This window comes from Spermophilus citellus, assembly GCF_964194105.1.
Source record: "Spermophilus citellus genome assembly, chromosome: 7".
In the NCBI taxonomy this organism is placed as follows: domain Eukaryota; kingdom Metazoa; phylum Chordata; class Mammalia; order Rodentia; family Sciuridae; genus Spermophilus; species Spermophilus citellus.
Genome location: NC_138188.1, coordinates 153,928,979 through 154,073,157, shown reverse-complemented (window position 1 = coordinate 154,073,157; position 144,179 = coordinate 153,928,979). Strand labels below are relative to the sequence as shown.

The 144,179-nt window shown below is 46.4% G+C and overlaps 1 protein-coding gene and 1 long non-coding RNA gene across 2 annotated transcripts; both read right to left on the bottom strand.

The window, feature by feature from the left end:
• Positions 1 to 5,089: 5,089 nt before the first annotated feature.
• On the bottom strand, positions 5,090 to 6,670 carry LOC308652612. Its single transcript, XR_014022839.1, has 3 exons — positions 6,389 to 6,670; positions 5,958 to 6,083; positions 5,090 to 5,362 (listed from the first exon to the last, which is right to left on the bottom strand). It is a non-coding gene; the product is annotated as an uncharacterized lncRNA (long non-coding RNA).
• Positions 6,671 to 34,067: 27,397 nt separating this feature from the next.
• Positions 34,068 to 134,426, bottom strand: HUNK (hormonally up-regulated Neu-associated kinase). Its single transcript, XM_081302283.1, has 11 exons — positions 133,535 to 134,426; positions 93,863 to 94,155; positions 81,864 to 81,919; positions 76,105 to 76,240; positions 66,437 to 66,564; positions 58,450 to 58,585; positions 53,437 to 53,599; positions 49,540 to 49,623; positions 44,835 to 44,882; positions 39,625 to 39,805; positions 34,068 to 37,210 (listed from the first exon to the last, which is right to left on the bottom strand). Exons 1-11 carry the CDS (start codon positions 133,793 to 133,795, stop codon positions 36,552 to 36,554), a joined length of 2,145 nt encoding a protein of 714 aa, XP_081158409.1. The 5' UTR covers positions 133,796 to 134,426; the 3' UTR covers positions 34,068 to 36,551.
• Positions 134,427 to 144,179: the final 9,753 nt, after the last annotated feature.

Here is a 144,179-nt window from a genome sequence, read left to right as displayed (position 1 = left end):
CTGCGGGTGACCCTGGATGGATCCCTGGGTCCTCATGGTGCCGCCCTCCTCTTCTGGGGACCTGTGACCCAGGGGACCACCTGGTCCCTCTGGCCTCTGTGGGTCACATAGGGAGCAGCAGGACAAGGTCCCCAGGGAAAGGCTGGGAAAAGGCAGGATGAGCCCGTTTCACTGATCTCCTTTCCACGCAGTCGCACTTCCTCCCTGTGAGCATGGAGCCTCCCAACTCTCCCCCCCCCCCCCCAGGGAGAGCCTCCTCTCTGTAGGGAGAAGGGTTTGTCTCTACTTCACTGGCCAGATCTGGTGTGTGCAGTTCATGCAATCTCTCTCTCTCTCTCTCTCTCTCTCTCTCTCTCTCTCTCTCTCTCACACACACACACACACACACACACACACACACACCTACCTCGTGAAGTCTCCCCTCCACCTCTGAGGGCACATTTCCTCCTCTGAGCATTCTCTCTGAAGCTGATATCTGTACCTGATGCCTCCTGAGAAGGTTCTGGATCTCACTCTGCAGCTGGGGATTTTTACACTGCAAAGATGCTTGAGCAGACTGAAGACTTTTTTTCTTCACATCACTTTCGTGTGGTTCTATTTCACCTTTCATCAGTGTGAGCCTTCGGATCAACCTCTGAGCAATTGACTGGGTGATCTTCTCTCTGCTCCCAGGTTCCCATCCTCCGCGTGACCTCTGGAAGATCAAGCAGGTGTTGGTTTCCATCCCGTTGGAGCCAGAGATCTGAACTGGATCACTTGATCTTTCCCGGCCTGTCCTCCGTGGGTCGTGGGCTCCAGCATTTCCACATGTTCCTTCCGGTCTTGACTTCTTTGCTTCCGTCCCGCAGTTTCCTGCTTGACCAGTCAGTTCTGAACTAAAGATGAATGGTTTCACTCAGACCATCCATTATTTTCTTCTAAAGTTGTTCTCCAGGTGCATAGACCTGAGTTTCTAATGTATCATTTTCCTTCTCTCTGAAGAACTTCTTTTAACAATTCTTGCAAGGAAGGTCTCCTGGAGACAAGTGCCCTCCCCCCCCCTTTATTTTTCCTTTCAATACTGGGGAGTTAATCCAGAGGTGCTTTACCTCTGAGCAACACCCCTAGCCCCTTTTTTATTTTATTCTTTAGATTTTGAGACAGGGATACCCTAATTTCCTCACTAAGTTGCTGAGGCTGGCCCCAAACTTGCAATCCTCCAGCCCTCAGCCTCCCAAGACTCTGGAATTACAAGTGCGCACCACACGCCAGGCTCTTGATTTTTTGTCGGTCAGAGAAAGGCTTTCTTCCTCCTTCCCATTTTTTTTTTTTTTATTTCTTTCAGTGTTGGGAATTGAATCAGGGCCACTGAATTACATCTCACCCCACCCCACCCCACTTCACTCATTTCAGTGGGTTCAGTGTTTATTCAGAGTTGGTGGGTTTTCTCCCCTTCCCTTCCACCTGGGAGATATTCCACTCTGCCGTTTTCCTTCTTACATGGTGTCTTAGTTCATCTATTTCGTATTGCTATGCGTCAGACAGGGCAGTTGATGGACAATAGATATTGGTGGCACTCAGGGTTCTGGAGGCTGGGAATCCAAGAACCTGGTGCTGGCACCTGCTCTGCCTCTGGTGACATCCTTCTTGCTGCATCGTCATGTGACAGAGGGTGGCATATGGCAAGACAAAGCAAGTTTGCTAGAGAGCACTCTCCCCCTTTCTTATATAGCCACTCCCTCAGTGACCCATAAACCCTTAACCTATGAGTGGCTCCACCCATTCATGAGGACAGACACCCCACGGCCTCACCACCTCCAAATACTATGGACATATGAATTCAAGGATTGAGTTTTCAACATATGAATATCGGGGGACATATTTGACCATAGCACATACATGTGGTTTCTTTTGTCCTTTTTTTGGTACCAAGTATTGAACCCAGGGGTGTTTAACCACTGAGCCACATCTTCAGCCCTTCTTATTTCTTATTTTGAGACAGGGTATCACTAAGTTTCTTAGGGTCTCACTAAGTTGCTGAGGCTGGCCTTGAACTTGCCATCCTCCTTCCTCAGCCTCCCAAGCAACTGGAATTACAGGCCTGTGCCACCACAGCCAGCAAGCACGCAGTTTCTGAAGAGTAACTGTTATGTTTGATGTAACGCTTGTGTTTGTTCCTTGGCAGGTCAGGTGTTTCCTCTCTCTGGTTTCTTTCCAGAATTCCTCTGTGTCTTTGAGTTTCTGTAATGTGAATACAATGTTCCTAGTGTCGAGTGGCTGTTAGGTGTATGCAGCCTTAAGATCGCCATATTACTAGAGTTAAAGGGGGAATTTACACACACACACACACACACACACACACACACCACACACACACACAAAGGAACAAGTCCAGACCATTTTTTTTAAGAACGGGATCCTAGAAACACAAGGCTAGGTACCCCACAGCCATCCTGTCTCTCCCTAGACCCTGCAAACAAACACTTTGAATGATGTGGTGCTTTGAGTTTTAACAGCACATTTCCCCCAAACTAAACAGTGTCCCCACAGACTTCTCCAGTGTCTATCCACAGGCCAAGGCCAGACCGTGAGGCCTGCGGGGCTGCCAGGATCGCACTCCAGGGTCTCGAGCACAGAGGTGCAGAAACTTCCATCTGGACGTGTGGGGGCTGCTCAGGAAGTTCCGGTCTCAGAGCAGCCAGGGCGGGGCGTGAAGTCAGCCCGTGGATGAAGTGGGGGGAGGCAGGAAGTCTCCTCTGGTCAGAGCAGTGCTCTGATGGACACCACACATGTGGGGGCCACTTCCCGCTAGGGACTGCAGGAGGGCCTCTGGGCTCCAGTGATTCCCATTATCCCTTGGTGGGTAGCCACTCAGGTCATTTGTCAGCCTCCCACAGGACATGTTGGAAGCCTTCTGCGCTCCGTGGTCATGCTGGGAGGCGCTCAGCTCACTTCCTGCCCAGCCTCCAGGAGCTGATTTTAAGTTCTGGGCCGCTAGTCTGTAGGTGACTCCTGTGCCTGGCCCGGGCCTTCCAGGGTGCTCCTCTGAGAGGCCTCTGCACCCTCCAGATGAAATCCAAGGTAGTCAGGGACAGGGCCCCGGGGCCCTGGCTGCTCAACTGCTTTGCTACATATGACCAACGAGACATGCACACACACACACACACATGCCGGCACTCACACATCCACTCACATAAGTGCACACTCACTAGTACACTCAGACACATGTTCTGACACCCACATACTCTGCACACAGGTGTACGTGCACTCTCAGATACACACATGTACATCCCCTCTTATTTGCCACTCACCACACACCTGCACACTTGGGCTCACTCACACACGCTTACTCTCAAATGTGCCTACACTCACAACACACTTTTACACTCTCACTTACACACCCGCACACATTCACATGGATTCTCTCTTTCTCTCTCTCTCTCTCTCACACACACACACACACACACACACATATACATACACACATTTTTGCCCTTCTGAAGACAGAGATGTCACCTAAAGACGTTACTGTTTAGTTCTGGACAAAGCTCTGCTAATCCACCTCTTCCTTTGCCCCAGGAGGACAGTCAGACATGTTCACAGGTGGAAGTCGGTGTAACACCCACAGGGAGTCACATAGCTATGTGGAGCCCTGCCAGGTGGCCTGTGGTCCAGGGGGCTGTAAACACCACCTGTTGCCTGGGCCTGGCCTCAGCCCAGCTCAGCCATGCCAGCCTCCACGGTGGGGAGGCTCTGTCTGCAGAGGCCAGGGTGAGGGGTGTTTCCAGAGCAGGCCCAGAGCCAGGCCCTTCCAGACCTCCTGTGGGCTACCTGGCTCCCCTTGCATGTCTTTTGGCCACTGTCACCAAGATGATTCACATTTTCCCTCAAAGCCCTGTTCCTTGGATCCAGACGTTCCCACTGTTCCTGCCCTGTCCCATCATCTCAGCTGTGACTTCCTATTGTTTGGAAGACCCCAGGGGACAACCCACAGCCACTCATTGCTCCTTGGTTCTCTCTTTCCTTTAGCAAATGACACTCAGGAAGCTCCTTCCCTGAGCCACTGGGCCCTGGGTGCAGACCCAGCAGGAGGGCTCTGGGGGAAGGGCAGAACATAGACAAGGAAATGGAGACAAAGATGAGTGTCATAAGCAAGAATGAGGGGTGCAGGGGACAAGTGGGAGTGGGAGCCAGGGATGTCCGGGTAGGACCTCAGCACCCCCTGAGGTGGGAGGCCAGAGGACCCCAGGAGACTCAAGTTCCCAAGGATCACTCTGGCCGCCTGTGGATAATGGAGAGGCCAAGCAGGAGGCAGGCAGAAGAGACCAGGAGGAAGACGGTGGCGGCTTAGAGCAGAATGGTGGTAGAGAGGTGAGAAGGGTCGGGGCATTCTGCCCCTGTGGCGCCTCACACGGCTGAGTGCTTCCATGCCCAAACTCTATTTTCCCCGGCACCGAGCCGCGCCCAGGTCAGGGGTGACGGCTTTGTCCCACTTGGTCCCCAGCCTGTCCCCCTGTCGCCTTCTTCTCCCAATGCCCTTCCTCTTTCCTAGCTGCTCCATCACTAGGGGGTAAGGCCTCCCCTCAGCACACCCAAGTACATGGCCTTACCCCACAGTCCATCCCATGGAGCCAAGGATGCCCAGGCCCCTGGGAGGTCCAGCCTCTTCCCCACTCCAGCTGCCCACTGACAGGTCCAGAACGACTCTCTAGAAGACTGGCGACATCTCCTTGAAACCAGGCCTCGAAGCCATGGCTTCACTTTTGTGAATATTAAATAAAGATGCAGAACTGAATCTTTAAGCAAAAGGGTTTTATTTGACCTTCCCCCACTCCACCCCTGCTGGCCTGTCCTGGGGACTGAACCATGGCCTGGTGCATGCTAGGCAAGCGCTCTGCGACTGAGCTACATTCCCAGAGCCTAAAAGGGTTTTATTTGAGAAAAATACAAAAAGATCAGAATTGAGCTTCAGGTCAGAACGGCCTCTGGTGTGTCCAAAGAACAAAGGGAAAGGTGAAGAAAGAGAAGCTATGTCCACTGTTTGAAAGACGGTTCATGAGTGTCCGAGGTATCTTTCAGGAGCCTGGATGGGCGGGTGTCAGGAGTTACAGGTGAGACTTGTGATCTTGCAGTTCCAGCTTGTGGTGTTGGATCGGGCTTGGGAGACCCTGCATCCGGAGCATGGTCTTGTGTCATCTGCTGGCTGTCCCTGTGTTGCTATTCTTTTGTGGCTCATGTACTAAGCGATGGTTAGGAACAATTGCTTGTGATAACCTGTTAGCAGTCAAACTGAACTTAGGAGCCCTTCCTTCATGGCCGTTCCTAGCTCTATTTTTCCAGGGTTCGAAACAGTGACTCCACTTTGAATCGGACAACCTTCACACTACAATGGAGAAAATGTCTATATCAAAGACTGCAGGTGAGGGGAGACCGGAGAAGGCCCTGAAGCCCCTTCCCAAGATGCCCCATGGGCTGTGATTACTGTGTGCCCCATCGCTCACCTCCACCGGACTGTGAACCACTTAGGCCATGATGTAATGGCTTTAAAACCCCCATCCCCAAACACAGCCCAGGCTTCTAGTAAGCAAAGGAATAGAGAATGAGAGGCCCGGGGATTGGAGGGGTCTCGAGACAAATATACAGTGAAAGAAGTTCTCTTGACTTTCAGACACCCCCTGTGCATTTTAAACTCTTCTGCACCCCAAACTCCAAGTTTCGTTGCAATAGAAGCCAGCTGTAGCATCAGGGGCCTGCTCGGTCCCCCGGTCTGCTCAGACAATATTTCATATCACCACTAACCTATGGATACCCCAAAACACTTCAATCAGCCCCAATCCAGCTAGACAGGAGGTGTTCTCAAACCACCAGACTCTCCTGCCACAGAGGATCTTTTCCAAAATATTCCTTAAAAAATAAGGCTTAACCTTTTCTCTGTCTTTGTGTCATGGCGGGTGAGGTAAGGATGACAAGATACATACACAATGTCCCTCGACTGACAAGAGCTTGTTTATCAGGATCACTTCAGAGACACAGCACTGAGCAGCAGGGATCAGGAGCATCTTGCTGAATTATCTCAGCATCCACTCAGTTCCTTGGAGTTGAGACTAAATTTGCAGGACAGTAAGGGTCAGAAACTAAAATAAGGCACAGACATTCATAATGTGAACCAGGCACGTCTAACTTCTTAACTTCTCTGTGAAGTCTGTAGCTGAAGCTTGGTCACTTCAAATAATCAATTTTGAATGATTTACTTGAAGTCAAAAAAATGCATTTAGCTTTAAGTCATCCTGTTAGGTGCTAAGGAAGGACACAAAGGGGATGGTCCCCAAGTGACACATAATCTGGGTTAAAAGGCAGATCTCCTGCAGCTAGCTCTAATTGAGACAAACGAAGCAACAAAAGGGTGTACTTTAAAATTATTAGAAGCATCCAGAGGGTCCGGGGGACTTCTTGGGGCACCTCCTTTGAAGCAAGCTGAGAACACGCACAGGTGGGGATGTGTTGGAGCACATTACAGGTGGACCAGGGCGTGCAGGTCTGTGCTGATGGATGCTCCACCATGACGGATTGAAACTCGAGGTCAGTTGTTCAAGGGGATGGAAGAGAGGAGACTCATCAGGCAAGGTGATCATGTGGGCCCTGGAGAAGATGAGAGAGAACCCTGGTCCTCCACCCCTCCAGATGGATATCACAGCACCAGCATCTTCTGTACCTTCTTTTCTTTCTCTGTCCTGGAACTTAACAGAGACCCATCCCTTCTCTTCTCAAGCCACTCAGCACCTAGAGTGATGGTGTCACATGAAGATGGAAAACGGGGCAGCCCAGGTGGGCATCCTGGCCCTGCCCCACCCTGGCTGGATGGCCTTGAGAAGCTACTGTCTCTCTCTGACTCCATCTTCTCATGTGATGATCAGTGATCCCAATATCTACCTCCCAAGACTGTGGTGAGGGTTAAATGAAATAATGTGCATAGGGGATTTGTAGTGTAGGTAGGAGGTGTGCCCCAAAAACTCAGATGTGAGACAATGCAAGAACATTCGGAGGTGAAATGGTTGGATTATGAGAGGTTTGGCCTTATCAGCAAATTAATCCATTCGAATAGATTAACTGGGTGGTGGCAGTAAGCAGATAGGGTGTGGCTGGAGGAGGTGGGCCCCTGGGAGTGTGCCTTTGCATATGCTGGTGAGCAGACTCTCTCTCCCTGCTTCCTGGTGCCATGTCCTGAGCTGCTTTCCTCCACCATGCCCTTCAGTCATGGTGTTTGCCTCACCTTGGGCCCAGAGCTATGGAGTTGGCCATCTGTGGACTGAGATTCTGAAACCATGGGCACCAAATAAACTTTTCCTCCTCTAAAATGGTCTGTGTCGGGTCTTTGGTCACAATGGTGAAAAGCTGCCTAAAACAAGGGACAAAGGTAACGGGTGATAAATGGTTACTATTGCTATATACGCCTGACCTTCAGCTGGGGCAGAACAATCTGTCAAACACTGACACCGCTGTCACTTGACAGCTCTGCCCACACGAGAGTCCACAGCTGACCCTCAGTACTTAAAACACCATGGTACGCCTTGGGCATGGTTTGCGTGTGCTTCCTAAAGGTTCACGTGCAGGAAGTTTGGTCCCAGCTTGGTGTTGAGAAGTGGTGGAATCTTGCAGTGGTAGATCCTAGCGCAAGGTAATTAGGTCACGGGAGGCCAGGCAGTGCCACCCTTGGAAGGGATCAATGCAGGTCTAGTTACTTTTCTTGAAAGGGTGCTATGACAGAAAACAGCAAGGCTGGCCCCTTAACTTTCTGGCTTCCTCCCTGTTCATGTGATCCCCCACTCTTGCGTTTGCTCCCACACAATGCCATCTGCTATACTGTGATGTAGACAGAAGCCCCTCACCAGAGCTGAGCAGATACTGGTGACATGGGGTGTGCATCTCCAAAACTGTGAGCCAAATAAACCTCTTTTCTTTAGAAAGAACCCAGCGTTGGGTATTTTATTACAGCAATAGAAGTAGCCAGTGTGTGTGTGTGTGTGTGTGTGTGTGTGTGTGTGTGTGTGTGTGGTCTTTCTGTTATAAACAACAGCCGGTTATTAACAATGCAGTTATTGGCTGCTGGGTTTTGGTAAATCCCTTTGGTCAGAGGATGAATGAGCTCTTAGCAATCATAATGAACTTTCCCATTCTGGGGCCGAACCAACTCCACCCTTGTTCAGTCTGTACTTGGCACAATGTGCTGACTACTATGACATTATCAGAGGCAGTCCAAACTTGGTTTCTTCATGAAAAACAAATCCAAAAAAAGAAAAAAGGCAATTTCTATGACTGCAAAGAGCAGAGCACATTTTGTGGGCAGTGATAAAAGGATGAAAGAGGGTCAGGAGGACCCAACCCTGGAACATGATATGACGGACACCGTGGCGGAATCACCAGCAGCCATTCCATTCCTTCCTCTCAAGAAGTAGCAATAAGAATCGATTTTGCAGGTGGGCAGGCGGGCACATAAAACACCACGCCCTCGAATAGGGATCACAATTGGCCAAGGTGACCTCGCCGGCTCCTTTCCCTGGGCCAGTGATTCATCTAGAAGTGAGCATGCGTGACCCAGTGCTGGTCAATGAGACATAGAGGAGTCCACAGGGGACTTGCTGAGAAAAATATTCATCTTGGTCAAAAGTAGAACTCAGTCAGAGCCCTGTGATGCACTTACCTTTTCATTTGCTTTTTTTATTTCCCCAGTATTTGGGATCAAACCCAAGGTCTCAGGCATGCTGGGCCAGTGCTGTACCACTGAGCTCATCTCTAGCTCCAAACTCCTACCTTCTGTGTGGTCACTTGTAGGACGCTGCCGGTTGCATCCTGCAAGCTTCTAAAGAACAGGGATGGCTTCTTGGTCACATTTTTACCCGTCTAGTTTCCAGTTCAAGTAAAATGTTTAAACACTGAGTTATCATCAGGTGTCCTCAACACATACATGTTGGATAAGATTGCTCTGCAGCAGGGGTCCTCAGACATGGGTGACCCCACCCCAGCCCACCAGGAGACATCTGGGATTGTCATGACTGCCACAGGAAGTGGATGCTGCTGGCACCGGGTGGGTCAAGGCCAGGGGTACTGCTAACCATCCTACAATGCACAGGAGGGTCCTCAACACCATCAGCCTGGGACGTCCATGAGGGCAAGGTTAAGAAGCCCAGCTCTGCAGAGAACCAAATAGAAATTCTTTCTCTTGATTCACTTTGGTAAGACTAAAATAAATGTATGAAAACAAAGATTTTTTATTAGGTTAGAATCTTAAACTCACTAAATTCCAGATCACCTCAATTGATTAACCTGAATGATTCTCTCTTAATAGGGACAATCTTTTTCCATTAGTCTATGGTTTCCATTAGCCAAAGTGACCCTTCAATAAGCAGGTCAATGTGGCTCCTGTACCTTACCCCACAGGGCAGGTTCTGTAGCATAAAGGTACACCAGTCATGGCAGCCACTCTTGGGTCATTGTGTGGGATTTCCATCTGCATAGATGGTGGTAACTAAAATCCTTTCCTTTCGTTACTCAGGTGAAGAGCCTCTGTCAAAGCGCAGTCTCTGAGGCCCAGCCCTCATATGGCCTTGGCAGCAAGGAGAGCCCAGAAGAACACAGTGGCTTGAGGAATGGTCAAAGCAGACTAGAGGGCTTGGACTTGGGCTGGTTCATGCTGAACAGGTCTAAGGCCCAGCCCCAGCCAGGGGACAAAGTCCTCTCTGGGGCCTGAGGAAGGTGGATCTGGTCGCCATCCCAGTCTCTCGTCCCAGCCACCTCCCAGGGGGGTTTGTTTCATTTTCACTTCCAAAAAAGCTGCCCCTGCTATTTATTCCCCCTGATTTCACAGTCTGGGGTGATTGGCAGGCGCCTAGATTGGCTCCTCCAGAAACAGCCCTGGCCTGAGCAAGACAAGCAGGATTTGTTCCGCCTCCCTCCTCTCCACTAGCCAGCCAGCACAGGCTTGGTTTATGGGCCCTGAGTATTGGTGGGAGAGGGGTTCCAGGACCCCCACAGATACCCAAATCCAAGATGCTCCAGCCCTTTATATACAAGGGTGCAGTATTTGCATATGACTTCCATATACCCACACACTTTAAACCATCTCTAGATGACTTAAACACCTAATCAAAGTCAGTGCTGTGTGAAGTGTCGATGTATTGTAAGGTTTAGGGAACAGGAGAAGAAGTCTGTTATGTGCTGAAGCAACTTTTCTCAAGTGTTTTCTACAGGAGGTTGGTGGAGCCGCCAGTCACGCAGACACTGAGGGTGGATTGTATTTCCTGTCACCAACACAGTGGGGTGCTCTTCCCGTGAACCCCTACCTTTAGCTCCAGGAGCACTTTGGCCCGCCAGGTGCTTTCCCAGACGGCTGTTTGTCTAGTCCTCAGACGCCCCAGATGAAGACAAGAAATAGGAGGGAGCATATAGGGGTTCTCACCCCACCCTGAGCGGAGGAGGTAAGGAGGATAAACAGAGAAACACTCACTCTGTCTGGGGGCCCCTGGTGAATTCATGTTTTAATTTAGGTTTTGGGGAACTGCTGGTGGGATTGGGTGAAGTCCAGGATAGAGGAGGGCCCCGAACAGCCTTCGCCTCTCGGGCCTCCTCCGGGGCCTGGAGCTCATGCTGTGGGCCCTGCCCCCCATCTGGAGACAAGCAACCTAATAAATGCATTCAAACTGGGGCGTCAATGACATCATGCTTCTTCTCAGGGGGTTGAAAAGCGGCAAGGGGCCTCTAAAAGGGAAATTCTAGACTCTGCTGTCAGAGCACAGACCTGTCTGCTTTAGGTCCTGGGAAACGTTTCCTTCACTCTTCCATTAGCTGAGTTCTCTATTGACCAGTCCTGCAGGTTACCCCTCCACACACCCTCACCTTCCCACATCCCCAAATGGGAACCCAACCACTGTTGTGTCAGATGGGCAGGTCTTTCTTCTATATCTTAGGGGGAGAAGAGAAGACAAGGTCTGGCTGCACATGGCCCCAAACAGTGCTCAAGCTGGATGCTTTCCATCTGCCCTGAGAAGAAGGAAGAGGGAATGAAGAAAGGAGGGGAGGAAGGAAGGAGGGAAAGAAGGAGGGAGGGAGAGAAGGATGGAGGGGGGGCAAAAAGGATGCATGGAGGGATGGGTGGATGGATAGGTGTGTGGATGGGTGGGTGGATGGGTGGATGGGTGGGTGGATGGGTGGATGGGTGGGTGGGTGGGTGGATTGATAGGTGGGTGGATGGGTAGATGGGTGGGAGGATAGATGGATGGATGGGTGGATGGATAGGTGGGTGGATGGGTGGGTGGATGGGTGGGAGGATAGATGGATGGATGGGTAGGTGGATATGTGGGAGGATGGGTGGATGGATATGTGGGTGGATGAGTGGATGGATAGGTGTGTGGATGGATGGATGGGTGGGAGGATAGGTGGGTGGATGGGTGGGTGGATATGTGGGTGGATGGATATGTGGGTGGATGGGTGGGAGGATAGATGGATGGATGGGTGGGTGGATATGTGGGAGGATGGGTGGATGGATAGGTGTGTGGATGGGTGGATAGATGAACAGTCAGATAACATACCAGTCCCCTCTTATCCACAGTTTCCACTTTCTGAGGTGTTAGTTACTCACAGTCTGAAAATATTAATATGTATCTTGCTTTTTTTAAGAAAGAGTGACTACATTCACATAACTTTTATTGTAGTATATGGTTATAATTGTTCTACCTTGTTATTACTTATTTTTAAAGTCTTACTTACCTAATTTATGAATTAAACTTCATCATAGAAAAAATAATAATCTCTTCAGGATTTGGTACTGTTTGAGGCTTCAGGTCTCCTCTTGAGGTCTTGGGATGCATCCTCCATGGATAAACGGGGACCACTGTACACGGAAACATATCCCTCCCTTCACGTGAGGGGAGATTTGAGGCATTTGGGGCTTCAAAGATGTGAACTGATCAGCCAGAGAGATGGGCCGCCATTGCTGCCTGGGGACCCAGTCTCCTCCACGTGCCCCAGAGTAGTCAGGGTGGCCAGAAATCCAGGGAGAAGTGGGAACAGAGTGGTCCCTGACCCTGTGGCCAAGGTTGAGTCTCAGCGGGTTCCCACACTTTGGGGAAATTGCAGTCACTTTGGTTGGGGAGGGGGTCTTGTCTAAAGTTGCAGCTCACGGGATATACCTGTAGAGCCTGAATTGGTCTAGGTGGGCCCAGGACCCACATTAAGAAACATCACCATGTGGCTCAAAGACAGGTGGTTCCCTGCAGGTTTCCATGTGGCCCTGAAAACCAGGTTCCTAAAGAGCAGAGAAGTCTATGCTTCCAAGTGGGGGTCACAGAAAACATGTAGTCTTCTAAGAAGTTGCAAAGAACTAAGAAGAGCTAAGAGCCTACAGGTGGGCTCACCTGAGAATATAACACAGTCCAGAGAACTCTTGCAAAAGGCACAGTCACAGTGACCCCACCTCATCCAGTGGCATAGACCTGGCACAGGTGTGCAGAGCTATGGGCAGGAAGTGGAGCTACCAGCAGTTAACACAAGGGTCTCCTGCGTTCTCAAGGTCTAATCAATCTCTCACTCACGGTGAGCCCCCTGTAAGCATCTGCTAAGTGACAAACGAACAAGGACAAGGTGTTTATCCACAATATCGTGGACAAAGGCATCAGGCTCCATTGCCAAAAAATGGACAGGGCGCCCCAATGCTCCGGGGCCCCAAACCACAAATATACGGAGCACTGGAGGAACCCAGCAACCCCATCAGGGTAGTGACCAGGACACATTGTCCATCAGATCCCTCATCAGACAAACCAGAGGGAGCACAGGGTTGGACATCTGCGCCTCCGCCAGATCAGTACTAACTCCAGAGATGGGAGTTCAAATCATTCCCACAGGGGTAAAAGGACCTCTTCCCAAAGGAACAGTAGGCTTATTATTGGGACGCAGCTCTTCTACTCTAAAAGGACTTTTGATAAGTCCTGGGGTAATTGATCCCGATTATGAAGGTGAAATAAAAATTATAGCCAGTTCTCCAAAGGGTATATCAGTAATTTCACCAGGAGATAGAATAGCACAGTTACTAATAATACCAAGCCTACATGATAAATTTTCCAGTCATGCTGTAGAAAGAGGTTCCAAGGGATTAGGCTCCACAGGTGTAGATTGGGCTATGCTTTCTTTAAATTTAGATTCTCGCCCCATGCTAAAACTAAATATTCAAGGACATGAATTTAATGGGCTACTGGATACAGGTGCAGACCTTAGCATCATCTCTCGTCAAGAATGGCCAAAACATTGGCCATTACAACAAGCCACTCAAACGCTTCGAGGCCTAGGAGTGGTGACTAATCCTGATAGAAGCGCAATGGTATTAGATTGGAAGGATCCTGAAGGATGTGAAGAAACTATACAGCCATATGTATTGGATCATCTTCCTGTAAATTTATGGGGACGAGATGTCTTAGATCAATTAGGTTTGACATTAACAAATAATATCAATCAAAATGCACCCACTATTATGGCTAGACAAGGTTTTAGGAAAGGAAAAAGATTAGAAAAACAAGAACAAGGTATAGCAGCACCAATACAAATAGATCAAGGAACAGACAGACATGGGTTGGATTTTCACAAAGGGCCACTGAGACAATAAAAATTACATGGAAATCAGAAAGACCAGTATGGGTTCCTCAGTGGCCCTTGACTAAAGAAAAGATACAAGTAGCCCATGATCTGGTCAAACAACAATTAGCAGAAGGACATATACAACCTTCTGTATCTCCCCATAATACTCCCATTTTTGTCATCAAAAAGAAATCTGGTAAATGGAGATTATTGCAAGATTTAAGAGCCATTAATAATGAAATGGTCATTATGGGACTGCTCAATCGGGGATTCCTCAATTGTCTGCTTTGCCAAAAACTTGGTATGTTTTAGTTATAGATATTAAAGATTGTTTTTTTCAATTCCAATTCGTCCTGAGGATAGTCCACGTTTTGCATTTACTATCCCTGCACTGAATCATGAAGGTCCTGATCAGAGATATGAATGGAAAGTACTCCCTCAAGGGATGGCTAACAGCCCAACTATGTGTCAAATTTATGTTAACAAAGTAATCCAGCCACTTAGAAATCAAAATCCTGAACTACAAATATTTCACTATATGGATGATGTATTATTAGCACACAAAGCTAAAAACACATTGCTAGAATGTTATGCCACACTTACAAACTTATTAAAAAATTATAATATAGAGATAGCAATAGATAAAGTACAATTAAATTTTCCAATTAATTATTTAGGAGTTCTATTATCCTCAACCATGGTCCGTCCACCAAAAATTCAAATACGAGTAGATCAACTCAAATCACTTAATGACTTTCAAAAGTTATTAGGAGACATAAATTGGATAAGGCCTTATCTAGGTATACCAACAGGAGAGTTGGGACCTTTATTTGATATCCTAAAAGGTCCATCAGATCCAAATTCACCCCGAATGTTAACACCTGAAGCAAGAAAGGCATTAAAAATCATTGAAACATATATGGAAAATATGCATTTGGATAGAATTGATATAAGTTTGCCTTTATTATTTATTGTACTACCAACAAAAAATATTCCTACAGGAGTATTTTGGCAAGAAGGTCCGTTATTATGGATACATTTATCTTATTCTCCTAACACTATTCTTACTAGGTATCCTGAGGCTGTAGGACAATTAATACTCAAAGGAATAAAAACAGCAAAGGGAGTATTTGGAATTTCTCCCAATAAAATTATTACTCCATATACTATGAATCAAATTGATGAATTAGCTAATGAGTTAAATACTTGGGCAATAATCATGTGCAAATCTAATGTTTCATTTGATAACCACTTACCATCTAATCCTTTATTGTCTTTTTGGTCATTGAATCCTGTAATTTTTCCAAAAATGACAAGAAAAACACCTATCATGAATGCTCCAAATATATTCACTGATGGGTCAAATAATGGTACAGCAGCAATAGTTACACCTGATCAAACTTTTACATTTTTAGTACCCAAACAATCAGCTCAAAAGGTAGAGCTTAATGCAGTATTACAAGCTTTTGTGATGTTTAAAGATTCTGTATTTAATTTATTTTCTGATAGTCAGTATATAGTTAATGCTATAGTATCCCTTGAAGATGCTGGTAGGATTTCCCCTTCTTCTACTGTTTTCTCTTTGTTTTCCACTATACAAAGTTTAATCTGGGACAGAAAGGATCCATTCTTTATAGGACATATCAGGGCACATACCGGATTGCCTGGAGCCCTTAGTTTGGGCAATGATTTAGCAGATAAAACTACACATGACATACATATTTTCTCTACACTAGAAGAAGCTATAAATTTTCATAAAAGGTTCCATGTCAATGCTAACACTTTACAAAAGCGTTTTAAAATAACTAAGGAACAAGCTAGACAAATAATAAAACAATGTCAAAATTGTGTGACCTTTTTATCACAAGTTAATCTTGGAGTCAATCCTAGATTGATACCTAACCATATTTGGCAGATGGACGTCACACATTTTCCAGAATTTGGAAAATTAAAATATTTGCATGTTAGAGTTGATACTTCTTCTGGATTTTTGATGGGCTCCCTTCATGCCTGAGAAAAAACTAAAGATGTTATAGCTCATTGCTTACAAAATTTTGCCACTGTGGGCATTCCAAAACAGTTAAAAACAGATAATGCCCCTGGGTATACTTCTACCTCTTTTAAACAATTTTGCTCATCATTTGGCATTACTCATATAACAGGAATCCCATACAATCCACAGGGACAAGGCATAGTTGAAAGAGCTCATCAAACTATTAAAATGTATTTATTAAAGCAAAAAGACGGAATTGGGAAGGGGTATATATTCCCCAAAGATAAACTTAAAATAACCCTTTTTACTCTAAACTTTTTAAATTTGGATTCATCAGGACTTAGTGCTGCAGAAAGGCATATGTGTCCAAAAAATGTACATAAGCCCCAGGTACTTTGGAAAGATATTCTAACAGGACAATGGAAAGGTCCTGACCCAGTAATTGTCTGGAGTCAGGGGTCTGTTTGTGTGTTTCCACAGGAAGAACAGCAGCCGATTTGGATTTCGGAGAGATTAACTAAAGTCCTGACCCAGTGATTGTCTGGAGTTGGGGGCCTGTTTGTGTATTTCCACAGGGAGAACAGCAGCCGATTTGGATTCCAGAGAGATTAACTAAAGCTATTTCTACAGACCAAAAAGAAGATGATTTGGCTCAAATCCATAACAGCTGATATCCAAAACTCCAATTTGGCTATCCTTACATCTGCGACAGAACCAGGATGCTTTTTTCAATATCTATTTTATTATTGCCCTTTCCCATATCATGAAGTTCTATTTTGTTTTTTGAGCTCATACAGACCTAAGTTAATGTTTTGCTGATCAGTTCTATTTTTTTTTTTACTATAGAGTTTTTAAACATTGCAATGGAGATTTCACCTGTAAAAAGTTATAAGGCCTTTACTATTATGTTATGTGTTGTATGTATTATGTGTGCACACTTGTGTTTTGTGTTATATGTTTGAATGTACGTATGTCCATATATCATATATGATGAGCGTTCATGAAAAAAATGGATCCAAATATTTTTTTTTATTCACGTGATTTAAATGGTTTAATTTAAATTGGGTAAATAACTATTAAGAATTGTTTTAATATGTAAACAAAAAAGAAGGTTAACAGATCTGTTTGTTTACTTTCACCTTTCCTTTTCATTATATTTAATAATTCTCTTCAAGATAATGTAAATTGTTAAGAAAATTGTTTTCTTTTAGTGCCTTCTGGAATGTTACATAATTTTTTCTTTAGCCATTATTGCCAGAATTCCTATCTTCATCCCAGTGCCGGTGAAGACAATGTAAATTGTTAAGAAAATTGTTTTCTTTTAGTGCCTTCTGGAATTTTACATAATTTTTTCTTTAGCCATTATTGCCAGAATTCCTATCTTCATCCCAGTGCTGGTGAAGACAAAGATAAAACTAATCTACAGTTTCTGCAATAGCCATCACTGAACTGCTTGCAGAACTTGCCTAAACTATGTGTCACTTGTATGCATCGTGAACTCACTTGTATGCATTGTGAACTATCTGTTGGTGCAGCGACTTGTGGTAGTGTTGGAGTATTTTTACTGATGATGTCATTGGTTGTACAATTTTTCCAACAAGAGCCGTCAATTGGCTTGGTGTATCTTCCTCCCTTCTGCTTGTCATGACAAAGACCTCTCCACAGGTGTGGCTGTATACTGGACCGGTAGTCAATGACGGGTAAGATCCAATTACAATGGTACCAACCTAAGATAGGAGGCTGACGCCCTGAGGTCAGCTCATCCGAAGACGGGTAAGGACCATATGTAGTATTGGACAACCTAAGGCAGGCACGGTCCCTAAGCCACATGCTTGTTGTTTAAACAGAGAGGGGGAGATGTTGAGAGCCACAGCCAAGGGGGCCCCAGCAAACTTCCAGCTGCCAGCAAACTTCCAGATGCCGGCTGATGATTGGCTCACAGTGGCCCCAGCAACATCTAGCTGATTGGCTCCTCTGCGGTGATGTTCATTGGGCTGTTTCCCTGCCCTTTCAGACCACGGAGCTGCTCATTGGGGGACTTCTTTGGCTCCGCCCACGCGACCCAGCCAATCGGCCTCAAGAGCAGGAGGATTGTGGGGTGTGGGTGAGAGGCTTGGGGGAAGCCGGTGGTGGCAGTTGGGCTCTGAGGGTTTTTTCCTGAGGAGCTGTTTTGTTTGGCGTTTGTAGTTCTAAAAATAAACTTAGATTCTTTTGACAAGTGGCTCCAGTCACCCACAAGGAGGGACTATGATGAGTTAATAAAAACCACATATTTTAATTTATTTTAGAAATTCTCAGCCTTGACAGTCTATGGAAATCTCTTGGGAAGTTTTTTTTTTTTTTTTTTTTTTTTTTTAATTGTTGTTTGGGTTCCAACCCTGGAGATTCCAATTTAATTGGTCTGGAATATGACCTGGGTTTTGTTTTCATTCTGTTTTTAAAGCTCCCCAGTGAATCTCACATGCAGTCAAACTGAGAACCACTGCGTTAGCTGTGAGCAGACTTGTATGGATTCAGCTGAACCATATAAAACAGGCCCACAAAAGTGGCAGCTCCATATGGCTAAACTCAATATTTCTCTTGAAGCTTTGCTTCTCATTAGTTCGTTTCTGTGTTTGGTTTTTGAAATAAAAACACCTGAACACAAATAAAGCCCAGACAGTCCTGATTTAAGATGCTGGATGAGACGTATCTAAAGAAGAGCTGGTCCCAGCTGAGGAGAAACTGCCTTCGAAGATGGCGATGGCCCTCACGGAGGTCTTGAGAGGCTTGCGCCCCAGTTTGGGCCAAATCGCAAAACTATTCCATGACTGAGAGCAAATAAGAGATGCTGATATGAAGGCTTCTCAATCCAACTTCTATTGGAGGAAAGGCTTAACTGGATTCATGTGTAAAATTCTCTGCTTACATGAAAATGAGTGCTCTACAAATCATCTGCACTTCCTCATGTAAACTGGAACTCAGCTCCAGCAGGGCCCGTGAAGAACCGCTGAAGAGGAAGGAGAAAGGATGACGAAGGAGGGCCAAGACCCAAAATAAGCCACAAGGGTGCTAGCAAGAAAGGGACCCGGGTTCTGAGAGCTTGTTGGTCCTATTGTGTCCTCCACATTCTGAACAATAGGACCAACAAGCTCTCAGAACCCGAGTCCCTTTCTTGCTAGCACCTTTTCTTGTCTCCCCAACAGAGAAAATTGGGATTTGGAGGTACAGCTAAGAGTCTGGTTCCCCATGAAATGAAGCTGAAACGGCATCATTAAGACATATCCAGAAGGGAATGTTCACATGACCTCATTACCGACACTTGTTGAAGGACAGGTTTTATTCTGCGTGCTGGAAGGAATTTCCTATTCCCTCTCTTCCTCAGGCTCCTCTGACTGCACTAGGAAAGACATGTCAGTCAATGCTTGAAGCTTCTGTGTGGCAGAACACCATAAGGCATTTCCTTGTGCTTTGGACTGTCTGTATTCCAGAAGCGATAGCTCTATAAGATGTCAGGGGTACAGGAGGGGTGAGGGCCACCCTTCCATAGATCTCATAGAAATGGAGCAAGAGTTCTGAACACGAAGAGAGGAAAATTCCTGCGTTGTCATCATTTGGGTTTTCCCAACCATTTTCTGGGCAGAATTAGTGCAGGATGGTTTCTAGAATTTCACTGGTCAGCAGTATCATGACAGGCAGTGAAGTTTACCCAAACTTGCAAATCATAGAGCAGGACCATGTGAAACAGAAACACTGGCCAAACCTCTCAGCTTGGGCTTCTTTTATAAACTGTAGTGGTATATTTTGCCTCAAGCCTTTAAAACTTACAAGCTGCTGTTTGTAGCCAGCACGGAGGTCCAAAAACACTGACCTGCCTTGAAATTCCCAACTGTGTCCGCCCAGGAGCTGTTCCGGCACCACATAGACGGGGACAGACTGGGCACCAGCTTCCTGCCTGCAGGTGATGCTGTCTGGCACCTGCCTCTCATTCATAGTCCCTGAGCTTTGCCAACCTGGTTCCTCCAGGAATGTCCCCACCAGGGACCCTGAAAGAGCAATACCCAGGACACCCCACTACTCACACTTCTGACTGTGAACCCACTGCGGTCAGCAGCCCAAGAGAGGTCCAACTGGTGGAAAAGCCCTGGGAGCCTGGAGACTCCTGAGCCCCTCCAAGGTGAGGGTACCTCATCATGCGTGTCAGTAGTGACAGTAACCCCCTTCTACAGTGCTACCCAGGGGGGCTGACTTCTAGGATCCTGCATCTGGCTAATGTGACTGTGGCCACAGGCACTGGTCACAGGCACTTTCAGTGCTAAAAGAGAGACCTCCTGGGACAAGGTGGTCATCCTACCGAGGTGTCCCTTAGCCCTCCATCATTCTTCCTATAAAGCCTCAGGTGTCAATACTTTGAGCCCTCCTTCCACCAGGGGAGGGCCAGTGCTCTTTGCATCATCTCTAAAGAACACCCATCAGTCCTGGGCTTCAGGCTGCCCCAGCAGATGTGAACTCCCAGGACTATTAGTTCCAGGCTCTTGAAGGTGAGCCAGGTCCAGAAGCAGGCTTCAGAAGAGGGTCACAGGTACAGGCAGGTGGAGGGAAAGCACACAGGAGCTGGGCAAGCACACACCAATCAGGAAAGGGAACTCGGGATCTGGGCAGAGCCCCAGGGTGTCCCCTGGGGCTATTATCCTCTCATCTTGCAGACAGTGAGGTGCAGAGAGAGTAACTTGCCGAAGGGTAAAGAGTTTTCATTTTGCACACCCTGACTTCAAACATCTGGCCTCAGAACTGTGAAAGAAGAAACCCCTGCTGCTCCGGACCCCCCAGTGTGTGGTGCTGGGTTACAGCCACAGGGACCTGACAGAAGGGATCTGGGACTGTGGGTTGGAGGGTGTGGCTATGAGGTGCCCAGGCAGCTGGGGTGTCCTGAGGTCCAACCGTGCTGATGTCCTGAGGTCAAGGTCAAACCCAGTCCCTACTGGAACAACTCTCCCATCATCCATGGTTAGCTTGAGCCTCATTCCCTAAGCAAACCCCAAATTGCTATCTTCCTTTTTGAGCCTCAAGAACACATAATGGAAACCAGGGCTCCCTCTCATCTCCTTTCCTGGCACTGCCAAGTCTGGCAGCTTGTTGTGTCAACAAGCTAAAGGAGACTTGTATTTCCGTCAGTTCAGGAAGTCTCTGTACCATCCCAGGTCAGGCTTGCGAGTTGCCCAGGGCACAGTAAACCCCGTGACATGCTGGGCTCCCAACTCAGTTCAGTGAATGCCACTAGGCCATTTTAGGGACTCCTCTCTGCTCTCCAAGACATCATTGTTAGGAGGAAAGCCATGGTTCCTCGTGGGAATATGAGGCTACCAGATAAATAGTACTCATGGAGAGGTTTCAGTGTCAGGGCCAAATGCTTTTGTTATGTATAAATGTCTTGTTTAGCAAGTAAAGATGGGGGCAACAAAGATGCATGTGCAAATAAGGCTTTTTAAAAGTCTTGAAATACGGATATTCTTGATGTTCCTTATACAATAGTTGCATATGATGTTACCCCTGGGCACACCTATTATGATGGTTGTTATTTTAAAAAATTAAAAGTAACAAGTGTTGGTGAGGATATGAATGAATTTGAAATTCTTGTACATTGCTAGTGGAGATATAAAATGGTGCAACTGTTGTGGAAAACGCTAGGATCATGTCTGTAGTCCTTGCCAAGGTTAAGGCAGGAGGATTACAAGTTCAAGACCAAGTCCGGGCAACTTAGCAATACTGTGTGTCAAAATAAAATGAAGGGGGGAAAAATGGCCCAGGATGTAGCTCAGCAGTAGAGTGCTTGTCCACCAAGGGCAAGGCCCTGGGTTCAATCCCAGTACTCTAAAAAATAAATAAATAAATAAATAAATAAATAAATAAATAAATAAATAAATAAATAGATGTGGGGTGGAGCTGGGATGTAGCTCAAAGGTACAGCAACCCTTGTTCAAGCCCCAGTAGAGTGGATTAAAAACCAACCAAACAAACAAACAAACCCAAGCAAACAAACAAACCCCTAACAATTACCAGATGATCCCGCATTTCTGCTTCTAGGTACATAATGAAGAGAAATAAAAGAAAGGATGCGGACATGTATTTGCACATCAAAATTCATAACAGTGTTATTCACAATAACCAAAAGATTGAAGCAGCCCAAGAGTCCATCAACAGATGAATGAGTAAACAAATGAAGTATATCTATACGATGGGCTATTTTTCTGCTATAAAAAGGCAGGCTGGCGTGTGTGAGGCCCTGGATTCAATCCACAGCACTAAAGGAGGAAAGAAAAATGAATGAAATGTTGATGCCGGCCACAACATGGGTGGATCTTGAAGACATTCCTGATATTATGCTAAGTATAATAAACCAGTCACAAGAGGACAAACCCCACATGGTTCCACTGACACAAGATGTCTTGAGTGGCCAGTTCACAGAGACAGAAGGTAGAATGGTGGTTGCCAGGGCCTGGTGGGAGGGAGCTTGGCCAGTTGTTTGAGTTTCGCAAGATGAAGAGTTCTGCACCTGCATGGAGGTGACGGTTGTACAACAAAAGGGAATGTCATAACCTAAAAATGATTGAAATGGCACATTTTATGTTATACAAATACAATTTTAAAACAAAAAACTCAAAACCATCACTGGGGAATCTGGGGAATGGTACATGGGAATTTGCTGTACTCACTTTGCAATTGGAATTCGAGTCTAAAATTATTCCAAGATAAAATTAAAAAACAAACGGAAGAACTATACAAAGGGGTAACAAATGTATTTATAAACACACAAGAAAAAATTAGGAGAATACTCTAAATGTTTTAGGTCATGGGGTTTGGGGTAGCTTTTTTTTCTTCTTCTACTTTTCTGAGGATTTGCAGAATAAGCTCTATTATCACAGTGGGGTGGGGGCTTACTTTCCTAAGGTTCCCTGTACTTTTCTTGTAACATATAGACAGTGATTCTGACAGTGATCATAAGCCTGACTCCCTAGCAACATGGAGGAAGAGTCCTCAGCCTTCCTTATCTGGATTCTGCAGGACTGTCCTACTTGTGCATGTCAAGAGGTGAATGTTGTTCTCTGGCCTTCCCGGGAGGCAGGACATGAGACTGGCAAACAATTAGTTGTGCCCTTTCCTCTCGGAACGAGCAAATTCTTAGCAATGTTGGCACATATCTAGCCCAGCCATAGGACAGAGCTTAAAACCAAAAAGAGGTGTCTAGTTATGCTCCAACAAATATTTGCAAAGCACCTAATATGCTCCAGGCACAGCTAGACACTGGGGATGCAAAATGAAAAAGATATTCCTAAACTTGCAAAGCACATAGCTGGGGGTGAGGCTGCTCTCCTTACAAGAACACCTGTGCTATTGGATTAGGGCCCCACCCTCAAGAACTCATTAAGTCTTGATTGCCTCCTCAAAGAACCCATTTCTGAATATAGTCACATGGGAGATTAGGACTTCTACAGAGGAAGGGAATTCTGTGTCTTCTATATAGAATTCAGGCCATAACAGATGGGTGTCCAGTGAAAGAAAAGAAAAAAAATGTCCATTACATTTGGCAATGAGGAAGTTTCTAGTGATGCTCAAGAATAATTTCAATGAAGTGATAGAAGAAGAGTCCAGAATGCAACACTACAAGATGAACCGGACAACATTAAGAAATGGAGGTAGCGATTTTGATTTCAATAAGCTTCAATTCAACATTTCCAATAAGTCTGGGTAGGTAAAGATGACAAGGGAAGAATAAAGTAGATTCTAGCCAACCGTGTTGGGTCAGGCTAGGGTAGTACTGGATTAGCTTATATCCTTTATGAAGGCTCATGAAATACAACTTGGTGGAGGTTTCTGGGGTGTCTCCTTGCTGGATCACACGCAGTCCATCTAAGGACAGAATAAATATTTCTAACTCTTTGTACCACGACTGTTTGTCCATCCACTGCAGTGGCTTTCTGTGCCCCCAAAGGGGCTATGCGGCTTGTGGAAATCAAAGACTGATCTGAAGAGGAATTGTGCAGAGGCTAGACAGGGGGCGTGTGGCTTCACACCTCTGTATAAATGAGAGCCGTTTCAAGAGCAAAGGCTCTCCAATTTTATATAAACTGAAACACTGGGCACACAAGATATGTGACATGTTAAAATGGAATATTTGGAGAAAATGCCAAGAACAGACGGCCAAGACAAGCGTGATTGTGGTTGTCACAGAAAGTTTAAGGAAGGAAGGATAGGGCTATCAGTGAAGCACAAAGGACCTTCCCTGTCACTCACAAGAGCAGGGGAGATGTTGAAAAGTTCAGCCTCTGGGACGGTGAGTTTCACGCATGGAGGCTGATACGTTACATTTAGATGGAAGAAAACTTGAACACCAGAGAAATTTCTGTGAACATTTGCCAAAGATTTGGAATGATGAACCTTCAACTAAGAAGCCTCGGCATTTATTTGCTCTGGTTCTTTGAGGGAGATTTAAATATAAAAATAAATAAGTAAAAAGCACACGCATTTTTGAGAAAAAAAATAGTCACTGATCATGGAACATGGTGTTTCTATTATAACCCAGAAAAAAAGCTTCATGATTTGTAGCAGAAAACTTCCACATTGAGACTTAGAAAAAAATACCCATTTCAAAATCGAAAGTGCAGAGAATGCTAATTTGTTTTCTTAACATCAGTAACATTGTTCATGCTCAGTTCATTTCACAAAAGCAGAGAGCTGATCAGATTATTTTATGCATAAATACTAAAGTGATTAGTAAATGTTAAATACGTTTTAAAGAACTCCTGCTGTGATTCATTTCTCAGGAATGAGAATACTTTGGTCTGCCACTAACTTTCTGTCACACGATTTTTGGTGAAATAAATGATTTAATGCACTCAATCACCAGTCGATTTTGCCAGATACAATTCCAAATGACCTGCAGTCATTACTAGGTTTCTTAAATGCACCCACAAAGGAATGGGATTTGCCACTACTGGTAAATGTCAAAAGAACATGATGGACTAGAATTCTTTGGAGAAATGGTTGGTTCCAGGGCCAGGGCAAGGAAAATATTAGATGAGCCTGGAGCATCTGGTAATTTTAGGAGTTAAGGAAGTGCTCAAAAAGCAAAGGGGAGGAAAGCCTGTCCCAGGGACCCTTAGCCAGCTGGAAAGAGTGGCTCACATGCTTAGTGATATCATGCACCTGCCACATACTCCCCAGTGTGACGTGGTGAGAAGGTACTTCCACTCAGTGACATTCCTTACAAACATGCACAGCTCCAGTCTACTCACGATGACAATAACAGACAACCCCAGGCAGGGGACATCCAATAAACAGAACACAAACCAGTTATTCTCAAGACTCTCAGGAAAAACAGTACAAGACTGACTGCCTGCCCCAGACCACAAAGGAAAAAGACATGACAGTCAACTGCAATGGGGTGTCCTGGATTAGATCCCGGGGCAGGAAAATCTCATGACATTCGAATAAAGTCTGGAGTTGTGTGCACACTAATGCCCAGTGTCATTTGTTTGTTTGTTTGTTTGTTTTTGACAAATGTTACCATGGTTGGGTGAGATGTCAACAATGGAAGAAACTGGGGGAGGTGTATTTAAGAACTCTTTGAACTTTCTGCAACTTTTCTATAAAATTAAATTATTCCAAAATAATTTTTAAAAAGGTGAATTCGGTGTCAGCTTTCCACTAGTATAATACCTGAGAGCATCAACTTATAAAGAGAAAAAAAGTTATTTGTGGCTCACAGTTTTAGGGGTTTCAGTCCGTGATTGATTGACCTTGTTGCTTTGGGCCTGTGGAAGCAGATCATGATGGGATTGTGAGCTGAGTAAACCTTTCTCCTTGTGACTGGGAAGCTAAAGAGGAAGAGGAAGGGACCAGGACATCCCACAGACCCCCTTTAGGTCAAGGGATACCCCCAATGACCTAAAGATTTTCCACTAAGCCCCACCTGCTAAAACTTTCATGACCTCCCAGCTGTGCCAAGGCTGGGGACCAAGCCTTTACCTAGAGGCCTTTGGGGCCATTCAAGATCCAAACCATAGCAAACTCCAAGGGCAAAACAGAATCCCACAAAAGCATTTTGAAAGATGGTGATAGCAGGAAAACAGATGTTCAGTCTCAAGGGGATGAACTCAACTCTAATTTCTGTTCTTGTGCTGTTGTTGTGGGATTGGTCCTTCAAGAAAAAGGTGACTTTGTAACTCCTTAATACCAATCAAGGCTGAGAACTCAGATTTCTGACTCTACACAATAGCATAATGCAGCTGCACAGTGCAATAAGTAGTATTTCTATAGCACTCTCCTGTACTAGAAAGTTGAGCCTGGTATAAACTATTTAATTCTCACTTATACTCTTTCTCCAATCCCTATGTGGCAGAGGGTTCCTGATTCGATGTCTTCCACTACACGATGCTAAATGGCAATGGTGGAAAGAGAGTGGGTGTCAGGCCTTCCATCTGGAGGTTATAGGAAGACCTTTGCTAGCCTTTCATCTTTGGAAAGATAGTGGTGGAAGAACTGAGGGGAAATATGAATGGGCTGGATGTGGGGGTGATTTGGGAAATATGAATGGGCTAGATTCGGGCCAGTTGGAATCTGTGATGCCCTTCACCATAAGAAGGAGCTCAGAAGAGAGTCTCTGGAGAAATGAGATTACTGGTCTTAGACATACTGCCTTGAACGTGGACTTTCTCTGGAATTTAATAAACGTGCCTAATGCCGCAGGGTCCATTCTGTTTTGGAGATACAGTTTTGGGGTCAGCAACATGTTGATAATCTGGGCTTTGCAAAGGAATCACAAATAACCTTAAGATTTTATAAACCCTTGGTATAGCACTTTCACAGTTAAGTGACCCTCAGTTGTTTCTCTGTTCATTTCTAAAAGTCTGTCAGGAGATCATCAGACCCTGAACTCCAGCGTTGGCCTTCCCTGGCCTGCCAAACCCTCTGCGTGGTCAGATGTGGATTCTTCTCCCACTTCAAAAGACCCTAAAGTTTCCACCCAAAAGGCCATTCCTAAAATCTACTCCCCTGGACATCCCAAGACTTCACTGAGTTAAATCCCCCACCATGCCCAGGGTGCCATGCCAGGTCCAAACCTGGGTAACTTTCAGACTTGGTGACAGCAGAAGGGCCCTTTAACACTGGAGTGGGTTGAATGGTGTCTCCCTCCAAATTCATGTCCATCAGAAAGTGGCCTTATTTGGACACAGTGTCACCGCAGATGCAATTAGTAAAGATGAGGTCCTACTGAGGAGGGTGGCCAATGTCCATCCATGAGTGTCATTAGACACACACCGGGGAAAACGCCGCGTGAAGATGGAGGCAGAGAACCCCAAGCACCACTGGGAACCACAGAAGCAGGAAGTGGTGAGGAAGGAGGCTCCACAGGAACCCCAGAGACAGGGTGGCCCTGCTGGCATTTTGCTTTCAGACTTCTGGTCCCTAGAACGTAGGGGAATAAATTTCTGTGTTAAGCCACCAAGTTTCTGGTGATTTGTTAGGGCAGACCTAGGACACAGATACAGTAGAGACATCCTGCCACTCCTGGAGACACTGAATACACATGCGGACATCGGCCAGACCATATAATGTGACAAGGGGACTCTGAACCTTAGCTCTGCAGCCCTGAGCCAAACCTTTGCAGCAGTCAGGACTTGGCCAAGGGCCATCAGCTTCCCTAAGTTTTGCCCTCTTCTTTCCAACCAGAAAGAAGCCAAATAAGTTCCCCAAACTAGTCACACACCATGTCCTGCTTCTGGCCAGGTTGCCTCTAGGCTCCTCCTGTCAGCAGCCTCCCCTCAGAGCACACTCTTCCTCTACACAATGACATTGGGACAATGATACAGGCTTTACCATCCACAGCTTCCACGCTCTGTCTGCCCTTGTGTCTCTGCCAAATGCAGGTGACGGTGGCCGACTCCCTTGCACAATCAGGTCTGAGTGAACTCCTGTCTGTTCTCAGGGGATGGGCTTCATTATTTCTACACCTGGGGTTTGTGGCTGTGTTACGTTGCCAGGGCCGCTATAGTTAAACACTACAGACGAGGTGGCTTAAATGACAAATTTATTTTCTTACTGTTCTGAGGATGAGAAGTCCAAGATCAAGAAGTTGCTGGTTGGGTTCCTTCTGAGGTCTCTCTCCTTGGCGGACAGATGGCAGCCTTCTCACTGGGTCTTCACATGGGCCCTATTCTCTGACCTTGAATCCCTCGTGTGGATCTCTGTCCATCCAAATTTCCTGTTATAGGGATGCCAGTTGGGCTACTTTAGGACCTACCCTAAGGGCCTCGTTTTAATTTAGTCACTTCTTTAAAGGACCTACCTCTAAATAAAGTCTGCAGCAGGAGGGGATAGGGTTTCGATATGAAATTGGGGAGACAAACTTCAGGCTATAAACAGTGGGGAAGTGACTAGGTCAGTTGGGGTAAGAGGGCGTTGTGTGAATGCCGTCCGGATTGGTTCCATGCCTCCTTGTGAAAACTCGTTGTCCAGCTGATTGTGGACCCAGGTGGTCCGTGCACAGCACAGCTGGGAGCTTGGGCTGACGAGACTGAAATTGAGGATGACACACTCTTTCAAAGTCAGTTTCCTTTTACTTTACTGTGGAGCTTGGGTCTCCAGACACCAGCCTGATGAACAACTTGGTGTGTGGAGGGAGTGGCAAGGTGACTGTTCCGGCTTACCTGATGGTCAGCCTCATCTGGCCAAATCCCTATAGGCTCATCAAAGGAAAACAATCAAATGGATATACATGCATTTAATAGAGGTTTTACCATAGAACTGAGGTCCCTGATTCCTTAATTCTAGGGCAGTGAAGGGACCTATGTTAGAAGGATCTGTAAAGGATCTTAGTACCCAAAGTCAGGCCTTCCTTCTTTAAAAGAAATCACATATTTGAAAACTTATGCTCTGGATTAGGAGAGTATATTCTTTTCCCTTAACTGCCCCTCCAGAAATCCACAAATGTAAGCCATATAATTCCTTTTAACATTTACTCTCAGTCCATTCATGTATCCCCCTATCAGTCCATTCATCTACCCAACTATCTATCCATCCATACACCCAACCATCTCTCCAGCTATACACCCACCCAACCATCCCTCCATCCATCACCCACCCAACCATCCCTCCATCCATCCACCCACTCACCCAACCATTCCTCCAGCTAGCCACCCACCCAACCATTCACCCATCCATCCACCCAGATACATCCATCCATTCACCCACCCAACCCTCCATCCACCCAACCATTCATCCACTCACCCAACCATTTGTTCATCTATCCACCCACAGATACATCCATTCACTCACCTACCCATCCATCTACCCACCTATCCATCCATCCATCCATCCATCCATCCATCCATCCATCCATCCATCTATCCACCCACCCACCCACCCATCCATCCATCCATCCAACCATCCACCTACTCATATATCCATCTGACAATCCACCAGGGACTCCTTTAATTCTAGGTTCTCCTGGGTTAGTAAGAGGAAAACTGAGCTTGCAGACAGATGTTGCCACCAACAAACCATGAATTTTTCAGTGTATCATTTCTCCATTCAAGGCCTCAAATGCAGCCTCAGTAAATGAGGGCAGTTGCACCTGGCCCCTGCTTCTTCAAATTATTCCCCCAAAGTCCCAAAGCAGATAGGATGATGAGGGTTGTACTCATAAAACTCACACTGATTTTACACCAGTATGTGTGACCCATTCGTTTTAAGGAAAATGATTTTGTTGTTAAATTAGCAGAGTTACAAAAACCATGCTCAAGGAGCTGCACTGGGCTTCTCCAAACTCCTGGGGAATCTAGGCCCAGAGGAGAGTAAATTCCAAAGTCCCTGTGATTCTCTGACATGGGCCTGACGTTGTGAGAGAGCATGGCTCATGTAATTGAAGTGGCCGTGGGTGGGAGGGACACTGAATGGGCTATTTGGAACGCTCTGACTCAGATGACACAATTCATCTTGCAGCAGAGGGGGCGACTGCCCAGCCCGCAGCCCCACGTCACACAGTTGAGAGTAAGTCACACAGTTGTGAGTAATGGTCATGATAAGACTGGGAGCATCATTGGGCTCCACATCCACTCTAGGTTTCCCCTTGTTCCCCAGGACTCTCCCTTCTCATATGCAAATGAGCCATTTTGTTGTTGTTGTTGTTTTCTTTCTTTTTTTTTATTTTTTAAGAATCCATTCTCAAAAGAGGAAATAGGCTTGAGATGGAAAAGAACTAAAAAACTAAAAAGAAAAAACGGAACTGTACAAGGCAGGAATGAATCTGAGAGTGTGAACTCAGTGGCAAAGGCGGACTCCTGAAGCCTCGCCATGCCGTGGATGGCAGAGAGCCTGAAAATCCACCTCTGTGGTCTGAGTGTGTTCCCCAGCATGCATGTTGAAGTTCAGTTTCACTGTGAGGCATTAGGAGTGGGGGAAGCTTAATCCAACTATGGTATTTAGAGGTGGGACCCTTGGGAGGTGACTTAAACTAGATAAGGCCATTGGGGTGCAGCCCCATGGGTGACTACTATTGGTTTTATAGAAAGAGAGGCCAAGGATGTAGAAACACATGCACACTCCCTGTCTCTCACCATGTGATGCCTTGTGCCACCCTGACACTCTACCAACAAGAAGCTTGTTTTGGCCTTGGGCCAGAATCCTGAGCTAAATAAATTTCTTTTCTTTATAAAGTTAACCTACCTTAGGTATTTCATTATAGTAATGAAAAACAGACTAATACATCTACCCAAAGCAACACAAGAAGGAGTAATAAAGAGATAAGCCAGGCTCTCTGCCCACCTCCACATTCACTTAAGTCAAATCATTTGGCCAAACTGCTGACCTGTTCATTACTATTATTAACAGACCCTTCTGAGAGTCCAGAGAGCCAGCCCACGGTCCCAGACACGACAAAAAGAGTTTTATCTCTCTCTGTCTCCAAGTGGTGAATTCCTAAAGTGATCATTTGTTCTGTGTGTTGATTGTGAGTCCTAGACAGAATTTGCTAAGTGGAGAAAATATGACACTATACAGAGTTCTTGTGAAGATTAAATCAGGGCTAGCAAATCATAGCCTGGGAGCTGTAGAAATCTGCTGTGGTCTGTTTTAATATGTCTACCAAAGATAAGAATGGATTTCACATTTTTAAGTGGCTATAGTACAAAAACTAAACTGAAAAAAAAAAAAGGATATGCAACAGTCTGCTTGGTGATCCTCTAGTCACTATCTGGTTCTCTGCAGAAAACGTTTGCAGATCTCAGGGTCAAAGGAGGAAATATATTCTTGAAAATAACTGGCACACTAAGCTTAGCACTCAGGGAACATAAATAAAAGGTCACTCCCCAAATAGGAAACTTTCTAAGAGTAATTTAGTTGTCAGAAAAGGGTAAATGTATTCAGCAGATCAAACTTCTAAGGTATGTGGACTATGTAAATATTACTATTTGGCCTCCCCCCAGGACAGCCTGCTATGGCTGCCATGACAAAATACCAGAGTCTGGGTGGCTTAGACGACAGAAATGTACTTTCTCAGGGTTCTGGAGGCTGCCAATCATATCGGGTGCTGGCAGAGATTCTCCCGAGGCCTCTCTCCTCAGTTGGCTGAGGGCTGGCTGCCTTCTCCCTCTGCCACCACTGGTCTCTGCAGCGCCCTCTTTATCTCCTCTTACATGCACACTGCTCAGATCAGATTAGGTTCCACCCAAACAGCCTCACTTTAACGTGGCTGTTTAAATGCCCCATCTCCAAATACAGTGACGTTCTGAGGTACTGGGAGATAGGGCTTCAACGTCTAAACTTGGGGAGGACACAACTCAGCCCTAAAACACGCCCCTTAAATGAGGCGTTACAATTTCCCAACGCTGACCCTCTAATTTAAGAAAAGCGGCACCCACCAAGAGATGCTATAAATGGTGTCACGATGGGGCAAGGCCAGTCTAGTTGTAAGGTACCTTTAAATGTCAGGTATTTGTGACAGAAATATGATCTGTATCCCAAATAGCCATTTGCTTTCCTCATTTCCTAGCCCCTTGCTCACCGAGAAGCCCTGAAGACTAGTTGAAGCCAATGAGCTGTGAGGGGAAGTGATACGCCCCTCACAGAGCACTCAGGGCTGGTGGGAAACTCCCCAGCTCTCCCTTTCTTGCTATAGCAGCCAGAGGAGCTTCATTTTAAGTGGCTGGAGCCACAAACTGGAAGCAGCCAGGATCCCTGAGTCACCACATGGAAGATGGCTGCTTTGGAGTCAGTGAGCCTCATAAAAAATTCAGTAGGAAATAAATCTTCCTCGGGAAGGTCACAGAGATTCGGGGTTAAATATGTCACCCAAGTAAAGCCTGGTTGCCAGAGGGGAGAACAGAAATGAAGGGGTCACGGTCATGGGAAGGAGACCTGCCATGAATCCATCACCCGTTTCAGACAAGAAGCCTTGTTCTGGTGATAGGATGGCAATCTATCCTTCTCCACCTGACTGTGGCCACAGGTCTAGGAAAAAATGAATTTTTGTCACCATATAGAGTTTAAATATAAGTTAAAGCCTTTGCTTTCAAAATAGCTTTCAGGTCATTTTCTGAGTAGGGAATGCAAGCAGCTGAGGCCCTTGAATCAGAGCTATTAATTTTTTCTCCAATAGGTAACAGTTTCCTGGCATCGTCCTTTCTACAATGTGCCATCTTGTCAACGTAAACCAGTCTACTCCAGTTGATCCCCAAGGCTGCTCCACATCAAGCTATTCTATGCCCCCAGATGTGGGTCCCCAAATGCCTTATCATCTGAACACCAGCTCAGATGTGGATACTCGGTGGGGGGGGGGGCAAAGCCTGAGATGTTCCTCATCTTCCCTCAAAGACCTCTGCTCAACCTCCCCAACTCCCCCTTCCTGGATGCCCACAGGCAGCCAATCCCAGGCATCACCGTGCGTTGTGGGAACACATCCGCAGAAAAGAAGAACAAATATGTGCCCCATTTGTCTTTGGAACCAGATGTCTGAAAAGCTCCCTTGACAAAAAAAGCTGCCACAAATAATACACTCATTTACTACTCAGGAAACACGCTCCTTTCATTGAAAAGTGATGACATTAAATTGAACCAGCTCCCAGGACTGCTCTGAATTATTCTTACTGAGCCTATGGCACACGGAGGATCCTACAAAGAAAACAAACAACATAACAGACTTCCAGACCCACCCCCCCCCCTAAAAAATACATCAGTCTTGCATCCTTTATGAATTTGTCTAACTTTGTGATATGGCTATAATGCAAAATGTTTTATTGATTTCACCCAGTTAAACCCAATAGACTTAGAATGGCTAAAGTAGTAACATGCTATCAAGAGGCTGCTGCTTACCTGGGAGCTCTATCAAGGAAGACAGAGTCCAGTAAGAAAGCTATTTCCAGCTTCGATAACCTGGTGATGGAGGGTGGAAAGAGTGGGATGTTCAAGAATCTGCACGATTAGGACAGTTATTCTCAAATTGTGCAGAATCATAAGAAGCTGCACAATTTTGCACATAACTTAAAAATGAAGACTGGATCCTTGTAGGAACCTCAGAAATTCTGTTGGAATGACAGCTTCGTTTGCTGTCAACTTCACCCTCTAAACATAGTGGCCACATATAAATTTCTCTGTTCTTTGAGAGAGGAATATATGTTCCAGACCAGCTCTGATGCTAGCTCACTTGGGGACTCTGGTGTCTTGAAACTACTGGGGCCCCCCACTTTCTCTTCATTAAAAGAAAAAAAAAGGCTGTGATTGAACCAGAGATTCTCAGATTTTCTTTCTGCTCTAAAATGTTGTGATTCTTACAAGAAAATATCAAAATTAGATACTGTTCCTTTATCTCGGCGTCAATTCCATAGTGAGCTTTGTGTGGTAGAAATGGAGGCCTCTCCACTTTCTAAACATGCTATCCACTAAGCCTCATTTCATCACTGTAAAAGGGGTACGAGGCTTAAGCAAGCTGCTATGTATGAAAAACGTCTTGTGCACAGTTACGAATGAAGCAACGATTGGGACAATCCACCCAGCTAATCTAGAACCCCCTCAATCCCCTCCCATCATTCCCCACCCCTTCCTTGAGCCAGGCCTGAAGGAAGGACAATATCCAGAAGCAATGTTCACAGACATCATTCTGCAAGTGCTGTTTTCTGAGTCTCCATGGGAAATCTTGACCCCTCAACACTGTAAAATGCTGATTCATCCCGAGCTGCCATTTGCAGTGTGTCAGTGACAGAGGCTTTTGTAGACATACCTGGTGCAGGTGAAATGTGGCTGGAGCACTAGAGTAGAAAATGCCCAGGATGATTCTGTTCTTTACAATCTCCTTATTTTAAGATGTATGAGCAAATAAAGAAGCCATCATAGTGAGGAAAAAGTGTATTTCACAGTCATTATAAAAGTACATATATTTAACAATGGTGACATAAACTTACTTATGACCAAATCATACAATTACAATGGACTTTTCCTGCAAGACTTTGTGACCAGTTGACAGTTCAGTCATTCCCATCAGTAGCTACTGAAATCACAGGCACAGACTGAGGGGGGACAGTCATGGGTCAAACAGACAACACACTTTGTACTTACCAAAGGGATAGTCAAGTTTTCCATATAAATATAATAGAATAATAAAGAATTTAACATTTCTTCTTTCACTTGGTTTCATAGATTTGCCGGGTGCTCACACACACACACCAAAAAATACAGCTATTCCCTTTCCTCTCACTGGGTTCAGAGTAAACCTGAGTTCAGAGTCCAAGTTACCAGCGGCAACGCGATTCAGCTAGCGGTAGACATCTGCGGCCTTTCTTGAAGTGTGAGAAGAATGGGGAACATGTTTCTCACACACTAACGACGACACAAAAGCACACACACGTGCGAGGAAAGTAGAATGCAAGAAAGAGACATAGGGGCTACAACAAGTTCACAACACACAGGTCGGTGTCCTGCCATCTTGCGGAGCAAAGCGGTTGCAGCTGGAAGCCGCCATCTTTAAAAAAGGATCCTTCACCATCAGAAAGTCCACTTTTCATGTCAGATGGCTGGAGGTTCTGCCAGATGATTCTTTTCTTCTCTCCACTTATAAAGTTCTATTTTCAATGTGAAGTTTGGAACCCAGTCTGAAGCACATAAAGGGATAACACCAGCAGCCAGGATCCTGACCTCTTCCTAACATGTCCTAGAACTGGAGGGAGCCCCTCGAGAGGGATTAGGCAGCCCTGGGTCTTGCCTAGGTCTGCCCAGACTGGGGCATCTCAGTGGCTTCCAGCAACAGCCAATGTCTGTTTTCTCCTTGCTCAGTAAGAGTCATGAGGGGCCAGAGGAAGTCTCCACCAGGAAACGAGAAAATGGTAAAGGTCAATCTCACCACTCTCTGGCTCAGGGTTAGCTGCAGGAAAATGAAGGCTGGCTTTGCGACTCTCAAGGGACTGGCCTATTTTGGAATCACTGGAACAATGGACTGAAATGACTACCAGGAGGTGGCCAAGCAGTGGTCGATGGTCACTTTTCGCACTAGTCGAAAGTCAGAGACTCCAGGCTGTTCTGTAAGCCTGTCTCCTAAACTAACTGCTACTCAGCCCGGGCTGACTTTCCCTTGCAATTCTGCCCACGACTGAGTCCCCTGCCAAGTGCCAGGACCCAGTCCCCACGTGGAGACAGCCTCCGTCAGGCTCCAGCTGGACATGGTCAGACAACACTGGGGGCCACAAAATGCACACACACAGGGACGGCACAGTCACGAGACGGGAAACGCGTCTTTGGTTTGATCCTTGGCAAAAGGTGTGAAAACACAACACGAACTGAAACCCTGTTGGAGGGATGCTGCTTCCCTAAAGGAAGAAGCTGTCCTGTGTCTGAGTGGGCTCCTGAAAGCCTCTTCATGGCTCACAGCAAACCAGCTCAGCTCTAACCTGCACAAGATTTCTGGGCAACCTAAAAACTGGTACCTTCTTGTTGAATTCTGCCACCACATCCTTTCTCTGTCTCTAAAGAACCAACTGTCACCGTGTTCTACGCCTTCCGGAAGGATCAAGGTTCTGTGGATGCAATGGGATGAAGACAGGCTGGCTGGGTCCTGCCCCCTCTTACAGGCCATCATGGTCCCACACCACAGAAGACACCACCCCAGCCAGCCCTCCACGCTGAATCCTCTCATGAAGACATTAACTTGGTGGAACTGCTTTTCATCTCTCATCTGGGCTTTTAAAAATTATGCAATATTGATTTATCAACATGATATAAAGAAAAATCTCTTTGGACAAGATCATTCAACCATCAGAAAGTTTTGACCAAATAAAATTAAAACCTGCTTAAAAACTCTGCTTGGGAATGAGTGTTTCTGTCAGTCTTTTCCTTCTAGAGTTCATACTGTTGGGTTCCATCCTTTTCTGAGGCTCTGCCCCGTCTTCCTCTGGGGTTCCTAGGGCCCAGTGCTCTTGGTCACAGCTTCTGCTAGGTTGTAGGGATTGGATGCTCGGAACAGATTCCGGATGAATGACCTTGTGACACTACTGGTCCCCGTGAGACTGTGACCCACAGCTGAACAGAGAGCAATCCACTGGGAGGCATGCATGTAGCACAGAGTGAAGAAAGATCTGGTAACAGTCTATAGATCTGAGTGGCCCAGAAGGTCAGAGTGTGGTTTTCGGCCCCGAGTCCAGCAGGGGTTCACGGAGGAGGCTTGGTGAGTGGGCGGGAGGAAGGAGGGTCTGAGACTGGAATTGGAATGGGCTGCCTCTGTAGCTGACCCTCCTAGTGATTTCTCGCACCTCGGGGGTCCCTAAGCAAGGCTGGGTGGTGCAGGCTTTGGGTCTGTGGATTTTGGCGGATCCACAGGTGAGATACTGCAGGGCAGAGCGGATGAGGCCGAGGAGGACGCTTCTGCGAGGTCTTGGTTCAGACGTGTGGAGCCCTGTTCCATTGCTTTCCTTACAGAGGCTCAGAATCTCACGGACCCAGGTTAACACTGACCCTTGACCCCATCAGCCATGTCAAAAGAAAGACTTGTGGGGGCTGAGGGCTGCAGCGGGGGCATGCTGGCCTCCAGGGGCCTCTCTGCACAAGGCTGCAGGCTCTGGTGCCGCTTCCTCAGCATCTGTCCAATGCCCATCATGGGGAACCTGCCCCGGCTCTTCACACAGTTGGGGCTCCCCAGAGGCTGAGTGTGACCGTTGCTGGGAACTGGAGGTGGGGAATACACGCCCTCCTCCTTGGGTGGGCTGTTCTTATCTTCATGAGCAAAGGAGACCAGAGTGTGATGCAAAGGAGTCTGCAGAGGTGACGTGCTTGCAGACAGCAGCCCTGGGGACAGAGTCCTCTCACTGGAATTCCTGCGAGCCAGGCTCACAGGTGAGTTCAGAATCCTATAGTGATGGGAAGGGGACAGCAGTTCTAGGTGGTCGTCACGGTCCACAGACTCAAAGGAGCGCACCATGTCCAGCATCAGGGGATCTTCCTTTGGCGGGATGCTGGCACTCCCAGGCCCTTGCTGATGGGGCTCCGGCTTCTTTAAAATCCTGGGGGTTCTGGGGGGTGGGATGGGGATAAACTCCATGGAGGAAGAAGCCACACAATTGGAATCAGTGGTTTTGCGGAAAATGTTTCGACAGCCGAAGGAATCTGCACACCCAGAAAACAAAACCATTAAGACAGCCACAGAGACGGGGACGCGGCCCCTCTCCCGCCTGCACTGTCCCCCAGTCTGGCTGAGACGCTGAGCACATGGTGGGCAGGAAGAAGAGGAAGCAAAGGACTCAGCCACGGCATCTGATGGTCCCACAGAGGCCGTGACAGTCCTTCTAGATGCAGGAAACAGAAGGCTGGTGACGGAGGCCCCAGCTTAACATCTTATTCCCGTTTTGGTGGCTTAAAATGCTAGACCCTGTCAAAGGACCTCTGAATAAAAAAGGTGCACCAGCCTGACGGGACAAGCCTGGAACTTGTGGAAACACAGGAAGCGTGGCTCACTGAGCACCACAAACCTGTCCTCAGACACTGACACGGGAAAGACTATTTCCCCGTGTATATTTTTAGAAAATTTATCATGTAAAAAATATACAGCAGAAAATGTATCATCTCAATCACCTTTTAGATACAGTTCAGTAACGTTAAGGACACTCGCATTGTTGGGCCACCAATCCCCATGCACCATTTTCACCTTGCAGATCTAATCCTCTGTGCCCAGGATAAACGGGGACTCCCATTCTCTCCTCCACCCCTGGTAACCATTCTACCATCTGCCTCTGCACACCTGACCACTCGAGGAATCTCCTGTGTGGAGCATCTGTTCTTCTGTGACTGGCTCACTCCACTTAGCCTCATGTCCTCAGGGGCCACCCACGCTGCAGCATGTGTCAGGACTTCCCTCCTTCATGGCTCCCGCATGACTCTGATCCCCACGAAGCCTCAGCCCATTCTGAACAGGGTAGTTCAACCATCAGCCAGTCCCCGCATTTTCCATCTCAAGTTGGCACAGACTACGCCAGAGAAGAGAGGGAACCCTCCCCCCCAGAGTTGGAGCCGAGGGAAATAAAGCCAAGTTCCTGCTCCGTGGTAGCGTCTATCTTCTACGTAACCGTCTGCAGGCTCTGTGGAGGCTTAGCTGCAGGTGCCAGCTGCTGCCCATGGGGAGAGATGTGGGGAGCAGCGGAGGGCACTGTATTTCTCCTTGCCTCCCATAAATAAACCCACAGTCACCAAAATAAATCTCCTCCTAGATGCACACGGCCCTGAGGCCCATCAGCAGGAAGGAGTCAGGTTTTGTTCATCAGGGAGGCCTCCAGTGCTACCAGCTGGCCAGAGAACACGGCCTCCCTGCAAGGAGTGCTGCCGCTCTGCACCAAGAAGGCAGGCGGCTTTGGGTGGAGCCAGGACAGTGGCTGCTGTCATCCATGAGTCCACTACTGCCCAGCAAGCCTCAGTTGACCTCAGCTGGCTATGGCCCTCGCTGAATTTTGGTTTCTTTATATTTGAAACAAAAGGATTAGACAGTGGGACCTCTATATCCCCTTGGTAACAAAAATCTCTCCTTTCCCTCATGGCTGTGAGTCAGGAGGCCCCTGGCTCCTGTGTCGCTGCTCTTAGCATCTCCAGTGTGTTAAGCCCGCACCTGGTGAGCTCTCCTACTTCCTCCCACGCCCATCCTAAAGGTTGCAGACCCACACTTATTATTTATCTGCAATGGGCTGGATTCCAAATCAAGCAGAGGCCTACATGTGTATCTCACTTTATCTACTTGGTAGCTCTAACAGGTGGGAGCTGTTACAGGGAAGGGCACCACCAGTGAGGACCCAGGGTCTGTGAGCAGCAGAGCTGGGCTTTGAACTCAGGTCCGAGCATCCTACCTCTACCAGTAGCCCAGACTCAGTCACACTGCCATGCCTCCCTGGGGCCACTTTTCTGATAAAGGTTCCAACAAAACCATGTCCCAGTCTAGGCTTCCACCCACCACTCTCTGCTCCATCTCTGTTCTTGCACCCTGATCTCTGCTCCTGCAGCCCAGTCTCTTCTGCAATACTATGCACCATCCCTGGCTCCAGAACACCATGTGTTCTCCACAGCCCCACTTCTGACCACGCATACCTATTCCTACACCCATTCTTTACTCCTTAATACCTTATAGCCTCACCTCTCGTCCCACAGAACCATACATCCCAATCTCCACTCCTAGAATACCTTGACCCTAATCTCTGCTCCTATAGCCCCATGTGCCCCACTCTCTGTGCCCACGGTACCACACCCTCCAACGTCTGCTCCCACAATACCATACCCCAGCCTCTGCTCCTGCAATACCATTTGCCCCAATCTCTGTTTCTATATTGGCCCGAACCCTGTTTTCTCAATCCTTCCTGTACGGGTGGCTAATCCCCCACGGCTTGGCCCTCGACAGTTCTCCCGTTGCCTCAAACATGGGACAGCTGCGTTCCCAAGGGCACATTAATCATCTCTGTCCTGGGCCTGCACCGCCACCTGTGAGGGGAGCACAGGGGACCACAGCTCCACATGAGTGCCGAGAGGGGCCCCAGCTGAGCTACCTTTGTCGGGGAAGCCAGACTTGGAAGCCTTGCGGTCCTTGAGCAGCACCTTGGTGTTCTGGATCTGCGTGATGAGCGAGGCGGAAGGCTGTCTGTACGAGGGTGGGTTCTTGTCCATCTTCTTGGCAAATGGCCGATGAAGAAAATCCCCTCGTTTTTCTTGTTCTTTGGGCTTTTTGTCCTTCAAATCAGAAGCAAACGTACATGCTCAGACACACAATGGGATTCCTCTTTGGAAAACCAACCAAGGAGACTGGAGAATCTCCAGCTCTTCCCGCCGTGTGCTCTCAAGGGCATGTTGAATGAGGGAAGGACTGAGGCCCAGGACCAGCTGATACTGGGGCCTGCGTCCCTCCGCCTGGGCAACAAGGGCCCTCGGCTGTCTCCAGCTCCCTGGCACTGTGACGTTTCGAGGTGTCCCAGCGAGGGTGAGGCCTCACTTAGGAGGCCTGTTATCCTGGCACAAGCTGAAGGAGCCAGAGCGAAGCAGGTCAGGACTTATGGGAACCTCCCATCTGCATTTAAAGTGGCGCCCTGGGATTCTGCACACAGGGGCAGCTTTGCAGGTTGAGGTACAGCTGTTTCCATCTTAATACCAGGTCCTGATTATTCAGTCAAGCCAAGGAGGCCCTCAGGACAATGGGGCAACTATGCAGCCCCATGGGGTCCTGGGGCGGGGGGCTCTGGCCCTTTGCACCTTCAAGCCTATGAGCACTTACTTGAGAATCTAAAACTTGCATGTGCATCACCAGTTTTTGCTCTACATTTTACCCATATGCAACTAGATTATCATCCTTCCGATGGGAGAGAAATTTGACTATTTGATGTATCTTTAGCTCCACAGCCGCGGCCATAAAACTAGGCACTTAGAGAAAGCATAATAAATAGTTATTGAAATTTTTTTGAAAAAGGTCAGCAGAGGCTGAGCTGATTAAAATTAATCAAGTTCAAGTTTCTGGGAAGGATGATGCCACTAAGAAGAAGCTTGATGTTTACTGTTAAACACACAGTGGCATCCCTGACCTCGCCCCGGGTGAGGGAAAAAGACATATTGCCACATTTTTGCCTCCAACTTCAAGAGCATTTGCAATTCAAGAGAGCTCATCTATTTTTCATTTCTGTTACTGAAAAGCTTCTCAAGGAAACTTCTGCACTTTTATAAAAGTGCCTTTCCAATAAGAACTTTTAGCGCCTTTGCAGAGCAGGCAAATTTTTCGTGGGAAAGAACAACAGGGGACAAAGGGAAATGGGGACGTGGAACCTTCAGAGCCCCTTGGAGGGACAGGAGATCCCTAAGGATCTAACCCTTAGCCAAAGTGGCTTGTCCCCAATGGAGGGGCAAGGTGGGACCAAAGGAGAGGTGAAACTTCCTCAGCACCCTAACTGTCACCACTGGCCTTGGACGGGGACACACACAGCCGTGTGCTGCACCAAGCGTGACCTGCAATGAGACTGTTAGCCCCTTTAGAAACAAGGAAATGGCCTGGGTGGCTGAATAATTCACCAAGAGCAGGCTGAACATGGAGACTGCCCAAACCCTGAGGTGGGCGCGGTGATGGCCTCACTCCACACAGCCTGCAAGTCCTGGGGTGGGTCGGGCGATGCCAGGGGTGCAGAGAAAGCCGCCTGCAGTGGTGCCCAGAGGCAGGCAGCCAGCTCCCGAGAGCCACACGCATGCCGGGAGAGGCATGTGCTCTGGGTCTCCATCTGGTGCTATGGTTCAAATGTCCCCTCCATACCCATGCTCAGATTTAATTGCCACTGTCTCAGTATTAAGAGGCGGGACCTTTAAAAGGTGACCCGGTCAGAGGCACTATCCTCCTGCCTGGATTACGGTCGTGACTGCAGGAGTGGGTTAATTATGGCTGCAGCAGGTCAGTTAACCTGCGAGTGGGTTAGTTATCACAGGGGTGGCGTAGCTGTCTGTCGCAGGAGTGGGCTCCTAATGAAGGATGAGTGCATTCAGCTGTTTTCCTCTTGTCTCTTGGAAACACTTCCTGACCACGTGACGCCCTCCACACGGCACAGTGTGGCGCAGAGGCCCTCACCAGATGCTGGATCAAGCTCTGAGACGTCCCAACCTCCAGAAATGTAAGGAATACACCTCTGTTCTTTAACGATGACCAAGTCTCTGGTATTCTGTCATAGCAGCAGAAAATGGATTAAGATACGGGGGAAGCTACCAAGGGGACCATGTGCTCCAGGTCACCCTGGTCAAGGCCAGCAGAGGACAATCACAATTTTTAATTGTTTTCTGCTCCTTTGTTTCCATGAAACAAGAGCAGGCCTCCTCTAAGGCAGAGGAGAACATCCTTTCACACACACATCCCTACCCAGGATCCAAGGGGGCACGACTGGTCCGACCTGAAAAGTCGGGCAGAACTTCTTCCTTTTGCTTGTTCTCTCTGTTTTTATATGAAACTCACCATTTCTACTTTAAGAAGGAAAAGACCCCAAATGTACTTTTGTGATATGTTTTTGAAACAATACTTGGTAGAAAAGATCAAACTACATTCACCCTTTTGGGGATTGTTTTTTAAAATGATCAGCAAAGTCTCCCTCAAGCTGTTCTGTGTCCCCGTGACTAGAGAGCTGCTGGCGGTGACAGGGGTCCACTTCAGCTCCTTTCCAACCCTCCTGGGGTCTCAAAATCTTAAAGCTCAATCACAACATTTCTGGGGTCAGCATGGCCATCCGGATCGAGTTCAGTAGCACCGAGAGGCATCCAAGGCCTCCTGAGAGTTTGCTGTGGAAGGAGACCAAGGTTGGCCTGGAAGACCAAAGTTCTCCTGTAACCAAGGGATGTGTGACCACAAGCAGAAAGACCTCTACAGGAGCAGAAGGAAGGGCAACTTCACTGCTGGACAGAAAAAGGCTAAGGCCACTCTTGCTGCACTTGACCCCAGGATCCTGCACCCTGGCATGTCCTCTCCAACCCCCCAGAACATCCTTCCCCAGGCTAAACAAAATCAGTGATTTCATAGTAACTGGTTTCTAGGAAAAGTGAAGAAGAATTCACTGCTGACCACTCCCCGAGGGGGACAAACCCTGCATCAGCCCATGCAGAAGGGTCACTGCCCAGAGTCAACGTGTTTGTTTATAACCAGCTGCGCCCACTGCCCTCCGAGCAGGTTACCAACTGCAAGGAGCGCCCAATTTTACCTTTGCATCTGCATGGCCTACTTTCTCCAGAAGAAACTTCCTGGGGAGCAGGATGCTAAACTGCCTTATGTAACAGGAAAAGATCTTCAGAGGGACTAATTACACTCCCCCTTTCACATGCATGCTCCCTACCCAGCAGTGCTGCAGCCTGTGGTGACCTGGCTTCCCTCCATTCTCCTGGCCTTGCTCCCCAGCACCCACGTGGGCCTGGGGGCCGGCAAAGGGCTTCAAGCTCTTGGCTCTGAGAACATCTCCTTTGCACCCCCATGGCAGATCAGAGAAGCCCCAGATGCAAGCCACACACAATACAGCTTCTCACTTTCTAGAAACTGTTTGCACCCTCTAGAAATGTGCATGGACATCTACGAAACCGAATGATTGGGAAATATGGGCCCATAAGGATTATCTGTCCCTGACTCTTTTAGTGTCTTGTATTATTTCATGGGGGAAAGGAAATGGGGGTGATGGTCCCCTGGGCTTCTAGAGGAAGACCTGTGTAGGCTCATGCAGCCAGTGAGAGGAGGAGGCCCAGTCCTCCGCCTCTGAGGTCTGAGCTCCAGAGAGGTGGCCCCCTTGGACTCTTCCCCTACAGCAGTGCCACTGGGGGCGTGACAGCCATTTTTTAATGACTCTAGGCTCCTGGAGCTCTCAGGATCCCAGCCATGGCGGCAGCTGGGCGGTCTGGAAATCTAGAACCTATCCCTGGTCCTCTCTATAACTTGCTGGGTGACCCTGGGGCAAGTCACTTCACCTTGAGAGAAGTGTTTCCCAGTCTGCAACAGAAAGTGTGGTCCCGCCCCACTCGGTGAGGATAAGCAAGAATCCCCACTACACCTGCTTCACTGTCTGAACAGCAAAGGCACCGACTTAAGAAGGATGGATGCTCAAGACGGATGGATGCTCGGAGCCTCCCGTCACCCCAGGCTGGGGAGGAGCTGCTGCCTGGGAAACTGAAAACAGGCTATGACAGCGCTTCTGGCAGCAGCACCCTGTGGGCTGAAGCCGGCTAAAGCTGCCTTCCTGAGTGACTATAAGGTCCAGCTCACCAGGGGCTTTTCTGGAGCTTTCTGACGGGCAGCCTCAACCAGCTGTTGGGAGCAACAGAACCAGCTGTAATCACTACCACCTGGGATGGCCCAGGGCCCACGTGGCATTGGCTGGTTGGTTTTGGTTCCTTGCTGCTCATCACATAATGGAAAGCATGGCTTTGCCACAGGGAAAAAAAAAAAAGCAAGAGTGAATTCATAAAAGGGACTTGGGGCATAAATTAGGCCACCAAGCCAGGAAACGCTGGACTGTTGCAAACCCCACTCCATATACAGTAAACAGGCATGAACAGCTGGGTGTGGTCATGCAAGACAATGAAACTATCACAGCTCAGCATAGAAAGCACCGATCTGAGGGGACTCAGATAAACCCACCCACAACAGGTCAATCCAGGATAAGGACAGGCATGCAGAGTGTCTGCTGTCCTGGGCAGAGACTGAGCAATCCGTAGGGACCCTTATGTGATGGTTAATTTCATGTGCTCACTTGGCTAAGTCAAGTTTGGTACCCAGCTATTCAGTCAAATACCAGACTAGATGTTCCTGCAAAGGCAGTTTTAAGATGTGTTAACATTTAAATCAGCAGATATTAAGCAAAGAGATCATCTTCCATAATGTGGGTTGGTCTCATCCAATCAGTTAAAGGTCTTAAGAAAAAAAGAAAGAGGTCTTCTGGAAAATGTAATTCTGTTTCTAGATGCCTTTAGACTTGAAACTCAGCACCAACTCTCCTAGGTCTCGGGCCTGTTGACCTGCTCTGCAGATATCAAACTGGCCAGGCCAGAATCACACGAGTCAACTCCTTAAAATGCATCTCAATTTCCCCCCGCCCCTCCCCCCCATATATATCCCCAAATGTGTGTGTGTGTGTGTGTGTGTGTGAGAGAGAGAGAGAGAGAGAGAGAGAGAGAGAGAGAGAGAGAGGGAGGGAGGGAGGGAGGGGAGATATGTCTGCCTCTCAGGGGACCTTGACTAATTACTCAGAATCCACCATGCTCTTACCTGCACAGTATGGAATTCAAGGTCTCTGGTCCAGGTGTCCAGGGAGGCCTGTAAAAAGCAGCATTTTTCAGGAATTGAAGCAGCTGTATCTGCTATTTATTCCCTAAACCCTCCTCCCTACAACTTCCCCTATAGCTCTGATTGAATATTATTCATTTCAATGTTTATAGAAAAAAAATTTAAATCTCTAAGTCATAGTGGCAGTAGGCAGCAGATGTCCTAATTCAAGTGCTGGAAAAATTGTTTAGGTAAACTTTTTATTAAAAGCTGAGACAAAGAACAAAAGAGGGCTCCGAAAAGAGGTAAGCAGCTCGTTTCTTAAACAGCAAAAACACTCCCAGGAATAGTGGCCAGGTCGAGAACCACAACCCAGCCAGCAGCTGGGAGGGTCTCCCCATGTCTTCTCCCAGCCTCTCTGTCCCCAGAAGGAATCACCAACCTGAGCACCAACAGCGCAGCTTGTTTGACCTGGTTCCAAACTTTACTTTAAGAAGTTATATAGACTTGAAGTGAACACGAAGTGAACGTTTAATTATTCACCTTTAAACTTCGAGTGCATGTTGGGAGTTCAGTTACACTCACTCAAAATTTACATGTTCAAGTTCTCACCCCCAGGATCCCAGAATCTGGTCTTATTTGGACGTAGGACTTTTATAGAGATAATCAAGTTAAAATGGGGTTATTAGGGTGGACCCTGATGCCATCTGAGTGGGGTCCTCATAAGAAGAGGAGGACCCCATGGGAGAGACCATGGTGGCCACGTACAATCCAAGGAATGCCCAAGATGACCAGCAGGTCTTGGAGCTTGACCGAGGGAGAGAGGCCCAGAGCAGATCCCCCTTGTAGCCCTCAGGAGGAACCAACCCAGCCGACGCCTTGATCTTGGCCTCCCAGCCTCTAGAACAAGAGGCAATGCATTTCCGCCCAGTGGAGGTATTTGTCACAGCAGCTGGATCACAATAAGCCCTTCCCCTCCCTCCTGCACAATTTTTCTTCCAAAAACCCCAATGTCACATCGTAGAGAAGACCTCCTACTTCTGTTTCACGTTTTCTATAAAGCAACACTACTTTTTTTTTTTTTTTTTAACAAGACTGACTTTGGGCTCCACACAGCTTTAACAACCAGTTAAAATAAAAAATGCTGCCTGCAGCCCCACCTCAACCTAAGTTCTGTCCTCTACAGTCCCCTTTTGCGGAAGAGGGTCCCTCAGGCAAACACACACACACACACACACACACACACACACAGGTGTTTTAAGGTGAAATACACATCCCACTTTTACAAATACAATCTCTGCCTTCCACAAGAAGAAGAAATAGAAGGGTAAGTCTTCACATCACAGCACTGGAATCCCAAGGGGGAAGTTTTTTTAAATTCAATTCAGCTCATTTGTCTCCTAGGAGAAAAAGAACTGGAATGAATAGGAAAGAAGAGGCCATTCTTGTACTCAGGGACAGAGCCTGATGACATCCTTGGGGGATATGGACCCTGAGTCACACCCCAGTCACCTGCACACGACCTGCAACTTCTGTCCACAACGCTCCCTGTCCCCATGCCCTGCCCCACCCATGCAGGGTCACCTCTCCTCCTGGGCCAGCCAATGGCAACTAACTGGTGGGAGCCCGAGGCTGTGAGTGGCTTTACCAGGAAGGCTGGGTCCTCTCAGACCTTCTGAACGCTTTTTCTAACAAGCCCCATTCCACTTTCTAGGCTCCAACCGAGACAAGTTGTGCCATCTAGTAATAGCCTGTAATCTAATTAGCAGAAGTATCGCTGCCGTTTGGAGAAAACAAATGGATCATAGAAAATTGAAATGCTGTTTGCCCATTAGTGTTCCTATTTAAATCCTAACCGTTCAATATTTCAACAAATGTTTAAAACGTTCAGCATGTGTCTCTGGGCCAAGTAAAATAATCACCAGAGAAAAAGGATTTGAATGAAAGAAGGGGCCATTTCGCATCAGGATTCTGGCACTTTCAGACAAACACTGGGGCTGAGGATCGCGCCAAGGGCGTCAGCAAGGAGACTCGGGGCTGCTCAGGACACGTAGATTGGGCACTTGCTGCAGCTAAGTTTGCAGTGTTATTTGAATTAAACACAAACCAACAGGCAGGGAAGCTTACCAGTTAATTCTGCATCCCCCCGACTCCAGCTTGAGTGCCACGCTCAGTGCGGGTGACCAGGAGAGGCCCCACCCTGCCTCAAGACAAGGCCATCTGGTGGTAATAATGCCTCATGGGCCACACCTTCCCCCTCACTTTAATCCCCGGGGTGTCCCACCTGAAACCTTCCACCTTCTCCAGCTGCTTCCCCCAGTCCTATCCATTTCCCAAGACTTGGGACAAGGCTCCCTGGATTCTCTGATCTATTCATTTATCAAGTATTTATTGAGCACCTACTAGATGCCAGGCATCATGTAGATGCCAGAGATACTGACCTGATCCTTGTTTTATGGAACTCAGTCCAGAGTGGGACAGAGACATTGACCAAATAATCCCCAAACAAATGAAAAACTGCTCATGCGAACAGCAGAATGCAGAATGTGGAGTGACAGCCGCCGAGGAGGGTGGACAGAGATCAGGGGACGGCAGGGGTCAGTGGGGAGCTGAACTCATGTTGGGGTCTGAGGATACATGGACGCTGGCTGGGAAAGAGGGGTGGGGAGAAACTTCTAGAAGAGGGAACAGTGTGTGCACAGCCCTGGCAGGCAGAGGAGGCACAGCAAGCCTGAAGGGCCAGGGTGGCAGGCACAGAGCAAGCAGCAGGGGATGGGGCTGGGACATCAGGCAGAAGCTGACCCACAGAGATGGCCCTGCCAAGGGTCCACCTTCCAGGAGAAGGATCCCCCTCGGGCTTCAAGCAGGGGGTGACATGATTGACAAGATGCCAGCAGAGGGTGAAAGCTCGATCTGGCTGCTGTGTGGGTAAGAGGGTGGGGGGCAGCCATCGGGGAACCCAGGGAACAAGGGAGGAGACTGCAGAGGGGCAGGGCAGAGGCTGGGACCAGGCGGGGGACAGGGACAAGAAAGCAGAGGAGAGACTTAGGAGCCCAATCAGCCGAGGGGCTGGCTCTGGGGATAAGGAAAAGAGAAAGCTTTAAGAAGGTCTTTCAGGCTTCTGCCCCGTGTCCCTGGGGAGGACAGGGCTGCCGTGAGGATGCGTGGGAGGACAGCTTGCTTCTGGGCACACTAGATTTGAATCATCTTCACTCAGGCAAGAGAGGTCACATGTGGTAGGAACTGGCCAGGGGGCTGGGGCTCCGGTCCCCACACATCCCTGCTCGTCTGCTTTCCGCCCGACGGCCACGTGGGAGCTGGTGGCTCAGCCCCTGCCAGGCAGGACCCACCCTCCAAAAGCTCCTTCCACCCCGTCGTCCTGTGCCCCACAGCTGGTCTCAGATGAAGGAGGCATCAGCCCAGGGACAAGGCTTACCCTGGCTCCGCCTCCGGCCCTACATATCCTTCCACCAAGGCCATGCTCGCTCTCCTCTACCCCAGCAGCCTGACCCAGAGCCCGAGGCACACCGTCTTGCCACCCCTAACCCACGCCATCACTCTCCTCCTCCTCCACTTCCACAGGGCTGGCCATCCCCACACCCTCTGGGCATTAACTGCCGGGCCAGCTCTGCTCAGGTCTGCATGCCACCCTCTCCATGCCACAGTCTCCCTGACATGGGTCCCCCCTGCCTCTCCTCCCTGGCCATTCCTCATCACCATCTTTGCCCCTTCCCTCTGGCCCCTCACTCTGTACAGGAAGGGCAGCCATGCCATCGCCCCTTGCCCGGCGCCTGGGGAAGAGCCCTGTCCCAAGCTCCCATCAATTCACACAGGATCATCTCGTCCTGGGCACAGCTAGACCCAGTGAGCCCCAGAGAGAATCCTTCGCAGGCAGTGTGCAGGACTCAGGGGACCAGGAAAACCTAACCAGAGAAAGGAACGGGAAGTGGCCGGGCAAGGAAGATCCTTTTTGATGTCTCCTCCCATGAGGGAATTCCTGAGTGTCCCAGGACAGGTTCCTGTGACGGGGACACAGGGGACATGGCAGAGGTTTTCAGAGAGAGAGAGTGGGAGTGGGTTCCCTGGGAAAAAACTGAGAAAGAAGAGCCCACTTGACGGAGAAAAGAGGGCAGTCCTGTGCTCCTGGCCTTGGGTGTGTGGGGTTGGAGGCTGTAACCTTTTGCCGTGGGACACTAATTTTTACTCTGAAATTAACCGTTGGTGTTTTCCCTCAGGAATGTTCTACACGGCATCAAGTCACCACAGACTGACTGGACAAGCTTGCTGTCCTCCGGAACGTTCCCTGCTCCTCATCTTGCTCTCTCCTGGCATCCAGCTGTATTCTGGGCACCTGTCTTTTTGTTTGTTTGTTTGTTTGTTCCTTTTGGAGCGAGGACAAGGGTTTCCAACCTTGACTGCTCATCGGAATCCTTCAGGGAGCTTTAAAATACATTGACCCAAGATTAGATATAATTTTCTGCAGTGGGGCCTGGGCACCCGGATGTTTAAATGCTCCCTGTGACTCTGACATGTGGCCACAGGGAGGACTGCAGCACGGGGACTGGGCCGTGGTGCTCCAGCAAACGAATTCCCAAGGGCTCTGTTACAAGGTGTCCGTCTCTTGGTACCTCTTGTCCCACAGTAACCAGCTTCCTGTCTACCCTCCCCTCTTCCTCAGGGCGTCTGGACTTGCTTCTGGGCCACTCACCTCATACGGCTCCTTGGGGCCCCTGCACTTCTCGATCTGGTAGAGCTGGGTCTTGTAGCACACACTGTCCTGGACGTCGGACTTCTACCAGCAGAGGGAAGAAAAGCAGAGCTTAAGTCTGAGAAATGGAAATGTCCATTAAGCAGTCATTCATTTTTAAACCAGAGCTTGTCTGGGACAGTGCCAAGAATGGTTGGTAAGCCTTGGCAAGGTGCACCCTCATCCGAGGACGCAGCATGGAGGGGACTGGACCCAGAGTCTGGCGGCTGCTTCTATTATGGGCTCTGAAGCAAAGGGCCAGTGACCCTCCAGTCACTACCCACTGCTGGGCTTGGGTTCTTTCATCTGAGTAACAGCGATTGCTCCAGGCTGGAAAGCAGAAGCCAAACGGGTGAGCAGGCAAAACAACTTATCTTTTGGAAAGCACTGAATGGGGTCTAAATCTCACTTGTCTGCTTACTTTAGCACAGCATAACCCTCCAAAGGGAAGCCACCGCAATTCATCCTGTGCCTTAAAGAAGAAGATGGATAACTGCACTGAAGATGATAAAGGTGGAATTTTGACTGGAGACAGAGAAAATGAAGTGACTAATTAACTAATCAATCAATCAATATGAAAGTGGAGAAGGCAGAAGAATGATGGCATGGATTAAGAGTGGAAGACAATCAAGAGTGCCCTTACAGACTCTCTAGCTTCCTCGTTTTAAAAAGAAGAAGCCAAGAGAAAATAAAGAAAAGGCAAAATAATTAAGGTATCATATACTACTTTTTAGTTCAGTGGATTAGATTTAAAAAATTATATGTGGATGGTTAGTAATTGGCTGATAAGGTTAGTAACCTGGATGGTGCATACGGTGCAATTAAATTAGCCACCTCTGGAAATCCCTGAGCAGGCCAGCCGTAGTTGTCTGTGGAGATTAATTCACTTTGGATTAAAAACAGCCACTTGCCTACAGTTTGGATTATCAGACCAGGCATGCCCTACAACTGAAGGGTTAAATGTGAAACCAACACAAAAAAATGAAAACCTTCTCCTGTTTGAACTGTCAGCTGAGTTTCCAGGGAATGTTCTCAGCAGACAAAACCATGCCCAGCAACACTTGACACTCCAAGTCTAGACAAAGCAGAGGGACAGAAGCGTAGCAAAAAGCTAAACACCCAAACGAATCAAGAGCTTTCAGCAAAACAGCTTTCTTGATTCAGATGAACCATGTAATTGTTTCACAAGTGCACAAATGACCAAATTTTTTTAAATCTGAAAATGTGAAAGTAGCCACAGAAAACTATTTTAAAAATGAACACCTCTCCCGTCTACTTGGCAAAGCACTCAAAAACCAGAATGTTTGGATCTGTTAACTTAGGGAAGCGGCAGTCATCCCATAAAACATGAAATCATGAACTTTATAATATGGCTAGTTTCATGAAAATACTTCTTGATTTTCGAATAACACTTGTCTCTTAAAAAAGAAAATCAGTATGTTAACTCTTCTCTTACTTGAGAACCATTTGAAAACTTTTGCCCTCTCTAGCATGGTGGTCTCCAAAGAGTATCACCGTGAGCCCTTAGGAGTGGAAAAAGTATACAGAGGGACGTAGATAATATGCACATTCAGCCATCAATCATAAGCAAGAACCACTGTACTAATATATCATCTGCATTATAAAATATGCAATAGGAATTTAAAAGGTTAAGATAAAAGAAATTTGGAGCATATGATTCAGCTTCAGGTCCCGTGTCTTTTAAATTGCTCATGATGAGAATAGAGGAACACTGTGTGGTACAGAGATCTTTTTAATCTCTCCTTATCACCTAGTAAAATCCTAAATATAAAATAATAAACTATGGTATGACCTGTGAAAAATTCATGTGCTAAAAGTTTGTTTCCCCACATGGTCAAGTTAAGAGGTGGTGGAACCTTAAAGAGGCAGGGCCTAGTGCAAGATAATTAGGTCATTGGAGACTTTATCTTATGGAGTGAGGCAGTACTCTAGGAGCAGGCAGTTACAAAGTGAGGCCATCCAACATACTTGGCTTTTATCCATGTGGTCACTTTTCTTTCCTATTTGCCATATTGTGATACAGCCAGGGAGTCCTTCCCAGAGGCCAAGCAGACAGAGCTTCCTGATCTTGAACATTGAGCTTCCAAAACCAGCAACAGAAAATGGACTGATACATGCACTAAGTGTCAAAAGTCCTGTTTTTCTGGGTTTGACACCTTTCCTACAGTAGATTCCTATGAGTGATGCAACAACACTGAAATGCAACCTCAAAGCTACAAATCTATTCCCAGTGGAATAGATTCTCTGCTTACACAGAGCATATTTTACACCCATAAAACATCGTTCTCATTTTGAAATGCCTTTCACTGTAGAGAATGTTTCTTCTCTTGGTGGTTCATCAAAAAAAAAAAAAATCTGTGGATAATTCCCTACGGAAGCAAAATCTAGCAACTATCTGAAGCTGAATCAGCTTGGAAACATCTGTACTTTCATCCAACTGTTCAACAAACCTTCTGTAGAGCTCCTTCATATATCAAGCCATGTTTTCTAGCCATCTCCCAAATCTATTCGCTAATGAGACAAACTGACCCTCTTGCCTTATGGATAGTATTTTGGTCATTTCTGCCATGGCAGGGAGAATATGGATTCCCCAGCTGCAGATGGATTTTCATCTTTTGCTCTAATATTCAAAAAAGTTTCTAAACCTTGGAAGAATTTTGTGACATTATTGGGCTATCATGTGACTTTCAATAGCACTGAGAAAGCTCTAAAAGTTTATTCTTACCATCTAGATTCTAAATGGTGTCCCAACAGAGACAACTGCACTCTATCAGATCGCCAGGTGCCACATACACAGGATCAAGGTAATCCTTCATGAAAGCAAATATTCCATCAAATCTTAGACGGGCTTCCTACCAATTCTGAATTTCTTTACTGACCTCCTGTTAGATCTGGTCTGCACTAACCCAGCTGAATAGAAGCAGGGGTAGTCTGGTACAGGATCTTTATTGTCTTAGATCCATTTTAGGTGTAGAATTAGTTTAAGTCATTGTCAACTTGGAAAGAGATGATTTAGTCAAAACTAGATGCCGAAGCACATCAGCTCTCCTTCCCAGGCACAATATGAACTGCTTGTGGCCAGAATGGTACAGGACACCAAATGCACTTGACACATGACACCAGGCATGAACTTTCTGACACCCAGACTGCACGAAGATACAGGGTCAAGCTAGTGAAGCTCAATTTCATTCTTATTTTCTGGAGAAGTGAGTGTCACTACAGGCATCCCTCAGTGTCCTCGGGCAATAGGTTCCAGGACTCCCACCCCTACCCCCAGTGGATACAAAAGCTGCCAATGCTTATGGAAAACAATGTAGAATTTGCATATAACCTATGCACACCCTCTTATTTACTTTGAATCTCTAGATTACTTGGGCTACCTACAAGATAAATGCTATGTAACTAGTTGTCATACTGTATTGTTTAGGGGAATAATGACAAGGAAAAAAAAATTGTATGTGTTCAGTAGAACATACATGACAGAGGGCTGTCATGGCTTTCTCAAATACCATGCTGTATGGATGAATGCCCAAGAGGGTCCTCTCCCCAACTTTAATGACCAGAGAAGCCCTCAACAGCTCTAACCCGGGGAACCTTATTGGGGCAGAAGAAAAACAGGCAACTGAGAAGCTGAAGGAAAACAGGCTGGAACCCCTCACCATTCTGCCCAGGCAGAATCTCAGGTTAAAAGCGCTACCCGAGAAGCAGGGTTTGCTACCCCTTTGTCCCTCCGACTAGAAACTCAGCTTTGCATCAGGTGAAGTTAGTAGCTGGGATCAAGTGTCAGCAACTGGGCGATGCTGGACAGAAACAAACCTCCCCCAGGGTCCCACTTACCCCTGACAAATAGCGCTCGAGTTTCTTGTTTAAGAGGAAGTAGATGGCGAGGATGTGGCAGGCACGGTTGGACAGCACCGTGTTGATCACGTCACTGTTCTTGTAGCCCAGCTTCTCCGTCATGTGCAGCACCACGCTGGGGCTCAGGTCCTCCAGAGAAATCCTGCGAGGCACAGAGACAAGTGGTCACCTCTCCACAGGGTGGCTCACAAACAAGGCGGCACAGCTGGCCCCAAAGGCCCCCTGTGGACAATCAGGTCTAATCGTTCATTCACCCACCTGACTGTGAGAAATTCCATGCATCCAGGAAAGTGAAGGGAACAGTATACAGTCAGCCCTCCAGATTCAGGGCTTCCCCACCAGTGAGGTTCAACCAATACAGATGGAAAATATGTTTTAAATTTCTCTGTACTGAACGTGAACCAACATTTTTCTTGTGATGATTCCCTAAACAAAGGCAATATTGTAACTATTCACATAGCATTTATGTTGTATTTGGTATTATAAGTGATCTACAGGTGTTTCAAATATATAAGAGGATGTGCATAGGTTATATACAAGAACTATAGTATTTTACTGTGTGTAGGGATTCGAGCATCTGTTGATTTTTGGTGTCCCAAGGCAGGATCCTAGAACCAGTCCCCCCAGATACAGAGGGATGACCATAATTGCCTCATGTCATTACCATCACCTGGATGTAACAACTACCATTTCACTACACTTGCTTCATTCACTTTTTTTTTTTGCCAAAGTATTTTAAATTACGGGCACCATAACATTGTATTTTTAAACCCTTCAGTGTATGTCTTTGAACCTCCCCTAGAATATCCCCTATAGGATCACGCTCCCTTAGTATCATCTTAATAATTCCTTAGTATCCTCTAATACCCAAATCACATTCAAATTCTCCAACTGCCTCCCAAGTCTCTTTACAAATAGACATTTTCCATAAAATGTATTTCTTGCCCATGGATGGAGCCCACGCTCAACCTGGTCTTTGGGATGGGAAATAAAGGTATTCAGAAGCTGGCCCACACCATGGTCAGGAGCCAGTGAACACTCACAAGTTCACAGCGAGGAACCAGGGGTTCAGCTGGGAAGTGGGGTGCTCTCAGAGGAAGACAAGCCGGAGCTTCATCACAGGCGTATTGTGAAAAACTAAGTCAGAAGGCTTAAGAAATCCTGGGCATTTACTTATTCACTCATTCACTCACCCACCCACCAAATCCCTGCCTCTTGGAGCTGATGTTCCAGTGGGAGAGAGAGAATGTAACTTGATTTAGTCCTCCTGACGGTCCTGTGAGTGGATTCCATCATCATGCCCATTTTACAGAGAAGAAAACCAAAGCCCAGAGCAGTGAAGTAATTTTCCCAGAGTCATGACCTGGACAGCCTGGCTGGGTCTGGAGGCTAAACCTCTACACTCACACCCTCTCAATGACACACAGAATGGCTACAGAGCACAAGAAATCAGGCGGAGGGTCCTAAGGCACTGTGTGCAGGTAGTGCGGGGTGTATCATCCTAAATCTCTCAAGAGACAGAAATAGGGCCCTCCGTGAGCAGAAGGCTAAAGCAAATGGCCGGAGAGTCCCATAACTGCCACCAGAGGTCTGAAGACATTTCTGATGGAACCTCAGAGGAACCCCACAGTGCAACCTATAATTGTAAAAAGCAGGGGCCCCACTTGCCCAGCCCACATGGCCAGCTGGCACGGTGCGGAGGGTAAAACTGCCTCCTGACCATCATTTACCATCCGTAGGTGTGACCTACCTCAGCTCTCCTCTCACTAGATGGGAGTAGGTACTGCCTCATCCCAGACAAAAACAAACAAACAAACAAAAAAAAACAAACAAAAAAAAAAAACAGGCCCAAAGAACAATGAAACCCTTCTCCTCACTCCTGTGTGCTATAAAATTACAAATTCTAGGTAATGGCCAGGAGGGAAGTTGAAACGACTAGTTGTAAAAAAAAAAAAAAAAGATATTAATAACGTTAGTTCAAATATATAAAACTACTTGTGGTTGGCTAAACCACTCAACGCGCAGGGTGAAGATTGTTTGAAAATGCAAGGTAGGGGCAGTGGGGGTGTGGTCCTGCTCCTGGCCAATCAGATCACAGCGACACTTGCGAGGCTCTGCTCCTGGCCAATCCGACCGCATCCACACTCACACGGTCCCACCCTCTAGTCCAGAGCACGTTCCTGGGAGGTGGTGAGGCGCCACTGCCCAGGGAATGGGGGATAGTGTGGCGAGGGATGTTCTTGGGGCAGATACTCCATGGCTCCCTTTATATCAATTGTCTTCAAAAACAGGAGAGGCCTGCCAAAACAGGCTGTCAACAGTTTCTTGACTGCAAGTAATACATATTTAAAACATTTTCCAATAAATAATGTATATATTTGGCATTCTCCAATATCTGTTATTGAATTTGTATCATCTCTGAATGTTTGGATGACACAGAGAATAGCAAACTGTTCCAGAATGTGAGGTATAATTTAAACCAAGTACATCTCATTAAATCTGGTTTTATACCATTTTGGACTATTCTGTATCGCCCATCACCTCCTTTCCTCCCACCCATCTCCAGAGCCAAAGGAGAGGTGGGGAGCTGTCCAGGACCCTGTGGGGAGGCAGCAAGAGGCAGCAAGGGTGGCTTAAAAAATGTCTGTGCTAGACCTAAGGGGCAGCCAGGCTCCCCACAAACATGTATGGACTGATTGGCATGAACATTTATTATAAAAAATTCACTTCCAGAGTTATTTTCCTCTTTCCTTTTAGAGACCAATTCAGAAGTCCAAATAACTTTATAGGAGAAGGTTTCACAGAAGAGTGATACAAAACCTGGGACCTTCCTTTCCTAAAGGAAAACACTGACAATGTCTAAAATAATCAAATCTGGGGCTAGGAATGTTGGGAAACTATAAACCATACTTTATAAATAGTCCTTTCTTTAATTGTATGTTCTTTCTCCTTTTATCTATGTGTTAGTAAAACAAGAAAAGTAAGTATCAAAAATATATTTTCATCTTAAAGATAAACATTTTTCAAAATAAAGACTATAAATAACATGGACCTCCCCCAAACCATTTGGGATTCTGGCTTCCTGTCTTAAAAATTGAGCACTAATTTGACTCTAGTATAAAATGAGTAATGGGCCTTACATAAACAGAAGACACTGAGCTGTAGGGGTAGGGGGTGGTTTATATATGAGATCTTAACCATGTTTACAACCTACTTAACCAATTACATGTTCTATCTCTGTGTTTCTGACCAAGTTCAAATGAAAAAAAAAATTAAAAAATATCAATCTGGCAAAACCAGTATAGGAACTTGAACTTAAGTTTTAATCTACCAAATCCTGTTTACAAATGTGAGAAAGCTCCAAAATAAGACACCACATCATGACTCTCTGTCAACAAAGATGTGGCCAACAAGGAGGAGGCTGGCTGGATTTCTAATACCAACCCCACCCCTTCCACAGCTGAGGAGCTGGTGGATGGATTATGCTCATTTAGGTGGTGATTACATCAGCTTAATGGCTCATCTGGCTGCCACCAATGCCCCCTCCTTTAACAGAAAGCACACCTGAGTGCTGCTATCCATTGGTAACGAGGCCCGGCCCCTCAGCTCTGCTTTCTGTCTCACGTTAGGGTAATATTTCTGGTGTGTGTTTCAGATACTGGCCCAAATTGAGCAGGTGTTGGAAAACAGCAATCTATTTTCAGGTTCCCTTGGTAACCTAAGTAATCTAGACTTTGTCTAAATTACCGCCCATGAGCCAAATGCTAGAATTCTAGATGGCAACTGTGCAAAACCACCTCCTCCCTGACCACAGCAAGTGTAAATGTGGCCGAGTAGTGTGGACAAAGTGGTGTGAAGGGGTCCACCCGCCCCCCTTCAGTTCTTCTAGACCTACTCAGCATTGCGGCTCTGATAAGACCTGAAGCGTGTTTTCAGAATTTTCTAGGCATTTTGGAACTATGACCACAGAGGACATCTCCTTCCCTGCCCTGTCAGTCCCCCCTCGACCAGCAGTCCTCTGGTCCCCATGCAAGTGTGGTCAAATGTGCAGGCCTCCCTAGGTCTGAAAGAAGAAGAGCAGTTCTCAGACCTGCAAGGTATCGGGCCGGGTGGTCTCCAGGTCTGCTCTAAAGCAGCCAAGGTGAGGGTCCCCTCCCTCCCTTGTTCACATTGGTTAATACTATGTCAGATGAGTAGGAAAAAAAAGTGTCAGGACATGCTTTCTTGTACTTGTTTTCAAAACTGTAGTCAGCACCCCAGCATGGAGAAGCCTGGGCCACACAAAACGCCTCCGAGTGTTCCTGGCTGTGGATCCCTGTCCATAACTCTCCTTAATAGGCCCTCCTCATGGATACTGACAGGTCAAGCCTGACAGGAAGTCCACAGGGAAACCCAGCAGGAAGCGAGTGACCCCTACCCCCTCTTCTTCCTGCTCCCCAGTGCATTAAAGTGGAGTCTCAGGTCTGCAAGAAATATCAAGGACAAAGAGGCCTCTGAGGGGTGGTCTGAAGGAAAGTTCCCCAGGAGTCTGCCTCATGTTGGCAGGAGAGCTCGGGGGTGGATCACACAGGCACACAGGCTCACAGACACTCAGACATGCTCACAGACACTCAGACATGCACACAAACACACACACACAGACCCAGGCAGACACACACACACACACACACACACACACACACACACACACACTCTAATATACACACGTCACAGTTTGTCTACATGGTCCCTTCATGGGAACTAAAGAGCAGCACCCCTCAGGGAAGACACAGGCCCTTAAATAAAGGCTAGGAGAGGGGATCACGGCCTGGATTTCAGCCTCCACTTGCCCCTCTGAACAACCACCCACGCTGGCCCCGTCTTCTTCCTCTTGTGCACCGAAAAGGCGGCTCTGCTTTGAATCCTGTTCGACCTGCTGTCCAGAGGACAACCCAGGGCTTGAAGGACAGACCCTGTCTCTCCAGAGGAGTCCCTCTGTGTGCACTAAATTACCTGTTGGGGTAGGTGACGTTGCAGGGCACTTTGCCCGTGTAATTCTCATTGAGCCAGCGATTGGCCAGTGCTTGCTGAATATTTGGCCTCTTCACGGGGTCTGGTTCCAGGAGAGAGCGCAGGAAATTGATGGCTCCTGGAAGACATTTGGCAAAGAACATGCTAGTTACAGGCTGAACGCAGATGCAGATACCATGAGCGTCACAACAGGAGACCCACCAGCTCGCCTGTCCCTCCCAGGCCACTGCTGCTGGGATCTTTGTGTCTCCAGGGAGCGCTTTGACTCAATCATTCACAGAGTTCCGCCCCACCTCCCCTCTGATAGATGGGGTTTTATTTTATTATTATTATTTTTTTGTTACCAAAGATTGAACCTAGGGGTACTTTATCACTATGCCTCATCCCCAGCCCTTTTTTGTATTTTATTTAGAGACAGGGTCTCGCTAAATTGCTGAGGCTGGCTTCAAATTCGTGATTCTCCTGCCTCAGCCTCCCGAGCTACTGGGTTTACATGTACACACCACTGTGCCTAACCCAGATAGGTTTAAATCCCATTCCTTCTCTCTCTCTCTCAATCTCTCTCTCTCTCTCTCTTTCTCTCTCTCTCTCTCTCTCTCTCTCTCAAGGGATGCAACTGGTACGTGACAGCAAGAACCAGTTTGGTTTCCCTTAAGTTGTGTGCTTCCCAGCACAACCAGTGGTCTTTTACTGTTGTTTAGAATAAACCAAGAAAGTGTGTATTTACACACTTGAAGGACAAAAGAAAGTAAACAGAAAATGCCTGCTCTCAGGGGAGTTACTCAGCACCCAGAGGAAGCCAGAGGGACAGGAGAGGCCTTCTAATTAGACCCCAGACTTGGCCTTTACCATGGGGCAGGCATCCAGCTCTCAGAAGCCCAAGTTCTTTCTGGTCCTTTTTTTTTAATATTTATTTTGTAGTTATAGGTGGACACAAAATCTTTATTTAGGATCGGTGCCTCACGTGTGGTAGGCGAGCGCTCTACCTCTGAGCCCCAGCCCCAGCCCGGGTCCTTTCTTTTAAAGCAGTTCTCCATGGCTGCCCACTTCCCAGACTCTCTGAACAGATGACGCAGTGCCCAGACTGGACAGAGGCCATGCCCACCAAGTCAAGCTCTTCAGGCTGATGTGACACCAGAGAGCCACATGCTCTGGCTAAAGTGCTAAGTAAACTCTGTAATGGCGACTCGCATCTTCAATTCCTAATTTGTGTACAGAGCTCCAGCAAGCACCATGCTGACCAGGTGGACTCCCTCCTTTTTGTGCATGGGCGGAGTGTATGCCAATAAAGTTTCTCCTTATTTTTTGGCCTCAGGAGTTTGCCGCAGTCACATTAGTCATGCCGAGCATGATGTGTGCGGACAGGATATGAAAAACTGTTGACAAAACTGTAAAATCCCAACAACCCCTTTTCCTTCTATCGCAGGCAAAAGTCATCTTTTAAAATGCGCTGGGTCTGCCTTTGCTGAACAGTCACAGAACACCTGCTATCTGCTGAGCTCTAGAGATCAGAAGCTAGTTCATCTCCAAGCAGAGCATTTGCATCTTTTAAGATTCTAACAAGGGAGATAACTACATGACATAAATATATGCATATCAAGGTCACGGACTGCAAAACTGTTCAGCTTGAAAATAGGCAGGGTGTCCACCTGTGGTCAGAGAATGCCAGGGACCACTGAAAAATGACGATGCTCTGACTTGCTTGAGTTCTGGGATTACGACATTTTCTTATTCTATATTTCTTATTTTAGGGAGCATTATTGTAATGTCTTGCAATATAAAAATATTCTTTTATGTAGCCTTGTACATGATATCCAATTTCCAACATCCCAAATAGTAAGTCCCAGAAAAATAATCTGAATTTACTTGGTCTCCAAATTTTTCTATCTTTTCCTCCAAAGTTATTTTTCCAGTTTTCTACGAGGGCTCCACTTTGCAAGGAAAAGTCATAAAAAATTCTCATTTTCTTACCAGCTTTATGTTTTCATTTTAATGCTATTCTTAAAAACGTATTAAGGAATATTTAATGCCTGTCATCCCAGTGGCTTGGGAGGCTGAGGCAGGAGGATCACAAGTTCAAAGCCAGCCTCAGCAACAGCAAGGCACTAAGCGACTCAGTGAGACCCTGTCTCTAAATACAAAATAGGACTGGGGATGAGGCTCAGCAGTTGAGTGCCCTTGAGTTCAATCCCTGGTATCTCCCCCCAAATAAGATATATTCTGTGATACAAGAATCAGTTCAATGGAACTCTCTCTTGTTAGGTCATGCCCCAGGTGACTCCTCCAGGGAGGGTTCCCAAGTAGCTAACAAGGTCACCAGAAGGTCATGTCCATTTAAGAATGAAGCAGGTAAGAACATGTGTTAGACACCAGAATAATCACGAGGAATGTTTAATGTCATAAAGGTGACAGCTGGATCTCCAAATAAAATGTTCCTAAAATGTTCTTCAGTGCAAACAGCTCTCTAAAAGAAGAGGTTCCTCTTTTGGGACCTTCCATCTCCCTTCCCTTAGCACCCCTCCATTGCCCGGTCATTTGGATCTTAACCAGGGGCACCTACTGTTCAAAGAATCAAGATACGGGCTTGATGAAGGGAACCGGGGAGCTGTTGAGTAGGATGATTTCTGAGACGTCTCTGTTGCTTACCCTCAAAGGACCTGAACAACCCTCCCAGACGACGGCCACCTTTGCAGAGTGTGATTAACCAGAAAAGCTAAGGATAAACTGGATGTGCGTTTTTGTTCTATTTTCACAACCAAGCGCTCTGCATCTTCACAAACTGCTGATGAGCCCAAGTAATTTTAGTTCAAATCTCTGCTGACGAATTTTATTCCCTTGGACGTCACAGACATTGCACTGCTATCCTAAAAGGACTTTGAGCGCATCCTTCGACCTCTTTGGAGTTTGTGTTAGGTCTTGAATATCTCTAGGTCTCTGGGGCAAAAGGGATTAAAAATAGTCCCCACCGTCCCAGAGAGCCACAGTAAGCCTGGCCTCACGCCACCTCTATCCCTTGTACCCTTCGTCTCTCCATTCAGGCTGGGAGAGTTGGGAAGAGCCACAGGGCTCCGTCACTCTCAACACAGCACAAGCCACATGCTGACGTGGTGTGGAACCCTCTTTCCTTCTAGAGCCGTCACTGTGCCGAGGCAAAGGGCTGCGAGAGGGAGGAAGCCATCAAACTCAGGAGTGCCTCCAGTCACACACAAGTGGAGCGGAGCCCCATCTCCAGGGCTGCTGCCCCTCACCTCCCTGGAGAAGGAATTTTTTTGAGTCTGACAGCCAAGTCTTCTTAGAAACCTTAACTAGCACGGGCTCACCCTCACCCATGCCAACACTTCTCCAGCTTCGCTCCGGTGAATCCGTGGCACAGAACCCTCTAACTCTGAAGTGACTTTTGGGCTGTATTGTAAATGCTACGGCTGGGGTGCAACGATCAAAGAGCAAAGAGGCAAAATTTCTAAGCCGTGAAAGGCAGTCACTGCTCTATCATACACAAGGGCCAATGCGTGGAAAGAGGAAATCATCTAGAAGAGAGAACTGGAAGGGCCCAGAAGCTTGAGTGTCCACTGAGGTGACAGAAATGAGGAGCAGGTTTCATGGACTTGCAAGGATAACAATGCTGATTCGACTCAGATTTCAAAAATTCTTTAAGCTGATTCTAAAAAGATGACGAGAATAAAATAGATATGATCATTACAACTGGGAGTGACAGAACTGTCAAATTAATAAAAATGTGTGTTACTGAGGCACGATCAAATTGATGTATTTTCAATCTGGATTGACATTACTCAAAGCACAAAGACCTACCGGCACTAGATACTAGTAAATCTTGGGGAGGGGAGGCATCTTATACTCAATAAAATAAGGAAATGAAAATAGCACAATACAGTGGCAAAATCTAGAAGCCAGGCAGGCAGATGTAATCCCCCTGAGACTCAGCTTCCTCATTGGTAAATTGGGAATGATGGTACTTACACACAGGTTGAGTGGGAAAAAAAAAAATGTGAAAAACACCTACGTACGGTTATTCCATAAACAGCAACTACTCTTTTTTAGGGTAAAGTGGTCTTCCTGGAAGTTACAGGTACAGGTGAGCTGGGCTGGTTGGAAGGGAGAGGAGATAAACCAGGTGGGGTGCAGTGGGTTGGAAAAACAGGGATGATGAGGACAGCAGCTGATGCCCAAAGCCCGAGTCCTTCAGTCCATAACAATAGATGATGCCCGGGGCTACCTAGCAGCTGGTGCTGGACCCTTCTGCAAAGGGCCAGTTCCCAGCCCTGAGTAGTCAAATGAATGAGCAGGCTGTCTTCCCAGGCCACACATGCACTTTAACCCCAGAGGCAGCAGCATAGAGTCCCTGAGCATCAACCGTGGGCAAACCTTACACCTGACACCTGGCATAGAGGATTAAGCCCTGGTTGAGTTCCTTATGTATACCAATAGTTTTAAAAGCAGAAAAGGGAAACCAGACTCCTCAACTGGAAAATCAGATCTAGAAATGCAATTCATGCTTGACAAGTCAAAAAAATAAAGTCCTGTAGAAACATGAGGCTCTTTAACAGGCATGCTCACGAGCTGTGCACAGGGTCCAAGTAAAAAGCTCAAAGCAGGAGCCATGTGAAGTCACAAAGTCAGACACCAATTCCAGTGACCCTGAAAGCACTTGGAAAGGATTCAATATTTCCTCTCTGCAATTACCTCTAGACTGTTTCTTAACATTTCAAAGTGTGAATTTTTTTACTTTTTTAAAGAAAAAATTAATTTTCCCAATTAAAAAAAAATACTTAGAAACCAGCCTTAGTAGGTGGGCAAGGGTATTGGGAGGGAAAACATGGCACGTATCTGAAGTAATGAGACTGACTCTCTTGTGCTCTTAACCCATTTGCCTTTGTGTGGCTGCCCAGCCCAGGCCCATGATGAAAGCAGGCTGAACTGCCAGTCCTCCTGCCACAGCCTGTGTGTGTCTCACACTAAGGCACCTGGCATGGGAGTGGGAGATGATTGTTACTGAAGCTTCACCTGGCCTATCCTGACTAACACAGTGAGAAGGCAGCAGATCAGCAGTTCTCCAGCTGCTCAGGCTCTCAGTGGGATTCAGAGTGAGCACCGCCTGCCTTTTCCAGGCATGCAGTGCAAACACATTGCTACGGTACTGTGTTATGGTCAAAGCAAGTTCCAAACCATCTGAGTCACTTCCGAATCACCCTGAGAGATGGCAACCTTCGTTGACTATACAATGCTGCTATAAATGGAGGTTGCAAGAGGGAGTACAAAATGGTGCAGCTACTCTGAACATGAGCGTGGCAGTTTTTTACAAAACTAAACATGTGCTTACTATCTGACTCAAAAATTTCAGTCTTAGGCATTTGCCCCAGAGAAGTGAAATCATATCCATACAAACATCTGCATGTGAATGTCTACAGCAGCTTTCCTCATAACAGCCCCAAACTGTAAATGACCCAGTGGTCCTTCAGTGGGTGACTGTTACCAACCTTGATATATCTGTGCCAGGGACACTACTCGGCATCAGAAAGAAACAAGGTCCTGACGCATGCAACAACTTGGATGGACCTCAAAGGAATTATGCTTAGTGAACAAAAAGTCATATATAAATATATATATACACATACAGATATACACATGCATAAACACACGCACATGTATTGTATTTTCGAAATGACAAAGTTACAGATATGGAGAACAGGACAGTGGTTGGCAGGGAGAACGGGAGGGAGGGAGGAGCAATGACTATAGAGGGACCACACAAGGGATTCTTGAGATGGAACTGCTCTGTCTCTTCACTGTGGTGGCTATAATATGAACCTACCTCTGTGATGAAATTGCATAGAACTAACTACGCACCAACACGAACATGAAAACCTGTGAAACCTGTGGAATCTGGATAAGGCCAATAGATTTTATCAGTGTTAATTTCCTGGTAGTGATATCATGCTACCACTATCCAAGGTTCTGCCATTGGAGGAAACTGAATGAAGGCTCTATGAATCTCTCCGTGTTATTCTTACAATTGTGAATCTGGAATAATGCCACAAAGAAAATTATTTTTTTAAAAATATTCTTATTAGGGCTGGGGATGTGGCTCAAGCGGTAGCGCACTCGCCTGGCATGTGTGCCGCCCGGGTTCGATCCTCAGCACCACATACCATCAAAGATGTTGTATCCGCCGAGAACTAAAAAATAAATATTAAAAATTCTCTCTCTCTCTCTCTCTCTCTTACTCTCTCTTTAAAAAAATATTCTTATTAGTTGTTGATGGACCTTTACTTTATTTATTTATTTACATGCAGGGCTGAGAATCAAACACAGTGCCTCACACCACACATGCTAGGCAAGCACTCTACCACTAAGCCACAAACTCAGCTCACACAAGGAAAAGTATTTTTTAGAAATCTTATTAATAAAAACTATCCCCTTTACTCTCTATCCCCTGATGCTGATTTTAAGTTAAAGCACTTACGCTACCAAATATTGCAATTTAAATGTATGTGTGTGTGTGTGTGTGTGTATGTGTATGTATATGTATGTATGTATGTATGTATGTTTATTTATTTATTTATTTATTGGCCTTACTCATTGAAATCAGTATAAGTTCTATAAGGACAGAGACTTTGTTTCTTGTGTTACTGGCACCTAGAATGTGCCCAGCTCACAACTGGTGCATGATACATGTTCACCAAAAAAGTGAATCAATGAAATATGCATTGAATGAATGAATGAGAATTCCCCATGGTGCTTTGCAGCACTTTCCAAATTCCTGAAAGTACACATAATCATTCCTTCACCATTCTGCACATTTTCTACCTCTAAGAGTTAACAGCTCTCAAAGTTTCTTTTCAAAGACAAAACTGGACCATATCTTCCCAAGGATGGAAGGCCTCCTTTACTAGCTTGCAACCTCCAGGGATTCCACCCTGCCTCACATGATTGCATACAAGAACTCACTTCAGGGCGGGGGTGCCGCTCAGGGCTAGAGCACTCGCCTAGCCTAGACAAGGTCCTGGTTCAAGCCCCTGTATCACAAAAAAAAAAAAAAAAAAATTCTTTTTAAAGGACCTTTGAGAACTCATTTCAGCTTTGATTCCACTGGGCAAGCATGAATTCAAGGTCAGCTTCATGGATGCTTTATAAACTCAAGGAAAAAAAAAAACACCTAACAATAGTAAAATAAATGCTATTTTAACCATGGATCACAGTTGAATTTTAAAAATTACTTTGTGGAGGGAGAGGGGTTAGGGGTGTCACAAGCATCCTCCCAATGAAGCTGTGTTGATTCCAAGGGAACAATTAAAGGATCACCAAAGCCAAGCTTAGGTCAGGAACTTGATACGAACTTTGAACCAAACAAAAGAACAATTTGTCCTAACTCACAGGCTCAGAAACCAAACCTTAATACGAACTGTTTACAGAAATGTGAACCAGCCAAAGTCTGAGAGTACTTTTCTAACACACCTGATGAGTCAGTCTAATGAAGTCACTGAACCCATCCACATACATTAAGAGCTTTTGAACAGGCTCAAAAACTCCCATAACAAAACAACGTGACTGAAACCAAGAACGGACTGTGGAAAACATAATAGAAACGGGACGATGACAGACCCTCTTCTTCAAGCCAACGTGATGACATGGAGAGTTTTAAAACAACGAAGCCTGCAATTACTTTCCAAGTGGAGAACAGAAGATTCTTTGGATATGTGTGTCTTGTTTAGAAGGAAGGAGTTAGGGCTTTGGAATTCTAACGGAAATGGAGAGGATACAGGTGAGGTGAGAAGACGGGCTGCTCAGAGAGGGGAACCCCAGCCTCCCCTGGGACTAAACAGTGGGAAGACACACGCCCGGGACAGCCATGACAGCACCCCTGCAAGACACAATGCCGCTTCACCAATGGACTCAGGCCAGTCAGAACCAAGGTCCTGCAACCCTGAATCCAGAGCCGCAGGTGAGTTACCTGTGGAGAGCTGGGTGGGGAGGGGGTTCATCTCCTTGTCCACCATCTTCTGGTACAAAGCCCTCAGGCTGAACGGCTCCACCGTGAAAGGCAGGGTCCCCGTCAACATGGCGTACATGTTCACACCTCTGAAAAGAGACACCAAAGCGTGAGGCCAGGGAGAGGCCCCTGGTGAGGAGGACAAAGAGGACACAGGCTTAGTCCACGCTTCTATGCTGTTGCTTCCACAGTTCTCCTTCCCGGTCATCTTTCTAGAACCCGCAGCACCACGTCCAAGCACCCACACTGAAGGGCTCTGGGGAGGACAGGACTCCAGAGACGAGCAGGAGCGTAAAGAACTTCCAGACCTGCCTCCTCAGGAGGGGAAACCACATCCCTCTCTACTCTCTGACATGAATGGGTTGAGCATCCCTAATGGGAACCCCCACCACCAAATTCTCCAAACTCAGAAACTTTACCGAGCCTCAATTTGCCACCACAGGTGGAAACCCTACCTCTGATCTCATGTGACAGGTCAATCAGAACACAGGTTCACTACACGTGTGGCATAGTTACCTTCAGTGGACACGAAACATCCATTCAGTGATTTGACTCGGGCCTTGTCCCCCACATATCTCATTATGTACATGCAAAGATTCTAAAATCTGGAAAATATCCCAAATCCCCCAAATTCAGGTCTCAAGCATTTCAGAAGTGGTCCTGCCAGGATGCAATTGTTCAAGTGTGCTTTACAAGGTGGAATCTACAAGTGGCCAGGCAGACCAAAACATCCAGGGCAAGACCTGCCTGTGAGCACCCCGATCCATGAGCTCACCAGATTACCAACCAGGCCTTTGAAACCAGGTTAACCATCAGCCCTTGGAAAACCAGTGTGTGGCTCTTCTCTTGAATTTTTCTTTGGTTTCTCACTAGAGGAAACTCCTTTCCACCCCCATTCTTATTTTATTCCTTATTGTAAGACCCTGTCACCCAGCGCTGGCCCCAAACCTCAGCTACAGTTAAAATACCTTCTGAGTAGGTCTAACTGCTGATATCCACAGCCAATCTAGAGAACAGCAACATCTTCTCAGAGGGTTTCTATCTTCCTGATGTGCAAGCCTAATATCATTTTGATGAGATTTCCTGAAGGGGATGAAATGCCTGCCTGCCAAGAGGTCTCCACCGTTCAAAAGCACCCAGGGGAATATGTTTTAAAAACAGGCAGTAGGATTGCCAGTCAAAACAAATCCGATGAGACTGATTGAAATTAAGACCCTGGAGGCCTCATTCCACAGAGGCGCCTCTGAATTACGGCATTCCAGATAATGACAGGTACCGGAGCCCACGGGCTCTGATTAGAAATCATTCTCAAATTTCAGACACACAGTAAAAGGCAGTTCCTGCTCTGAACTCACAGCGGAGTGAGGGAGACAGTTACACAAATGTTCATTCCTCAAATTCCTGCCGAATGCCTCTCTGCCCACACAGGGTTATAGGTACCCGAGAAGGATGTTGCCATCTTGGATTTGGGGTTGGGGAGAAGCAGGCACTTGGATACACAGATAACTAAGCACATCCTTTCAAGTGCACAGGAAGTAAGAAAATGCTGAACTGAGCTGCTTTTGACGGCCACTAGCAGCAATTCAATGAAGGGAGAGGAAGGACAGACCCACAGGCATGGGAAGACAGGGAGGTCTCCCGGGTGGTGAGTACTGAGGGTACGAGCTTCTACTTGTAAATATCTCTGGCTGGCTGGAGGTGAAGAGGGGGAGAGGAATGGCATAAATCAAGAAATGGAGATAAGAACAGACAAGGCAGCTATTTACAGCTGCAATTCTCACTGTGGGTTCAACAAATCTCACTGCCCAGGATATGGACAGATGCGAAATGAACACAAATGAGGACCAAAGTGGGGAGTAGCCCTCTCCTGTAAATGGATTAAAGGGGTTCAGAATGGGGAGCAGGAGACTGGCCGCAGAGGCGGTGATCACCATTGATGTCGGAATGAAAGCAATGGCACAGAATAGACAGAGAAAGCAAATCAGCAGCATCTGAAGGGGACACGCAAAACCGCCATCATGGAACACCAGCTACGGTGGCCGCAGAGGGACTACGGAGGAGGCTGAGAGAGCAATTTTGGCGGTGTGGAGGGAAGGAGCGTTAGGGTTGGAAACATGTTCGAGAACCTACTATACAATGCTGCATTTAAGATAGGTTTGAGATAAAACCAAACACCTTTACCTTGAAGGATTTTTGGAGATTTTGATAAGAGAAAAAACTTAGCAGAAAAATTCTAAAATTTATAAATATGAAGAGGCTTTAATGGACGTAACCCTCTAGCACACCCCAGGAAATTGATGGGAAGCACTGAACAGCCTCAAGGGCAAGCACCCACCCTCCCTAAGGCATCCTGATCCACTTAGGACAGCTCTGCAGGAGGAAGAGCTTCCAACACTCGGCCAAGGTTGACATCTCCCATGCTTCAGTTCTGGAACAAGATCAGCTGCTCTTCCGTGGTCAGCACTTGACACGTTTGAAAGCTGGAATCAGGACCTCCCCTCCCCAGGCCCTTTGCCTGTGCTTCATGTGCCATGGCTTAGAGTCCCATCAACTACCTGGCTCTCTGCCCTGAAAACACACCAGCTGGTTCATGTACTTAATGAATTTTAAAGTTTTCATGCTATAGAACAAATTCCTAATATGGAAACAGAATTTGATTGAATTGAACTTAAGGGCAAAAAATAAAAATAAAATAGAAATGTTTTTAAAGGATTCTACCCCTGCTCACTTGCGTGCATCTCGTCTCCAACCTTCACACTAAAGCTAAAGAGGCTGGTGGTACTTAGATCAGTGTCTTATAATGTCCCACCCATGCAGTGCTTCTGAAATTGAGGTACACAGGTATGTTCTCTAGGGTTCAACAGTTCCTTATTTTGATTTTCTTTTTGATGATGTACACGTGCGCGTACACACACACACACACACACACACACACACACACATTTTGTAAACCAGAACGAGGGCACCATCAGGACCATCACATAACCAAGACCCTCCCCTATACACAGAATTTCAGTGCTGCTTTGGCAAGGCTGTTTAAAGACTCACGATTTTTACCAAGACATGTCCCTTTCATGGTCACAGCCTAATGGGAACAGAGCAGAAGTGAAGCTTCTGAGCTTATATCTGTGGAAAAGATATATATATTCCTGGCAGCTGGAACAGTGCAGTGGTTCCCAAAGGGTGTCTCCCACTTCTGCAACATCAGCAAGATCTTGTGGTGTAACCTTCCAGGTGTTTCTGTTGCACACTCAGTTTGAAAGCCATCGGAAGATGAAAAGTGGCAGAGAACTGAGGCCCAGCAGGGAGACTGCACTCAACAACTCAGCTCCACGGACCATCCGCCACTGCGTCTCATTAGTGTTGCTTATTTGGAAAACTTGGGGGTCCTTTTAGTCTGGTCAATTTAACTTGTAAATTTTGGTTTGGGCAGAGGAGTTTGATTTTGGATTCATGAACTTGTAAGTAACATTTAAATAAAAATAACCTAAGTCAACAGGTGAGATGATCAAGAATGTTATTCCTTTAAAAAGAGTGTGCACTACTCAAGTTTGAAGACCTTTTATACGCCCTTTGTCTTCCTGTCATGGGTGGAGTGGATCCAACCTGCAGGATGCTGTGGCCAGGGGGCTGGTACCCAGTTGAAGGGGTTTGGGGAGTATATGGGGCCCACTCTAAAGCTCTATGAAAGTTTCTTTAAGGAGACCTGGAGGTGCCAAACTGATTGCCTCCTTGATGACTGAAATCTCCAGTCATTGCCTACGACAGTTGTCTTTGCCTCTCTGTTGTCTGGCTTGGGCCACAGATAAAGATGACAGATGCTGTCTTAAAAGATGGCTCCAGGGAGCTCCATGGTCCAACCAGGGTCCAGCAAGTGGTTTCTATAGAAACACTTGATTACCAAGTGGACACTAGAATTCCACTTCTCTTAGAGGAGTCAATCATCACATATCCTTAAAGAACTTTCTGATCCCAGAGTCTTTCATTTAAAATATGGGAATAACAATGGCACCTACCTCCCAGGTCAAATGGAGGTCAAACAAAGGAAACCACAGAGAGAGAACCAAACGCTGAGCCTGGTAAAAATTAAGTGCTCAGTACATGTGATCTGTGGCTTCATTTTTAAAAAAATCTTTTAAAAAACAACAGGAAACATTATATTTGTGTCCTGTAGTCAAATAATAATGGAAACCTACATTAGTAGTCAGAAAGCTCCAGATGTCAAAAAAGAAACCACCAGACTGGGCATCTGAATTCCTCTCCCCTGGAGTTTCAAACATGTTTCATGTCTGGATAAAGAGAAATGTAGTCCCTTTGACGTTTGACAAGTGTGCAGAAATACTAAGGGGAAACATGGAATGCAGTTGATAAACCTCTGTAATCCCATGGAATTAGGAGGAGTTTCCAAACATGTTAAGAATTTCCTGATGGGTCTTTGAAATACGGCTCAGGGGCTTCCTAGGTTCTCTGTGGCAGACATGGGACTCCTAAGAATTGAAGACAGTTTTAAAGAAAGGAATAATTAGAGATAGGAATGAGGGAGATCAACCAGCTAATGCTACTAGCATGTTTCCAAGCAGAAGGAAATATCGGTGAGTCATTGTTGGATGGGAAAAAACCCAAAGAAGACTGGACAGTGGAATCCTCTGATGTTGAAGGAGAAAGAAAGAGTGAGGTTAAGGGACTGAAGGAAGGAAAGGGGCCCATGAAGCACAAATGTGGAGTATTTGAAGTTAAGTCAAAAGCTAAATAGTTGGTCCTAGTGTTTAGTTGAGACAGAAAGACATTTCCTGAAGGAAAATCTGGGGTAAAACTGCCATCCCAGAGAGGAAAGACATAGACTCGCTGCTCCCTGAAGAAGTCTCCAGAAACTTTACCAAGATGCAAGGGACACAGCAACTGGCTGCAATGCACTGGAAGGAACAGATCCTGTGTCCTCACAGGGTACACAGAAAGGAGTCTCAACAACCACCCAGAGAGAGCTGGAGTGCAGCTAAGAGAAGCTCCCAGATACATACACCTTGCTTCTGTGAGTCTTCCAGGAAGGAACCTCCTTGGAAAAATGAGAATATACTCCACCTGAAAGCAATATCCTTCCATTTTTCACTATCAATTTTCAATAATACAACTTTCAATTTAAGGTCTTATAAGAAGAGGAACAGATCCATCTCTTTAGATAATCTCACTCTTCAATCCTGCTCCATAAATGCTCTATGGATTTTCTTGTGGGTTTCAAGACTTGTGTTTCCATTTCTTTCCCCCTTCACTTCTTCTATTTGAAATGCTCATGTAAGCTGCCAAAAGGGAGGGGAGGCTTGGGTTTTATAACTTTGAAAGCTCAAAAGCTTTCAGACTTTTTATAACTTTTAAAAGTCAAAAGCCCTGAACTTTCCAAAAGCAGCATAAGTCTCTTTCCACCTCCTTCTCCAGTCATCCTTCATTTTGAGGGAGTGTGAGGGGAGGAAAAAAATCCTTCTACACCTGATTCCTGCTAATAGCTGGTGGTATCTGATAGTACTTTTACCAAGCACTGAGTCTGAGGCCTGAAACAAATTCTCTCACTCTGCATCCTGGGTGTCCAGTTCTCATGGAAATGGGAGACCTGGGAACAAACAAGATGGCGCCTCTCGGTCAATGTATCTACTCAAAGACGTGGGAGACTGGCAGAGATTTTTTTTCTCACTCAGCGAAAATAAATTCAGTAAACGAAGGAGGTGACTTGGGTGTGCCATGCATGACTCTCCATGAGGCACTCTGCCTTCACACAATGTTCCACCCATTCCAGAAACCCCCCAGGACAGCAAAGAGCAGCTCCGATGTATGAAAGGTTGCAGTCTCCATTCTTTGGGACAGAACTCTGACAGTCCATTGTCCTTACCCTAAGAGGCTGACAGATGTTCTTAAACAAGCCTTGTAATATTCCTAACACAAAGTTGATTTTGATTCTTTTCAACCAAAAAGTATATCTGCATTAATTTTTTTTTTAATTAGCATATATACCATTCTAGAAAAGGATCAATTAGCAACAGTAAAGATTTGATGCACCAGTATGAACATCTTGGTTTTGTGGGTAAAGTCTCAAAGTTCAATGGAGATTTTAGACAGTGTATATGTGTGTGTGTGTGTATGTGTGTGTGTATGTATTTTAGTCATCCGAAGTAAAGGAAAAAAGTGAGTAATTTTAAGGATATTTTTTATGGTCCTGAAAATAATGGAAAATCTCTAAGGAAGAGCACATTTCCATTTCCCCAGTTAACTCCTGTTTCACTAGAAGTGTTCCAGGGACCCTACGTGTGGGAAAGAGCTTCCCAAGGTTCCCTGGCATAGCAGGCTGGTTTTCCTCCTGAGTCAGTGTTCCACTTAGGTCTTAGAATAAGTTCCTGTCAGCCACTAGAATCTAAAACCTCTGTACAGGGGAATTTTGATCTTGGAAGGGAACTCTTCATTCTGTTGTTGTTTCAGAGCAATGAAAAGAGAAGATATTTCATAACAACAGAGTCTAACCCAGGGAGAAAATTGGCTCCATTTTTGCTTTTGTCTTAAATAGGCTTTTAAATTAAATTCTCTTTGGGTTTTCCATTTGCAATTCTGTTGGCAAAGCTATGGGCACCAAATGGTAAGCCTAACCTGTATCTCAGACACAATACCCTAAGGCAGTGGAAAATCAATCTCTTAAAGAAGCTCTGAAGTCCTGATTCTCACCAAGATGAAGCGCACTGGTAGTCGGATGTCCCATACCTCCTAGCCTTTGCACATGCTGTACCCTCTACTTGGAAGGCATCCTCTCTCCTTCTCCACCTGGCCAGCTCCACTCATCCCGCAGAGGCAGATGAAGCCTCCCCTGATGCTTTCTTGACTCACCCCAGAAGTACACCTGTATTTGCTCCTCTGCTCCACCTGACACATTGTATTTGTATACAGTTAAGACTCACAAGCAAGTAGCTACCTCAGATAGCTTGGATGATATTATGGTTTGAATAAATGTCCTCCAAATGTCCATGTGCTAAACATTTGGTCCCCAGGGTAGGATTATTGGGAGGTGACCTTGAGGAGGTACTAATGTCATTGCGGGTACATCCTTGAAAAAGACTGTGAGACTCTATCCCTTCCTCTTTTCTCTTTGCTCCCTGGCTTATGAAGTCAGCAGTCTTGCTCTGCCACATACCCATAGTAATCGGCTGCATCGCTACTGCCCAACAGAGCCCATCAATCATAGCCTGGAGCCTCCAAAAATGTGAGCCAAATTAAACCTTTCCTCTTTATAAGTTAATGATCTCAGATATTTTGTTATAGTATAAAAAGCTGACTAACACAGGCTGCTATAACAAAATGCCACAGGTTGGCTAGCTCAAACAACAGACATCTGTTTTCTCACAATTCTGGAAGCTATCAGCACAAGATCAGGGTACCAGCAAGGTTGGGTTCTGGAAAGAACCCTCTTCCTAGTCTGCTGGATTCTTGTGAGAATGGTCTTCCTAGCTTTCTGTCCCCTCACAAGGCACAGAGAATAGAAGCTCTCTGGTGTCTCTTATAAAGACTAATTCCATCATGGTGCCCCACCTTATGACCTCATCTAAAGCTAATTAACTATGTAGGGCCCCATCTCCAATATCACCACATTGAGGGTTATGGGTTCAGTATATAAATTGGGAGTAGAGGGTACAACTCAGTTCATAGAGGTAGGCAAGTGTTTACAGTGCAGGCACACACACACACACACACACACACACACACACACACACACACATGCAAAGCTATAGTTTTTGGCCACACCTCAACAAGGGGTGAGGTCTACCTCTCCTCCTGACTTAAAGCCTACTCATGCAACTGGCTTGGCCAAATGGGACATTAGCAAACATGAGAGATTCACCTGGAAAGGTCTCGTGCCCTTGAGTTTGCCCTCTCACATAAATGCAGTTCTACATATTTTCTGCTTTTGTATGTGCCTCCACGAACTGGAAAACCACATGGTATTTTGCCACTTGTCTAGGACTTTTGCATCCATGACTGTATTTCACCAGGACTAAGAATGTGACCTCTTAGAGCTTTTCTGAGCACCTGCAGCTGCACGCCACCTTCTTGGAGGAAAAACAATGCAATAAAGCAGGGGGAACTCGGAAATGTCCAGCTGCCCCAGGAGTGACCCCACCATGCCAGGAGCCAGGGTTGGGGAGGGAAGTGAGCTGCTCCCTGGCTGGAAGCAACAGACCCCAGAGCGTCCAGGCATCCGGGTCTGGTATCATCTCTGTCCCTCTCAGCGGATGCCACCATTCCTTCTAGGTAGAGTCACTGTTTCTGCGTAATGGACAGAGACAGAGAAGGTGGCAAGGGGCCACGAGGGTTGGAAAGAGCCTTCACGGGGGAGCAGGCTGCTTTCTTTTAATCATGGGGCCTGAAGCAGAGAAACACAGTGTCTGTGGTTACTAAAAATGAACTCTTTTCCCTGGTCAAGCCACCTGGCAGGAGGAGCAAGAACAAAGTCTGACCTTTCTGCCGCTGGGGCTTTTCATCTCCCGTTGTCTCCCTCCAGACAGATAACTGATTCACTCCCATGTCGCAGTGAGCGGAGGAGACAGAAGTCCCAGGCTGAGCACAAAGCCTGCTGTGCCTCTCGTCGGGAGGCCCAGCCTGGGTGCCTCCTGCGGCCCTTCCTCCTGCTCGCATTTTAGACTTGGGGGAGATGCCTGCTTCACCTGACACGGTCTAGAAAAGGCCCCCTTCCTCAGGCTGAGCCTCTTCAGTCTGAGGATTAGAGACCACATAGCAGGGACCGTCCCCTTAGGTCCCCTGCTCCCTAACCTACCAACCTCTCTTTCTCTTTGGTCATCAGGTCTCCCTGTCCCCAGTCACATGACACCCTTGGAGGCTCTGCTGGAATCTCAGGTTCCCAGAGTCCCATCTATTTATTTACTCATTTACAAACTCTCCCCTCCACAGTCTTCTACTGAGCATAAAGAGTTCCAGAACCGTCCCCTCTGACTGGCGGAGACAGACCTTCATTGTCCAACAGGAAATGACAGGCAGGGACAGGTGTCAAAGAGGAAATGAACAGGGTGAGGAGAGCCCGGGGTCCTCCAGCAGGGTGCTAGAGAGTGTGGCAGGGGGGGATGTTGGATTATGGCTGGAATGCAGGGACAGGTGGGCCATTTGAAGAGCTAGGAACAGCAGATTAGGCACAGGAAATAGCAGGTGCAAACCCCAGAGGTGGACAAGGTGAAAGGGTGGTGGAATGTCTGAGGAATCCTGGGTGGAGGGCGAGGTAGGGCTCAGAGAGGCCAGAGAAGCAGGCAGAAGTGAGATGAGGCTTTATGCTCGGAAAGTCACAGCCGGATCTTAAGCAGGACCTAAGTGGCTCGTGCAACCAGAGTGTGAGGTCCGTGAGTGCAGGACCTGGTTTTCTTCTCCCCGCAGCATCTTAACGAATTTAGGTATTGGCCATTCTGACAGTTTATGCAGAAAAGACTAGAAGGAACAGAGAAGGAAAGCCAGGTTCCAAAGAATCATTGATGACATGTTCCAGAACCTTTCCTAAACACATTCTCAGCAAATACGAAAGAATCATCTCATCGGAGAGGGAGCAGCAGAGACAGCAGGAGGGAACACTGACTTGTACACGCTCCATCACTCACATGGACCAGACGTCGATTTTGGGGCCGTATTTCTTCCTGGCCAGCAGTTCTGGTGCGGCGTAGGCGGGGCTGCCACACTGCGTGCTGAACGGGTCGGAGTAGCCCAGGATCCCCGCGCAGTTGCTCAAGCCAAAGTCTGCAAAGAAGAGAGGATAGAATCGCCTCTGCATTAGCAAAATGTGAACATGGGGGGGGGGGGAATAATTGAATAAATAGCAGGAAAGGAAACAATCTCTGAGGCTAACATGTCATTTAGCATCCCACAAGGAAAACCGGCAGCTGCACACACACCACAACCTCTGGATAAGGAGACTCAGGGCAAAGGAGCGTCAGGTGGCGGTTCCCTTGCTGAGCTGAACATTTTCCACCCTTCCTACCATAAAATCCAGATACAGTTCACAGCGTGTGGAACCAAAACATATTTCCAACAAGTCTTGTAAATGAGTCATCGGGGAAAGCAGAGGTGTGCTTTCTAGGACTAAGGCAGGAAGCGAGATGCGATCCCGCCATTGACGGCTGACTTCAGCGGAATGTTTCATTTCATAAGTCTTTTTGCAAATTCCTCCCTAATGTATGTGGCACCTACAGGGATCTGAAGAGAAAAAAAAAATGGAGCCAGCAATTAAGCCAGCACTCCACGTTGGCCGGGAAAAGGATGCTGTCCAGATGTGATGCAAACTAGACCCAGTGACCTCCCGCGGCATGGCTTTGTTCTTGGATGAGGTGGGGAACTGGGCCGAGCTGAGGCAAGCCCAGGGCAACTGAAGCAACTCTGGGTCTATTACGCCTTCTGAGCCTTGTTGACTTTTGATCTTCAAGATAGACAACTGCCAGGTAATTAGAGAGCTGTTAGTGTCATGCCCTCGCCTGATCTTTCCTCAATCTTTGTTTTGATCTCAGAATTAAGATCACGGTTCCTCCTTTGAACTTCAGTCTAAATATTTCGGCCCTACCCCCCCCCCCCCAGACACAGGACTGCAGGCTGCAGGGCTCCACTGGAGACTGGCTCTGGGTCTGGAACAAAACCCTGGTACTTTCTCAACTGGCACCGAGTTTCATGCCTGTGTTCCCCCTACATGCCACAACGCGCCTCCACCGGCAAAAAGCACGGCGATGAAGAAAGCCGTAGGAAGGCTCTGGAAAGGAGACTCAGCACAGGGGAGCCCACCAAGATCCCCCCCACACTGTGGATCAAGATGACATGACTAAAAAGTCCCCCAGCTGCCACTGAATTCCGCTGTGCAATGAAATAGCCTTTGTAGAAAGAACTCCATCCCATCAGGGCTCCAAAACTCTGAAAGGCCCTGGAGACCATCCCCTGGCTCCCACAGAGGAAGAACGTACAACAGGAATTGGCCAAGCAACCAGCCAGGGAGGCTGCTTGTTTGAACACTTAGGTCTTTGGTGTCATCTGGCTCCAGTTTGAGTTTTCTGTCTTACCCTCCTCCTTCTGCCTTTCTTTGCTCCCTTGGTCTTCCCACCCCCACCCACATCCTGCCCCACTTCCTTTTCCAGCAGCCCCAACAACACCAGGAGACACCACAGACAGAAAAGCCCCTCAGGAGGCATGGAGGGTCCCTGGGTTCCCATCTTAGGAGGAGCGGTCTATTACAAAGAACCTGATAGACCCTGTTTTCAGACCCTGGTGTCCTAGACTATAATATCTCTGAAACAGTAGAAGCGTGTTTTTTGTTTTGTTTTGTATTTTTGTTCTCTTTTTGTTTTGGTTTGGTTTTTTGGTACTGGGGATTGAATCTAGGGGCACTTTATTCCTGAACTACATCCCCAGCCCTTTTTATTTTTTATTTTGGGATGGGGTTAGTGCTGAAGCTACTAGCCTCAAACATGCAATCCTCCTGTCTCAGCCTCCAGAGTTGCTGGGATTACAGGCATGCACCACCATGCCAGGCAAGAAGAGTAAGTATTTTTCGTGTTTAGCACCGGAGGATTCTTTCATTGCCAAAGGGCATCTAGTATAGAAATGCCACCACAGAATAAAGACGGTAGTCTTCTTACTGGGGGTGACATTTTAAGGAAAGCTTCATGAACTGTTACATTAAAGGCCCAATCTCATCATAGGTGACTCAGAGAATCTCTCCCTAAATCTCAGAGATTAAAGCAAAAGCCTGGGTTTCTAATCAGCAGGGTTCCCGGAGCAAAAGGCTGCCTCCTTCATTCAGTTCACTTCTTAACACCCCTGATCTGGGAACATAAAAAAGGGTGGGAAAGACCAGATAAGAGACCAGATCACCCTGCATGGTCCAGGCAAGTTAAAAGTCTGGCTTTATCTTAAGCAGTTTCAAGAAGATAAATTAGCAGAGGGTTTGGGGAGTCGCGGGAAGGAACAGAACCTGCCCTTTAAGTGACTTGTGTTGGTCTGGCTAAAAGTTGATTTAACTGAAATGCATTGCAGAGGAACAGCCAGCGTGTTTCACATTTGTAACTGAAATTATTAGAATTTTACACATATGCCTATAATTAGAATCGTGAAGCTAAAGAGAAGTCCGCCTCCCGGTAATGTCACCCAGGTCTGCCTCAATTAGATTTGGTAAATACATAAGCCAATTATCACTCGTTTTCCTGAGAACTGCAAAATGAATCTCAAAAGAGCACCCAAGTGAATGCTGCTTTGAAATATGTACAAAACTGTTCCCAGCCGTGGCTCCCCATTTTGAGATTAAACTAAACTCACAAACATCAGGCTGCTTTTTTTTTTTTTTTGGAAGGGGGAAAAGTCCTGATTAAATTAAATGCTACTCCTGATAATTCTAGTTAATTTGAAACATGGCTTAACTAGATTTATTTAAACCAAATTCTTTCAAAGAAAGAGAAACTTACCAACTACCAAGAGGAAATGATAATAGCTATAATCACCTTTGAAAAACAAGCAGGTAATTCCTTTGAAGGAAAGAGGTTCAAAGGGCTTTCAGACACAAAAAGGCAGCCGGGGAGACTTTGATCTGCATTGCCCAACCCAGAGGCAAGAAAATCCACAAGACCCTGGGCCTTCTTCCCTCAGGAGGGCGGAAGTGCAGATTGTGCTGAACAGAATGCAATTTCCAGCTGCCCCAACGTCTCTTTCATTTATAGGTGAACATCAGGGCTCTTTAGCTGATCATGGGAGAACTGGGAGCTAATGGAAGAGTTCTAACAGGGAGACCCACTTTTCAAAGCCTCCTTTCTAGCCATGCTGGAAACATGGCTTCTAACATCTGGCCATTCTTCCAAGCACTGGGCCTATTTCCTCCTGTTGAGCTGAATTAAGTTTGGCTTAAAGCATCCTGTGCGCATATTTTAAGTTTGGCCTAAAGGCTTCCTGTAGATAGTGAGGTGTAACCTAAAGACGTGTAAACAAACTACAACCTACTCTTCTACAAAGGATCTGAGTCTTAGCCACTCACAAGCCGCCAACTGTTCAAGCCATGTTCAGGTAAGACAGTTGCGAGCTCTGCAACCAATCAGGCTCTCACACCTCACTTCCATTTTCTGCATGTCACTTCCTTTTCTCTAGCTGTAAATACAACCATTTTTGGTTGGGACTGCTGCCCAACCAAACAGATCGCAAAAACAGACAGATGAGATCTGGAAAACCATATTCACTTTATTTTTGTTTATTCCAATGATCTGGAATACATGCTTTAGTTCCCATCCAGTGGTTGCCAGCGGAGAGGTGATACCTCTGAAGGATCCGAGTAAAGCAGTTCCTGGTCTCCAAAAAGCAACCCACTAAAATGGGAACTGCCGGCTCTAATTTAGGTACATAATTGCTTCATATTACTGTACAGGTTTCCTCTAAGAGGTTTTATTATTCAGCCAATCTGCAAGCTACTTGTAAATGCATTTGCAATTTACGCTGATTGGTTCTTCCAGAAACATCAGAGCAACCTTCTAATCAATAAAAAGGTCTGTGCTTTTCAACATTGCTTATCTCACGGGGTGTTTTTTTATTTTACATGGTCATCTAGGGCTATTACATGAGGAGAAGAAAGAGGGGGCAAAGTGAAGGAAAGACACAGAACAAGCAGTGTTCAATTGGGATCTGGAAACTACCCACAGGTAGACCGCTCCTCACTTGGTTCACCAGCCTGGTGTACGTGATGCCCAGCAGTGCCCAGTGGAAGTGACTCAATCTTTTACTGTAATCTAAATCCAGCATTTACCAAGCCTGTTTTCTTCACAATCTCTGCTGTTACAATAACTCTGTACTCTCACCTCCACATTTTCCAAAATACAGGTCAGCCTTCCAGAAAACCTTTTTAAAAATCTTCTTTCCTCCATTGCTTACCTCCCTCCAGGAGGGTCCTTTGTTTAGGGCTGAGGGTCCCCAAGAGCAGGATCAGAACAACATCCTGCAGACATTTGGCCTTGTCTTATTTTACTGTTTCTGTTTGGTTCTCAGGAAAATTAAATGCAATAATAAAACAACAAAATGAAAATCCTTAGGATGGTTTATGAATCTGCTAAGAATAGATGCTTTCAAATGCTTTGGGGGAAAAAGGATTGGTTTCCTTTTAACTGTTAATCTCCTAATAATGGGTATATCCATCAACCGCTATCAATGGTGCTCAATCACCCAGCCAAGGGGGCTGGAGTCCCTGCAGCCTCTGCCTGCTTCTGTTGGAGCTGGCTGTGATCCCAAGGTATCTAACAAGTCCTTTCAGTGATATATTTTGGAGAGTCTTGAGATGATTTTCAACATTTGCTTAACAAAAATCTTAGGTACAAAAATACCAAAATTCACAAAGTTCTATCGATCCTTCTCTTTCCTCTTAACATAAAGCTTTTTCAAGCCATTGGGGTGGGCGAAATTACTTGAGGTGGGAAAAGAGAAAACAGAGGAAAAAAGACGGTGCTAACATCTGGGTGCAAAAGTAAACAAGAGCAACCACACCAGCAAACCACCTAAACAAACAAACAAAAGTGCCTTGATTCTTCTAGAGAAGGAGCAACAGAGCAAATTCCCTTGTGGATCCTGAATTATGAACCAGTGCTGACCCGCACTGTCCTGGCGTCTCCTTGCAATTGGTACAGATTCTAATCATCCATCTGCATGGCCACCACTGTCTCATGGGGCTTGGAGGCTTGGATAAAGATTATATCAAAAGAGAAGCAAGTTTCACCTCTGCTTATCTTGGAAATCCCTAGATTCAATGAAAAGTGGAATGAAACATGGCAAAGTCATAGGCTATATTTCTGAGCCAAACTAATTTTAATTTTTTAAAAATTTTTTTTAGTTGTAGATGGGCACAATATCTTTATTTTATTTATCTATTTTTATGTGGTACTGAGGATCGAACCTAGTGCCTCACACATGCGAGGCAAGCGCTCTGCCACTGAGCTACAACCCCAGCCCCCTTTCACCTGTTTTCAAGATGCTTGCTTATTAATCTGAATAAAAATAACATTCATAAAAGTTCAGCTCCGTCTCAATTTCAGGAGGGGCTGAACTTTTAATAATCCAAAGAAACACATGGCCAACAAATACTTATTTGGGACGACGACGAAATTCATTTTCACAACACAAATTACAGTATTTTTATCTTACTAATTATGTTTAAACTATTATTTAAATGAATTATTGAATTACTATAAAATCAATTTTCATTTTCAAAACTATTATTAAATATTAAACATAAAAGAAGGTAATCTAGAATTCTTGCCTAGGGATTACACATAGAAGAACATGGATAATTTTCAAAGTTGAGAATTCACAACACAACCCTTAAAAGATAATGTTGCTTAAAAAAAAAAAGCCATACCAATCAGCTTGATATTATTGTCTTCATCTAGAAGCAAATTTTCTATCTTCAAGTCTCTGAAATAAACAAAACCACACAATATTTCAGATAAGCATTTGAAATAGTGGAAAGACATTTCGCTTCTGAAGGGCAATGAACTCTTTTAGGGTCCCTTCCAACCAACCCATAAAGCTTTCTGCCAAAACTCACTCACTCAGGTAAATATTTATAAGACATGACACAATTCATTGCCACTGACTACAAAAGCTAAAGGATTTCAGAGAGGACAGGAGCATAAAAGAAATCATGAAGTTTCCAGAAGTAGGGCCTCAACTAGAACCTGGAAGCTAAATACAACCAGAATGAGTAGAAACCAGAATGCACCATTCCAGGCACCATTCCAGACAGAGGCTCTCTGAGCAGTCGGGAATAAAAACGTGCCATGGGTTTGGGACAGTGAGCAACCTTAGCCAGAGGCAGGAATAAATTTGGAGAAGCAGGTACATCATCATCATCATCATCATCACAATAATAAAAATAATAATAGAAAGCTGACTTATCAGTATGACAACCTCCCTGATTAGAGCCTAAGTGTCAGGCAAATTGGCGAGTGAAACTAGATTAATATTAATCTATTTAGCAAGTCGATATTAGCACGGGCAGAATAATGGAGTCCAGAGAGATCATCGCTCTAATCCCTGGTGTTGTGCCTGAGGATATGTCAAACCTGACATGGTCAAAGGCAACTGAGTTTGCAGACAGAATAAAGATTGTTCATCAGAGCTGGGGCCCACACCTATAATCCCAGCTATTGGGGAAACTGAGGCAGGAGGATTGCAAGTTCAAGGCCAGCCTCGGCAATTTAGCAAGACCCTGTCTCAAAATTTAAAAATGAAAAGGGCTGGGGTGTGGCTCAGTAGGTAAGAACCTCTGAGTTCAATCCTGGTACCAAAAAAAAAAAAAAAAATCTATGTCAATTATAAACTCTGGCACCTTAAACTGTAGCCTACCAACTCTGGACACACCCTGAATGTTAATGATGTAAGAATATTTTTCTCTTGCATAACACACATACGCACACATTCTCTTTCCCCATTGTTTTGAAACAGTCCACTCTTGGTCCAGCTTTTGTTTTTACATTTGAATAGTGAGACAGGGGTTGGGGGGGGAGACTCCTTTTCTTCTTATCTCTGTTGTATGGAACTGAGTATCATAATCATGATAAAATGAAAATGGCAGCTGATATGTGGCTTCAATGTCTAGAAACCAAAGAGAATAGTAACTAGGGCTGTCTGTGGTAAACAGGACAAACGGTGTCCCATTTAATAGGGACAGTTGCTCAAAGGCTGCTCCCAGTACTGCCAGCTTATCCCACTTTAAAAGAGAAGCCAGATTTGTGGATTTGGTTTCAATTTTTAAATCTTGGCAACAAACTCACATTTAAAACAACAACAACACTATGTGAGCCAACCTCGCAGGCAAGATGCGGCCTGCCAAATACCAATTTCCAACCTTCATATGGGTAGAAGCTGAAGTTTTGAAAGGACTTGTGGTTGCCCAGGAAGAGGAGAAAGAGTGAGAGAAAAAGGACCAAGAACCACAGGTGACCAGGAGGGCAGGGCCATCCACAGTCAGGGAGGCAGGACAGCAGCTGGCCAGGCTGTTCTGGAAGGAACCACCAAGGGTGGGATTTCAAGACAGGAAGAGGATTTAAGGAGTCAAACGGAGAAAAAAGTTAAGCTCTACAAAGTGTCCAATGAATTTGAAATTGGAAGGCGGCCTTGGGTTGGATACGTGGATGAGAGGAAAGATCTCTGTTAAAAATGCCCGGCTCAGGATTATAATGGATTATTCCCATCTAAATGCACTCACAAGTGGAAAGGACCTTCACCAGCTTCAAGGAAAACAGTACACAGTGTACATCAAAACCACGGCTGCCTTTAAAAGGTGTCACAAATGTCCAAATACAATGTGACCCAAATATAAAGTGACCCCTATTCCTTTTTCCAATAGGAAGACCTTGCCCCCTAGAATGTGGTGGAGGGTGGGTTGGAAAACAGAGATACATAATTTTAGGAATGGAATGAAATCATCAGAGGACTATTGCTATTATTCATGAAGCTACACCATCATATTTAGATTATCTGCTCTTAGCAGAATTTAATTTTCAAAATACTATTTTCCACATACCCTCATGTTTCATGAAATAATGTCATTCAAATTTGTCAAGGCAGAATAAAAGTGGCCCCCTCAGTCACTGGACAATGTTTCTGGTGGAAAGTGATCTTTCTCTTGACTAGAAGTTTGTAATAAAGCATTTCTGGAGTCTGAGTCTGATACACTTGCTAGAAATCTGATCCCAGTCCTTCAACGGCCACTTAAATTGGACGTAAATGAACCACTCAGGGAAATGCTGTCATAGCAGGGTCTCAAACCGTAGCCCCCGTGAGGCCATACCTCTAGAAGTTGTGATTAAAGCCACCCAGCGCCTCTCTTCCTACCAGCTTTCTCAGGTGACATCTAGAGCATCCAGAGTCATCAAAGAATCCAATCAAGGCCGATGTGTCTTCTCCAACTAGTACTGTATTATTAAGGAAAAAATAATTTCATAATAAAATAATATGAGAGCTGGACATGGTGGCTCACGCCTGTAATCCCAGCAGTTCCGGAGGTTGAGGCAGGAGGATGGCCTTAGCAACTTAGTAAGGCCATAAGCAACTCAGCGAGACCCTGCCTCCAGTAAAATATTTAAAAAGGGTTGGGGTTGTGGCTTGGTGGCTAAAAGCCCCAGGGTTCAATCCCTGGTACCAAATAAATAAATTAATTAATTAATTAATTAATAATATGAGAGGTTCATGAGCATGCTTCCTCTTTCCCAAAGATAATTAAGACATGATAGAAGCCTGGCTTCTACTCAAACAGTAACTTTAAAACACACACACACACACACACACACACACACACACACAAGAGTGTCGGCCCAAACTGTAATTCTGTGAAAACTGATTATATAGCAGCAGCCCTGTTTAAGTCTGAAGAGAGACTACAGTGTGTTTTGAGTGAAATTTAACCTCTTTGCCTGGGAAGAATAGAAGGCACACTAAGTCACAAGGAAAAATTGTTTCAAAACAAACAGGGAGGAGAAAAACATCTTAAAGAGAATAGGTAAACGCAAGTAATTGCCAAGAATAATAAAAGTCAGCTGGGTCATTCTGGGGCCGGCAAAAAGTCCAGAGAACCAGAACAATGATCAGGAGAATGGTATGAATGGGAAACTCAAAAGAAGAGATAAGGCAGCAACAACAGGAAAAGCACCCATTTTTAAAATCCAGGAAAGGTCGTAAACCAGGGGAGGATGTATAAAAACATGATTATTAGGCAAAAATGAGAAAAATAAAATCAGTTCAAAGCCACTACCTTCCCACTCAGCTTCCCAAAGTAACCAACCCCAACCCCTAGGAAAAAGTGGAGAAAGCAAGCCCTGGTAACCAGGGCACTTACCCAATCACACTGTGTCCAGGAGTCTAAGGTTTCCCATCACCTGTCTGACTGCCTGAGGCTAGTTTATAGGAAAGGGCAATCAAAGAAGCACTCGACCTGCCTCCTTTGCTTGCTTTATCTCCACCTCCACGACTACAAATGTTTTTAAAGTAGCTTTTAGAATTTTTTCCCTTTTGTAAGAAATTCAGATGAAGAATGCTGTGGCTACCACCAGCTGCCCCTAGGCTGTCCACCGTGGGGCATCCTTAGTGCCTGAAGTTATTACCTAAGTCTCTTCAGCACAGTGGGCCACCCAGACCCTCTGCCCAGCTATTCAACAATCATCAAATGATCCCAAGGGATCACGTAATAAGAGACATCTTGAATACAAAAGGAAGTTATTCATCATGTTTCGGTGTTAGTGTATTACAAGATACCTTTAGAAAATACTAGCAGGACTCTATTATCCAGAAAACTGCTCCATCAGAAAACCTGCTGCGGTCCAAGTGGAAAGTGTGGTATTTCCTCTAGCTCCATCCCAAGGGTAAAATCTTTGGCTCTGTTATGTGTCAGATTTGCTCTGTGGGACAGAAGGCAGGGATGGCAGACTAGTGCACGCTCGGTGATAGGGGCTGAGAGGAGCGCCCGTGTCACACCAATCTCCCAATCGACCACTCTGCAGAGGGGAGAGAGAACTAGGAGGCTCTTCCTTCAGTCTTGTAATCTGAAGAGTTCCTCCGCATGGGAGGTAAACGCGAAGCTCTGGGTTAATTTCTAACTGGAAACAAAGGGAAGGGCCCCAGGATGGATGAAAAATAGCTTTTCCTTGGCCCTACAGGCTTCAAAAGAGGAGCAAGTCTTATTTCACTTAATACAACGTCCCCCGGGTTCATGCCTATTGCCACCAATGACAGAAGTCCATTCTTCTTATGGTCAAGTCGTGTCCTGATATGTACATATACCTTTTCCTTACTCATTCATCTGTCGATGGACACCTTGGTTGATTCCCCAGCTGTGGCCAGTGCCACAGTAAACACGGGAGTGCTGGCATCTCCTCTACGTGCTGATTTCCTTTCCTTAAATAAGCTAAATACTGCATGTTCACAAGCATTTGTGGAAGCTCAACAAGCTGACCTCATAGAAATAGAAAGAATAGTAGCTACCAGGGAAGGGGCGGGGAGGGAGAGAGAGAGACGAGTGATCAGGAACAAAGTCACAGTGAGATGTGAGGCTGGTGTTGCACAGCAGCGTGGGGCGATGTCAGTTAACAATAATTTGCTGCAGATTTCAAAATACCCAGAAGACAGGATTTTGAATGTTCTTACCACAGGAAATGAGAAACGTGGAGGTGATGAATATGGCGGCTACCCTCATCTGGTCTTTCCACACTGCACATGTGTCCAAACAGCACACTGCACCCCAATAAATAGGTACAATTATGTGCTGATTAAAAATAAATGTAAATAAAGAAAAATGAAGAACTTTTAAAACTTAAAAGAGAACCTTGGGAAACAAGAAAGGGGGTGGGCGGGCCACAAGAGAAGGTGGCTTCAGGAGGTGGGTTTGTAGGACAGTACTGGAGGGGACCAGGTGTCATCAGAAAAAGGAAAGTACCAGGGCACACAGAGGAAGAAGCCCCTGGAGCACCCCTCTGGCAAAGCACGAGGAGGGAGCCCAGCAGGAAGAGGTGGCCAGACAGTGGACACCAGAACAGAAAAGGCTTCTGGCTCCTCTGCTAATTGGCGGGTTCTGGGGAGAGATGCCATGGGAAGATCTAACATTGAGTTGAGGAATGTGGGGGTTCCAGAGATGCAGAGAGGACCCAAGGGCAGAGGGCTCTTCCACACCCACCCAGGCACCACCTGATCTTTGTCCCTTTGTTCTTTTGAAAGAACTAGCACCAACAGGTCACCACTAACCACTGTAAGTTCACCCACAGGCTGTTAGGTGACCTTCCTCTCTCCTCCACCCACCCAGCTCTGCCCACCTTTCTTTAAAGATGGTCATCTCCAAGGTTTGGAGAAAGGCCACCTTGACCTCCAGTGGTTGCCCTCCCAGGCACACGGAGAGGTATAAGAGGATTCAGGGAAGACTCTAGCTCTAACCAACACCGGATCCTGGTGGATGGTGCAGGGAGGCAGCTGCTCACATCCTGCAGAGCAGAGGCAGCCAGAGCTACGCTGGGGAGGGGAGCAGCTGGGGCAGAGAATGTGCACGTGTCTGCTGGGTACACACCTGAGTGTGTGACTGCACACAGTAGGTGCAAGCCCACATTCATGTGGGTGTGCATGTCTCTGAGTGTGCGTGTAGGGAAGAGCATGAGTGTGCATGTGTGTGTGTGAGTGCACACATTTTGTAAATACACACGTGTGCTGCATGCATACACACATGTGGGAATCATTTGTGGCAGTGTGGCAACACAGTGAATATGGTTTTGTGTGTGTGTGTGCGCGTGTGTGTGCGTGTTCATCACGCACATTTAGGACAGTGAGATGGGAATGAGGGAGATTTCTCCAGGGCCTTCGAATGCTGTGCCCAACCCAGCCATGAGGATCAGGACAGGCCACCATCACACAGGAGGCCTAGACTCAGGGACAAGAAGAGCCCAGGGAGCCACCAAAGTTGATACACCAGATGAAAGTAAAGAAGTGAGTGACAGAACACCACGGCAGCAGCCAGGCCTCCAGGACCAGCCAGAAGACGTGGGGAGCAGTGCGTCCCTGGAACCGGGGAGCAGAGCAGAGATGGGGACCAAGACGCAGCCGCCTGGGGAAGTGAACAGGGCGGCTTAGGCCGCCTCCTCGGCCTGGGCAGCGCACCCACCCCGAGAAGGTCATCCAGACTCCTGAGTCCGATTATTCCTTGAAACATGGCATCATACCAGGGACCCCATGCTGGGCCGTGGCGGAGGAAAAGGATGTCTGCCTATGTGTCCTTACAGGAGGACAGGCGAGAGGCTGGCGGTCAGGGTTCTAGGATGACGTGCACGAGGCCCCGAGCACCATTGGCGGGGGGGGGGGGATTCTAGGATGAGGTGGGGAGGGAAGTCTCCAGAACAGAGGTACAGAGGGATTAACTTGGCAATCAGCCAACCGGGCTGGAGGCCCAGCCCTCAAGGGGAACGACGAGGGGTGGGTGGGCCCACCCGGTGGGCCCACCCCCACCCCCACCCCCACCCCCACCCCCACCCACCCAGGGCTAGACCAAACACACAGATCACGTTGGGGTGGTGGGGGCGAGTTTTGCCTGGGGGAGGCTACAAGATGGATTTTGGTTACAAGCTAAGAATAAAGCATTCGAGAAAAGCCTGTAACTCCCCAAAGCAGTAGACATTTAGTAGTGAATGAGAGGGATGTTTTAGGTCTTATCTTCAAAAGCACTGTATTACAACCAAGTGATTTGTGAATCTTTTATTTGTTTACAATATGGTTAAATTCTTGTGTTGGTAAAACACAAGAATAATTTCCTAAGCATGGACCTGATTTATTTATTCAAAGCAAAACCTTTATTTGGTTCCTAAAGTGTTCTAGAAACAAGTTCTGTTTATAAAATCAAAGTGCGAGTCACTAAAGAGATGCCACTCTATAGATTGTGACCTGAAAAACAAAAAAAAATTGGCACTAAGTCAGTGAAGAAACTCCTTTGAAATTCCAAGGAGAATACGGAATATTCCGGAAAGAACCTGGGTCTGCCTACCAGAAAGCCTCCATCCCTGTACCAACTCCGACGCTGGCTGTATTTATTTGATTTTCCTTCCTTCATTTCACAAAGTCTTACTAGTGCCCGCTGGCCTTGGCCCTGGGCTAAACAAAGGGCAGGAGACACAACAACCAGGTTAGTATCACCTGAGAGATATTTAGAAGGCAATGGGAGGGTGCCCTGGGGGCACATGGCCAGGGCCCAGCCTGGAGGGCTTCCTGGAGAAGGTGAGCTTGGAGCTGGAACCTGGAAGACAAGCAGAATTCAACCAACGAAGATGGCCAGGTGGGCAGAAGCAGAGGACGACTGTGGGTCCTGGGAGCACCCAGGACGCACAGCAGGAGCTGGATCAATAATATTACAGCGAACCCCACCCTTTCGGAGAGTCTGGGTTGGAGAACCAGCACCTCCAGATGCACGCTTGCTTGCTCTTTGCAGAAGGCCTAGGATCCCAAGCAGCTCCTGGATGTGAGCAGAAACTATTCCCCTCTCATCTGCCTTCCGCCCCCTCCCTTTGTGGGGCATTGGGGAGGCTCCTAAAAGTTAAAAAGAAAAACTTCTTAATCCCCTCCGGCACAGGTTATGCCCGCTCCTTGTCCTCCCAAGTGTGGGGACCTTTTTCCAACGTTGATGAATGAGTAAGGTCACAGCCCTGGGGGACGGTGGCGCTGACACACATCCAAGCAAGTCACCGGCTCCCTTTGATCAGAGGTCCCTTTCTCCTAGTCCGGAGGCGCCCTGGCTTGTCTCTTCCTGCTTAGGGACAAGGATATTGTATTACCCTACAATGTTTTGTCTGTACAGTTTGATTGGACTTTGTCGTTTCGAATGAACAGATGAATCTCAAATTAGCTCTTAGCAGAATCAGCGGGTCTTATTGATTCATGGTAAGAGTCAACTCTCTGTATACAATAGGCAAATCATCAGATCTGGGCATCCTGCCGGGAAAGCACGCTGGATGGGAAGGAAAAAAAAAATAAACAAACTCTTTATATTATAAATGTGTAGTATCTGAAACTGGAGTCATGAAGTTAGACCACGCTCGTGTGAAAGTTCCTAAGAGCCCCACAGAAGCAAAAGATGCAGACTCCAGACAAGTCCAGGTTCCTGCAAAGCTGGGAATCTGCTTTACATGGCTTAGTTTCCTTGTTTCCAAGTCTACCTGTAATAGTCACGTGACTTTTAAAGATGTGCCTCTTTTAAACGATATTGAGGGGCTGGGGATGTGGCTCAAGCGGTAGCGCGCTCGCCTGGCATGCGTGCGGCCCGGGTTCGATCCTCAGCACCACATACAAACAAAGATGTTGTGTCCGCCGAGAACTAAAAAATAAATATTAAAAAATTCTCTCTCTCTCCTCTCTCACTCTCTCTTTAAAAAAGAAAATAAATAAACGATATTGAGAACTTCTGGGTAGATAATTAAATATTTAGATTTAATGTCAGAAGAAATGAGGGCTCTGCCAGTATTAGGCTGATTAGGACCTAACAGCACACACAGTGTCAGCCTCATCAAGAACTGAGTTTTAAAGCATCCTCTAACACTCAGAACCAAAAGCCCTTTACGGGACTGCATGTACGTAGCCAGAAAAAACTCATTCCAAGGGGTTAGGGATGTGGCTTAGTTGGAGAGCATTTGCCTAGCATGCACAAGGCCCTGGGTTCCATCCCTGCCGCTGGAAAAGCAAAAAACAAAACAAAACAAAAAAAAATCATTCTAGCTCCTTTTGAATTAATCCAATCTATTTGCTCAGAAATTTTCGCACCAGGGACTCCAGGGTTTCTCTGAAATACTAGGCTCTCTTATTCATTTGAAAAATCTAACCTCAAAATAATTTATGAAATTCATTCCTCCTCTGCAGCACAAAGAAAATTCTCCATCACTGGAGAAGGCTACAGTAAAAAAAAAAAAAAAAAAATACCAGCAGCCAGCCAAATCACAATCTCCGCTAGTCAAGATCTTCAGATGAAGCTACCCATGAATGTATCCTATGAAAATATTTTAATGCAATGTCTCAGCTACCTGATCACCTATGTCCAGGTGCTATACACACATTAACATGATTTCTACAGAGAAAAGCAAAGAAATCCTCCTAAATCTATATTTATCTAGATTCCAATCTCTTCTAACTTTGAAAGATCTGAGCCCTCGCCATTATTGGATTATGAATATATTTCCAAGGAGAGAGAGTAAGAAGGAGAAGCTGGAGATGAAAGAAAAAGCGTCCTGTCTTTGCTATCAAAACATGATTAAATTCATTCCTTTGACATTCTGACAGTAATTGCACTGAGAAGGATTGGATTTTGTTAAAATTACTTTAAAAGGGTTGTTGAGAATTTCCTGCGGGAGAAAACCAGAGTGCAATGCCGGCTTTCACCTGGTTTTGCTTTGCTGTCCTCAACATCCTGAGAAACTCCTCTCTCATCTTATTTTTGACAGCACAGAACCCTTGGAAAAACACCCCAAGTCCCACCGAAAGCTCTGCCACTTGCCCCCCTGCTCCACCCCGCTTCTATTTTCTGCTGTGACCCACAGAGTCAATATTCCAGGCTGATTCACTCGTGAGGTTTCTGGCTTTGTCATCTTAATAAACAAAGACAGTGCCAGGCACCCTCACGACCATCATTTTCCTGATAATGGCAGAGCCGTGACACCACAGGCCACAAGAGGGTATTGTGGGGAAGAGCCAAAAATAGTGTTCTTCACCTCCAGTTTCTGAGTGTTCCCTGCCTCGCTGATAGAAACACAAAGACTTGTAATAAAGCATGATGATAGCATGACAGCCTGGGAGACTAAGAATATGTCTGTGAAGAGGGTCTCGCACCTCAGGGAGGAGGAAGTGCCCGGCTAGGGCTGGCTCTGGGAAAGCCGCGAGCAATGGATATCCCCACAGCGCCCCTGGGTTTAGACTCCCCAGGGCTCCCAAGGAGGAGACAGCCCTCTCCATCTGCAAAGCTCCTACAGAGCTCCTACAGAGAGCTCTTTTAAATAAAGGTCTCTAGCTGCTTTCCTCACTGATCAGAAAATGAATGACTTTTGGACAGAGAGAAGGTACCATTAGATGTTCAATTTTTTTTTTTTTTTTTTTTTGGTACTGGGGATTGAACTCAGGGGCACTCAAACACTGAGCCACATCCCCAGCCCTATTTTGTATTTTATTTAGAGACAAGGTCTCACTGAGTTGCTTAGTGCCTCACCAGTGCGGAGGCTGGCTTTGATCCTCCTGCCTCAGCCTCCTGAGGCGCTGGGATTATAGGAGTGCCCGGCTTAGATGTGCACTTTTTAAAAAATACATGTTTCCTCAAAAGGCAAAACTGAGAGTTGTTGTATGGCCCAGCAATTCCACCCTAAGCATGTAATTCTCCAAAAGAAACAAGAGAAGTGAAAACATGTGTTCACCCAAAAACTTGTCCATAAACACTCATCTAAGCATGATTCATAACAGCCACAAAAACTGGAATGACCCAAATGTCCATCAGTTGATGAAGAGATTCACAAACTGTGGTATATCCATACGGTGGAATGTTATTCAGCCATAAAAAGGAAGGAAGTACTGATACTTGATATGACAGAATCTGAAAAATCATCATGCTAAGCAAAAGACCTTAATCCCAAAAGACCATATATTATATGATTCCATTTATATGAAAAATCCAGAATAGGCCGATCCATAGAGACATAAAGTCAACTAATGGTTGCCAAGAGATGGCAGAAGGAAGCATGGGGAGTGCCTAATGGGAACAGTGTTTCTTTGTGGGGGTAATAAAATTATTCCCAAATTAGACTGTGGTAATGATTGAATAACTCTGGATACACTAAAAAGTTGGATTATACACTTTCATAAAGTGGATCTTAGAGGATGTGAGTTGTATCTCCATTTAAAAATATTCAAATATGTGTGTGCAAGCATACTTCATGCCATCAGCTGACTTTTTAAATGAGAATTAAACATGATTTTTTATATTTATATGTGATTATTGATTTTTCTCAATAATTACAATTATCATTGTAATTATTGATTTTAATTCCATGAAGAAAGAACTGTGCATTTATGGGTAGAGCCAACAGTTTCTTAGAAACTTTTTTAACTTTTTAAAATTTATTTTATTGTCGTACTAAACGTAAGCACCCACCAGCAGCAGCACAAGATTGCACCCACCACCAGCAGCACAAGATCGTTTTCATTCACTTTCTTGGAAGCCTCCTCCCCAGAGGAAAAAAGGTGGCTAGGCAAGTTCGATTTTCATAATTATTCGCAAGGTTGGTTTGATTTATGGGGAACACCCCTTGATTTCGAAGGCAAGTCCATGATTTGGTGATTCAATTCAGTTGACTAAGACAACTATCGAGCAGCTACCATCTGAAAGCAAATAATACCGTGAAAGCCCTTTTCCTAGCTAAAAAATCATCTATCACTGAGTTTTCTTTCAGACACCTCTACGGTTGGTTTCATGACTTCATAAATGACAAGAACAGCAGCTAACGTTTATACAGTACTAACCGTGCACTGAACACCATTCAAGCTCTTTCTACATAAGAACTCACTGACCACCACATCAATGGAAAGTGAAATATTATTATTTTCATTTTACAGATGAAGAGACTGAAGTTCAGAGCCGTTAAGTAATTTGTGCAAGGTCAAACAACCATTCAAAGGCAGAGCCAGGCTACAAGAAAAGGTACTCTGACTTTGGACTCTCTTTGAACCCCCACACTGGCATGAACTCAACTCATAAAACAATCCAATGGAAGAAAAATTGCAAAACAGGATGTGGTCGCTTAGCATTTCTTGGAGCGTCCACTCAGCACAGATTCAGCCATCTCAGCCCCTCAGGGACCTCACCTGTGGACCACCCCAGCCCGGTGTAGGTGTTCCACTGCAGAGATGAGCTGCCGGATGTATCTGCGGGCCTCGGACTCCTCCAGCCGCTTCTTCTCGTAGATCTTGTGCATCAGGTTGCCGCCTGGGCACAGCTCCATGACCAGGTAGTAGCTGTTTTCTGTCTCTAAGATATCAAGGAGCTGCGTGATGTTGGGGTGGCGAATCATCTGCTGGATCTGCCCCTCTCGCCGCAGATTTTTGGTGACATAGGTGTCCTTTTTAGCTCTCTTCTTATCGATGACTTTTATGGCCACCTGAGGACAAACCAAGAGCATGGGTGTTAACAGACGCTGCGGACAAAGGAGACTCCTCGACTACTCTCGGGATCTCTAGGGAAACACAAGCTACTTCTCTACACCAGGAGAAACACTGGATCCCAAACCATCAGGACTGGGGTCCCACTCATCGGGGAACACCTGCCTAGCAAGCGCAGCCCTGTGATCAATCCCTAGCACATGTGAATTGATTAATTAATTAAATGCCATCAAAGGGAAAAAAGAGATCATCAGGGGGGAAAAAAAGACCCATTTATTAAAGGAGAGAAGGGAATTTACTTAAGCAAACTTGAACGGTAGCCTGGAAGGATCGGGAAAGGGTTGATGTCAAATTTCGCTGTCTGCAGGGAGGGTATCAGGAGCTAAAGGTCCCCACTACTTCTCAGGACTCTCCATCATCCCCCTGCGTCTGGTTCCCCCCACTCCAGCCCACTTTGGAAACACCTAACTCTGTCCCGGGTTTCCAGTTCCAGGTGCGGTTAGGCAGCAGCAGGAGGTGCTGCCCAAGGATGCAGCTCTGGCCTCCTGGCCCTCTCTGAGCCCTGCACCCCCCGGCTGTCCCTGGCCTCCCACCCTGACCTCTCTCCCTTAGTGAGTCACTAGGGTAAACCCACGCCCAGTCAGGACCAGCCTCACAGCTCAGCCTCCCATAGGAAGCTGCTCTGGCGTGTTTTCCCCACCAGCAAGTCATCCTAAACGGTGGGAGGCAGGGACACAGGGAAGGAGGAGGACAGGGAGGGAAGACGTCTTTTCTACCCCGACTCTCCTTGCTCCTTTTGGGGTATCACCTCTTCATCCTCCAGGCCCAAGACATCCTGCTGTTCCTTTCCCATGTGACCAGCCACTGACACAATGTCAATTCCTCCATAGCCACTTCCTTTCTGTCGATTAGGCATCTTGCCTCTCCGTGCTGGGGTCAGTGCATCCAAAGGACGCCCAGGGCTACTGCGTCCAAGGGACCCTCAGGGCCACTGCGTCCGAAGAACCCTCAGGGACCCTGCATCCAAGAGACTCCCAGGGCCACTGCATCCAAGGGACAGCCAGGGCCCTTGTGTCCAAAGGACACCCAGGGTCCCTGTGTTCAAGGGAAACCCAGGGCCACTGTGTCTAAGGGATGCCCAGGGCCCTTGTGTCAAAGGGACCCCCAGGACCATTCTGTCTAAGGAATGCCCAGGGTCTCTGTTCAAGGGACACCCGGGGCCACTATGTCTAAGAGAACTCTGGGGCTATTGTATCCAGGGATGCCCAGGGTCCCTGTGTCTATTGCATACTTCATACTGCTAAAAAAGTAGGTTTCAAATGTTCTCAACACACATACACAAATGATGATGATGATGATGATGATATGAGGTGAAGGTCATGTTAATAAGTTTGATTGTGGTAACCACTTCACAATGTCTACACATATCAAAGCATCACACGACTCGCGGGAAATATATGCACTTTTACCTGTTAATTAAATCTTGATAAAGCTGTCAAATAGACTTTTTAAAAAGAAAATGGAAAAAAAAAAGTACAAATCAGAGGCAAACTTTAAGTCAAATAAGTTAATAAAGTTTGGCCACCACCCATCAGCCTGGACTAGCACATCGAGGTACTTCCTCTTTTAGGTGACCCATCCTGGCCTCCTGAACTCACCCTGCCCTCTGCCTCGAAATCCGTGGGCCTGGAACCTGATTTCAGGCTGAAACACTTCAGGGCTCTCTGCGGCCCCAGGAGCACCCCACCTCTCCACAGTCAGCACCACCGTGGACTCACTGGGTCTCCAGGTTGTCTGCAGGGGGGGGGTCTGGTGCTCCCCCGGGACACGTCCGTCATTCTCCAGGTCCTCTTGCCACCTGTTTGCCCACTGCCCTGCACACAGGCATTTCAAGATGCACAGCACTAGCCACTTTAACACAGGGCCCAGGGGCCCACTCCCCTTTCGCCACAGTACACAATAGGTGACCAACAGCTTGGATCCAACAGAGCAAAAACAGCTATCAACAGCTTCGCCTGTTATCTCTTCTGGAGAACAAAGTTTCATCTTAATAGGGAACCTCAGGCCCTTAATCCAAAGACCTAAAAACAGCCAAGGCCAAGGACAATCAGCAGAGGGAAACAAATTAGCTAGGGAGCCCCTCTCTGCATGCACCACTCAGAGGGGCACCTGCAACATCCCAAGTCCCCGAGGCCAACACTTCCAGCCCACAGAAGTTAAAGTTACACTCCAGCTGCAGATGGGCCCCAACTCGCTGCATGAATGCTAGATAAAAGAAGCCTTATAAACTTCACTTCTTCCTGTAGCCCCCCCCCCACACACAAGTATATTTTGCCATCATCTTAGGGGGGTGGAGAGAAAGATGCTGAAGAGTACAATTAAGTTCTGTCTCTGCTTGACTCTGTGTTGCAACGTTTTAAAAATTACACCCCTTGGCAATGAAATCTTACAAAGTACTACACCAGGTGGGAATACAATCCACCTTTTTTAACAGAGCACACAATTATTGTCAGGATAATTTATTTAGCTCGTTAATTGCCTGTACTAGGTTGAATAATGGCCATCCAAAGATAGGAAGTGCTAATCCCTGGAACCTATCAGTGGGACTTTATTTGGGAAAAGAGGTCTTGCAGATGTGGGTTTCAGTAAAGGACTTCCAGATAAGATTAAATTGGATTCCCCGGGTGGGTTCTACATGTCCTCACAAGGGTCCTTACAAAATAGAGGCAGAGGGAGATTTTGTACAAATAGAGGAGAAGGCCATTTGAAGACAGAGACAAAGACTGGTGTGGCCACAAGCCTAGAAATGCCAGTTGCCGCTGGAAGCTGAGAGGGCAAAGTCTACGTCCCCCTGAAGTCTCCGCAGAGCATGGTCCTGTGCACATCTTGGTTTTGGCCCAATGAGGTGATTTTGGACTTCCTGACTCCAGACCCTGAGAGAGTAATTATGCCACCAAGTTGATGGTAATATGCCACAGCTGTCCCAAGAAACTAACATACCAGGCATGGGCCCCACCATCATTTGATATCCAGGTCCCAAGTTCTACTGGTCGAGAGGCCCCCAGGGAAAACCCTGAACTGGCAGCCACTCCCCCTGGGAGGAGGTGTCGCCTAAGCTCCCTCTCCATTGTCAAGAACCAGTTGGGCACCTACTTGTTTCCATCCACCTCTACATACCCGGTAAAAACACAAGGCCACTCTGATGACACAGCACCGCTTATCAGCTTCATCTACAACAACTGAAAGTGGGGGGGGGGAGGGGGAGGGATAAGTGGGAAACTAAGGAAAAGGCCATCAATGGCCGGCCAAGGGAGACAAGGAATTTAATTTGACAGCAATCAGGTTTGCAGGCAACACAGGTCCAACACTGATTCTATCAGGGTAAAAGCCGAGTACAACAAGGGGACTAAAATAGGCTATGCACAGGAGAGTTTTTAAAAGGAAAAATAAATCTGCTCTCAAATGGCAGTAAAATAAGCAAGTTTAGCATGTTTCAGACAACAGGAGAGAGAACACCTGTGGTTGATACCAGCTCTGCCGATTCCCTGACGTGGTGGGGGACGGTCACGGGCAATGCTGTCTAGGAACTCCAGTCTGGTCTGGTGGGTGTGAGTGTGTGTGTACCAGAGGGAAGGGGCTCAGGGCAATGTCTAAGCCTCAATGCCATCCTGTGCACACCTGGCAGAACAATTTCCTGTGAAATTATAACTCTGGCTCTTCAATGGATCCAAGCTACAAAGCCTCCCAGAATTCTACAGTGGAATCTGTTTTCAAGATTGCCCCCAAACGCCCAACAAACTAAGTAGCAATGTCTTGCATGGTTCTGACATGTGACAGGAGAAAACAACAGATTATTCATCAACTTCGTTCATTAATTAAGGAATAGGATGTCTCATAATATGGCAACTGTCCACCATGGTGCCCCTTTCTCCATCAAAAAAAAAAAAAAAAAAAAAAAAAAAAAGCCTTCCAAAGATGAATAAAACCAGCAAAATCAACTTTTAAATAAATTGGCTAAGCTCATAAGAAAGAAATGGAAATCCTCCAAAGCTTAAAAAAAAAAAAAGGAGTAGAACTCCATCACTAGGCAGCAGCCACAGGGTGGAGAAATAAAAGATATGAGAGATGTCACAACCCAGAGGAAGGAGCAGACGGGATGGAATGGGAGCATCGCTCTACCAAGAGAGGAGGAAGAAAGGATGCACAGGGGCCCCAATCCACGAGGACAGGGGCCAGAGGAAAACAATCGGATTCATGCTCCAAGGCTTTGTCACACACTAGGAGAAAAGAATGAGGAACACACAAAATCCCCGGGAAGCAGTACTGGCACACACTCCCATAAACCAACTGGTCCCCAAGACGATGCACATAAAGCTCTGAGTACAGGGTCTGGCACATGGTAAGTGCGCCTTAAATGGATGCCATTATTGTCATTACTTTTGTACTTGCAATGAATCAACCTGTACAGAGGGTGGAAAGGCATCCAAGCTTGAGTCAGCTGAGGAAAACTGGTACATTTCCTTGACTCACAGTTGTAGCATATGAAACAAGAACCTGAACCACATTCCAGTGGTTTTATTTTTTACTCTGGAGTAAAAGTACATTTAAATCCCACAACAGTGGTCTCCTATCCGTCCAGTCTCCCATCTTCTTTAAATATTGACTTAGGGGAGACTGTCTACACAGGATCCGAGTTAACAGGATTTTAGATTCATCCTTTCGCCCTGAATCACCCTTCCTTGCCTTTAAAATTCATTACTCTGAGCCACACCGAGAATTGTCAATGTGTCCAATCTCCAAAAGGAAAAGTCAGACGTAAAATGAACCTTCTGTATGACGGAGAGGAAGAAAAAAGTACTGATCAAAGAGACTCCTTTTTAATATCTCAAAAATACACATGCATGTTTTACGCATTATACAATGTATGCTGCACTTTAGAAAGCTCATCCTTCATCAAAGCCCTTTTATACCATAATGTTTTAAATAATCAAAATGCACAGGGAATGGGAGGTCCTGCTCAACTGAATTTTTTTTTCTACATGGAAAGGAGCCAAAAAAAGAGCTTTCTTTCCAGAACACTTTGGTTTCTTAATGACTAGTGTGTGCTAAACTGAAAATAATCTCCCCCCTTCTTCAACAAACTTTTATTAAGCACTTAAAGTACACCCAATTCTGTTCTAGGTAACAAGTATGTGCTAGGAAAACACATGGCTCTTCAGGACCATTTGTGGGGGATGATTCTGATTCTTTGTAGTGGTTCAAGATTACTATTTCTTTTCAAATAAATTGTGTCTCCTTTAAAATGCATCTATTGAAGCTCTAACCCCAAATGTGACTGTATTTGGAGATAGGGCCTTTAAAGAAGCAATTAATGTACATTATGTGCTAAAGGTGGGTCCTAATCCAGCTAGAAGATGGCCACTTGAATGCTAAGGAAAGGGGTCTCAGGAAAAACCAGCCCTTCCAGCACCTGGATCTCAGACACCCAGCCTCCAGGACCACAAGAAAACAAATGCCTGCTATTTAAGATACTCTATAGTCTTACCAAGCAGAACTAATGGACCATCCAAGCATCTTATGATTCTATAGGATTACCTACAGGAACGGGAACAAGGGGCTGGCCATCGCTCACTGAGGGCTGGGGTCAGACGTCATGATTCCACTCCCGACCTCATCCTGCTGTCCCCATTGCAGCAAGTCCAGGGTGTCCCAGCAAAGCAACATGGCACAACAGCCTGGTAGGTCTGTCCCAGGCCTCTCCCCTCCTCCCATCAGGGAGGTGCATGTCCACCTCCTCCACTGCCCTGACTCCCAACACCATCAAACACCTGTCCTGCTCACACCTGTGGCCATGTCCCCCTATGCCTCACAAGGGCCGCAGGAAGGGCATGCTCAGGTGGGTCCAACGTGCTGCCCTCCTCAACCCCAACCCCTCCTCTCCTCTACCACCCCATCCCGGGTCGCCCCTGTCCCCTCCACCTCCTAACCACCCCTCTCCTGTTCCTTCCTGACTGCTGCACAGACCTGGGTTATAGCCCTCTATTGTCCTCTGACTCCCACCCACCCCTGCCTGGAATTCCCTTCCACAAGGGCTCCCAACTCCCACTCCTTCTCTCTGGCCTCGGGTTACATGTTGCTTCCCCCTGCAAGTCCTCCCCCACTGTCACATCCATCACCCACACGTGGCTGTTTGTGACACCCTCCCCTGTACTTTCCAAAAGGCAGGAATTGCATCTGGCCTCCCAGCACCTAGCAGGTCAAGAGCAAAGAGGGAGGGAAGGAATGAGTGACCAAGTAGAAAAAGCTACCAGTCCCCCAGGGGGTCAGTGTAAGTTCCTGGACATCTCTGCCTACTTAAGTCCTCAGCTTCCTGGAACACAAGATAGGTAGACCAAAGATTCCCTTCCACCTCTGAAACGCTCAAATGTCAATGCCACCCGTGGACATGGATTGAGCCAGTGAGTCACTGTAATGCAGAGTTTACTTTCTGAGAGAGCCTTACGACCGTTTGGCCCACCCCAGCATCCACAATCCTCTTACCCTCTTCTGTTCTTCCCCATCCCTCACCAGATTATAGTAAGGACTTTTCTTTCACAGCACAGATTTCTCCCCACTCCAGACCCCCACCCCACCCCACTCGGACTCTGGGGTCAGGCCTGTTGGATTCAGTCCTTCTCGCCCTTCAAGGCATTTATTCTTTCCCTAGAACACACTTCCAGACTCCCCTCTGGCACCAGTCCTTGTGATATTCCAAAAGGTGGCTCACCCTCAGATGCCCAGTGCCTGGCCGTGTCAGGACAGAGATGGAGCTCAGTGAACGCGCTCTGGATAATGACAGAGCCAATGCATACAGCTGAAGGGAAGAGGAGAGGAAGGAGGGTGGAGGAAGAGAGGAAGGGTGATGGATGGATATGTGCATGGATGGATGGATGGATGGATGGACAGATGGATGGCTCCACTCCTGCTCTTCCCCAATTATGTGGGTGTCTGGGGGGTTCCACACTAGACTGGACAGCAGCCATTGGCTAAATACCAATGCTAGAAAGTGGATAAGAGGAGCCTGCATGGCTCTGGGTGAGTCTGAGCTGAGAAAGAAATTTAAATCGCTGCCAAGTTCAAGCCTTTCAACTGTTTCTCACTTCCTAAAGACATGGCTAAGAGCTGGGGGTTAGGGGAGAGCTTACATCGCCCATGTTAAAGCAGGCTGTTGGGGGACCCTGGGTCTCATGGCCAAGGGACCCTCATTCTTCACCCTTAACCCCTCCTGCCCCTCTAAAGTCCCTCCCACTCCAACGGCTAAATCTGGGTGGAGCTCTTGCCAGATACGCTTTCTCCCTCCCAAACTTGTCTGAGCCATCTGCCACCTTCTCCAGAGCAGCTAATCTAGGAGGGCAGGAAAACTCCCCAGATCCATGAAAACACACCCAAGAGCCAAAGTCCTGAAGATGCTGTCTGATCCCCCTCACTGTTTCTGTCCTCCTCCCCTCCAGCTTTCCCTGATGACCTCCTCACTGGCCCTCGGGTGACACAGGTGCATTGCCACCTGGAGCCCCAGCCACACACTGTCACTCACCTGCAAGACTTCGTGGAAATATCCCCTCTCAGAGGCTTCCCAGGCCCTACTTCCAACCACACAACCTGCGCTCACAGTCCCCTGGTTCTAGTGTTAGACCAGGACGCAAGAAAAGACCACTGACTCCAATTAAAATCAAATTAAAGCAAGCTTATTATTTCGACCGGCCGGGCTGCCTCTCCCTCCCAAAACGGCGGGATCAAGACAGCCGCCCCACCTTTCCTACAGCCCAGCTTTATAGCCCAGAAAGTTACACAAAAGGGGGGTTACAGATAACAGAACTCTGACAAGCATCACACTAATGGTAGTTTACTTTTTTTTTTCTGGCCCCAACATCAGAATTTATGAAGACCATTAGAGCCTCAGAGAGGGTCGTTGTCTGGCTAGGGAAGGCCAATATTTATGAGGTGTCACTAAAGTTTCAGAGAGGGCTGCTATCTGGTCAGAGAGCCAGGCATGGTTGAGTTCAAGGCACGGGCAGGCATTCCAAGCAGGTTCAGAATTTGCAGTAATTTATAGTAAAGCAGAAATTAGCTTTTCATGGCTTTGTGGCAAGATGGCTCCCAATTTTAATAAAAGATCAGGTTGGGTCTATCACTAGTCTCTTTTCCCAGAGTCACTTAGCACCTCTAAGATCCTTCAGAACTCCATGACTGGATGTGGGGGTCTTTCTGACCCCAGGAAGGAAGGGATGGTCCTGTCCTCTTTACTGATGGTGTGCGTGGCGTCCTGAACAGCACCGCACAAGGAATATTTCTTAAATGAATGAAAGAATCCGAGTATACTTGGATTAAAAATAGATTCTATTAACTAGAACTTGTCTGGGCTGAGTTATATCCCCTACCAAATTTATAGGTCAAACTCCTAACCCTCAACGTGAATGTATTCGAAAAAAAGCATCTGAAAAGAACTAAGGTTAAATAAGGTCTTAATTAAGGTCACGTCAGAGTGAGTCCTCCATCCAATAGGATGGGTGACTTTATATGAAGAGAGTCACCAGTGGTGTGCACGCAGAGATAAGGCCATGCCAGGACACAGCAAGAAGATGAATACATGCAGGACAAAGAGGGGCCTCAGGAGACAGCAAGCCTGCTGGCATCTTGATCTGGGACTTGAGCCTCCAGACTGTGAGAAAATAAATAAACTCCTGTGGTTTACAACGGCAGAGTCTCGGGTATCTTGTTACAGCAGCCTGAGCAGACTAACCAAGTTATTCGTATAGCTTGCTTAGCAAATCTCATTATAAACAGGAAAATCTGGTTGACGAGGCTGGGTGAAATGGATTGGGCAGGGTGGGCAAAAGGGAAGCCCCCAGTGCCAGGAAGAAAATGCAAGAGACCAAGGGCTCTTCGCTGCAGCCTAAGCCCGAGTTCAGTGTAAAAGGGCTGAAAACTGTGCTAATTAGCGTGACCCGGTGGGACGTTTTGAAAATAAATCGGTTTCACGCCTTCTTCCAAAGAAGATGTGTGCAAAAGCATCGGGGTGGAACGTGCCCCTGTGTGGATGATACTTATTTAACAGGAAGCAGAAAATATCCTTTGCTGGCTTCATAATTAATTTCCGTGTTGCTCCGATTCGCAGAGAAACGATGGTAGACAGCAAACACACAGGGCTGTCTGTTATAGGGACTCATTAATTGCTGCTATTTATATAGTCAAGCTCATCTGTTTCTGACCCCTGGTTCCCCACGGGCCACCTTCCTGCTGAGAGCTCAAATCTCTCCTTCTGTAAATGAGGAAGGGAGAAAGTATCCTTTCCCCATTTTTGGAAAAGAAGGGAAAAAGGCTTTCTTCCCCAGTTGAAATCACAGAGCTGATTAGGACCCATCTTGTCCACATTGACATAACCTGGTGCTGGGTAAAGCCGGCTCTCGGGGCAGGACTGGGAGACCCTCCCACGCCCACCCTGTGGAGTTCTGAAACCACTTTCCCAGGGACACTCTGGGCCTGCCCCGCTCCAGCTCCAAGTCACTCAACAAATCACCCTGGAAACACATCCTGCTGGTGGGAAACTAGGATTCCGATTCCGTTCCTGCAGGAGAGGAGAGAATGTGAAAGGGAGCAGGTGGGAGCTGGGTTGACATCCCAGGGCAGTCTGCAGGTCGCTGGAACTCTTACCAGAAAGCCCGCGATGACTCGGATACAACATGTTACTTCCTTTGTCGTCGACAACAGGAATTCACCATCCAGAAGGAAAAATTGAGGCCAAGTAAAACCCAAATTGCTTCCTGATCAGAGTTCACCAAAACTCAGTAATCTCAATGGAAGATGAGGTACTAATTAAAACAGCAATGCAAACCTCCTTTTTCTTTGGCTTTTGGAATAGTGCAAAAGGCCCAGAAGACAACAGATTTCAAGTTTCCAGAGACCCTGTGTAATTCATGTTAGGAAGTCTCCACCACGCTTGGTCTCTGAAGCCAACTGATTAATGTATTAGCTAAAAATCAGAACAAATCTCTCAAATTCCCATTTGCTCCTCCAGCAGCTCTTTCTGCGCCACTTTTTCCCAACTGGGCCCCATTTCTAATTCTCCAAAGTCAGTCAGTGACAAGGGACAGGAAGCACCGACTTACATAATCTAAAAGCACACAGAGGCAAGGAATCCAAAAGATAAGGGGTTGGCTTTGCATGACTGCCCCCCACCAGCCACAGTGAACTCAGAGAGGCGGCCCCACTGTGTGGGGGACACACACCCCAAGCAGGCAGCCCACACCCCAGCCCTCCCTACCCACCTGCAGTTCAGGCCTTGCCATCCCCACCTGGTACCTCGTCCCCTCCCCTCCTCATAGCCTGTCTCTCCAGGTAGCCCTCTCCCCTCTCCCTTCCCTCTCAAGTCAAGGCCCCAGGGTTTCTTCCTAAGGATAGTCATAGCACCAACTGGTGCTAGCAAATCTGAAGGCCAGATTCCTTGATGAGACATAAATGTCCTTCATGATCTGGCTCCAGGCCCTCTCCCCTCCCCCTCCATTTTTCTTGTTCTGGAAACAGATTTTATTCTGATTACCTTATATTCTATCCATTTTTACTTTAGACCTGTTGCTATTGGTCAAACCCTTATCATTCTTTAAATGCTTTTATATGACTCCCAGAAGACACTCCTTACATTTCTGTTCATCATGAGTTTTCTTTTTTTTTTTACTTTTTTTACTGCAGTTAAAAAAAATGCATAACATAAAAGTTACCATCTTCAGCAATTTCAGTAGTGTTAACTAGGCTCACCTTGTTATAACACCACACCAAATTTCAATGTACCCTGTTATGGTTTAGATATGAGGTGTCCCCCAAAAGCTAACTGTGGGACACACAAGAATGTTCAGAGGTGAAATGATTAGATTCCAAGAGTTTTTAATCTGTGGATTAATCCACCTATTTGGATTAACTGGGTGGTAACTGTAGACATATAGGGTGTGATTGGAGGAGGTAGATCCTTGGAGGTGTGCCTTTGGGGTATATATTTTTTCCTTGTTTAGGGGAGCGCTCTCTGCCTCCTGCCTGCCATGTCCTGGGCTGTTTTCCTCCTTCACACCCTCCGCCATGATGTTCTGCTTCACCTCCGGCCCAGAACCAGGGAGTCAATTACTGATCAGGAGGAATCACTATCAGCTCTGAGCAACCCAGCGTTCCTCCATCAGAATGATTCATGAGAAGCTCCTGGAGTTCCAGGTACAACATTTGGATTAAGACTGAAATCACGGGGCTGGGGATGTGGCTCAGCGGTAGAGCGCTCGCCTAGCATGTGCGAGACCCTGGGTTCGATCCTCAGCACCACATAAAAATAAATAAAATAAAGGTATTGTGTGCAACTACAACTAAAAAATAAAGTATTAAAAAAAAAAAAAAAAGATTGAAATCATGGCTAGGCACCGTGGTGCAAAGCCTATAATATCAGCAACTCAGGAGGCTGAGACAGGAAGATGGCAAGTTGAAAGGCAGCCTCAGCAAAAGCGAGGCACTAAGCAACTCAGTGAGACCCTGTCTCTAAATAAAATATAAAATAGGGCTGGAAATGTGGCTCAGTGGTTGAGTGTTCCTGAGTTCAATCCCGAGTACCAAAAAAAAAAAAAAAAATATATATATATATATATATATATATATATATATATATTAAAATCATAGCTCAGCCACATGTCCAGTGCTGTCTGACCAAAATATGCCTGCCACATATATAATTTTACATTTTCTAGTAGCCACATAATAAAGGTAAAGAGAAACAGATGAAGTCAATTAACATATTTTCTGTAACCTAATTTATCCAAAACATGATCATCTCAGCATGTGATTTTATAAGCTCTTTTTCGTACTAGGTCTTTGAAGTTTGATGTGCATTTATATACCTGCAGCAAATTTTTTTTTCCCCAGTGCTAGGGATCAAACCCAGGACTGAGCACACATTAGGCAAGTGTCCTACAACTGAGCTGCATCCCCAAGCCCACATCTTTTACATATAGGCATACTCCAAGTTTTCAACAGCCACCTGTGGCAAGAAGTGAATGTAAGTAGAGAGCTAAGCTCTAGCCACATGGCTTTATCCAGATCACTTACCCCCTAAGTGCTGGGACCCAGCACACTACCTGCCTAAGACCTCGCACTCAACTTAAAAAGTCCAGTAAAAAAATGAAGATGTGCTCCATATTCTCATCAGGCAAAGCCATGTGACGTTGCTACACACGTTTGTAGCAAAAATTAAATCATGTCTTTTAGAACCCACCTGCCTTCAGAGTTCCAGTGCTGAGAAATCCCTACCAAGAAACTTCACCTCAATCAAACCTCAGGTTGTTCATCAGCAACCTGGGGATTAAAAATGGCAGCCAAGGTGAATCACACAAGGCGCTTAGCACACGGGGACCTTCTGACAGCACAGTGGGATCATGATACCGTGGGTATCAGCAGATGGTGCTAAGAGGGAAGGAAGGAAAGAAAGAGAGAGGAGGAGGAAAGGGAAGGAGGAAAGGAAGGGAGGTGGTGCTGCGAGGCTGGACGGACAAAAACCCCCGAGGAGGGACAGACGTGGTGGCTCCAGAAAAGGAAAGCTGGAATAACAGCTGTGCACTACACTGAGCACAGGAGTCCTTCCCATGGCGCCTGACCCCCAGTCCTGAGCCACTGGCTGCCATTCACAGGCGGTCCTCAGCACACCTCTGCAGGTGCTCCACTATGTCACAGGAACAGGAGAATTCCCTCCCCTCCACCTAAATCCCACGCTCAGTGTCAGGGCCAGCCTCCATGCTGTGTTCATCAGAAAGGGAAAACTAGGCCTTTTTTCCACTCAGCTCTGATTTATTCATGTGCCTTTATTGTGTCAGTCTGAATAAAGCAGAATGTGTGTTCCTGCAAGGACTCCATGAATCCTCCGGGCCTCCTTTCTGCTTGATGGGAATTCAGAAGCTCTGCAGATAATGGCTCTCAGGAAGAGCATGGAATGCACAAGCAGATAACAAAGGCACTCAGTGGGAGGTGGGCATGTGCTTGCACTTGTGTGTGCACAGGGCCAGGGCAGGGGCTGGGGGGGGGGGGAGGGGGAGAATGCCTGAGATCCCCACTCAGGCCCTGATTCCTTTTTCTCCCTTTAACCCAGGTTGCTCTTTCGGTCACTTTCATTAATATCTCCCATGTATTCGGTGGCTAGGGCCGCCATGACAAAGGTGCACACACTGAGTGGCTAAACGCACAGAAATCCACGGTTCCACAACTCTGAAGGCAGAGTGTCTGAGAACAAGATGCCAACGGAGTTGGTTTCTTCTGAAGCCTCTCTCCTTGGCTTGTAGCATCTTCTGGCCACGCTGTCACATGGACTTCTGTGTGTGTCTGACCCAGATTTCCTCTTATGAAGACACCCATCATGGGATCAGGGCCCAATCTCACAACTTCATTTAAATTTACTTAATTCTTTCAAGAGCCTATCTCCAAATACAGTCACATCTTGTGGTTCTCAGGGTTAGGACTTCAAGGTATGAATTTGTGGGGGTGGTAGACACAACTCAGCCCACAACCTCCAGTTAAACTTATCAATGACTTTAGTGATAACAAAGGAAGCAACAGATTCTACAGGACAGAAGCCCAAGCGCCTACAGAAAGTCAAGTGACTTGAGCAAACTCAGCTCCAACGAGTTGTCAAGAAATCTCCAAGCAAACACAACACCCGGGGCTTTTCTGTCCCACATTTTCCCAGCTTGTGAATTTCAACAAACTTACTATTTTAAGTTATTAACTTTTCCACAAATAAATGTATCTTTTGTATCTTAACTCTGCACAAGTATGCTTCCAGCTCATCTTTGAAAAAGGAAGCCACCGACTTTTAATTTGCCTTCATACATGAGTTTTCCTTTAATCAGCTGCTTTTAGTGATGCTCAAAGTTTAGGAAACATCAGATAAATGCCCTTTTTACTCTTTACCATACAAAATTTAGTAAAAACATAAAGACACTGAAAGGGGCCAAAAGAAGAGACCCCAAAAGGAGATTTCCTTAAAACAAATCCATGTCGAAAAGCATCTTGGATTTCACATTTGAACATTAAAAGGCAATTCATTGGTGTATGGCCATGATTTGAATACTGGACAGACACAAGCTGATAAGAGGAAGAAACAATTTTAACCATTAAAGCAGTTAAAAAAAAAAAAAAAACTAGTACCAAATCCCATAAAGAGGCCTTTAAAACCCTTTCAGTAAGTTCAGTAAGGAAACCATTGAATGAGAAATGCATAGTCTCCACCCAAATAAGCAACCAGATAAGCAATTTTTTTTCAACTGACTTTGTTTAGTTTTCTTAAATGGTAGATGACTTAAGACTAACATCACCTAAATCAGCTAACAGAAAACAAAAAGAGGGAAACCAACCATGTTAAACCAATATTGTTCATCCTATTAGATACAATCTGAGAATGTTTTAGGAAGATTAACTTGAAACAGTGCACTTACATTCTCCAAACACCTCTGAATCTCATCTCATTGAACAGGCAGAATGGAACAATCCCTCTGAAAACGTGACCATTTTAGGAAGGACTAGTGCTTTTAGTGATGCTGTTAGTGTTAGATGCTTTTAGTGTTGTTTGGTTGGTTGGTTTGGGGGTGTTTTTTTCCCCAATAACGGGAGGGGCAAGCTTTATCTAATGGAGGTCTGGGGACTCACATAGCGCGTCACACAAGGCACCATGGCTACTCCGAGACTGAAATACATTGAATTCTATCCAAGATATTAATGTTCAGAACTCTTTTTAAAATGTTAGATTTCTAATTCAACATTTAATCAACCACCTCCCTATAAAGGTAATTTTTTTTTCAAGAATAAACTAACCTGAGTGGGCAAGAATTAATTTCAACTCAATAGTATTTTCAGTACTTAGAAAACTTTTTAAAACTATTCCGATGGTTAAAAAACTAGTAAAATGATATGAAATAAAAACAGACAACAACATGAATATGTATATAGTCAAGTCCGATGAAAGAATCATTTCAAGAAAGTAGACTATCACAGACTTCAAAGGGATGTTTCCCATTTAAAAGAATGTGATCACCAACTATGAAAACACATTTTAAATTCTGAGATTTTTTTTTAAAAAAAATTCTTAGTGGAGGAATAGCTGTGATTAGAGTTTTTCTTCTCAGTCTGTGATCTCCTATCCTATTGGGTCCCACTCTGCGAATTTGGGTCAAGCATCAGTTATCCGTTTCTTTCATCACAATTAGTGGAGCTTTGTTATGTCAAAATAAGGTTGGAAAGATTTTAATGTTGCTTTCATGGGAAATAAGATGTGAAAGAATTCCCCACGCAAAGACATTTCGCCGGGAGAATTCCAATTTTATTGCAAAAAGCTGTGTGCTTATATAGAACTAAAGGGGAGATGCTAGGGCTTAGATAAATGGCAGGCCACCCGTTTATTGGCAAGTTCTTCCAGATATCAGCTCCCTCGCCCAGGAATTAGTTCTCATTGGGCTAAGGTTCCCCGCCAGCGAGATTTGAAATTGGCGCCGGCGGGAGAGTTCACAAGGGCGGGAACTTTTCGCATCACTGCAGAGAAGAAGAAGGTAGGAAGAAGAAGTCCTTAGGCGCCATGTTGGGGTTTTTTCTCTGGGGTACGGCTGCCGTTTATACTTTTCCCAACAAGATGTACTGGTTGCAAATCCAACCTCTCCCTCTCCATCAAAAAAAGAAAGAAAGAAAGAAAAATTAGGTACTTTGATTTATATGATTTTTTAAAAAATGGATCAGTAGTATGGATCCCATGATACTGAACACATTTTTATTTTCATCATCGCATAAACAATATAATTAAGCACCATCCATGGTACAGATCAATGAACCAATCAAGCAATATAACTTAAACTTTGTAAATAGTCCTTCATATCCCTGGATTCCACCTCCAAATAGTAAACCAATTTGAGATAGAAAATACTATGTGTGTTGGTAGGGGTGGGGAGGATTCTAGAAAGTTCCAAAAAGCAAAACTTGAAATCTCTACACACCAAGCACTACAATAAACCCATGAGAATGACATGCAGCCACTCCCTGCTGTGGTCTCCCACCATTGAGTCCCATCCCTGGCTCAGAGTCTCATTCACATCCTCTGTAGTTAAACTACAGCTGCTCTGCACTGAACATGTAGAAACTTTGTTTTCTTTGTCTTTATCTCCCAATAATACAATACAATAATTACTTATAGAGCATTGACATTGTATTAGGTATTTTGAGTAATCTAGGGATAATCTAAAGTATAAGGGAGGGTGTGTGTAGATTATATGCAAATCCTATGCCATTTGACATCAAAGACGTGAGCATCCACAGACTTTGGTATCCACTGGGGCTGGGGAGGTCCTAGAACCCATGCTTCATGAATACCGAGGAATGAATGTATTCAAATTGGTCTAACTTATCTGGTGGAGCTGTCAATGGGCATAACATTGATTTGGACACTTCTTTGTCAACCACATAGCATGAAAACAAAAAGAAGCACATTGGGGCCACACTCATCATACCCTGTAAAGCTCAAATTGAGACTGGTCCCACTTAGCAAGCATTTGACAAGCAAGACCCATTTTATGTGTCTCACGTCAACTCTATGCCATCTACTGAAGATTCTAGTACTTTCCCTCTTTTGTTTACACAGAGCAAGAAACTTGCCCGAGGGTCGCCCAGTTGGGACATGACTGGGCCTGAATTTGACTCTCAACGCATGGCCAAGCTGATTCTTGACATCTAGCAGTGTGATCGGATCTGGGTCAGGCCTGAGCTGGACATCCCAGGGGCCCTAGGTCATTGTAGGTAGTTACATCGGATAATTCAGTGTAAGCAGGGAAAAACAGCACTATCTTCAAAAGCATAATTCCCAAACCTATATACACTACATCCTACGAGATAACCTCTGCTATCTGTTTTAGTCACTCGTTATCAGAACTTGGTTTACAGAGGAAGAGACAGCTTGGATGGGTCAGGGCCCACAGAAAAGGGCAACTGACAAACTTAGACGTTAGCTAAGACAGATGTGTCTGATGCTCAGTCCTTAAGTCTGAGATCCTGAAGTCTCCTTCCAAGAGGGCCTGCTATTCTCGGCTGCTGGAAGAACAGGCTGACCACTGCCTATACCCTCTGTCCAGGCCTGTCACTCTTGGTCACCAGCCTGGGACCTCCACATCCAGAACTCCCGGCTATGTACCAGCAGCCAGATATATAATCCCCAAGTTGTCTTCTCAAGGAGCAGAGGATGGGTGGATGGAGATGGTCACCCCCTTCCCCTCACCTCCAAGGGAGTATCCCTCTGACCTGAGGAACTTCAGTGACCTGCACTGCTGAAAGCCATAGCCAAGTAGGAATGCCGCATGGCATTTGGGGTTGAAAGGTGACACTACTCAGGGATTAGGGTGGCTCCGGGTTTAGGGTGGATCCTACTGGGAATAGGGCGGCTCCAGGTTTAGGGCAGATCCTGCTGCCTCAGGCGCCCGCTCCTTTGGAGTTCCCGTTGAGTTCTCGCGGGCGCGGGGAGCCCGGTGGAGGCAGTGTGTTCCAGGGAAGTGTGGGTAGAGTGTCAGTGAGAGTTCGGGAATAAAGAGTTGCTGTTTGAATCTACAAGGTTTTTGTGCTGGCTCGGTTATTTTGTGCCCAGCCAGACTGCGGCACTGCACAAATCACCCAGCAGACACTCCCAGACCCTCAGGAGAGCCCTGGCCAGTACTTGCCATGGGTTCAACAGTGTCTCCTGAAAGAGCTCCTGTTGAAGTACAGCCCCCAGGGCCTCAGAATGTAACTATATCTGCAAACAGGGTTACTGCAGACAATTAGTGAAGATGAGGTCATTAGGGTGGAGCCTAATCCAGGATGACTGGTGTCCTTACAAAAAGAGGAAATTTAGATGCTGATGCACAGGGAGTACTCTGGAAAGCCTGAAGTTCTGCTGCCACATCGAGGAACCATGGGAAGCCGGGAGAGGGGCCTAGGACGGATGCTTCCCTGCACCTTCAGAGGCTCCAGAACTGTGTGACTGTACATTTCTGTTGTTCTAAGCCACCCGAGTGTTGGTGCATTGTTAATGGCAGTGCCTGGAATCTAATACAGCACTTGAGAATTATGGCAGCTGGTCTGTCCTGAAACCTGTCTGGGAAATTCTTTCCAACCCCTCTGCATCCAGGCCATCAGGAAGTTAAAAAATAAACCACAATAACCCCTGGACTGACTTTGCCCTGTGCATGCAGGGCTCAGGAGGGCCTTATTATGAGAGGCAAACTCAAAGAGGAAACCCTTGGACCATGATGAAACCTCAAAAGTGCAGCCAGAGCTTCCACATAGATCTTCCTACCCCAAGATTGGCTATGTAGCCACTGTCGGTGAGAAATCATGACAGGCACCGCACCGTCGTGCTCTGGATCATTGTGGTTGTTTTGCTTGTTTGTTTTAATCACTGAGACTGGTTCTACCCTAACCAATCCTATAATTTAGTGAGGAAGTCAACAACACTCCTTAATGCCCAGATGCCACGAGGAACGAACGCGAGGGGGGATGCAGGAGGCAGAGCAAGGAGACGGACAAAGTGCTCCAGGCTGGGCGGATGGGGACAGGCTCTGTGGCACACATGGCATTTCAGCAGACAGGGCTGGAAAGGCACAGCAGAGAGCAGAGGCAGCCACGGGTCCCCACAGAGAGCGGAGAACCCACCTCGCCGGCCCCAAGCCAACAGCGCTGGGGGAGAAACTCTGAAGTAGCACAGGCACTGCCTCAGGAGCCCCGGACACAGGACTCCATTCAGACTTTGCTCTGTCGATTATCAGGGAACTGGTCATGGTTTTCTTGGCGGGACTGTGGAATGACAAAGGTTTGTTCTAGATGGGATGGATTCTGCCACGAGGAACTAGGGGAGAGGGTGAATGGCAGAGTCACTGAGCAACAGGAGAGAAATCCAAAGAGAGCCAGAGGTGGAACTCCCAGAGGCCTGGGGAGGATGGAGGAAGTGAGCCAGTGTGGCCTGGAGAAGCAGAAAACGGCCAAGAGGGAAATGGGGAGATGGAATGCTCAGGGGTAAGGACAACGGATTGGATTTAGAGCATACTGTGAGATGAACTGGGTTCCCCCCAACATATATGTCCAAGTCCTAACCACAGGACCTCCAAATGTGACCTCACTTGGAAATAGGGTTGCAGATATAATCAGTTAAGAGAGGTCATTTAGGTGGACCCCTAGTCTGATGTGGCTGGAGGAGACACAGACAGACAGAGGAAAGGCCGCGTGCAGATGGAGGCGGAGACAGAGTGACGAGGGTCTCGATCGGAGACAGAGTGACGAGGGTCTTTCTGTTGCTGTAATACACTGCGTAATTTAGAAAGGGAAGAAATTTATTTAGCTCGTGGTTCCTAGAGAAATCCAAGAGCAAGGAGCTGGCTTCTGCCTGGCTTCTGGTGAGGGCCTTGTACTATGTCATAACATGGCAGAAAATCAGAAGGGCCAGCAGATGCGTGCAGAAGACAGACAGAGGGCCTCATCCCGCTGCTAACCACCCGGGTCCCATGTGAACAGCATCATCCATTCATGGGTGGAGCCCCATGACTGAACACCTGGAGTCCCACCTCTCAGTACTGTGCACTGGGGACTAATTTTCCAGCACGTGAGTTCCAAGGAACATATGCAAACCACCCCCAGTAGCTAACACCGAAGGCAGCCAAAGGCTACTACACACACAGGCCACCCCTAGAAACCAGACAAAAAGCCTCCCTCTAGGTTCAGAGGGAGCGCAGCTTGATTTCCTACTTCTGGCCTTCAAAACGGTGAGCAAACGTCTCCACCATCTCCACGGCCTTAAGCCCAACCATACCCCTCATCTGTTGGACTTTTCTCACAGTGGCCCCAGGAAATTAATACAGAATGTAGTGAGGTCAGTCCAGCAGGGAACTGTCGCCAGCCTTGACTTTTAAAATCCTTTCCTCCATGGAGCCAAGGACAGAATGAGCTTTTTCCCTCTTATACTTAAATACTTGTTGGGAACCATGCAAGGGGGTGATAACAGGAGCCACTTGGAATCATTAAAACTGATTCCACAATAACATACATTAGAAATGCTCATAACACTCAACCACAAAAGACAAGAGGCTCACCAATGGTGTTCTTTTTATTTTTAAAATTTTTTAGTTGTAAATGGACACAAATATTTATTTATTTTTGCGTGGTGCTGAGGATCGAACCTAGTGCCTCACACATGCAAGGCAGGTGCTCTACCACTGAGCCCCAGCCCCAGCCCATAAACGGTCTTCTTTAGGAGGCTCCTCACAAACTATTTAGGCAGGTCAATGGGAAGCTTCATGGATGGTGAAGGCTCCACTTAAATATCAGATCTCTTAGTTTTTACAAAACCTCTCTTTTCTCAAACTTTCCAAATACTTCACTTCAGGCAGAGGCAGTCTGACATTAGTCATCCTCGCCTTACTTCTGGAATACAGGGAACAGAGGGCAACTCAGCTACCTGGGGGTCCAGGCGCAGCTCTTTCCCCAAGTCCAAGGATTACCAATGCCCGGACAGGACAGTCAGGCCGTATCCACAGTTGTACGTCCACAATTCAACCAATCATGGATGGAAAATATCACACCTGTACTGAATATGGACAGACTTTTTCCTGTTATTATTCCTTAAACAATACAACTATTTACACAGCATTTAAATTGTATTAAAAGCTATCTAGAGATGATCTGAAGTATGTAAAAGGATGAGCACAGGTTATATACAAATGCAACACTTATTTTGCTGTATTTAAGGGACTTGAACATGTGCAGACTTTGGTATCTAAGGGGATCTTGGAACTAACCTTCTGCAGATACCAAGGAACAACTGTGTATCTCTGGGCCCTAAGACCCCATCCCTTCCACTGCCCCTGGACTTTGCCTGTCTCTTGCTCTTTGATTTGAGGGGCCGACAATCTTTCTTGGAGATAGTAAGAAAAAACACAGCATAATGCTATGGGTTGAATGGTGTCCCTCATCCAAAAACAGACACAGGGGTCCTAATCTCCACTATCTGTGAATCTGCCCTTATTTGGAAATAGGGTCTTTTCAAATGATCTAGTTAAGATGAGGTCATCAGAACAGGCCTTAATCCAATGTAACTGTTATAAAAGGCAGATACACGCAGTCAGAAGGCAACGTGAAGACTCAGGCAGAATGCCATGCCAAGCCAAGGAACACCTGAGGCCACCAGAAGCTGGGAGAGAGGCCGGGAGAGAGGCCTTGAGAGACCCTTCCTCCCAATCTTCAGGAGGAACCAACCATGCAAACCCCTGATCTTAGACTTCTGGACTCCAAACTGGGAGACAATCAATTTCTGTTGTTTAAGCCACACAGTCAGAGGTAGCTGGTTACAGGAACCCCAGAGAATGATCACCCATGACACCATGCTACTGGTAATGACAACTTTATTTAGTGTGAACACTTCGGGAGCCACATAGCATAGCCTTTTAGATTCATGCAAATTCTATGCAAACTAATCACATGCAAATATCCCATAAACAATTAACACCAACACCTTTATGGGCCATTCTAATAATTTCGTATATCTAAAACGGGTCCCTTAAGAAATTCCAATAAACTCAAAACACTTCTTTTTCCTTTTTCTTTTTCTAATGGTTGTAGAAATATGCCAGAGAAATCAAGAAACTACTTCTGGAACTAAATATTTTCAAGGAGGAATTTTGTGCCCCCCATCCCCCTTCCACCTAATCAGACAGCACAGGGCACCACACCGCACAGCAAACCAGCAGTCTGCCAGCAAGATCCACTCCTGACTCCAAGGAGGTTGCTTCCGGTACAGGTGTCCTGGTCTAGACATAATATGGTTCAGTACAAAGCAGAAATGAACAAGCAAGGGCGTGAGAGGCAGACCCCAGGTTATTTCCCACAGGAAAAAAGTCGCTGAAGAAGGAAAAGGATCTCACAAGAGGTCTTAATAATTAACTGCAGTGTCCCAGCCTCATTCTGGAGGCCTTTGCCTGAGCACTCAGTACACCCGAGAATTTGGATTTATAAACGTGGCATTGGCTTGTTTGGTGCTTGCCATCACAAAGCACCAAAGACAGGGTGGCTTATGCAACAGAAATGTATTTCCTCATCCTTCTGGAGATCAGAAGCCCACGATCAAGACATGGACAGCATTGGTTTCTCCTGAGGCCTCTCCTGGGCTTGCAGATGCCCACCTTCTCCATGTGTCTTCATAGGAACGCTCCACCCCTGCCGCCCCCATGTGTGGCCAAATTTCCTCTTCTTACAGGAGCAACAATCATATCAGATTAAAGCCCATACATATGACCTCACTTCATCTTAATTACCTCTTTAAAGACTGTATCTACAAAAAAAAAAAAAAAAAAAAAATCACATTCCAAGGTCCTGGGAGGTAAGACTTCAACTTTTGCCTTTTAGGGGGACACAATTCAGCAAGGCAAACACCTTGATATATGCAAGACTTGTTAGGTCTAGGGTGACCCTGGCTCCACCTGGGCCTCCATGTGCGTATGCTCAGAATGACAGCGTCTCTGGGGTCACTGCAATACACTAAGTACAAGCCTAGGAGTCTCTCTAGAAGCGGAAGCCATGCTGAGCAGCTATTTTTAAAAGGTTACTTTTGCCTAGGCACCAGTGAGGCATGGCCCACCCAGCTGTTTGTTATAAATCATAAGTTCCTTTCCTAATGCTGAAATTTTTCCTCTGTCACAGAGAGATGGATGTGCCTCTCAGATTACACACAGAGAAACCCCAAACTGCCACATTCCTTTCCCAGAGAGAAAAAAAAAAAAAAAATCCCTGTTCAAAGGCTCTGGCTTTCCATTCTCTCCATTTGCATGTAATTGTCACAGGTCCCTTATTAAATTGTCACATTATTTGCTCATCCAAGAAAGAAACAGCACAGAGGGGGGCCCACGAGCAATCGGCACTTTGAGGTTTTTCTCCCTGAACTTGTAGCCAGGGGTCTCTCAGGCCAGACTGAACAGCTGCTTCAGCTCTTAATACACAGGAAGTGTGAGCCCTGGGCCCTGCATCAGGTTGAATGATGGCTCCGGAGACAGAAGGTGATAGGTCTTGAGGGTCCAGGGCAGGGCATTTCCCCAAGACCCTAATTGTTATAATATGCTGCAAGATGTCTTGTGTCTCGCTGGTAGCGACTGACACAGACACAGTGAATTTATTTCTCACCCAGACTCTTCGTCTTGCTTTTCTCCTCTTCTAAAGCAAGCAGCAAAGTAGACTGCCAAAGACAGACCAGGACCAGTTTTGCAGATTTTTACTTGAGATATCCGGAAGTCCTGGAGTATTTAATCTGTCACCCTAGTAGGAAACATTTCCTTTTGCACTGTGACAGCATGCGTTCTGTCTGTGATTCATGCCCAGCTCCCATTCTCCAATGAGAACACATCTGATTTTTGGACCTATGTATAGAGTCTTTGGTGCTTTAGATGCCAGTACCCATTGGAAAATACTACTGGGCACAGAAACCCAGACCTCTCTTGGCTTGCCAGCTTCTGTGCCTGGAGGAAAGGGCAGATTTTTCTCCTGAAATGGGGCTGCTTGCTAAATCATGCACCATACAACTGGATCCACTCAAAGAGGAAGCATTTCTCCAACTGGTCCATCCAGAAGAGGAGACTTCTAATTGGTCCACTTGAGGATATATCTTCTTTTAACTGGCCTATTCAGAAGGGATGCCTTTTTCTAATTGGTCTTCCCAGGGTGATGCCCTTTCTAATTGGTTTGCCTAGGTACAGCTTTACTGATCTGTACAAAAGTCCTACACAGGTTATCAGCAACTCCACAAGAAGAAGGCAATCACGTTTGAATGAAAAATAAATTGTCATCTCGATAGTCAGGGAAAGGTAATATGTTTTGGTACTTTTTTGTTTTTTGTTTTTTCTTTCTGCAGTGCTGGGAACAGAATCCGGGCCCTCACTCACACAAAGCACGTGCTGGACCACTGAGCTACATCCCCAGTCCTGTTTTAGTTTGTTTTAAAACTAGTTATAACTGGGAAATTTCCCAGTAAGGAGAAGCCTGACCTCACAGTCCATTTAGCAAATGGCTTTAGATTAAGAAATAAACTTTAAGATGACCTTTACAGAAACAGAAAGAGTTTCCCAGGAGGGTGGAGGGAATGACACGGAAAAGGATGGAGTTGTCAGTGTTTCTCTCTTTTTCCCTTTCCTGCCTTCCTTTCCCTTCCCCTAGGCCTGGGATGCCCTTCCCTCTGCAACAAAGAAGTCTCAGACATGCTTTCTTTCAGTTTGACATTTAATACTTTAAACTCCAGAATTAGTTCTAATTCAAGAAGGATTCCTGTCCCACGGGCAACAGGAAACAATCGCTATCCACATCATACAACAATTGGCGGCCAAATGTAGCTGAAAAGGTACAGGAATAAAGTAGCCTTGCAGGATGGGAGGCTTGGGGACATGATAGCAATTGAAACACAGAAAATCTGGCCATCGTAATGCAAGACAAAATTATCTCAACCCAGTCCCAACCTCTAAAGAGATCTTAGATCACTCAAACTTAGATCACACGAATCAAAGGTTAGATAACAGATGCAGCTAGGTACCCCCAAAATCATAAATGTGGAGGAAATCATACCCCCTGAGGATGGGAAAATGTTTTTCTGACTGTGGAGCAAAGAGGCAGCTACCAAAACAAGAACATGGGGAAGGAAGTTGTCCAAACCATACCAATTTGGGAACTCGTGGAGCATCGCCTATAGGTGTATTCTTTCTTCCACTGTGAAAATGACTCTGCCATCCAAGGGCACGCAGTGCTAAGAAGATAAGGAGGAGGTGAGGCCGCTAAGTGTTCAGTTATCATAGCCTCCCAGCACTATGTCGTCAACCCCAGAAATGTCAGGGACAGTGAGAAGCCAAGAGGTAGAGGGCAGGCTGGTTGGAGGAATAATTTCTAGGAGCCAAAGAAGCTGCCAAGGCAGCTCCAAGGCAGAGGCAGATAGGAGGGAAGTGGAATCTGAGGAATGCAGACATCTGGCCCCTCTGGGGGTCCCCAGAAGCCTTCCAGGCCTCAGGGGGGTGATTAAAGCAGAAGGGCCCCATCAGCTTCCTCCCCTTTATCCCAAAAGTGAAACTCCATCACCCCTGATAAACTGCAGATCTGTTTCTTGCTATGTGAAAGAGCCTAATTTACACCTTTAAATTTTAAACATAGCTGTGGGATTAAGAGAATAACCCACTGCCATTTGTTCACTAAAACAATAATGAATGTTTTCAAGCTAACTCTGTGTGTGTGCTTTGTTTTTTAACCAAATACCCATTGATTATCCATGATTAACACCACTGTACAGATACAGAAACTAAAGTTAAGAGTATTTGAAGTCAAACCTGGTGGGGCATCTCTGTAATCTTAGCCACTGAGGCTGAAGCAGGAGGATCACAAGCTCAAGGCCAGCCTGAGCAACTTAGAGAGACCCTGACTCAAAATAGAAATTAAATAAATAAAGAGTTGGAAGTGCCTCTGAGTTCAATCCCCAATACGGAAAAAAAAAAAAAAAAAGAGTTTTGAATGCCGTGCCCAAGATTACCCAAATACTAAGGAACAAAAAGATGGGAACCAAAGCTGTCATCCCTAAAGCATATATTATAGTACATGTCACCATTATGCAACAGATTAGAGAACACAGGCAAAAGTCCCTACTCTACTGGTTTAACAGTAACTTCAAAGAATGGAATGGTATCAAAATCAAATTTTTAAAGACTATAAAGGAACATGGGGAAATGTTCTATTATCAGTGAAATAAAGAAAAAGAAAAATCAAGTGATCTACAACAGAATGTGTGATTATGGATGATTTTTATTTTCTTATTTGTGTTCCTGTTTATTTTCCACAAGGAAGAGGGATTAGGGGAGGGGTCCTGTTTAATTCACCTGAAAGAAAATTAACATTTTTTGTAAGTCATCTAACACAGAGGGGGAGTCAATAGTGAAGCAGGATGGGTAAAGCGCACGGCAAGCCAAGAGTAGGTGTAGGGGGTATTTTTAAAAAGCACATTACAATTACCAAATATTAGGCCTCATGGAACAAATATTAGCCCAGGATTCATTTGAATGTGTTTAAAAACCTCAACTATTCTAAAATGCACCTGTGACTGAATTGATTAAAGGAATCTTATATTGCTAAATACTTGGTCAAAAATACTTTTTTAAACATTATTTGAAAGCATTTAGGTGGAAGGCACTCAGTGGAAGAATGCAGGTGGGGCATACACAAGGCTTTGGGTTCTACCTGCACCACAGCAAAGGGAAAAAAAAATCACAGTTGATCATAGGAACCACACTGATATATTGGACAATTTATCTGTGCTTAAGTACATATGCTGTTGAATAATAAATCCCTTCAAAATCTGGAAGACATTCTTCATCTGATTATTAGAATTTAAAAAAAAAATTATTCCAAACACTCTTAGGTACTTTATCAGCTGCTTTAATGGCCCTCTATGTTTTTTAAAAAGCAAGAAAGATTAAAAAAAAAAATACTTCAACACTCCATTCCTGATCTAAGAAAAAGCATCTCAGAGTAATGAATTAGATAGGAGCACAATAGTCACATAGCACTTGCCCTCCAGAGGGAAATTCAAGTTTTATTACATCAAATTGGCCTTGAAACTGCAACTACTGCTCACAAATGTTAGTTTTTAATAGAATAAAATGTCATCCTATGGGAATGACACATTACAAACCTGCAGAAGTGTTTTCAAAACAAGCTTTCTTTATTCCTATTATTAAATGTAAATGTTCAACGGAGAACTGAGTCATAGACTAGTTTCTCTAATTAAATTTTTAATCTGGAACAAAGAATGCACTTGGAAAGCTAGACTTCTATATCAGAGCAGCAGGAATTCCAATGAATACCCCGATTACATAAGTGATAACACTTATCTTCATCCATTTGGCTTCACTAAAGCAGGGCTCAGATAAAACACTAAAATATTCAGATCCCAGACTCTACAGCCAACTTTCCTAAAGTTTTACTTTCACCCCAGGCACTTCCTCATTCCATTTGTCTCTGATGTCCCCTCTCAGCTCAAATGAGAACTATGCAAAGGCTTGAAAAAGCTGGTCTAGTTCCAGATGGCCTGTATATTAAACTAGGAGACGCACCAGGTATTCTATTTTGCTTTTAATGAACATTCTGTGTCCATTCTTGTAGAGGAGGGTTGAACAAACAGACCCGAAGGGCCTGTACATTGTGCTACTTAAGACACACAGTTGCACTTAAGACACACACTTACTACTGGATTCAAAAACCTCTCTCCTCCCCTAGGTTTTTCTCCCTCCAATGAAAAAGAGAAACTAAATTTAGACTGAATGCTAACTTGAGAAACTCAGTCTCCCCTGCTTCCTTCATTGAGAAAGTCTCCTGCAACAAATTTATGGCATGATAAACTTTGCATGGTATTCTGTAACTTATATTTAATAGTATACATACAAGTGCATATGCATTTGTGCATACATATGCTACACACAGATACCTTTGTGGGTGTGTACCCAGAGAGAGAAATACATATTGGCTCAAGCTCTTCATCTCATAGTAAACACACAAAAGTAAATAAATAGCAGACCAGAACTGCAGGTGCAGGAAAGTGTCTCTCAGTCCCCAGACCATGTGGAGGTTACTGCCTACAACACCCATCCCAGCAGTTATATCCAGGGCTTTGAGCTTTCATTCATCACTGATTAGTGACCTAATTAGCTGCTTACTAATTCTTTCATTTGGAAACTCTTTGTTAAGACTCCAAATACTCAATCTGGTTTTGCCATTATCTGTTGGTTTTCCTAAAATGTGGGGCTTTCTGTATTAAACTTGAGATAGTCCTGGGCAAATCAGGACACTGGTCAATCTATTCTGCAAAATAAGGACAACAGGACCTACCACAAAAGGCTGTGTGAGGTATATATTGTCTTTTGCAGCCAAACATCGAGGACAAGGCCCAGCAGATGATATGCAACCTATAAAGGTTAATCATTATTCTTGTTATCAGTACTGTTACCACCTCATGGTCAAAGAAAAGAGCATGAGCTCATTTCTTCATGGAAGGTTTTCCTTGGTTCAGTGTTTGGAGATCCTGCTCCAGGAAGATGAATCTGGACTTTCTCCTATCATCCCTCACTGAGACAGCAGACTCTGTGGTGGCACTCTGAGCTTGGTGGACACCCATTCTTGCTGCACACAGAGCTCTGGCAAAGAGCAGATGACCAAGAGAAAAGCCTTATGGAACAAAAATGTCCAAACAGAGTCAGGAAGATGGCCTGACAACTTACCCAAAGCCATGAGGTAGGATGTAAGACAATTAGAACTCGAGCAGGGGATTAGAGCAGAGGTACCGCAGGCAGGGGGATCAAAATGAATCCAATGGCTCAGAAAATGGGCAAGAGAAGCAAGCAGGATTATAAAATGTTTTGGCAGGAACTTGGCTTTGGAGACTAATAAACTTATAAAAAAAATATAGTCAAAGAGACAGACGCCAAACCTACATATATCTCCATGGGAAACATCCAAAGAAATGTATGTTTGCAAATAGCAGCTTCTCCCATCTGTTGCAGTGTTGGTACATTTCTCAGGAAAGAGCTGAGGGTCCATTAGCAGTCCTGTGACACTGCAAAATATTTGTCTGCTTCTTGTTGATCACCTGTCACTCAGATCCTCAGGTGCCTACCTTAACAAATCTGTGCAGAAAGCTTGGTTATTTCCAGGACAACATTTTCTACAGAGCGCCAGCCACGCAACCCATTCAACCTCAGGCATTCGTTCCCAGAAGCAGCAAGGAGCAAGAGAAACAGAAAGCGCCTGCAGATCCATAGCCTGCCAATTTGTATATTGCCATCCAGGAGGCTGTACGCATGTCCTGGAAGATGGAAGGTTTTTCTTAGATCCATCCCAAAACTATTTACCCAAAGCCTTCTCTGTGCCAGGTACTACTCTAGGTACCAGGGATAGAGCAGTGGTCCACTTTCACCAGGTTTACAGTCTAGTGGGGGGGATGAACGAAAAGCACATCGACACAGAAATACATACTGTGTTAGTCAGCTTTTGTGTCGCTGTGACCAAAAATATCTGACAAGAACAACTTAGAGGAGAAAAAGTTTATTTGGGGCTCACGGTTTCAGGGGTCTCAGTCCACAGGCGGCCAGTCCATGGCTCTGGGCCCAAAGGGAGGTAGCACATCATGGAGGAAAGGACCCAGCAGAAGAAAGCTGCTCCCCTCAAGGCAGCAAGGAAGCACAGAAAAGGAGGGGGAAGGGGCCACAAGGAAGATGCACCTTTCCAGGGCTCACCCCAATGGCCCGACCTCCTCCAGCCACGCCCCACCCCTCCAGCCACGCCCCACCCCTCCAGCCACGCCCCACCCCCTCCAGCCACGCCCCACCCCCTCCAGCCACGCCCCACCCCCTCCAGCCACGCCCCACCTCCTCCAGCCACGCCCCACCTCCTCCAGCCACGCCCCACCTCCTCCAGCCACGCCCCACCTGCCTACAATCACCACCCAGTCAGTTCCTTCAAAGTAGGATGAACTGATTAGGTCACAACACTCACAATCCAACCATTTCTCCTCTGGATATTCCTGCATTCACACAGGAGCTTTTGAGGGGACAACTCATATCCAAACCATAAAATACACACAGGGTCAAGTGAAGGTAAGAGTCAAATTGTGCCCCCTCAGTTCATAAATAGGAATCCTAGCCCTCCATACCTCAGAATGACTTTATTTGGAAACAGAGTCTTTATAGAAGTTACCAAGTTGAAGTGAGGTCATTAGGGTGGGCCCTGATGTAGTAGGACTAGTGTCCTCATACAAGGGGACACTTGTTATGACAGAGACAGACAGGCCTCCAGGGAAGAAAATGTGAGAAGACACAGGCAGAAGTCGCCATTGAGAACTGGAAGAGGTTGGAACCATCCTCCTTCAAGGCTTTCAGAGGACCAGTCCTCCCCCCCACAACCTTGACCTTGGACTTCTAACCCCCAGGGAACCCACAGCCTCTGCTGTTGCAGACACCCTGTCTGAGGCAGTGAGTTACTGCAGCCCAAGCAGCAGTGAGAAACGCTCTGAGGAGAGCAGGGGTGACAGAGGACATGGGCATTTCAGGGACAGCTGTCAGAGTGAGGCCACGCTGATGCTGATTCCGACCAGCAGACCCAGTGATTTCCCCACCACTGCTGCTCCCCGGGGGACTCTTGGTAGGAAGAATTCAGAGTGCCAAGGCGTATTTTAACACGTGTGCACACGGCTGACTTAGTGCATTTGGTGTCCAAGTTCCATGGTGGTTCTTGCTCCTTAAAAAGTCACTTCCCTCTACATTCCCCCTTTTTCTTTGTCTTTGTCCCTTTGGGATGTTATAACAAAATACCATAGAACGAATGGCTTGGCAATAGCAGAAATTTCTCTCTCACGGTTCTGGATGCTGTGAAGTCCAAGATCAAGGCTTTGGAAGATTTGGTGTCTGGTGAGTCTGCTTCCTGGTTCATTTAAATGGTTTCTTGTTTTGTCCACACACAGTGGACAAAATTAATTCCTAATTACAGATAGGAAGCAGATCTAATTACCCGCCAAAGGCCCCATCTCCAAAGACATCACATCTCCAAACAACCAAAGCAACAATCCACCATAAACTGTATTGCCTGTTTTATGAAGAGGTGATGAGACATAGATGCCTCTTTGGCTTATCCCAGCTAGGGTCAAATATGCCAGTGTCCACTCTTGATCATGCCTCTCCCCTGAAAGCCAATCATGGCAGGGCTGGGGCAATAATCAGGCATGCTTAGTTTAGGGTCCTGCTTGTGCCACCAACCCACCTAACCTGAGTATGATCTGCAACTTTAGCCCAATGACACTGATGCTAACAAATCAAGGAGACTCAGACCATTGTCCCAGTAACCCAGAAACCTCTCTGCAGCCAGTACAGCTGACAATGAAGCAGTAGCTCTTAACATTTTGGAAGCAAGTAACTCCTCATAAACCCTCTCCCCAGAAATATGATTACATATACAATCTTTAGAGGTTCATGGACACCCAACCCATCAGTGGTCCTCTAGTTAGTATAATCCAAGGAAGTAACCTCTGCAGATACCAAGAACCACCAAGACACAAAGACAAAGAATAAATGAAGAACAGGGAAAGATGAAGCAGCCTGCAAACCATATCACTCAAAGAGAACTAATTTCCTTAATATACAAAGAGGCCTGACAAATCACTAAGAAAAAGACCAAACACCCAAGAGAAAAAATGAGGACTAAACATGAAAAGTGAACAGAAATGAAATGTAGATTGCCAAGGACATGTGGAAAATATACTCAATTCCCTTGTAAATAAGAGAAACTATAAACAAGATACCATGTTTAATCTACCACATTGGAAAAGATCAAAAAGTATAAAAATATCCTTTTTGCTTGTAAAAATGCACAAAAAAGCAGACACCCTAAAACAAGTTGTTGTGAGTATAAATTGGGACATCCTCTATGGGAGACAATTTGGCACTATTTATCAACAGTTAAAACAGATATATGATTTGGCCTAATACTAAGATATACAGAAAACACCCCTCAGATATACTGAAAACATTTACGAAATAACAAATGGGTATATATATATATATATATATATATATATATATATATATATATATATATATATCACAGCATAATATGGAAATAACAATTCCCAAAATGTTTAAAATCTAAATATCCATTAACATGGAATGGTTAGGTCAGTATATTATCTCCATATACTGAATATTATGTAGCGTTTAAAAAGAATGAGGCAATTCTGTAGTAGTTCTAGAGAAGACGTATTGCTAAGTTTAAAAAAAAAATGTGGTACTGAAGAGCATGTACAGTGTAAAGACACATCTGTCCACACCCACACGTTTACAGATATGCACATGGGCATGTGTGTATATGGGGCACCTCCAGAAGGATGCATGAGAAACTAGAACCTGGGGTCACCTCTGGGGACACAGGACCTGGGAACAGAGGCGCATATATAAGAGGCAGCTATTTCTCACGGTGAGCTCCCGCAAAGACTTTGAATTCCAGACCATGAATCTGTATGACCTATCCCAAAACGTCACCAAATGCATCATAAAAACACACCAAAAAAAATGATCGCAAAACAAAAAGAACCCAGGAATTAGAACTGCGTGCTAGGGCAGAGTGGGCACAGTAAGGCGATAAGAGGACATCAAAGGTGGTTCTGCCCTGAGCCGTCTCGGTGTCCATCAGAAGGTCTGAATTGGTACTCTAGTTGTCAAAACCCATTTCCCATCACCCCCTCAACGACTCTGGCCCAACTCATGATGAGGGGAGAAGGGTCTCTCCCACGGAAGGGGATACCATCTCTGAATCAGGCACACAGGTGACAAGTCAGCCAGGCTCTGTTGCCACAAAGTTCTGCCGAGAAAATACACAGAGCAAAGGGAGACTTCAACCTACAAGGACCAAAGAACACGAGTCTCAAACACTGAAACTGAAGAGAAAGGAGAGGCCAAGTTTAGATCAGAGCAGTTGGAAGGCGGAGCCTGCCCATCAGCCACCTTACGGAGTAGGAAGTGAGGAAACTGCCCCTCTGTGCTGGAGATGAAGAGCCTGGCTCCAGCCCAGTCCCTCTCAGCAGGCGGTGGATGACTCCCCCAGCTTCCTACTCTTAGCTGTGAGACCTTCCCAGGAACTGCCCTTAACATCTATCCTGTCCAGGGTTATGCTGCCTTCTCAGGGCCTGATCCCTGAATTGTAATAAAGGTCCAACTTGGACCAGGGCCAGCTGGGCTCTAGGGCTCACCACGGCTTAGGCAGAGCTTTGCTCCAGACTGCATGAGAGTATGGCTTCTCCTTCTGCACACTGCTGCTCTGTCCCTTCCACCCCCTCCCCCACACCCTTTCCCTCACAGGAATTGGCCCTGCTGTGTACTCCCTGAAAGCACATTCAATTCCTTCCCAAGGTCAGTTTGCCAGGAAGTCACCTGCAACACTATACTAATGATCTAAGGGGTCCTGGGTTGAACTGTGCTCCCCTAGCCCCAAGAGATATCTTCAAGTACCTGTGAATGCTACCTTATATGCAAATAGGATCTTTGTACATTTAATCAAGTTAAGATGAGATGATACTAGATGAGGGTAGACCCTAAATCCTATGGCTGGTGTCCTTATAAGGAGATGGATAAGGAAATTTGGAAACAGAAGAGATACCCAGAGGGAAAACCATAGGAGATAACACAGATTGGAGCATTGAAGCTACTAACTAGGGATTCCAAGGACTGCTAGCAAACACCAGAAAAGCCAGAAGAGGCAAGGAAGGATTCTCCCCTAGAGCAGTTTCAAGGCATTCATTGTGGACTTCTGGCCTCCAGAACTGTGAGTATAAATTTCTGCTGTTTAAACCACACTGTTGGTGATCATTTGTTATAGTCATCCTGGCAAACTAACAAAGAAAGTCAGAGAGTAAATCTACTCAGAGCATCTGTTACAGTTTAGATATGAGGTGTCCCCCAAAAGCCCAGGAATGAGATAATGTAAGAAAGTTTAGAGGTGAAATGATTGGGTTATGAGAATTTTAACCTACCCAGTGCATTAAGTTAGCTAGGTGGTTACTGTAGACAGGTAAGATGTGGCTGGAGGAGGTAGGTCACTAGGGGCATGCCTTTAGGGGTATATATTATGACCCTGGTGAGCAAAGCTCTTGCTGCTTCTTGATTGCCATGTCCTGAGCTGCTTTCCTCCTCTACACCCATCCACCATGATGTTCTGCCTTACCTCGAGCCCAGAGCAACAGTCGGCCATCTTTGGACTGAGATCTCTGAAACCATGAGCCAAACAAACTTTTCCTCTTCTAATTGTTCTTGTCAAGTCTTTTGGTCACAGTGACACAAGGCTAACCAAAATAGCATCCCTCTCCTTAGGCAATGCAAGTTAAAACACCAGCAAATTGGTTCTCACCTGCCCAAGGTTGCTGCCAGCATCTAATGAGAAACTGCAAGGCACATTCTCAATAAGCCATAAAACTCAATACCACTGGATGATAAAGGAGAGGTGAAAGCTCTCTCAGGTTTGCCAAGGCATCAAACTGCACAGGTAGCATTCAGGCCATAAGTTACTCCCTCCTTCCTGCTAGAACCTTACTAGTCAGTAGCACCCCCATCAGAGAGCGCGAAATTCAGTGCAGGTCAGCACTTGAAAGTGGCCAGCGCCCTCGTTGAGCAAATGAAGTGTCTGCAGCATTTAGCTAAAATAAGTCTTGTCTACTGGGTTGCAATTAGCCGAGAGAGCAAGTCTCTAGGTTTCCATGAATAACCGAGACAGGGTGTATATTCCAAGGGAAAGGATACTTCAAGTCCAAACTGCCTTCCTACAGAGAACACTCAAGCCTGCCCATCTCTTTGGGTGGGCATGTCTGGCCACTCCCAACCCCTCCTGGGAAGGTAAGCTCTGGGATGGATGATTGCCACGCTGCTCAGGGACAATGGGCAGCATGCACAACTCTCTATTCTTGCAGACCCGAGTCTGATTGTTATGTACAGGAACCAACTCCTGCAGAGAAAATATAGGGTTGTACTCCTCTTCGTGGGCACCGTTCTGCACTGTTACGCTGACTCGAAGCCACCCTTTGAAGTCCCTGGGACCTGTATCAATGAACACTAGGAACCCAGCTCTATTAGCCAATTTCCACCATTCCCAAGTACTTCAAAAAGATGAGGCAGGCAGAAAGTTCAAAAGAATGTGCCCGCAACTGCAGCATGCAATCTGGGAAATTATAGGCACTGCCTTGTCACCCAGGACACACTGAGCAGGTGCTTTTGCAAACGCCTCCTTCTTGCCAAGAAGTCCCTGCTGGGGATTAATAGGAATTTCCAGTTCTCTAAGCATTTCTTGTTCCCAGAGCTATTACCCCTTAAATTTCTAGCACTTAAAAAGAAATACAGGATTTAACACCTGTTTGTTTCAGAAATACTTGCTAAAAACAGATCTGCCAAAAGGCCAACTCTAAAATTAGTCATATTTCCTGCTCTGCAAAACATAGTAAATTGTATTTTTAGTAACTCCTTCACTCCAGGTATCTGTCACCGTCATGCTCTATGCATGATTATTGACAACTTACTAAGTGCACAATCCTTATTTTTAGCCCCAAATAGATAATGAAGTGATAAACAGGCTTTTTTTCTTTCTTTAACCAAAGGTTAGAACAAGATATTTAAACATCCTAACTAGTAATTATGTACCCAATTTTGCCTCTTAATCTCAAAAGAAGGTAATGGGTGACTCTGGTTGCCCTTATAATGAGTTTTGCCTGCCTTTCAAATCAGCTCTACTCTCGATACACATTTACACTTTGCTCAATAATGCTTGTCTAACTATATTTTATCAATTTTATCAAATGTGATAATAATCTATTATGGGCCAGAGACTGTGCATTAGGTGTCAGTTACCAATACCAGGGGCAGGGAGCACACGTGCTCCGGGTTTTCCCAAGTCCTTACTCCATGCTCCTGCTCTGCAACTTGGTTCTCTGTCTCAAAGTCATTGAGATACTTTTCAGAATCTAATTCTATGATCATTTTCCTGGTCTAAACATCAACTCAGTTCAGCCCTGAATGAGAATGTACCAATTAACAATTTCATAGGATCAAGCGAATATTCATTTTTAAAGCCAGATTTACAGAGGTTACATTAACTCAAAACCAGAGGGGGCAAAATCAGGTCTCAGCCTAAAGCCATCCTTTCTTTTCAAGCAGTAAAAGGGCCATCTAGATTCAAATTACTTCCAAACAAACGACTTCAGAGGACAGAGCAGGTAAAAGACTGTCCTGCAAGCACCAGTAGCAACAGAGGCCTCTGCATAAGATAGGATCAAAGCCTGAAAGAAAGTCAGGAAAAAGTGGTTCCTTTGTCATCAAGACTCACAGTAATTCCAGGCAAAACACAGAGAATTTCACTCACAGCGTTTTGGAAATGTGCTTCACACTGAAAACGCACACAAACATCACCACCATCACCACCTCCCCAGACGCCTTCAACCACCAGTACTCCAGATTTTGGCAGAAATCACCCAACACAAAGTACACAGTTTGAGATCATAGCTACGAAACAGGAGAAACCCAGGGTACCCCTCATCTTCTCTTTCCCTATCCTGTTGCATGAACTGATTTTCCAAGATAACCTGCCCTGAATCCTTCCATTCCGGGTGGATGACCAGGATACCTCTATTTCTAAATCATGTTCATGATTTCATTTCCCTTTCCATATAGCCTGTTTCCTTTAAAAAAGAAGTAGAAGCCAGGCACCGTGGCACATGCCTGTAATCCCAGCGGCTCAGAGGCTGAGGCAGGAGGATCGCGAGTTCAAAGCCAGCCTCAGCAAAAGCGAGGCGCCAAGCAACTCAGTGAGACCCTGTCTCTAAATAAAATACAAAATAGGGCTGGGGATGTGCCTCAATGGTTGAGTGCCCCTGAGTTCAATCCCTGGTACCCCTCTGCCCCATAAAAGGAGAAAAGTACTTTATCTAAAAAGTATGCACCCCAAGAAAGGAGGAAAAAATAGGGGAAGGGGGTTGCCTTCCAGGTTCCCTTCATATCAAGGTCTGCCACTGATTGATCTGCTCACTTCAGTACAGCTTCCCAGCTGAAGCCTGCTCTTTCTAAAAAGGACTTGTGGTTGCAAACAGCCTGAGGTTGCTTTCACCTACGTTTTGGTCCAAACTTATTAGGGCAATACCCAAAACAAGAGTGGGAATGGAGATTCATTAACTCTGTGATCCTTCCCAAGCAGAGTCATGCATGCGAGAGCTCCATGCCCATACACACACATACACACACAAAACCACCACACATTTTAATCTCTACAATCTGCTAAACTCCACATCTATTAGTTAAGCATTAAAGGTGCTGAATTTGGGAGATAAATGCTATGAATGACACCATTGTTTCTTTAAAGCCAGTAACAGAGTGTACTAAAATCCAGATTTCTCCTAATGCTTACTTACAGCCATGGAAGCACTGGTTCTCACGCTGGAGAGAAACAGAGCTGGAAAACCAAGTTTTTCAACATAAACATCCCTCCCCGGCCTCTGCCTCCCCACTAGGAACCACTGTCCTTAACTAGATCACATCAATTGGTCCAGGGAAATAATTTCACATCCAATTAATACCTCCTCTCACTGCAAAGATGAAGTGAGAATCATCAATTAAGAAAGATAAAATGGGAGGGGGAGGAGCGGAACACTGGGGGTGTCACCCAGCTCCTCATTTGTAACTCATTTGGGCCGTAATTCCCTGCATTCCAAGGGGGCCCAGTAAAGGGCTCCAGAACCCAATCACTCAGAGTAGCAGAGTATGGAGTAGCGGCTGAGCTCTGAATACATCCCCAGGCAGTTCAGCAAGGCCAAGAGCTTTATGTTATGAAGCAAAAATGTACCGGTGAGGAGCAGAAGCACAGCCCAACAAGGGAAAGTGGAGAGTAGCCAGAGAAGCTGTGGGCAGGGCAGGGAGATGAGTGTACTCCCAAAGTGAACTCATAATGTTTGCCACTACCTGGTTTGCATGGGACTCACCTCTTTTTTTTTTGCTACGTTTAGAGAGGAAACATGCAGGACCAGACAGAATCCTATACATTCCAAATGAGGTAAAATGCTACCACCCATTTACACAGGGACAGAAGTGAGCTCACCAATTAGCACGACACCCATGTGCCCTGAACAGACCCACCATAGGTAAGGAGGACAGCCCACTCTAACCAAGAAGTAAGGTGTTCCTTGCTCCCTTTGGAGTAGAAATTAGGAGGGCTTTGATTTTTTGTTTTTGCTTTTTTATTTTTTTCTTTGAAGATTACTGTAGTGAGTTCATACTGGACCCTCACATTTCATAGAAGTCCAGAAGCACCTTTTAAAACTCCTCATTCTTACTCCACTCACCCAAAATAAAGGAGTCCCCCAATCGAAATGGCTACAGAAATAAACGACAATTTACAAGGATGATGGGGGTGTGCACTCAAATGCAAGGGGCTCCAGAACAAGGTGGGGAGTAGGGAGGGAAACTAAAGGTGAGGAGCAGCTGGGGCAGGAAGGCAGGCAGGGCAGGAAGGGCCACCAGGTTCACAGCAGTCTGGATGGAGGATCCACTTCTGAGGCCAGAAGGGTTTGGCTCTCTGGCTACTTGCCCAGTTAGGAAGCCCTGAGCTTCCCTCCTCCCTCCAAGAGGGGCTGCTCCCCTTTAGTGTGAGCAAGTCCCAGCCTGGGGGGAATCTTGAGTCTTAGATGACATAAGCTGGGCAGCCTGGAATAGCTCCAAGTCTGGGACAACTCCCTGCCTGGGACGCCTCACAGCCGGGGTTGACCCAGCCTCAAAACTAAGTGGTCTCTAGGGTTTCTCCTCAAGTTATACCTGGCCTGGAAAGGGATCACCTCATCCCACTCTGACTTGGCTAGAGAGGTGTCCCTCCGTGTCTTGAGGAGGGCCTCTTTTACTTGCCCCTTTTCTAGAAAGATAAGAACACAACTCCCAACCTCTAAAGTCTGTGTGGATCTATACCTGCAAGAAGCAAGGTCTGCACTAAAGCTGCCACCCAGGGACGGGAGGGATCCAGGGGTGGGGGGGAGGGGAGAAAGGGGTAGGGGTGAGCATTGGCTGGTGCTCATGGGATGCAGATGTGGGAGGGGCAAATGGAGAGAAGTGCAGGTTGAAGAACAGACTGGTGGAGTGTAGGGAGCGTATCTTAAATCTTCTGTGCACAAAAATCCCCTAGCTGCCCCAGCCCAGAGGTGAAGAGGAATATCTGTAGGGTTTCAGCCTTTCCCCAGCTCCTCCCCAGAGCCTAGAAAGGGATCAAACCCTAAGCCACCCCTAAGGTCGGCTAATCGGCCCTTCCGCCTCGCCCGTGAGAGTCAGGTCCTCTATCTCTTATTCTTGCCTCTCCAAGCATCTGTCTCCCCTACCCACAGAAAGCGCAGAGTCCCCGAACTCCTGCGCCCTGACCCCCCCCTGCTCTGGTGTCCGCCAGGTGGCGCCTTTCGAAAAGCAAAAAGGATACGTGGGACCACTTCGCGGTGAGTCGGTCGCCACCCCCCACCCCGCCCCAGGAAAATGACCCCAGACCACCCATCAGTAGGTGCCAGATGACCCCCTACGGAGAGGGCTGAGTGCGCGTTTAGCTCGACCCCTCTTTTGGCCAGAGAGAAAAGCCAGGTGGAGGGGGGGGGGGCGCCTGGCCCGGGACGATGCTTTGGTACTCCCGGTGCCGTGCTCTCTGCAGGGTCCGGCCGTCCGCTCCCTCCCGGAGCCCGTAACCCGCGGGCCAGAGGCCGGCGCCCAGGAAGCTCACCTTCTCTCCGGTCAGCACGTGCAGCCCCTCGCGCACCTTGGCGAAGGAGCCCTCGCCCAGCTTCCTGCTGCCGATGAGGTAGTTGCCCACGCGTTTGTGGTGCTGGAAGTCGCGGAGCCGCTCGCGGGGCACGCCGCTCACCCAGGCCGGCAGGAAACTTCCCTCGCAGGCCGCCGCCGGCCTGGCCGCCTCCTCCGCGCCGCCGCCACTACCCGGCGCCGCCGGCTCACCCAGGAGCCCATCTCCCGCCGCCGCCGGCATCCCGCCTGCCCGCAGCCCGCGCCGCTCGGACTAGGCTCCCGCGCGTGCAGCTCCTCCTTCTCCGGCTCCCAAGCTGCCCAGCTCCTCCCGCCGCCACCCCAACCACGGCCCCGCCCGGCCCGGGTCTCGGTGCCCAGCTCCTGGGGCCGCCGCGCTCACGCCCCCCGCGCCACCGAGAGCAGCGCGCAGACAATAGCGGCCGCCCAGGCGACGGGGCGTTCCGGGACCCGCCCCCAAGAAGTTCTTCCTCCGAGGGTCGCCCGGGCTCCTTTCAGGACCCGCGATGCCGCCCCCGATACCGTCCAGGGGGTTGATGACAGTCCCCCTTCTCGGGCTCGCAGGGATCTGCACGCCAGGGAAGAGGTGCGGTCGGTGGCTGGGTCCCGGAGTCCGGGCGCCGCCTCCGCCTCCGCCCTCGCAGCAGCCGTCTGGCCCTCACAGGCTCGGGTCCGGCTGGTTTGCTCCTAGCCGTGCGCTGGGCAGACGCTCCCGCCCGAGAGGAACTCGCGGCGGGCTGCAAGCGCCCTCTGGAAGGCAGTAGAAGAAAGCCCCATTCAGTTTGAATTTGCAGAAATTTAATCCGGTCGCGGGCGGCGGGAACAGATGCGAGCTCCACTCCGCAGCCTGTGCACTTTCAAATCCCTCGTAGCCCCTCCTTCCCCGCGCGCAACAGCCAAACTCGCCCCTAGCTGGAAAGGGGAGGGGAGCGCCGAAGTGGGCGGCGGAGCCACCTGAGCGCCAGACTGGGGGACCCTGCGCGGCCTCGGAGACGCGCGCTCCCGGACCGCCCAAGTCGGACAGTCTTCGTCTCTGCGGCTTACCCAGATTCTGGGTTTGGGTTTTCTGGACCTTTGGACAGTGAAATACCCCCCACCAGCTGCACCCACCCGGGGCGTGGGGAAGGGAGGGAGGGAGAAGCTCCCGAACCCTGTGAACTGGGTTGAGTGCTCAGCTCAGAGCCTGGCGCACGATAGGACCCGCTGGACCCTGGATGGATGGCTAGATGGATGGGTCCAAGAAAGGATGGGGGAGGTGGCAGGACGAGTGCCCCTGTTCACACGCAGACCCGATTGCTGTATTGGAGGAGGAGCAGCCGCCAGCGTAATAGTAGCGGCTGCAACGTAGGAATCAGGGCGTCTGCTGCCTCTGCGTGTACGTTTACACCTTCTTTGCCTCGGGTTGAAATGCTGCCTTTGAGTGCAGGTTGAGCTGGACGTGCGCACGCCGCACCTCGGAGCTTTTGTTCTATGAGCGCTGGGGCTATGTTCATCTCGCATAAACAATTGCAGCTGCTCTGACGACACAGACCCTCTTCGGGATCTCCAACATCTTCCTGAACCGAAAAATGAGGAATTCTCTAAGGGAGAAGCTGCAGAGTAGGTAGGAGGGAGGCATTTGTAAAATGCTACCTGTTGAGGTGCCCGCGTTTAATGCAAACTTAACCTCGGATTTGGTCCTAACAAAGTTCCTTTCATTGTTTACTCCTCAGTAAACAAGTATGACATCAATCCACCTCAGTGCTGGGAAACTGGGGGAGGGGCATACCGCTGTCGTTAATCCAGGCTTGGGGGCTCCCAGACCATCTGAAAAGTAACCCAGAGAAACACCAATTTTCTATTTTAAATAGATATGATTTCGAATATGGTACTTTGAACCACTCGTGCCACATATCACCAACCTTGTTATGATGGAGCATTTGGTGGTTTCTGTTGGTTCGCTCGGTTGTTCCCATTTTCCTATATTAAAGATACACTTTAATTTTTTCTCTTGCTGTGCTTAAGGGACTTTTTTTGTTTTAATCCCTGGTCTACATCTACAATTTCTGCAGGCTTTCGCGTTTCTAATTTAGTAATCAGATTTTAAGAGGACAAGCAACGTGGGAGAGAGATGGTGACCAGCCAGAGCCGGCAGAGTAGATGTTCAACAAATGTTTAATGAATGAGGAATATGGGGGTTACTTTAGGATCAAAATCATTCTAAATCTTCCATCAGAAAAGGTTTTGGAGTCTCTCCAATGTTGTATTAATTTTGAAAGAATTTAATTTTATGACATAAACTCTTTATGAAAAATTAGAGATTTATTTATTACAGTTTAAAGGCAAATTTCAGAGATTGTTCATCAAAGTGTCTTTATGGCTAAAACAAAACAAAACTCCATGCAAATTGTGGAAGACACAATGAAATAGAGATCTTCTTTCCTAAAATATTTCAATTACCCTTTCAAGGTGGAGGTCAGGAAAGGGGTGAAAAGGAGAGAAAATCCAGGCCTATTAAATATTTTTCAAGCCTGCTGCTTGGGTTTGATTCAAGTTCACTGCTAATTCCATCAACTGGGATGGATGCCAAAGAGAAGTCCAAATCCTACCCTGCCTAGGCTTAGCAACTGCATTTTGAACTACAGGTCCTGATCTCTGAAATGGGCATGTTTAATAAGGAGTGACTCCGGAATTAGTACACAGAACATCGCATTGCCCTAATATTAGAGATGCAGGAAATATCTGATTGACTAGAACTAGCCCAAACTCAATTCTGGCCTTCTCCACCTTTGGGGTCTCTCTGGGCATTACATACCAGCTATCTTCATGCAGGTTTGGATTTCTCTGCTTCCACACCTTTACCCATGTTATACTCACCACCAGTCTGCTGTCTCTCACCCGTTCTCACCTGGCACAGGTATTCCCTGTCCCTCCTCTCTAATCAATGAGCTGCAAGAAACTAATCACCCTTTTCTTCTCTTACTCCATAGCATGCATTTCACCTATTATGAATGTCTTTCTTCACTTTTAGATTAATTAAGAGCAGGAGGCTGTGTGTGATTTTATTTTTATTTGCCCTACAGTGCCTAAAGCACAGTGCCTGAGACATGGTCATTGTTCAATAAATATTTGTTGAATGAATGAAAATAATCATTCACTAACTCTCAAGTGAAGTTTTCTTGCTCCTGATAGCAAGACCCCATCTATCCTGGGGGAGACATTACTAATAACTCTAAGAGCATCTTTAGTTACGTTGTTGGTTGTCTTTGGGGACCAACAAATATAATCGTTTGTCAAAGAAGGGCCATTCTCCAACTTGGATGAGTTAACCCTTTAAAAAACATGACCAATCAGAGAGGGCCGCAGAGCCTCGCAGAGCCTCGCAGAGCCGACTCGGTTGACTTGGACCAGCTGATTCCGTCTTCCTCTTCTCCTTCCCCATCTTCCTCCATATGGCTGAGGGGCTGTCTGTGTGCTCCCACAGAAGGACAGCTAGAAGACCCAGCTGGAAGCAGTCAGAGACAATTAGAAGTAATCAGGCTGGCACGGCCAGGAAATGAGAGTTGGCTAGAAGGGGTTAGGCTGGCAGAAGCTGCCTGGTAACTGGCTAAGGAACAGACAGAAACCAAAGACAGCAGGCATGAGAAAAAAGCACCCGGATGACATCCTGAGCACTCTGTACGTTCGTTGTCCTAAATAAAGCATCCATCTCATAGAACAGACTCTGGACTTGAACCCATGTCCCCAGAACTCATGTCCACCATGATTCCTATCTTGAGACCCAGCAGTGGAATGTGCACAGCGCTGAGGCTGAGGAAGATAGGATTCCTCGTTCATAAAGTATATGTAGGCAGCCTGTCATGTTGGGGAACAGGCTGTCACCAGTACCCTGCAATGAAGCACTTCTCAAAAATGAATCATGACAACGCATCTCTCTGTGCCTCAGTTTCATTAATCTGCTGAAATATCAGGGAATTGTGGGGATTGAGTGAGATCATGCATCTAAAGTGTTTAGTTCACTTCTTCCATCCATATACTCTGTCATCGTCACAACACAGAAGTCACTGAAGAATGTCCCAGAAGTCCCTGTTACTAATAAATTGCAAACATGACCTCCAGGATGGATTTCTTCCCTGAATCCAGAGTCCTGTGGCTAAGCTTCTTCATGATCTGATTTCACCTAGGAACACACACACACACACACACACACACACACACACACACACACCTTCCTGCTCCTGTCCTAGGGCTTCACCCAAGTTCACCAAAAATCTAGCAGTCATTCTTTGCTCCCTCATCCATCAGCAAATCCTATGTCTCAGACTCCCACCTGTATCACACTATTCAAGTCACCATCCTCTCACCTCCTAATCAATGTCCCTTGCTTCCTCCACAACAAGCCAAAACCATCCCTTAAAATTGGGAAACAGATCACATTATCTCCCTGCCCCCTTAACTGTTCAGTTGACCCCTGCAGAAAAGATACCCCAATTACATTATCCTGCTGGGACCCCTGCCTCCCTCCAGTTTTTCACATCCTGAGAGCAAATCATCCACCCTCCTGCTCCTCCTGAGAGCTACCAGGCGCTTCCCTACTCAGAGCCTTAGGCCTTGCTGTCTGTGTGTTGTTGAGCCTTGGATCTGTGTCTCCATCAGCTCAGGCTTCCATAACAGAATAACTAGACTAGGCAGCCTTAAGATACTGATGCCTTCCTGAGTCATGAGGGTACCATTCTTATGACCTCAACTAATCCTAGTTACCTTCCAAAAATCTCTCCTACAAAAACCATCACATTGCAGATTAAGGCTTAAACATATGAATTTGGAGTATGGGGATACAAATATTGAGTCCATATACTCTGCCAGCAACACAGTTCTTGTACACCTTCTGAAGTTCCTCACTTCACACAGGCTCCTGGTCTCTCCATCAGAAGTTGGGAGACTCCCGGGTTTCCTGGTCACCACTCTGTGTCCCACATCCTGCTCATTCTGCCATTGCTATTCATCATTAGGCACTAGAAGAACGCACATCAGCTGTCTATGTATTCACTGTTGCTCCTTCTTGGATTTAAGGTCCAAGAAGGCAGGGACTTATATCCCAGCACCTATGCCTGTGTGGCACATTGTAGATGCTCAGCTCCAGCAAATGTGAAGCAATGCCCATGGCTGCCCCCAAGGAAAGCACCGCTCACCATGGTTGTACCTCCTTCGGTCCCCCAGAGGTGAATGGAATGGCTATTTCAGGAAGAAGAGTGTACCCCCACATTCCACTATAGGGCAGCCTAGGGCTTTAGGACTTCACATCTTGGTGTCTGGTCCTTGACTCCAAATCCCTGGTAGAGGCTATTGAGGAAGAATAAAATCTAGAATATTCTATGGGGGAAGACACCATCACACAGTCTCCCCTGCACGCATTTCTCCTCTGGAAGCAGTGTGCCATCTTACATCAACTCCAACGTCTTCCCCTGGCTCTACAAGGTCCCAGGATCTGCATCCCACTTGCTTCTCTCCCCCATCATGGTTTTCCCCTCCCCTCCCCCTCCCCCTCCCACCCACTGTACTCCAGCCACACTGGCTGCTCCCCCAGTGGGTGCATTACATATTCACATCCTTGGAGTATCTTTCCTCCAAATACCTACAGTACTGCTCTCTCACCAACTTCTAGTCTTTACTCAAATGTTACCTTCTCTCTGTGCCTTTTCTCTGACCTTTGCTCTACAAGTCTACCCAGACTTCTCCCCACCCCCTGCACCCCACCTTCCTCTTCCCCTTGGTCGCTTTGTTTTTCTTCATGGCACTTACAGCCATCTCATAGTTTGTTTATTTTGATTATTGTTTGTCTTCTTTTCTAGAATGTCCATGAGGGCTGAGATTTTGGTTATGCATGGTGCTGACCCCTGGGAGGAATTCAATACAAAGTTGTGGTGGTTATGAATTTGCAATTCCCCACAATGAATGAGAAGGCAAAAGACAGAAACACAACAAAACTGGGTCCTGCCAGAGAAGTATGCAACCTAAGGGCAGACTGGAAAACAGTATTCATGCCACCAAGGTGCGACTCCATCGCAAGATCCATATTTATAGGAAATTTGTAGGAAAGGAAGGCTTAGTGTTAGCCCTAAGCTTATTGGTGGTGGCTGGCAGGGTGCTGTCCATTTCTTACTGGGGACTGGGTACAGCCTGCAGTAGTTGACCTAGAGAGTCAGCACACCCACCGGGCAACTCTACCGTGTGACCCGCAGACAGAGACACCGAGGAAGAGCACTCTGGGCCCGAGCCCACTCCCCATTCCCTATTCAGGGAAGGCACCCCCGCTGACCTGATCACAGCAGCCCGCCTAGCACAGATAGACCGATGCGGACAAGAGGCAGGCGCCCCCTGCTGGTCGACTCCTCCACAGCACAGAGAGGCAGCCCCAGGAACCAGGAAGCAGGTCTTAGGCTCAGATCAGAACCTCCCTCACCAGTTGGCCCCACTGCCCTGGGCAAGGTGCTTATCATCTCTGAGCGTCTTCTTTCTTCATCTGGAAAGGGAAGAACTTTCCTTTCATTCTGAAGTCCCAGGATGGTTGCCAGGACAAAATGAGGCAAATCTATGTAAATATACTACAAAAATAGAAGCTATTTTGGTTATTGTTCTTAGCACAACAGTCTTACATCAGAGTGGAAAGCATCTACGACGTAAATCAGAAAATGATACATTTAAAATAAAACACAGCAGGCTGGGGTTGTGGCTCAGCGGTAGAGCACTCGCCTTGCATGTGCCAGCTGGGTTTGATCCTCAGTACCACATAGAAATAAATAATAAAATAAAGGTATTGTTTTCAACTACAACTAAGAAAAAAATTTTAAAGAATAAAATAAAACAGACATGGCTGTTCAGCGGGGACTTTCTGGTGAGCGTTATGCTTTGTGCCCACAGCCACATGCATGCCTCCACCCCTGATCCCTGACTTTGCAGGTTTTCCCCTTTCAGGCCCATGATCCTCTGGACAAGCCATTTGTTGCTGTTGTTCATTCTGTGTGTGTAGAAAGGTAGAAGGTAGCTCTATCTATGATGGATGATTGACAGATGATAGATAATTGACAAAGAGGTTAATAGATGATTATAGAATCATAGATATAATAGGTGATAGATAGACAATTGGTAGATTAGAGAGAGATACATAGACCAATAGATAGATGACAGATGAAAATAGATGATAAGTATAAAGAAATAGAAAGTTAGATGGTCCTCAGTAGCTATATAGATAGATGGGGAAATAGATAAATAGATGGTGATGATAAACTAGAACAAGAAGGAAGGAAGAGAGAGAGACTGGGAGGGAGGGAGGGAGTGGATATTCTGTACCTACACCAGGAAGATGACCCAGTGCACATGAAAGCTCCATCCACAGGGCTGTAGTGCAGGCACTGTGGCTCTTACCCACACACACCATCCGAGATCCAAGCTCGTGCCTCTTCCACCTCATGAGTGGGGTCATCAGTGGCTCTTCCTGGATGCAGCCACAAGACTGAGCTGAGGGACAGCCCCTGGGGCACAGTGGCAGGGACTGGGCAGCCTGGGCTGGCTGCTTGGGCATCCCTGGCGTCTTTCTGTCTTGGCAGTGGATGCTGCTGTGCATTCCCAGCCTCACAACCTGGTGAGTCTGAAGGACCCAGCCCGTGCTGAGCAGGAAGAGTGGCTACTTGGTGTTCATTGCCACATGCTCCCTTTCTACCAGAGGCAGTGGCAGAACACCGACAGCTCTTCCCTGAAGAGTGAGAGGTTTTCCACTTTAGGTGGCAGGACCTTGCTGCAGAACCTTAGGGATCTGCTCTGATTCTCCCAGTGAGGCTTACAGTAAGCCACACCTGGCAGCTTTTTCATGCCACTGATGTCACTAATAACCCAAGGTCTGCGGAATCGTTTGGCCCAAGCAGCGGGGCTGTTTGCACGATAGCCTGGATCCTCAACAGATCTCTCTCTTCTACACCTTACCACTGGCAGCCTTCTTTGTATCCCAGTCTATAGGTCAAAAGAGTATTCTCAAATATAAAATAGGTGCTCCCAGAAACGAGGAGACCTACCAATGTTGTGCTTTCTTCTTCATTATGGGAACTGCAAGATGCAATCATTTGTGCTTGACCTTGAAGTGAATGCCCAGCTTGCCTTAGAACACTAGACTCATAGGGCTGAAGTGACAGGATTCAGAGCCCATGTGTCTCTCTAAAACCTCCAGTCCACTTGCTGCTCCTTGCTCATCCATCCCATTGACGTGAGGCATTGAAACAGGGGACCAGGTGATGTCCTACAGGATGCCCAGTTGGTCTTTGGACTATACATGAGAGAGGGCAGAAATGTTAATAGCCCAAAGAAAGACTGTAAATATATACTATTATCTGATCTGAGTGACGGCAAACTTAATTTTTCTCCTTTCTGATGATACTAGAAAAGGAAGCATTCACCAGATTGATAGTCACATACCACATATTAAGGTCTGCATTCACCTATTTTAGTAACAGTGCTGCTTTGGCAGTTGCGATTTGGGCTACTTCTATTGGAATTTGCAATTGTCACTGTCATTGTCCTGGACCCAGTGTTTTTTGCAGAGGCCAGGCTGCTGAATGACATGGAGATATGCTGGGAATAATCACACCTGTATTCTTTAAGTATTTAAGCGTGGTACTAATCTCTGGCATTTCTCGTGAGATGTGCAATTGTCTTTCAGTTTTAGGGTCTTCCACTTGGCCTTCCTCCCTATAATATCTTTTACTCCAGATAATCAATGCAGCAATTGTAATAGGTACCAGATATGTCCATTCCATTTGTGTATTAGGGTTCTGTAGAGGAACAAAATCAACAGGAAGTATAAATATAAAAAGGGGATTTATTAGGTTGGCTTATGTAACCAGAAGCTGGATAGTCCACAATGGCTATCTGCAGGCTGGAGAGCTGGAGGAACTAGTAGCTGCACAGTACAGGAGGCTGAAGCCCCAGAACAAGAGGGATCAATGGTGCCACCCTAGTCTGACACAGAAGGCTTCTGGAGAATCACAGGCAGAGTCCGCCCTGGAAGAGTGAAGAAGCAAGAGTCCAATATCCTCAGATGATCACAGCAGCAATCAAGAACCTGAGAAGAATCAAGCTTGCATCTGCTGCTACTTCCTTGTTATTCCAACTTTTATTCCATCCAAGCCATCGTCCTATTGGACGGTGCTGCTCATGCTTAGGGAGGGTCTCCATCTCGGTTGGCTATCCCACATGCCAATCACTCCTAGTCACACCCTCATTGACACACCCATAAGCCTCTTGATCATGGGCATCTCTTAATACAATCAAGTTGACAATTCAAATTGACCATTACAAATTGTATATTTGGAAACCGTGGGGAAAACCATCCCATGAATCCATAGATTCAGTGGCCTTGACCTGAGTCGAAACTCCATTGACATTCTCACCCCTATCCACCCCCACTTCATCAGGGGATTCATGATGAGGTTTCAGGTCTTTGGGTATCAATTAAGGCCTAATAGTCATTGAAGTGTTTGGGTATTTCCCTATATTAATTATTTATCAATGTATAACAAATTATCTCCAAATATAGGAGCTTCAAATAGCGGTAAACATTTATCATCTTCACAGAGTTTCTATGGGTCAGGAATTTGGGAATGACTTTCCTGGGTTGTTCTGCTCAGGGATCTCTCATGAGATTGCTGCCAGTTGAAGGTTTTACTGAGGTTCAATGATCCCACTCCAAGGGTTGTCACTGGGAACTCCACGCTGGCTGCTGCCAGGAGACCAGAACACTTGAACGGCTGGAAAGGCTGATGTGAGTGTCCTTATGAGATGTCCATTGGCCTTTCCCAGATGCACTGATCTTTAAGAAAGAGCAAGGGAGAAGCCATCATGTATTTATGGCTTAGTATTAGAAGGCACACTCCCTTGCTTCCACATTGTCTGTTGGTGACACAGCTCAGCCTTATTAGCATGGACAAGGACCACACAGAGGTGTGCAGTCTAGGAGGTTAGAACCACAGATTCCATCTTGAAGGTCAGCTGTCACACACCTTTCTCTTTTGTATTCTCCAAGTGAGTGGCCTCAGGTCCCTCTGGGGACAGATAGGCTGGATCGTCACTGTACGTGCTAGCTGTAATATAGTAAAGTCCTGCTTCCAAAAGACCTGGCCTTTCCTTCAGTCATCAGTTGGCAGGCTGAAAAACTAGTGTAAGTCTGGAAATGGAGCAAAGGATCATGGTTTGGTGATTGGCCAGCTGCCCTCAGCCTCCTGATCATTCATCCTTGACTTCTTCTATTTGCATAAATGAAATAATGTCCTTGTTTGCTTGCCATCTGTCTTGCCCCTCACATCACATCCCACAGGGCTCTGCGGGGAGCCCTCCCTGGCTGCCTCTCCACTTGGGTTTTCCTCACAATAACTGACCCTCTTGGCTTCTGGTAGTCAAGGACTGCCACCTGGTCTCTGTTAGTTCACAATCCCATGAAACTTATTGATGCCTAATCCCATAAGCCAATTCTGCAATGGCATGTCCTCCTGCAGCCCTGGAACTGCCACCACAGAGCTTCTCATTGCAGTGGTGTCCTCTCACCAGCACACTCCTTAGTGCTAAGAAAATGGAAGGTCCTC

What these genes read in the sequence shown, in the direction of transcription:
- HUNK (XM_081302283.1), bottom strand. Translation starts at nt 133,795, where the DNA reads ATGCCGGCGGCGGCGGGAGATGGGCTCCTGGGTGAGCCGGCGGCGCCG. An exon ending in CCCCACCCAGCTCTCCACAG is followed by an intron (nt 58,586 to 66,436) that starts GTAACTCACCTG and finishes AATGTCTTCCAG; the next exon opens with GAGCCATCAATTTCCTGCGC. An exon ending in TCGAGCGCTATTTGTCAGGG is followed by an intron (nt 49,624 to 53,436) that starts GTAAGTGGGACC and finishes CTCTGCTGGTAG; the next exon opens with AAGTCCGACGTCCAGGACAG.